Source organism: Papio anubis, chromosome 9, assembly GCF_008728515.1.
Source record: "Papio anubis isolate 15944 chromosome 9, Panubis1.0, whole genome shotgun sequence".
Taxonomy (NCBI): Eukaryota; Metazoa; Chordata; class Mammalia; order Primates; family Cercopithecidae; genus Papio; species Papio anubis.
Genome location: NC_044984.1, coordinates 41,954,654 through 42,098,832, shown reverse-complemented (window position 1 = coordinate 42,098,832; position 144,179 = coordinate 41,954,654). Strand labels below are relative to the sequence as shown.

Genomic DNA, 144,179 nt, shown 5'->3' with positions numbered 1-144,179 from the left:
ATGACCCACAGCTTCTAATAGAGCTATAACACTCACTGCATGACCCCAGATTCCATTCCTTGGAATCTGTATATATCTATATCTATATTTATATCTATATCTATATCTATATATCTCAGGGTTTCTGCTGAGAAATCAGCTGTTAATCTGATAGGTTTTCCTTTCTAGGTTATCTAGTGCTTCTGTCTTACAGGTCTTAAAATTCTTTCCTTCATCTTAACTTTGGATAACCTGATGACAAGGTGCCTAGGCGAAGATCTTTTTGTGATGAATTTCCGATGTGTTCTTTGTGCTTCTTGTATTTGGATGTCTAGGTCCCTAGCAAGGCTGGGGAAGTTTTCCTCAATTATTCCCCCAAATATATTTTCCAAGCTTTTAGAATTCTCTTCTTCCTCAGGAACACTGATTATTCTTAGGTTTGGTCGTTTAACATAATCCCAGACTTCTTGGAGGCTTTGTTCATATTTTCTTATTCTTTTTTCTTTGTCTTTTTTGGATTGGTTTAATTTGAAGACCTTGTCGTCGGGCATGGCCCAACACTTTGGGAGGCTGAGGCAGGAGGATCACCCGAGGTCAGGAGTTTGAAACCAGCATGTCCAACATGGAGAAACCCCATCTCTACTAAAAATATAAAATTAGCCGGGCATGGTGTAATCCCAGCTACTTGGGAGGCTGAGGCAGGTGAATCGCTTGAACCCAGGAGGTGGAGGCTGTGGTGAGCGGAGATAGCACCGTTGCACTCTAGCCTGGGTAGCAAGAAGGAAAGAGCGAAACTCCGTCTCAAAAAAAAAAAAAGACCTTGTCTTTGAACTCTGAATTTCTTTCTTCTACTTGTTCAATTCTATTGCAGAGACTTTCCAGAGCATTTCACATTTCTAAAAGTGTGTCCAAAGTTTCTTGAATTTTGTATTGTTTTTTCTCTAAGCTGTCTATTTCCTTGAATATATCTCCCTTCACTTCTTGTATCATTTTTTGGATTTCCCTGCATTGGGCTTCAACTTTCTCTGGTCTCTCCCAGATTAGCTTAATAACTAACCTCCTGAATTCTTTTTCAGGTAAATTAGGGATTTCCTCTTGGTTTGGATCCATTGTTGGTTAACTAGTGTGATTTTTGGGGGGTGTTGAAGGGCCTTGTTTTGTCATATTACAAGGATTGGTTTTCTGGCTGTTTCTCATTTGGGTAGGCTCTGTCAGAGGGAAGGTCTAGGGCTGAAGGCTGTTGTTGATTCTTTTGTCCCACAGGGTGTTTCCTTGATGCAGTACTCTCCCCCTTTTGCTACGGATGTGGCTTCCTATGAGCTGAACTGCAGTGATTGTTGTCTGTCTTCTGTGTCTAGCCACCCAGAAAGTCTACCCAGCTCTGGCCTGGTACTGGAGGTTGTCCGCACAGAGTCCTGTGATGTGAACTGTCTATGGGTCTCTCAGCCATGGATACCAGCACTTGTTCTGGTGGAGGTGGCAAAGGGTGCAATAGACTTTCTGAGGGTCTTTAGCTTTGGTGGTTTAATGATCTATTTTTGTGCTGGTTGGTCTCCTGCCAGGAGGTGGCACTTTCTAGAAAACATCAGCTGTAGTAGTGTGGAGAGGGACCAGTAGTGGGTGGGACCCTAGAACTCCCAAGATTATATGCCCTTTATCTTCCACTACCAGCGTGGATAGGGAAGAACCATCAGGTGGGGGCAGGGCTAGGCACATGCTCAGACTCTGTTCAGGAGGCTCAGACTCTCCTTGGGCAGGTCTTGCTGTGGCTGCTGTGGGGGATGGGAATGAGATTCCCAGGTCACTGGAGTTGTGTACCTAGGAGGATTAGGGCTGCCTCTGTTGAGTCATGCAGGTTATCAGGGAAGTGGGGGAAGCTGGTAGTCACAGCCCTCACCCAGCTCTCATGCAAACCGAAGGGCTGGTCTCACTCCCACCATGTCCCCACCAACAGCCCTGAGTCTGTTTCCAGGCAGAGGGCGAGATGGGCTTTAAAACTTGCCCAAGGATATCTGCCTCAGCTGTGAAAGAAAAGGGCTTTAGTTCTTCCCCTGTGTGTGAAGTCTGCACACTGGATTCATGCCCTCCCCTGAGTTCTGGCCAGGAGGCTTCTCACCCTGTTTAAATTGGTAGAAATTTTGGCCACAGCATTCCTTCTCCCTGTGGAGTTTTACCCCCTGCATCTCTGGCCACCCTCCCAATGGATCCCTGTGGTGCCAGGCAGGAATGGGCTACACGGGCACCCAGCGAGCTCCCAGGGCCTTTCTGCTGCTTCCTCTACCCCTGTTTTTCGCTTAGCTCTCTAACTTGATTCAGCTTCAGGCAAAGTCGGGAACTTCTCCCGCAAACCGACCTTCAGCTTCTCCAGTGGGTGTGTGTTCGGGAGAGGAGGCTCTCCCTTTCCCACTTCTGCAGTTGGGGCTCACAGGATTTGGGGGTCTCCTGGGTCCTGCAGGAGCAGGCTGCTTCCTTCAGAGAGTCTGTGGATCCTCTCAGGATTGCTAGTTTGTTCTTGTAGTCTATCTGGAGCTAAAATTCACAATGCAAGCCTCTGCATGCTGCCCTGTCTGGAGCTGTAATCTAGTCCTGCCTCCCATCTGATATGATCCCAGGGGTGGCATACCTGACTTATATATCTGCAATACAAGGCCATTTTTTAAAAATTGAAATGTTTTGGCTCTAAGATAAGCAGGTATTTTTGTAGCACCATAATTTCTGGTTCTGTGAAAATTAAAAAAAAAAAAAAAGGTTTTGTAAATATGTTGCCCATTAAAGCAATTATTCAGCTATTTTTTCACTTTTGTCTTTCTAAAATAAACATTAGTCCCAAGAATATACATCCTTCCAGAAACCATTTTGATCCTAGTACATTTTTAGTTCCTTTCCTCTCTGAGTCAGGAAATGATAGATCATGGATGCATTTTTAATTGTTTGTATTTATTGACTATTTACTATGTGCCAAAGATTATGCCAAGTGCCTTACAGATATTATGGCATTTTAAACTAACAATCCTGTGAGGTGTGTGTTTTTATTTTCATTTTAAAGTTTAGGTATCTGAGCCATAAAGAGTTTGAGGTTCTTGCAAAGCTCCCATTGCCAATAAAGGGCATAGACTCGATTTTCTCCAAGATGTGTGCATCCCCAAGCCCATGTTAACCTCGATACCATCCATACCCTCTCTGTGGGCTACATACCAGATAGCAGAGGCAGTTACATCACTCCTATATGCAGACATCACCTTCTAACCTTAGATATTCAAATTTTAAGAAAACTCCAGAGCAGGACTTTTCAATTTTTTCAACAACAACTCATAATAATAATGACATTTTATTTCTAGTCACAGAATACACATATAAACACACACACACACAAACACACACACATGCCATGGAATAGTATCATTATTACTTGATTTGTACTCTGATATTTTTATTCTGTTCCAAAGAAATTCTGGTCAGGATGCACTAAATTTATTTTTACAATTTACTAATGAAGCATTACTTTAATTTTGAAAAGTACTGTACTAGTGCATAGCCAGTCTATCTTATAGTTACCTGTTTGAAGACAGCTCTACCATCGTAGGCAAGTTATTTAATTTCTGAGTCCTCAGTTTTCTCATCTCCCAAATGAAAAGGCCGAACCAGATTAGTGATTTTTTTTTTTTTTTTTTTTTTTGAGACGAAGTCTCCCTCTATTGCCCGGGCTGGAGTGCAGTGGTGAAATCTTGGCTCACTGCAACCTCCGCCTCCTGGGTTCAAGTGATTCTCCTGCCTCAGCCTCCCGAGTAGCTGGGACTGCAGGCACGTGCCACCACGCCTGGCTAGTTTTTGTACTTTTAGTAGAGACGGGGTTTCACAATATTGGCCAGGCTGGTCTCGCACTCCTGACCTCGTGATCCACCTGCCTTGGCCTCCCAAAGTTCTGGGATTACAGGCATGAGTCATCGCGCCTGGCATTAGTGATTCTTAATCCTGGTTGCACATTAGAAATACCTGGAGAACTTTTAGATACACTTGTCTCCAGGTTTTTGCCCTCAGAATTTCTGATTCTGATTCTGATTTAATGTTTTTAGGGTGGGGCCTGTGCACTGGTACTGTTTTTTTTTAACAAACATCTTAGTGATTCTGATGGAAGTGGTCTAAGAAATACTGCATCACATCATCTCAGCAACTGCTTATAGTTTCCACAGTCTGTAATACCTGGCCCTGGGCCTGTGGTCAGTGCTCTGAAATGTGTGTTAAGTGACTGCACCAACCAGCCTGGTCACTCTGGCAGCCCTCTGCCAACACCCTGGGCTTCGTGCCATTTCCATCCATTCTTTGATCCCTTTTCTACCTTAGCTCAAATAAAGAATCACAATCTCCCCTGTCTCCTGCTCAATCCATAATTATGTCCTTAAATATTAAAATCACATTCAAACGGGATTGCTAATACTCTGAGAGGCAATTACATGGTAGTAGCTAAAACAATAGCATGAACTTGGAACAATCTTTAATCTTATTTGACAAATTTTTTTTTACTTTAGTTTTTGAGATGGAGTTTTGCTCTTGTTGCCCATGCTGGAGAGCACTGGTGTGATCTCAGCTCATCGCAACCTCTGCCTCCTGGGTTCAAGTGATTCTCCCGCCTCAGGCTCCTGAGTAGCTGGGATTACAGGCATGCACCACCACGCCCGGCTAATTTTGTATTTTTAGTAGAGATGGGGTTTCTCCATGTTGGTCAGGCTGGTCTCGAGCTCCTGACCTCAGGTGATTCGCCCACCTCAGCCTCCCAAAGTGCTGGGATTACAGGTGTGAGCCACCGTGCCCAGCCCTATTTTTTGAGAGAGTCTCTTTTGTCCACTTTGGAATGCAGTGATGTAATCACAGTTCACTGTGGCCTCTATCTCTTGGGCTCAAGGGATCCTAATTAAAAAATAATCTTTTGTAGAGATGGGATCTCCCTGTGTTGCCCAGATTGGTCTCGTACTCCTGGCCTCAAGCAATCCTCCCACCTGGGCCTCCCAAAGTGCTCGGATTAACAGTGTGAGCCATTGCACCTGATGGACAAATATTTTTATAGTAGTAACTATGTGCCAGTCACAATTCTAAGGGCTTTATAAATATTAATTTAGTTGTCCATAATAATCCTATAAGAGATGCTATCATCCCTCTATTTTATGGATTAGGACTCTAAATCCCACTGCATTTTTGCTCAATGTTTTGCACTGATTTTACTCAATGTTTTGAAGGGCATTATGATTATTATTATTTATAAAACAAAGGATGCTGCATGAAGTAAACAGAGAATTTCAGTTAGTATTTTATGTGAGGCTTGAAATTAATTTAATCCTTGGAGTGGCTGCAGCAGGCAGACCTCCTATATATATGGGTTTCATTTCCACCATTACAGGTATTTCAGTGGAATTGTTTGAGAACCTGGTATTAAGGAATTACTCAATAAAGCACTTTTAATTTGATACCCTCCAATAAGGCCCAGTGTGGTGGCTCACGCCTGTAATCACAGCACTTTGGGAAGCCGAGGCGGGCGGATCACCTGAGGTCAGGAGTTCGAAACCAGCCTGGGAAACATGGCAAAATCCTGTCTCTACTACAAATACAAAAATTAGCCAGCTGTGGTAGCAGGATCCTGTAGTCCCAGCTACTTGGAAGGCTGAGGCAGGGGAATGCGTGAACCTGGGAGGCGGAGGTTGCAGTGAGCCGAGATCGTGCCATTGCCCTCCAGCCTGGGTGACAGAGCAAGACTCCCATCTCAAAAAGAAAAAAAAAGAAAAATACACTCTGACAGCAATTTTCTTGAATACTCTTATAATAATGGTTTTCTTATTAAATCTTTTTATCTAGCCATGAACATTTTATGAAGTTCCCCATACAAAATCAACATTTTTTGTTGAGTTCACAAATATGTACTTGCCAATAAACAAATAAGAGACCAGTATATCATTTGTCAACTCAAAGATACACAAATAGCTTCACCTTGATGTGTAAACATTTATTTATTGGTTGATTGTAAAAGACACAATCCCAAAGTGAAGATGACTGAGCATGCAAAAGAGTATTTTTACCTTTTGCCTTTACTAACTGGCCCAACGGGCTAGGTTTATAAAGTATAGGGAGGCTAAAGATCACCTCTACCTGTCTTAGTTCTCAAGAAGGATCTTCAGCTGCATCTAGGAATCAAATTGACACAAGGCAGATTAACAGAACAAAGACATACAAGTTTTATTCTTCTTATTATCATTATTTTGAGACAGAGTCTCGATGTGTCACCCAGGCTGGAGGGCAATGGCGCGATCTCGGTTCACCGCAACCTCTGCCTCCTGGGTTCAAGCCATTCTTTCTTGTCTCAGCCTCCCGAGTAGCTGGGAGTACAGGTATGTGCCACCAGCCCAGCTAATTCTTTGTATTTTTTTTAGTAGAGACGGGGTTTCACCATGTTGGCCAGGCTGGTCTCAAACTCCTTACCTCAGGTGATTCACTCATCTCGGCCTCCCAAAGTTCTGGGATTACAGGCATGAGCCACTGCGCCTGGCCCAGTTTTATTATTTTTACATGTGTACTTGGGGACCCTCACGAGAGTGAAGATCTGAAGAAATGGCCAAAGCAGAGAGCTTTTATATGTTTTAGAAGAAGAATCATAAATTTGTGAAGAGATGGGCCAGGAGCAGTAAATTCAAGGGGAGTCATTAGGAGACCTACGGGAGTGTGTAAAGCTAGTGGAAGACAAGGGTTTCTTCAATAAGTTAATTTGTACAGATCCATTGCAGCAGCAATTCCTAGTCTTTGGAGGCAAGGGTTATTTTCTTGCCACAGTGTGAGGAAGGCAACCTCCTCAAAGGAATTTTTATGGCTTGCTACATGAAGGAAAAGACAGATCAAATAATTCTTTCTGCAATTACAGTTTCTCAAGTGCTTGTAGCTTGAAATAATCAATGTATCAAATTGGCATATGTTGGGAGTAGATCATCCTTAACTCCTTCAAATGCCATACCTAATTCCCAATCTTTGGCTTCTTTCCATCCTTGAAACCAAGACCAGTTATCCTCTATGTGCAGATTCATCTCCACCATTGATGTACATCGTTGCTGTCTGTCCAGTTGTGAGCTTATTTTCCCATGCTGATAGTGGGCTTTTGGGTTGTTTCAAAGGCCAACTTTTAAATAAAACCTCATTTCAGATGAGTGTCATGTCTTTTTCCCCTGCCTGGGTCATAGTCAATAGAGCCCCAACTAACTGGGAGGGGCAGTCTGAGGGTACAGTCCTGTTACACCCACTGTCATACTTCATGGTAGCCAGGCTTTCTGTAAGAAGTGTATCTTGGGGTAAACAAATAGCCCCAGTTGATGACAAAAAGAATCTCTCTCTCTCTCTTTTTTTTTTTTCCAAGATAGAGTCTCACTTTGCCGCCCAGGTTGCAGCGCAATGGCGTGATCTCCAATCACTGCAAACTCCGCCTCCTGGGTTCAAGGGATTCCTGTGCCTCAGCCTCTTGAGTAGCTGGGATTACAGGCGCCCATTACCATGCCCGGCTAATTTTTGTATGTTTAGTAGGGATAGGGTTTTGCCATGTCAGTCAGGCTGGACTTGAACTCCTGGCCTCAGGTTATCTGACTGCCTCGGCCTCCCAAAATGCTGGGATTACAGGCGTGAGCCACTGCGCCTGGCAAAAAATCTCTTTACAAGAGAATGGCAGCTAAGAAATGTATAAGGAATGGTAAAATGAGAAAAATGAACATTTTCCCACCCCTAATGAAGTCATTGTTTCAAACAAGAATGATCAATCGGTGCTAAAACAGTTACGTGAAAGAATAGGAAGCCAGGCGTGTTAGCTCGTACCTACAATTCCAGCTCCTCAGGAGGCTGAGATGGGAGGATCACTTGAGCCCAGGTATTTAAGACTAGCCTGGGCAACATGGCAAGACCTCATCTCTACTTTAATTTTTTTTTTAAAGATTGACGAAGAATTGAAATATGTATATGGTACCAATGTATCACCCCACAAGATGCTTGGTGGTTGCAACTGGACAAACGAAACTTTTTTTTTTTTTGAGACAGAGTCTCGCTTTGTTGCCCAGGCTGGAGTGCAGTGGCGGGATCTCGGCTCACTGCAAGCTCCGCCTCCCAGGTTCACACCATTCTCTTGCCTCAGTCTCCTGAGTAGCTGGGACTACAGGTGTATGCCACCACCCCCGACAAATTTTTTGTATTTTTAGTAGAGACGGGGTTTCACCATGTTGGCCAGGATGGTCTCGATCTCCTGATCTTGTGATCTGCCTGCCTCGGCCTCCCAAAGTGCTGGGATTACAGGCGTGAGCCACCACGCCCTCCCCTAAACAAAACTTTTAAGTAGAGGCTTCTGGCTGTTTTCCTTTTTACTTGGTGATCAATCTTAGCATCTAATTCTGGGAAAACCATTCATGTGCCTCTGGTTGTGGTGCAACGCGAAGTACACTGTCTTTCCTATGAAATATCCTAGCAAAAATGTTTCACTTGAATCTAATCAAAACTTAAGATCTAACATTCACTTTATAAGAAATACAAGGGATAGGCCACGTGTGGTGGCTCACACCTGTAATCCCAACACTTTGGGAGGCTGAGGCGGGTGGATCACGAGGTTGGGAGTTCAAGACCAGCCTGGCCAAGATGGTGAAACCCTGTCTCTACTAAAAATACAAAAATTAGCCGGGTATGGTGGCAGGAGCCTGTAATATCAGCTACTTGGGAGGCTGAGGCAGAGAATTGCTTGAACCCAGGAGGCGGAGGTTGCAGGGAGCCAAGATCACACCACTGCATCCCAGCCTGGGCAACAGAGTAAGACTGCATCTCAAAAAAAAAAAAAAAAAAAAAAAGAAGAAGAAGAAGAAGAAATACAGGGGATACAATAAAATTTAGATAACACCATGAAGAAATCATTAGACAAACCCAGAAAGTGGAATATTCTACAGGATAAGTCTTTTCAACAAGTTAATGTCTTGGAAAAAAGAAAAAAAAGACACAGTGGTGTTGGATTCCATTCTAGCTTAAAAGAGATTTGAGAGACATAAAAGCCAATGCAATGAGTGATTCTTTAGTGGATCCCAGTTTGAATAGATGCAGGAAACATTTCTGGGACTGAGTATCAGATAATATCAGCAACTTATGTCAATTTTGTTAGATATGATACTAATCCTGCAGTTATGTGGGAAAATGTCCTTATTTCCAACATATGAAATATTTATAGATGAAATATTATGAACTAATTTGCTTTAAAATACTTCAGAAAAAAGATGAACTGGCAAAATGTTAACAATGGTTAAATCTGGGTTATGGCTACACGATTCTATGTTTTGTTTCTTTGGAAGAATAAAAAAAAGTGGTGGTTTTCAAAGTGTGGTCCTCCTCATCTGAGAACTTACTGGAAATGCAACTTCTAGCGCTCTACTCTAGACTGAGTCAGAAACTTGGGAAGTGAGGTGGTTGGGGGACAGCAGCAGTGTCCTAACAAGTCCACCCGGAGATTCTGATGCACAATAAATAGAGTTTGAGAGCCACCGCCTTAGGGCTGGTGCAGGTAGGGAAGAGTGGATGGTAGGGAAGGAATCAATCTGGTGGTGAGACATCATTATCCAGAGGAAATACAAAATCAAAGACTACTTGCCAAAAATTAGCCCATGCTACGTAGACATGGGAGTAAGAAGTAAAGACAAGTCCAGCTCAAGAAGCCAGCAAATGGTCAAGTCAAAGAGGTATCATGATTACAGGGCACAAGAGGGTACTTTGCCCAGAGCCTAGATGAGACTTGTCAGGTCACATGGGCTGGTTATGTCTTTTCTTCCAAGGATGTCTAGCTTATCTACAGGAGCTCCTGCTGGTGCTCTCCTTTTTCTAAGATAGGCCCTTTCCTAGGGACTGGAGTCTGCTCCTAACAACGTTGTTAAGTGTTGATAGAGTGTGCTGCTGTTGAATGACTCTCTGCTCAGCCTCGGAACACTGTTTATTCTCTACTTCCCAATTACCATGTTCCACTGGGATATGTCTTGGGATATTCTGTGACCCTGTGCCAAGCACTGAATACCTAGGCTGGAACACTTCTGCTGCACACCACACTCCACAGGCTGGACTGGAATTGGCCCAGAACTTATTATTAAGATTGGCTGTCTCAGTCTCCCATTTTAGAGGAAGATGAGGGCAATCATTTTTGGTCCAGTTTATCTTACTTCAGCTAATCAGCCATTTCCACACTTGTCCCAGGCTTACCTAACAAATATTAGCTCCTGTTTGGGCACTGCTACATCAGAAAAGGGCTTCATATATAAAATATCACTCACAAACCTTCTTTTCTCTTCACTTACCCTAACCATTTTATTTGGCATTCTCTAGACTACTATTTCCCAAAATACATTTTTAACAAGATGCTAAGGCTGGGCACGGTGGCTCATACCCATAATCCTAGCACTTTGGGAAGCCAAAAAGGGAAGATCACTTAAGGCCAGGAGTTCGAGACCAGCTTGGGTAACACAATGAGACCCCATTTCTAGAAAAATTAAAACAAGCCGGGCACAGTGGCTCACGCCTGTAATCCCAGCACTTTGGGAGGCCAAGGCGGGTGGATCACAAGGTCAGTAGATTGAGACCAGCCTGACCAACATGGTGAAACCCTGTCTCAACTAAAAATACAAAAATTAGCCAGGCCTGGTGGCAGGCGCCTGTAATCCCAGCTACTCCGGAGGCTGAGGAAGGATAATCACTTGAACCCGGGAGGTGAAGATTGCAGAGAGTCGAGATAGCACCACTGCACTCTAGCCTGGGTGACAGAGCAAGACTCAGTCTCAAAAAAAAAAAAAAGAAAAGAAAAGAAAAGTTAAAATAAACAAAAAAACAGTTGGGAGTGGCGCCTGTAGTCTCAGTTACTTGGGAGGCTAAGGCAGGAGGATCACTTGAGCTAGGAATTCGTGGCTGCAGTTAGCCATGATCATGCCACTGCACTCCAGCCTGGCAACAAGTGAGATCCCATCTCTAAAAATAATAAATAAATAAATAAAAGACACAATGTATGAAAATGGTTCTGGGTTAAATACATCTTGGGAATACTAAGTTAAACACACTTAGTCAAGTTTATTTCATGCAGAATTTCTCAGAGCCTCTAATCTATTAAAGGTCATTGTGAATTTCCATGTAAAGCAGTTATAGAAAGAATCCTTTTACAAACATCCTCGCCTATAGAATGCATATGGAGTAAAACCAAGGGGCAAAGTCACATGTTTTAGGAAATGTTTCTTTAAAGTTAAATGGGTAAAGTCTTGTGACAAAAACTACAGATGTTCCTCAACTTACAAAGGGGTGAAATCTTCCAATAAAAACTACAGATGCTCCTCAACTTACAAAGAGTTTATGATCCATCATAAGCTGAGCATCATAGCTTAGTCAACCCTACCTTAAATGTGTTCAGAACAATTGTATTAGCCTACAACTGGGCAAAATCATCTGGCAACACAGGACACTGTAGAGTATCTATTAGTTGTTACCTTAGTGATGGCATGGCTGACTGGGAGCTGCTGTGGCTATGCTGCTCAGCATTGAGAGAGATCATTGGGCTTTTTGTTTTGTTTTTTTCAGAGAGGGTCTCACTCTGTTGCCCAGTCTGGAGTACAGTGGTATGATCATAGCTCACTGCAGTCTCCAACTCCTGGGCTCAAGCCTCAGCTCCTAACTCAGCCTCCTGAGTAGCTGGTACTACAGTTTCTTGACACCATGCCTGGCTAATTGTTTAAAATTTTTTGTATAGAGATGGGGGTCTCACTATGTTGATCAAGCTGGTCTCAAACCTGGGATCAAGCCTGCCAAAGTGCTGGGATTACGGACGTGAGCCACCACACTTGGCCTTTAGACCACTCTTTAATGAATGCATATTGCTTTCCCGCCATCGTAAATTTGAAGAATCGTACATTGAAAGTTCGTAAGTCAGAGACTGTATATCTATAAAATTAAGCATGCCACTGTTTATCTATAAAATTAAGCATGCCATGGTAGAGCTCTTTCTTGAGTTATGAGAATGAGAATATTATTCCTGGAGTTTATGGAAACAAACATACAATAGTTTAAAACAACGGTAATTTCTTTCTCTCACATTCACTTTTTTTTATTTTTTGAGACGGAGTCTTGCTCTGTCGCCCAGGCTGGAGTGCAGTGGGGCGATCTCAGCTCACTGCAAGCTCCGCCTCCCACGTTCATGCCATTTTCCTGCCGCAGCCTCCCGAGTAGCTGGGACTACAAGAGCCCGCCACCACGCCCAGCTAAGTTTTTGTATTTTTAGTAGAGATGGGGTTTCACCGTGTTAGCTAGGATGGTCTCATCTCCTGACCTCGTGATCTGCCCGCCTCGGCCTCCCAAAGTGCTGGGATTACAGGCGTGAGACACCGCGCCTGGCCTCACATGCATCTTAATGATCTAAGTTTTTGAAACAACTTACCTTTGCAGAAGTGTGAACATAAAATTGTCGAAGAGAGGGGCTGCCGCTTTGTACAACTCCAGATTTAGTCGTGAATGTTGCCTCCTGGCAGCGAGAGCAAGAGCTCTGTGGCTGACCGTGAAGGGCTGTTGTTAATCCTACTCTGGGAGGAGGGAAGGTTTGTTTTGTTTTCAAATGCTGGACCTTGCTTTCTTTGTACATATGGAAAAATATTGTTACAGCTTTAAAATCTGGCCTTTGGTATAATATATTAGTATAGAATCCTGTGAGAAACATGCTGCTTCGATGATGTCAATGTAATCATTAATTTTACTTTTCCAGGAAATTGAAGACGAGACTCAAGTATGTAAATCTGTGAGTGCTGTTGTTTCTTGAGGATGGAAAATAGGCCAAATGAACCCTGCATTCTAAACCTCAACAGTGGAGCAATAATTTCTCTCACGGATGCTAAATAGTTTTGGTTCTTTTTACCAGACAAGAGCTTGATTGCTTTGCTAGGTTTCCTCATTTAAGGAGCAAGGTGAAAATAGCAAATATGGAAAAAGAAGAAAGCCCTAGGCTGGAAGATAAAAGCCAGGATATGTATGAAATTAAAGGCAAGCATTCACTGAATGTGCTGTCTGAGTCTTACTCCCAGTGGGTGGAGGGGTGGGGTGAGAGGAAGAGGGCTAGCTAGCCAGCATAATTTAGGTAAAGTTGTGGGAATGTTCTGTAGACATTTTCTAAGTAATCAAATGCTGCTCAATTATTATTTTTTCACAATAGCTGTTTGGGCTGATGTTGCTCAATCTTAATACAAACTGCATTCTTAGTTGATTACTGAATGTGAGTGAATTATGTGCTTGAATATTTAACTAAAGCATAAATACTTGAAAACCTCTTGGCCGGGCGCGGTGGCTCTGTAATCCCAGCACTTTGGGAGGCCGAGACGGGCGGATCACGAGGTCAGGAGATCGAGACCATCCTGGCTAACACGGTGAAACCCCGTCTCTACTAAAAATACAAAAAACTAGCCGGGCGAGGTGGCGGGCGCCTGTAGTCCCAGCTACTCCGGAGGCTGAGGCAGGAGAATGGCGCAAACCCGGGAGGCGGAGCTTGCAGTGAGCTGAGATCTGGCCACTGCACTCCAGCCCGGGCTACAGAGCAAGACTCCGTCTCAAAAAAAAAAAAAAAAAAAAAAAAAAGAAAACCTCTTTATCAGGCACTGTGCTAGTAGGCCTTGGGAAGTCCAGAGTAAACAAGACTCATGGAACTTTCATTCTAGTAGGGAGGCTAACAAGTAACTACTGAAGCCATTGCAGAGTGAGGTAAGCCATACAAAGAAAGTAAAGAGTGCTATGACAGAACATCATGGTACTTTCAGATGAAATGGTCCTGAAAGGCCTTTTAGGAGGGAACTTGCAAAGTGAGAATGGAAGGATGAGTTAGGCATTAAAAGACTTAGGAAGTACGGGATATAGAACAATGCGGTAAAGGAAACAGCAAGTGCAAAGACCCAAGTTATAAAAGAGCTTGTTGTGCTGTATGAATGGAAAGAAGTCCTGTGTGGTTCAAAGAATAAAGAGCAATAAAGAGAGTTCCAGAAGATGACATTGCCAGGGCAGGTAGAAGCCTGATCATGTTATACAGGTGAGGACATAGTAAGGGTTTTATTTTGGAGTGATGGACTTCAGGCTTCTGACTTCCAGAATTAGGAGATAAATGTGTTATTTTAAGTCACCAAGTCTGTGGTGCTTTTTTATTACAGCAGCCACAGGAAATTAATACACCTTTGAAGGAAAAGATTTCCCCTGTTCGAGTCTCCCTGCACTCCTACCCATCGGAGAGAAACAGAACTTTCTCTGTTGAGTAGTTGATGCAATTTCATCCATAATATTGTGGATTCACCATTGATTCAGCGTCTGATCCTCAGCACTGTATATCTAATAAGTCATTCTCCTTGGTTCATCAGGCATCATCAGATTAAGGATTCAGACGTACTGACCTAACTCACAAGAGAGTTATAAACCAGAACACCAATGTATTACCTTGTTCATGGGAATAGAAACACTAAATGTGTCAGCTTACTCAGATCAGCAGCTAAACACTGTTTGGTGTTGACTGGGAAACATAAAGGCAGAATGAAGGCAGCTAGCTCGTCTTGATGGCAAATGTTACCAAATCTCATAGTCTGCTGCCCTAATCTCCATGGGATTAGAACATTTACATTGACCAGACAGGTTCTCTTTCACCTGACGATGCTGGGACATTCTGGCAAATTCTGACTCATCACTCCCTTTCTAGAATCCTTAAAGACCATCATCATGCTATTTCAATAATATTCCTTCAGATGTGTTACAAAGATTAAATGTTGATTTATGGTAACTCTAGAGATTTGGACTGTAGTCTCATCAGAAACATTTATTTCTAAGCCATCTCTTTATTCACTCATTGATTCATCCAGAAATGCTATTCAGTATTTATTAAGTGCCAGGCGTTGTGCTAAGATTTGAGACACAGAGATAAGATAAAGGTCCCATTCTCCAAGAATCTTGTTTTTTTAATGGATTAAAAGCTGCTAATGTATTCCTTCTGTAGATATATATAATTTCACCAATTTCTTGTGACTTCATGAACCTAATTTTTGCAAGACAGCATGTCCTAATTCTTGTCAAATTTAGGGATGGTGGTATTGGGGAGCTACAAACCAGTCAAATCAATGCAATGAAAAATCCTATTATTTGAACAATTTTAATCACATCTGATTTTGACTATTTTATCTAAGTATTAACATTTCACTAGTTGAGTGATACAGTGAGCCTAGCATTTAAACAGTCTTAGTTATGTTAACATTCTTAAAAACAGAGAAGTGGTGGCTGGGCCGGGTGGCTCAGTCCCAGCACTTTGGGAGGCCAAGGTGGGCGGATCACCTGAGGTTGGGAGTTTGAGACCAGCCTGACCAACAGAGAAACCTCGTCTGTACTAAAAATACAAAATTAGCCAGGAGTGGTGCTGCATGCCTGTAATCACAGCTACTTGGGAGGGTGAGGCAAGGGAGTTGCTTGAACCTGGGAGGAGGAGGTTGCGGTGAGCTGAGGGAGTTGCTTGAACCTGGGAGGAGGAGGTTGTGGTGAGCTGAGATCGCGCCATTGCACTCCAGCCAGAGCAACAAGAACAAAATTCTGTCTAAACAACAACAACAACAACCCATCAGATCTGGTGAGACTCACTCATTATAATGAGAACAGCATAGGGGAAACCACCCCCACGATTCAATTACCTGCACATGGTTCCGCCCTTGACACATGGGGATTATTACAATTCAAAATGAGATTTGGGTGGGGACACAGAGCCAAAACATACTAAGAACTAATTGTTTAATGGAGAGGCATCCATTAAATATAGACATGCAAAACCCACAACTACTTTTGTGCAACTTCTTTATTTCAATTTTAGTTCTACACAAAGGCAAAGAGAATAGGGAGTGGGGAGGCAGGAATAATGCTGGGTCACCCCCAGGAAGTGGGGAAGAGGCTGCAGCCAAGAAGAATGAGTCAGACTGCTCCTCCTTGGCTTTCTTGGTAACAGCAATGAACAATAAGAAGACCAGGCATGGACTCCAGGCTTAAGTTAACAAGGTCAGTCTGTTCAGGCCAAGCAATGGAAAGGAAGTGTCAGATCTGTCCAATCCATGTTCATAAAGAGGAAATAAGGCCTAGGTCCATCTATTGAGGCCTTGGCTCTGGGTTGGCTAGGGCCCTTCTCTTTGAAGGTTGAGGCCGCTGTCCCCAGGGCACATAGGGGCCACGCGGACGATACCTGCCAAAACCCCTATGGACCACAGGGGCAGGCCGCTGATAACGGGGTGTGGGGAAGAAGGGCATAGGCAGCTGGGGACCAATCGCAAAGTTGTCTTGGAAGAAGAAACCTGTATGGGCTGATGAGGGGACATCTGAATGGCAATAGAATTGATCTGACTGGAAAGTATGGTCTGATGAAAAACAGGCATCTGGGGGACCCTGTGGGAACCGGGGCATTCCCTGGTGAAGGGGAATGGGAGGAGGAGGCTGTGGGGGCAGGAGTGGAAGCAGCGGCAATCGCTGGGGTGGGAACCCAAGCAGGGGGCAGTATGTGGGGGAAGGTAAGGGTGGGGACAGAGGTAAGGCCGGGTGATTTCTGTTGGCCTGGGGCGTCCCTTCAACTCTCGGGCCAGGTTTTTTCTTCTTGATCCACTTGCCCACAGGATGGCGCTGGGGCAACTCCACACCCCAGGCGTCAGCCACATGGGCCAGCAGCAGCTGGGAGAGGCAGCGGTGCACGCGTCCATTCCAGTGCACCCCGTCGAAGTGCAGGTTCTCCCACGCGTGGCGGAAGTAAAAATGCAAGTCCAGTACATCGAAGTTATGTTTACGTGCCTCGGTGGCGCTATAGAAGTTGGCTTCGACCACTCTGTTTTTCAGGAAGGTGGCCTTCTGCTGCCGGAGCTTGGGCGGAAGAAAACTCGCGTTGACTTCCTCGCCCACAGGCATGGCCGTGTTCCACACCAGGAGGCAAGACTCGGGCAGCACCTGGCCCAGGCACCGGAACAGGTTCTCCAGGTTCTTCAGGTAGCTCCACCAGGAGTTCGGACCATACCTGGAGATGTCCCAGAGGCAGGAATTCATGATGACCAGGTCGGGGGCATGCTCGCCCGACTGCAGCTCTCTCAAGATGGTCTGGAGGTAGTCGGAGTACACGCGGGTGAGGAAGTAAAAACGCACCAGATGGTGGTCGGAGCGGAACTCGCGGACCTCACGGTAGTTACAGCCGTTGTGCATGTGGCCCCGCTGGCCTCCGTCCACCAGCTCATCTTGTTCGAAGTTCAGCTCCCCCTTTGCTTTGAGCTGCCGGGGAGTGAGCAGGCAGTCCTTCTGCAGCAGAAGTACCAGGTCCTTGTATACCGCCCTATGCACAGAGTCCCCCAGGATGACCACGAACTTATTGTGGAGCAGCTGCCGCACTTCGGAGGCCCGCAGGAGGATCATGACGCCCAGGGCGCACGGCCTAGCTCCTTCCCTTGCACAGGGTGGGTCTGCGGATGGCTAGGACAGAAGGAGAGAACGGCTGGGAGGGACTCACCTCTGGGCGGAGCGCCCAGTGCAGGTCGGAGCGCCCAGTGCAGGTCGGGGGTAGGGAGACCATGGGGAAGGGGATGGCGCAGTGGCCTCTGCCCCGAGGGAGTGGACCTGGAATGCCCGCATAGCAGGCTCCACCAAGCCTGGACCTGGGAGATGGGCGAGAGAGCCAAAAGCCTTCTTTGTCTAGTCGCAGTTTCGGCCTGGGGCTTGACCTCTGAATGGCCTGAGGCTGCTGTTGGAGGCTCAGGTTCCACCTGGTGGGGAGGAGCCAAGTACGGATCCACCCTTCCTAGGGCTGAGAGTGCTAGCAGGATGCCTAGCCAAGAGCCTGGAAGCAGCCCAGAAGCCTAAGTGGAGATGGTTAGCTCTATGCCACTGTTAGATAATGAGGACCCCAAGTATGCAAGAACATGGAGAATGTTTGTGATGTAATGTTAAGTGGAAGACGTTACATCCCATACTGAATGCTCCATCACTTAAACTATATAAAAGAGATATGCATAGATAACATTGAAAGGAAATATGTAAAAATGTATCTTCATAGAATAGGATTCTGGTTGACTTCCCTTCCCTTTTATTTTTGTAAATATCCTTTATAGTCTTAAATTGCTTGCTAGAGCTTTAAAAGAATTAAATGAAATGCAACAGGTAACACAAGGAAAGAGTACCTGTGCTAGGTCAAGAACATAAAAACAGGCCGGCACAGTGGGTTTATGCCTGTAATCCCAGCACTTTGGGAGGCCAAGGCGGGCGGATCACCTGAGGTCGGGAGTTCGAGACCAGCCTGACCAACACGGAGAAACCCCATCTCTTCCAAAAATACAAAATTAGCCGGGCGTGGTGTCACATGCCTGTAATCCCAGCTACTTGGGAGGCTGAGGCAGGAGAGTTGCTTGAACCCGGGAGGCAAAAGTTGCCAGTGAGCCGAGATGGTGCCATTGCACTTTAGCCTGGGCAAGAGCAAAACTCCGTCTCAGAAAACAAACAAAAACAAAAAACAAAACAAAAAACCCGTAAAAACAGACTTATTTTATAAGGAAGTAGCTGTTTCTCATCAATAGGACTGAAAAAAATCAGGATAAAACTGGAAATAATTTGAATACGTTTCAGCTGTAATATTATTTGCTTTACATTTGAAGAGAATCGGAATATGCCACTCCAAAATGTGCACTTTAGCATGAGGATTATTTTGAGCAGAAAGCAACTGAAAACTGACAGATGCAGGAAGTCATCTGCCCTCCTTTTATCTGCCCTAGAATCAGGGCATATATTTCCCTTTGAGGAAGGTAAACACCCTTCCCCCAACCAGGGAAACAAGAGCAACTCTTATCAATCAGACAGGTTATCATCCTTTTCACCGAAGACAGGGAATAGACACCAAGATGATTTTTCATAATAGACCTTACTATAACAGCCCTTATCTTCCATGAGCTCCCCCCATTTATTTCCCAGTCACTTCCCCACAATTCATCATCCCTTAAAGCCCAAAGCCCTAAGTTTCACTGTTTTCCGGTGCACTCCCTGCCTGCCAATATTAATTTAAAAACAGTGGCTGGCGCGGTGGCTCACGCCTGCAAACCCAGCACTTTGGAAGGCCAAGGTGGGCGGGATCACTTGAGCTCAGGAGTTCGAGACCAGCCTGGGCAACATGACGAAATGCCATCTCTATACAAAAATTAACCAGTCATGGTGGCGCACAGCTGAGGCGGGAGGATGGCTTGGGCTCAGGAGGTTGAGGCTGCAGTAAGCAGTGTTCCAGCCACTTCACTCCCGCCTGGGCCACAAAGTGAGACCCTATCTCTAAATAATAAATACATAAACAAATAAAATGTCTAGATCTGTATCTTGGCAACACACACAAAATAAATAAAATTGTATGCCTTTTCTCCCGTTAATCTGTCTTTTGTTAGTTTAATCTGTATGCCCCCAGGTACTGAAGCTAAAAGAGTAGAGAAAAAGTTTTTTCTCTCCAGCACATTGGATGCAATGTTAAAAGCTGTGAAACTCATCCTCAAAACTTCAGATTATTTCAAGCTGCCATTTACAACTCATATCCACAGATGACTAAATAGTAGAAACACTGAAATACTGCTAGAGATTGCAAATGGGAGGAACATGGCATCCATTTCATCTACTTACACAAAGCCATGAAAATCCGGTGCAGCTTGAAACTTGTAAGATTTTATGCATTAGTAAACATTTTAATAGGTGTGGGTGGATAGCTATTATTAAACTACACATTCAAGTTTTAAAAGCTATATATCCTATTTTAGTTTCAAATGGATATAAATACAAAAATGAAAATATTAAAATAGGTAGAATATTGTTTCATAAGAGAACAGTTGAAAATATTGACATCTTCCCCACAAAGAATCTTCATTAAAATTTTTTGCTATCAGAATAAAAGTTTTGGCTGGGTGCGGTGGCTTATGTTTGTAATCCCAGCACTTTGGGAGACTGAGGCAGGAGGATTGCTTGAGACCAGGAGTTTGAAACCAGCCTGGGCAACATAGCAAGACCTTCATCTCCAAAAAAAAAAGCAAACAAAGAAAAACGAAACAAAACTGAAGCAAACTCCAAATCCCTTTGGGACTCAAGCATGTTCATTTGTTTAGATTCATGTATTCCTCCAACTCACACTTAATAAGTGCCTACCATATGCTCCACATAGGGAGCATAAAAATAAGTAAAATATGATCTTGCCCTCAAAAAGCAGACCAGAAATACTGGTTGATAGCTGCATTATCATGTAGAAAATGGTAAGGGCCAAGAACTGTGAAAGTCTAGGGGTCTTTGGGAAATGTATTCCTTCCCACTCTAGACTCAAGTCTCCAAAGTGCAAAATGTGAAGACGGAAACCCTTTCCTTTTGTGTTTTCAGGGCTCCTGTGCCAGCCCAGCTATCTGTGCCTTCTCTGGGCCAGCACTCTGGCCATAATCTGTGCCCTAATGCACCTCCCCGTTAACACAGTTCTGTCCGGAAGCTGGCAGATCTGATAATTATTCAGTGCTGTCTCTGCCACAGTGTTGCTTATGGAATTCCCTAATGCGCTCCTTCTCTGCCAGCCAAGTGCCCTAGACTTGGAAAGATATTAAGTTCAAGTCCACTACTTAAAGACTGTCGGAGGCACTTAAGAGTTGAAGGAAACTAGTGTATGTCATCCCAAAAGATGCCTCTCTGATATAAATATTTTTGAGCGAAGATGCTTGAGAATCAGCGGTGGCAGAAAGGGCCTCCAGATCTGCCCTTTCTTATCAAGCCATAAAAATTCCTGTGAAAAGGCGGCCTTCTCTGCACCAGCGCGAGAAGATAACCCTTGTTTCCAGTGATTTAAGAAGTGACCGCTGCAATGGAGCTGTATAAATAAACTGACCAAAAAAAACCCTTATCCTCCACTAGCTTTATACCCTCTTTCCATTTATCTCCTAGCAACTCTCCTGGAATTTACTACCCCTAGCTTATACCCCTTTGTCCTGTCATTTCTTCACAAATTGTGTAGTTCTTTGTCTAAAAGGTATAAAAGCTTTCTGCTTTGGCCATTTCTTGGGGTCTTCACTCTCTTATGAGGGTCCCCATGTTCATGTAAAAAATTAATAAAACATACATGCTTTTCTTCTGTTAATCTGTCTTGCATTAATTTGGTTCCAAGCCCACCCGAAGACCCCACTTAAGAAGATCCACTTAAGAAGATAGCTAGAGGCTATCCGTAGCCCTGTCTACAGAGTACTAGCAAAGAGCATTGTGTTTGGAATCATACTACCTGGGTTTGAATCCTAACTCTCCTATTTGCTAGCATTTTGAACTTGGGAAAGTTATTTAGCCTTTCTCTGCCCTAATTTTCCAGATCTGTAAAATGGACCTAGTAGTAGACTTCATACATCTGATGTAAGGATTAAATGTAAACTGTTTATAATAATACCTAACGAGGCTGGGCACGGTGGCTCAAGCCTGTAATCCCAGCACTTTGGGAGGCTGAGACGGGCAGATCACGAGGTCAGAAGATCGAGACCATCCTGGCTAACCCCGTGAAACCCCATCTCTACTAAAAAATACAAAAAACTAGCCGGGTAAGGTGGCAGGCGCCTGTAGTCCCAGTTATTCGGGAGGCTGAGGCAGGAGAATGGCATAAACCCAGGAGGCGGAGCTTGCAGTGAGCTGAGATCCGTCCACTGCACTCCAGCCTGGGCGACAGAGCGAGACTCCGTCTCAAAAAACAATAAATAAATAAAAATTAAAAATAATAATAATAATGCCTAACGAGTAGTAAGTGCTGATAAGAGTTAGTTATTATTATTAAAAGTTGAGCATCCCTATTTCAAACTTCCAAAGTTCTTCCAAACCCAAAACTTTTTGAGAGCCAACGTGATGCTCCAAGTTACACTGAACACATTACTTTTTCACTATATTAATGGTATGTTAGCCAGGTGAGGAGGCTCACGCCTGTAATCGCAGCACTTTGAGAGGTCGAGGCAGGTGGATCACTTGAGACCAAGAGTTCACGACCAGTCTGGCCAACATGGTGAAATCCTGTCTCTACAAAAAATACAAAAATTAGCCAGGCATGGTGGCACATGCCTGTAATCCCAGCTACTCGGAGGCTGAGGCAGGAGACCCCTTGAACCTGGGAGGCGGAGGTTGCAGTGAGCTAAGATCGTACCACTACATTCCAGCCTGAGCGACAGAGTCAGTCTCTGTCTCAAAAAAAGAGAGAAAAGTATGTCATAGTTTCTACTATTAAGTGCTTACGTGTTAATAAGTGTAAGAAAATGATTACTTGCTGGGCGCAGTGGCTCACGCCTATAATCCCAGCACTTTGGGAGGCTGAGGTGGGCAGATCATGAGGTCAGGAGATCGAGACCATCCTGGCTAACATGGTGAAACCCCGTCTCTACTAAAAGTACAAAAAAAAAATTAACTGGGTATGGTGGTGGGTGCCTGTAGTCCCAGCTACTTGGGCAGCTGAGGCAGGAGAATGGCGTGAACCTGGGAGGCAGAGTTTGCAGTGAGCCACGATGGCGCCACTGCACTCCAGCCTGGGTGACAGAGAGAGACTTCATCTCAAAAAAAAAAAAAAAAAAGAGAGAAGAAAATGATTACTTGTCAGTTGCCTCTAAACATATAAACTGAGTCAGAAATGATGGTGACGTCAAACAACCACAGTCCACATGAGTGGTTAAGATTGTGACACTTTTGCTTTCTGATGGTTCAATGCACACAGACTTTGTTTCCTGCACAAAATTTAAAGTATTGTATAAAATTACCTTCAGGCTATGTGTATATGCTGTATATGAAACATAAACGAATTTCGTGTTTCCACTTGGGTCCCATCCCAGCCTATGTATGGGCATCCCCACACACATGCAAATATTCTGAAATCACCCAAAAATCTGAAATCCAAAACACTTTTGTTTTGATTTCTCTTCTTTTTCTTTTTTCCTTTTTTTTTTTTTTTGAGGAGTTTCACTCTTGGTGCCCAGGCTGGAGTACAGTGGTGCAATCTCAGCTCACTGCAACCTCTGCCTCTTGGGTTCAAGCAATTCTCCTGTCTTAGCCTCCTGAGTAGCTGGGACTACAGGCATGGGCCCACCACGCCTAACTAATTTTTTATATTTTTAGTAGAGATGGGGTTTCACCATGTTGGCCAGCTGGTCTCGAACTCCTGACCTCAGGTGATCCGCCATCCTCAGCCTCCCACAGTGCTGGGATGACAGGTGTTAGCCACTTTTTATTCCAAGCATTTTGGATAAAGGATGTTCAACCCGTACTTAGGAAGTTTGAGAATACCAGGTTAATAATCAATAAAGGAGAGATTACAATATTTGTTCTGCTTGTTTGTCAGGGTTCTATGAAGATCAAATTAGATGATGCAAGTGAAATATTTTGGCTAAAACAAAATTAATGTTTATTGAACAGCTACTAGATCCCAGGTGCTTTACCAACATTCCCTTTGTTTTTTTGAGAGGAAGTTTCACTCTTGTTGCCCAGGCTGGAGTGCAGTGGCACAATCTCGGCTCACTGCAACCTCCGCCTCCCAGGTTCAAGCAATTCTCCTGCCTCAGCCTCCTGGGTAGCTGGGATTACAGGTGCGCATCACCACGCCCGGCTAATTTTTGTAGTTTTTTAGTAGAGACAGGGTTTCACCATTTTGGCCAGGCTGGTCTCGAACTCCTAACCTCAGATGATCTGCCCACCTTGGCCTCCCAAAGTGCTGGGATTACAAGCGTGAGCCACCACACCCAGCCCTTTATGAGATAACTCTTATTCCCATTTTACAGGGAAAGATATCCATGTGATAGAGCTAAGATTTAGTCCAAAGTCTATCTCTAATAGAAGAAGGATCTTTTCCTATCTTTTTCTTATTCATAGTCAGGCAACCCTCTCCTTTGCCCAGGAGAGGTGGTCACGAAGGGAGGGGATGGGTGGCGAATGAGTATAATCCCATATCCTAATCTCAAGCAGGAGACATAAAGCACATAAAGACTTTGAATTCAGAAGAACCCAGGCAGGGTGCGGTGGCTCACGCCTGTAATCCCAACACTTTGGGAGGCCAAGAAGGACAGATCACCTGAGGTCAGGACCAGCCTGGGCAACTTGGTGAAACCCTATCTCTACTAAAAATACTAAAAATGAGCTGGGTGTAGTGGCACACGCCTGTAATCCCAGCTACTCAGGAGGCTGAGGCATGAGAATTGCCTGAGTCCAGGAGGTGGAGGTTGCAGCAAGCTGAGATTGCACTACTGAACTCCAGCCTGGGCAATGGAGTGTGACTTTGTGTCAAAAAAAAAAAAAAAAAGGAAAGAAAAAACGAAGAAGAACCAAAACACAGTTCTATAGACTGACAACCTCATAGTGTCTGAGGACTTCTGGAGGTACTATATCCTAACCAGTTAACTTAACCCACCCAAATGTTGCTACAAGAGCTCAGGGCCAATATCTGACAAAAACGTTTACCTGAGAATGTCTTCTTTTCTGAGTCAGAGTCTTGCTCTGTCACCCAGGCTGGAGTGCAGTGGTGAGATCTCAACTTACTGAAACTTTTGCCTCTGAGGTTCAAGCAATTCTCGTGCCTTGGCCTCCAGATACTTGCAATTACAGGCACTTGCCACCATGCCCAGCTAATTTTTGTATTTTTAGTAGAGACGGGATTTCACCGTGTTGGCCAGGCTGGTCTTGAACTCTCGGTCTCAAGCGATTCACTCACTTCACCCTCCCAAAGTGCTGGGATTACAGGTGTGAACCACCGTGCCTGGCCTTATTATTCTTCTCTAATGGAACATGCAGCTATGATGGTGAGAAGGAAAGAAAGAGGAAAATGATTGGGAAGAAGTATTCCAGTTAGAACGCAAAATGGGGCCAGGCACGGTGGCTCTTGCTTGTAAGCCCAGCACTTTGGGAGGCCAAGGTGGGTGGATCACCTGGGGTCAGAAGTTCAAGACCAACCTGGCCAACATGCTGAAAGCCCCCCTCTCTACAAAAATACAAACATTAGGTGGGCATCATGGCAGGTGCCTGTAATCCCAGCTACTCGTGAGGCTGAGGCGGGAGAATCGCTTGAACCCCGGAGGCAGAGATTGCAGTGAGCTGAGATCTTACCGTCTTGCTGCTGCACTCCAGACTGGGTGACATAGCGAGACTCTGCCTCAAAAACAAAAACACAAAAACAAACAAACAAACCTGAAATGGAAATGAAATTCTTGATAAAGAGGAGCACTGTAACTGTAACAGGATTAATGAAATCTGACACCCTCAAGACTATCATTTTGGGAAAGAATCGTTAAAGCTAAGAGACCAAGCATTAAAAATAAAACTTAACAAAACCAAAATGACACTTTTAGGGGAGTGAGTAGAAAAGAATAATTTGGAGACATAAACCTTTTCTGATTTTAAAAAAAGGTCGATAGCATCCATTTTCAGAGCTCTTTTTATTTATAAAAACTAAAACAAAAAAAGGATTCGAAATGGCCAGATCAGTGATCTTTCTAGCCTAGGCATCTTTCTTTGCTTCAGATTTGATAAGCACACTTACTCATTTTGGTAGCTATTTTATAGATTCACTCATTCACTTAATAAAGATCACAGAGAGCCAAATAGTGCACTGGGTGCAAGGAGTAGGTATGAAAAGGCAATTTCGGCCAGTTGTAGTAGCTCCCACCTGTAATCTCAGCACTTTAGGAGGCCAAGGTGGGCGGATACCTTGAGATCAGGAGTTCAAGACCAGCCTGGCCAACATGTTGAAACCCCCGTGTCTACCAAAAATATAAAAAATTAGCCGGGTGCGGTGACGCGCCTGTAATCCCTGCTACTCAAGAGGCTGAGGCAGGAGAATCGCTTGAATCGGGGAGGCGGAGGTTGCAGTGAGTGGAGATCGCACCAACGCACTCCAGGCTAGAGGACAAAGCCAGACAAGTATCAAAAACAGCGGCAATCTCGGCCGGGTGCTGTGGCACAGGCCTGTAATCCCAGTACTTTGGGAGGCCGAGGTGGGTGGATCACGAAGTCAGGAGATTGAGACCATCCTCGCTAACATGGTGAAACCCCGTCTCTACTAAAAATATTTTAAAAATTAGCCGGGTGTGGTGGCGGGCGCCTGTAGTCCCAGCTACTGTACTTGGGAGGCTGAGGCAGGAGAATGGTGTGAACCCGGGAGGCGGAGTTTGTAGTAAGCCGAGATCGTGTCACTGCACTACAGCCTGCGGGACAGAGCGATTCTCAGAAAAAAAAAAAAAAAAAAAAAAAAAAAGGAGAGGCAATCTCTTCTCTCAAGAGGAGGGGTGGGAAAATCGGCACTTAAAGAGCTGGCTGCTAAAATTGATGTATGTAAATGAAGTACCTGAGAGTGTTGGAAGAGTCTAAGCCAGAGGAGGGAGGTTTATGATCATTGCAACCTGATTCCAACTTCGAATTAAAACACAATTTTTTTTTAAACTTTCGAGATAATTTTAAAAATCATAGTTATGGCCGGGCACGGTGGCTCACGCCTGTAATCCTAGCACTTTGGGTGGCCCAGGCGGGCGGATCACAAGGTCAGGAGATCAAGACCATCCTGGCTAACACGGTGAAACCCCGTCTCTACTAAAAAAATACAAAAAAAATTAGCCGGGCGTGGTGGTGGGCGCCTGTAGTCCCAGCTGCTCGGGAGGCTGAGGCAGGAGAATGGCGTGAACCCGGAATTCAGAGCTTGTAGTGAGCCGAGATCGCGCCACTGCACCCCAGCCCGGGCTACAGAGCGAGACTCTGTCTCCAAAAAAAAAAAAAAATCATAGTTATAAATAGTTCCATGTTTTTTTCTGTTTTCAAAGTAAACTTTGGGCTGAGGCTAGCGCCGTCACAGAAATATGCATTAATAATGTCTACTACCACAATAAATTATGGCATCTTGTTTATATTTCCCTGTTTGGGGATAATTAATTTTTTAACAGCTTCATAAGCTATGAATTACAACTCATTGACTATTGCTTTACAATGATCACAAACCAAACACGTAGCATTTATCTTTCATTGAAGTTTTGTAATAATTATGTTGATTTTTTTCTTTTCTGATTGATCTTTAGTTACAAGAAGAGGTACATTGAAATAAGCCAGTTGCTTTAGAGATCCTGCAGAGAAGTTTTAAATCACAGAGACAGTTACTAACAATCAAGATGTTTTGATTCATTGTGGGAAGTACTTGTAACTATAAGTTTCTTGCATATGACTATCTTAATACAATACCGTACTGGGAATATTGGGGGATCTAACCAATAGTTTGAACTTTCCAAAATTCTGTTAAATTTTAGTGGACTGGATGGTACAGGTAAGGGATTATTTTTAATGCGCTCACCTGTATAATTTATCTATGTCTTGGCATTTGCTTAGTTTTCGAAGTGAATTTAAACTTGCCAAAAATTAAATTACATGCCAATACAGTTCTGAGAGAAAAAAGAAAAGCAAACAATTCGAACTTTTCTTTAGGAAAACTTATGTGGACTGGGGATTCTCTAGAGACTCATATTTTGATTTGAGGCCAGTCAGTGAACATCCATTGACCCATACAACACCAAAGTGGAAGAAGTAATGCAGGCCTATTTTCAAAAGCGGCTTTAGGAGCAAAGGAAACATACAGAAAAGTACTGAGAGATGCTATGCTGTGGTAAGTAATGCAATAGAAAAATGATTGCCAGGTCAGGTGCAGTGGTTCAATTCTGTAATCCCAGCACTTTGGGAGGCCAAGATGGGTGGATCACTTGAGATCAGGAGTTCGACACCAGCGTGGCCAACATGGCAAAACCCTGTCTCTACTAAAAATACAAAAATTAGCTAGGCATGGTGGCACGCGCCTGTAATCCCAGCTTCTTGGGAGGCTGAGGCAGCAGAATCCTTTGAACCTGGGAGGTGGAGGTTGCAGTGAGCCAAGATTGTGCTACTGCACTCTAGCCTGGGTGACAGTGTGAGACTGTGTCAGAAAAAGAGAAAAAAAAAAAAGAAAGAAAGAAAAAGAAAAAGAATTGCCAAATAACCACTGGAAAGATTGTTAACTGATTTGAATTCCCTTTCTACATTGACCTCACTTGCTATGTAGGTCTCGGATCTGCAGTCCATTAATTAATTGAGTAAAAATGTAGAGAGCACCTGTGTCTATCTACAGCTGTGACAGCTGTTACTGCACATTTGGCTCACACCCCTCAACATCGATCATGATTCCCCTATGAATCCCTGCATCATGAAACCACACCATAAGGCCTGTATTTCTAAGTTCGTTATCCAGGTAGTCCTTAAACACATCTAAAATCATGCAAGATAAGTGAAAAACGGAAACTAGAATAAAGATCTTCAAACTGGGCTCCATGTAATCACAGGTTTACTTTGTGGAGGCAGGAATCACTGTGGGTATATTCAGTTTGTATTTATATCATCCCTACCAGGCCACAATCTGAAATTTGTAATTCTTTTAAAATAAATTACCAACAGAAGAATCCCAAACACTTTGAGTCTGAAAATTACAAAGTTTAAAAATTCTTAAAGCAGCATATTTTCCCATAATAATAGTCTAATATAAACAACTCCTATGAATTACAGAAAGAAATGCAGAGGGCATTTTTATGAATGAAGTGGAGATTCTTAATAAGTGATATACAGGTAACTTCTATAAAAACAAAAGATAAAACTATGGACCATTAATTCCAGTGACCTCACTTTTTTAAGCTTTTGTTTTATAGCCTTTTGTAAATATTCCCTAAAATAAATAATCAAAGCATTTCATAGACACAAAAGTACGATTTCAATCAAGTACAGTCTATAGTAAACATCTACATGATGGTCTTGCGTCCATTATTCAAAGTATATTTGCTAACTTCCTACCTATTACCCCTTTAACACAAATGAAAGATACCGAAGGTGGTGATCTGGCTTTCAACTCCAGGCAAAGAAGCCAGACAGGGACTCTGTCCCTGGACAGCTGCGTGCTCTTGGGCCGGTTGCCCACAGTTTTGAACCAGTTTCCTCTTCTGTAAAAAGGGAACAATATTACCTACCTCGCTGAATAATAGTGAAGATGAAAAGAGATCTCATACATCAAGAGCCTAATACAAGGCCTGCCAGACAGTAGGCCCTTCTAATCCTTTGACTCAGTAAGCCCTCCCACAATGATTCCAGAGAAAACACAGGCCTGCAGACAGAACCCTGCCTCGACTCCCTCTTCAAACCTTCAAATCCTCACCCCGCTTCCCACTCTCCTGCAAAGGCAGAGAGGTACCTTCTTAGGCGTAAAGCTTCCTCAGCAGCTCAGGGACTTTGCTCCCGGATATCCCCCAGTGAGGGGATAATTTGCATTCTGCATTTTCTTTACCCTACTTGGCTTGGATCCTTCTTTTTAGCATTAAACACATTCTAGCTTCTTGCTTTGAAAAACAAAGGAAACATCTTTGACTCCACCTCCAGGACAGTCCTATCTTTTGCCTCCGCTCCAAGGCCACATTTAAAAACAAAACTTGCTTGCACTGACTGGGTCTAGGTCTGGGCCCCACCTCCCACTCACTCCTCCGTTTACCTCAATTTGTCTCTGACTGCATCAAAGCAAAGGAATGTTTGTTAGTAAATCGCCGATGATTTCCTTGTTGCTCCTTTCCGTGGTCACTTTTTGGTTCTTACAGTATGAGGGGTGGGGGCATGACTGACTGCTCCCTCTAAGAAACCCAGCCCTCGAGTCCACGTATCAGTGACACCCTTGCATCTTGTCCTTCCCTAGTATCTTTTGAGGGTTTATCTTTCTCTTGCAGTTCCCCAAATGTTGGTCTTTCTCTCTCTCTCTCTTTTTCTTATTTCTCCCTCCCTTTCCGGTCTTTCTCAAGGCCCACTGAAGGGGTCCTTTCTTCTCTTCTTCAACATTCTTATCCTCGTGTGTCCACCCATTTTCAGAGTGTCAGGAAATGAGGTAACCATGTGTGCCTATTTGCCCCAAACAGTTCTGGTTTCCGCCTGTTTTCCCAGAATGATTAGTAGCACCCCAAACCTTTAAGAGTCCTGGTTTGGATGGTAACAACGAACCATCCCCTTATCAATTCCTATTTGTATGCAGATGACTAAGAATTGGGGCAATAAAGCACATTGGCTGAGAGGGAGGGGCTCTGGGGTTGGCCCCTTGGGTTTAGATCCTGCTCCACTGCTTACTGGCCCTTGAGTCCCTGAGCCTATTAAGCAACCTCTCTGCCCTGAAGAAACCTCGTCAATAAAATGGGAACAATATAACTGCAGTTTTCCTAACAAGTGGGGGTTAAATGAACACATGTAAAGTTATTAGCATGACACCACCACATTTCTAAGTACTCAGTGAATGTAGCTATTATCTTTGTCTCTAGCCCAGACCTGTCTCCTGAGTTTCATACATATTCAGGTGGAGAGAATAAAAAGTTCTCTGGGGTTGAGGGGTAGGAGGTAGGAAAAGCAGTCTATGCAGGCCCCTATCACTTTCCAATTCTTTCTTTTCTTTTTTTTTTTTTTTTTTTTTTAAGAGATAGAGTCTCACTCTGTCACCCAGGCTGGAGTGCCATGGTGCGATCACGGCTCACTGCAGCCTTTATCTCCCGGGTTCAAGCGATCCTCCTGCCTCAGCCTGCTGAGTAGTTGAGACCACAAGTGTGCATCCCATGCCTGGCTAATTTATTTTTTTATTTTTTTGTGGAGACAGGCTCTTGCTTTGTGGCCCAGTCTGGTCTTGAACTCCTGGTTTCAAGTAATCCTCCTGCCTTGGCCTCCCAAAGTGCTGGGATTACAGGCAAAAGCCACCGCGCCCAGTCTCCTAATTCTCTAAACACTCATTTATCTTCCCATCAAACTATGGCTGAATTCCTCAAATAATTGTCTCGCCCAGTCTCCCAATTCTCTAGAGACTCATTTATCTTCCCATCAAACTATGGCTGAATTCCTCAAATAATTGTCCGTGACCTTTGAACAGTCTCCCTAAAGGTAAATATTGCATTGACCAACAATGGGAATGATGGCAGCACATTCTCACCATGCAATTTCAGAGAGCTGCTGTATAATTTTGCTTGAAGCACTGGCTGGGAATACATAATTGGGTGGAAATAAACTTTACTTCTGAAATGTGTTGATAAAGTCATTTTTATTTTTGATGACTGGTTTTGTTTTAATTGTGAACAAATCCTTAAGCTGATCTGTATCCAGGCAATCATTTAAAATTTTTGATGTTGGCCGGGCGTGATGGCTCACCACCTGTAATTCCAGCACTCTGGGAAGCTGAGGCGGGAGGATCACTTGACCCAGGAATTCGAGACCAGCCTGGGCAACATGGTGATATCCCTTTCTCAAAAAAAAAAAAAAAAAAAAAAAAAAAAAATTTTGATGTCTAACGAATATTGGAAACAATATATATATTTTCAAGATATAGTTTAGGGAGGAGGGGAATGTTGCAATATATTTTGGGAAGCTGAGCACAGTGATCAATGTCACATTTGTTTTTGGCTTTATGGTTAAATATTTTACATTCCCTCAATTTTTCTTAGTCTTTAAAAAGTTTGTCTTTGATTAAAACATTATTTTTTAAATGGTATAGTTTTAGTTTTATATGTTTTCTTACATAAAATTTCATCGTCTAAGTTTTAAAATTTCAAATTCATTTAATATGTTAGCATAATTCCAACATTTTGCATTCTGTAAACTTTTTATATTTTGGGATATGATCCTTTCTTCTTGGGATCTTCTGAAAGACTGCGGGGAACGATAGGGTTTGTGTAAGCCCAGAGGCCTTTTTCTCATGTCTTTATCTTTGTTTCTATGACTCACCTTTGAATGTTCCCCAACACTTTCCTCTTACTAAAATTCTGTTCTTTCAGTAAGACTCAAGTTAAAAGACAATTTTGTCAGAGAGCCTTCCCTACTCTCCCAAGTAGAAAACTCTCTCCTTCCTCTGAGGGATGCCTCTACTTAACCTTTGGTTCTGTTTTGTTCTATAATTAACTGCCCATGTGCCATTCTATCCCACTCTATGCTAGTTCTGGATGGCAGAAGTGGGTCTTACCCATCTTTGTACCCCTCAGGGCCCAGTGCCTGTGCCTAATAATCATCTGCACTCACTGAGCACTCACTTTGTGACAGGCCTACTCCATTCTCACAAGCCGGTGAGGGAGGAACTATTATTATCTCCATTTTATAGATGAGTAAACTGAGGCATGGAGAGGTAACATAAATTGCCTAAGGTTGGCTGGGCATGGTGGCTCACGCCTGTATTCCCAGTGCTTTGGGAGGCCGAGGTGGGTGGATCACCTGAGGTCAGGAGTTTGAGACCAGCCTGACCAACATGGTGAAACCCGGTCTCTACTAAAAATACAAAAATTAGCCCGGCGTCGTGGCACACACCTGTAATCCCAGCTACTCAGGAGGCTGAGGCAAGAGAGTTGCTTGAACCCAGGAGGCAGAGGTTGCAGTGAGCCAAGATCGTGCCACTGCACTCCAGCTTGGACAACGGGAGACTCTGTCTCAAAAAATAAATTAAAAATAAATAAATAAATTGCCCAAGGTTGCCCAGCTAGTAAATGGCAGAACTATTCTTTTGACAATGTATCTTCTTCTCCTTGTTCTTTTTTTTTTTTTTTTGAGGCAAGGTCTCACTTGGTTACCCGGGAGTACAGTGGCATGATCACCACTACTGCAGCTTCAACGTCCCAGGCTCAATCAATTAATCCTCCAACCTCAGCCTCCTGGGTAGGTGGGCTCATGCCACCACAGTCATTAATGACAGTGAATCTTCCGAATAATTAGATAAGCTTAAGGTTTCCTTTTGTTTCTTTAGGAGTAAGTATGGCTCCAAAGCCTGAGCTTTTAATCTCAGCTATAAATATTTGTTTAAATTAAGAGAAAAAAAATAATCTTATCTAGATAGAAATATTTGCATGTAGCTTTCCTTGTTATTCTCTGTTGAAAAACAAAATAATATTTTGTGCACAGCTTTAAAATTTTCCGTGAGAAAACAAAGCAGGTGTGAAATAACTTAGTTCAATTTTCATCACTCTGTTAGCTAGTCTTCTTAAAAGCCAATGGAAAACCCAGTGCTGCACTAAAGCTATATTTGTGTTTCAAATGTTTAGGCTTATGCTGACTACTCTAGATTCTAACCAGTGGCTGAATTAAAAGTTCCCATGGATAAAACACAAGGGCGATGGGAGAGCTAATAATGACGAGTGCTTTCAACTGATGAACAGGTTGGATTGTGACAATTCTGCTCCAGGACTAGCTACAAAAGTCCATTTACTCAGGAACAAGAACCCGGGGTTGAGTCAGCAGGCCTGGATTTCTTCCACCTCTAATGCTTACTTTATCTTTGTGCTGCTTAGTTTTTCACTCATTAAATAGGGGAAATAGCACCTATGCTCCTCTGAAGGGATTACACAAAAGAGTTTTAGAAATGGCTATTGTTTTATTATTGTTGCTATCATTCTTGTTACCATTTCTGTAGTATTTAAATTCTTTTTTTTTTTTTTTTGAGACGGAGTCTCACTCTGTCGCCCAGGCTGGAGTGCAGTGGCCGGATCTCAGCTCACTGCAAGCTCTGCCTCCCGGATTCACGCCATTCTCCTGCCTCAGCCTCCCGAGTAGCTGGGACTACAGGTGCCCGCCGCCTCGCCCGGCTAGTTTTTTGTATTTTTTAGTAGAGACGGGGTTTCACCGTGTTAGCCAGGATGGTCTCGATCTCCTGACCTCGTGATCCGCCCGTCTCGGCCTCCCAAAGTGCTGGGATTACAGGCTTGAGCCACCGCGCCCGGCCTGTAGTATTTAAATTCTACGTGTAATAGTGTTTCTGTGGAAAAAGAAATTTTTTTCTTTTTCTTTTTTGAGATAGAGTCTCACTCTGTCGCCCAGGCTAGAGAGCAGTGATGTGATCTTGGCTCACTGCATCCCCTGTCTCACGGGCTAAAATGATTCTCCTACCTCAATCTCCGGAATAGCTGGGATCACAGGCATTTGCCACCATGCCCAGATAATTGTTCTATTTTTTAGTAGAGATGGAGTTTCACTGTATTGGCCAGGCTGGTCTCGAACTCCTGACCTCAGGTGATCCACCCACCTAGGCCTCTCAAAGTGCTGCGATTACAGGCCTGAGCCACCTTTTTCCATAGATAGCCCACCTATGGAAAACATTTTTTGAATTTAAAAATGAGATTATAAGAGCAAGTCTCAGCCAGGTAGAGTGGCTCACACCTGAAATCCCAACACTTTGGGAAGGCCACGGGGGAAGGATTGCTTGAGACCAGGAATTCAGGCCAAGCCTGGACAACAAAGCTACATCCGTGTCTCTACAAAAAAACGAAAACAAAAACAATTAAAAATTAAAAATTATCAGGATGTGGTGGCACACGCCTGTAGTCCCAGCTACTCAGGAGGAGGCTGAGGTGGAAGGATATCTTGAACCCAGGTGTTTGCGGCTGCAGTGAGTTGTGATGACACCACTGCACTCCAGCCTGGATGACAGAGCAAGACACCGTCTCTGCCTTGGCTTTTACTCACACTGTGTTGTAGAGGATTCTGGAAACTTGAGTTCCCACTGCTTTGCCTGTTGGCAGTGCAACTGAGGACTTGCCAGTTTCAAGCTCCACGGCTTGGAGTGGAAGAAAGGACAAGCAAGGTCCAGGGACTAAGGAAGCTGAGGACCAAGAATCTGTGCTAGTGAAATGAATGTCCTATTTCCCAGGCACACCAATTAACTTCTCACATTAGGCCTTTCCCCAGGCCATGGTTTTCCCCACTTCAGTGCCAACACGGACCTAGGGGTTTTTCTCCCTGCTGCCGTGTCCAGTCGAGTTTCCGCTTCTCTCTTCTCCTCCAGCTCCAAAAATAAGTCAACAGCTCTGCACTGCCTACCTTAGAGTTAACTGTGGAAATCAAATGAAATGCTGTGTAAACTCTACAAATGTTCACTGCTATTGTTATTCGGAGCCACCTTAACATATCTGGAAAGTGGGCTTAGTGGTTAAGGGAGATTTCTAGTTAAATGAAGCATTTAACTTATTATTTAGCAATATTAATTATTTAGTGGCATTATTTAGTATACCCTCCAAAATGTGTTTACATGTTTTACCAGTTTATCTCTTTATTCTTCTTAAGAACTCTAAGAAGGCCGCAGTGGCTCACGCCTGTAATCCCAACACTTTGGGAGGCCAAGGAGGTCAGATCACTTGAGGTCTGGAGTTCAAGACCAGCCTGGCCAACATGGTGAAACCCTGTCTCTACTAAAAATATAAAAATTAGCTGGGCGTGGTGTCGTGTGCCTGTAATCCTAGCTACTTGGGAGGCTGAGGCACGAGAATCGCTTTAACTTGGGAGGCAGAGGTTGCAGTGAGCTGAGATAGCGCCACTGCACTCTAGCCTGAGCAACAGAGTGAGACTCCGTCTCACACACACACACACACACACAAACCCTAAGAAATTCTTTCTTTTCTTTTCTTTTTTTCTTTCTTTCATCTCGCTCTGTTGCCCAAGTTGGAATTCAGTGGTGAGATCATGGCTCACTGCAGCAACTCTGCAGGCTCAATCAATCCTCCCACTTCAACCTCCCTAGTAGCTGGGACTACAGGCCTGTGCCACCATGCCCGGCTAATGTTTATAGGTTTTTTTAGAGACAGGGTTTCATCATATTGTCCAGGCTGGTCTTGAACTTAGACTCAAATAATCCACCTGCCTCAGCCTTCCAAAGTGCTTGGATGACAGGTGTGGGCCACTGCACCCGGACTACATACTCTTAATTTTCTCCATTTTATACATTTAAAAATTAAGGCTAAAAGATCGAGTAATCTGCCCAAGGTCATCCATTTCATAAGAAGCAGTGCTGGAAGTAAAAACTGATGCCAAGCCTTTGTGGTCAACCACAACATACAAGATTGCAGACAACAAATGCCTCACGTCCCTTCTGCAGTTCACAACTAAATTGGTTGTTTCCTTTCACTGTCCATTTTAATAAATTTACTAGTTTATCAATCACTAATTTTTTGTTATTGCCAAGCACCAGTTGTCTCTTTAGCGTTACATGGGGTGGGCTGGAGGAGGCTAGGGTACTGATTCCTCTCTACCGTAAGTGCCCCAAAAATGACAGTCTCAAGAAAGGCTGGTCAGAAATGCCAACTTAATGTTTCAAATAAAATGGAAAAACTGAAAAGTACTTACTCATTAAAGTAACTGGTGATGTTTAAGCATCTCTCTCAGTTGATTCTAGATCTCGTCCCTAGATAGCTTTCTTCCTCTCCTGTAGATCATTGTGGCCAGACGGGAGATCTCTGAGCTTGGGCTATAGGGGAAATAGGTTAGCCTTTGGGTGCTGCTATGCTTGCAAGCCAGCGTCTGGGGAGAAGATGACATTTCCGGTGGCATCTGGGGCAAATGACACGAGTCAGCATTTACTTTCTTGCTTTAGGAAGCAGAAGACTAATGACCGAAGCTTCAAGACTTTGACATGTATGAAAACATGAAATGGTAAGTCAATACAAAGACAGCATCTTCCTGGAATTTGGTTTTGAGCTTGTTTTCATTTCACTTTTCTCAGTAATCTGGGTGTAGCTTATTTTGACTCTTCTTTTGATTAAACAATTCAGACCCTCGGTTCTTATTGTTCTTGCTGGTGTGGTGCGTTCACGGCTGAGGAGGTGGTCAGAAGAGGAAAGGAGGAAGTGAGAAGAAACACGGAAATGGTAAGAAGAACTCTACTTTTCTAACTAATATTTCGTAGTAGTAATCTTGTGTTTCTGTGCAATGTGTTACAGTTTACAAACCGCTTTTATTTTTATTTATTTATTTTTTTTGAGATGGAGTTTCGGTCTTGTTGCCCAGGCTGCAGTGCAGTGGTGTGGTCTCGGCTCATTGCAACCTCTGCCTCCCAGGTTCAAGCAACGCTGCTTCAGGCTCCAAGAAGCTGGGACTACAGGCACCCATCACCACACCGGGCTGATTTTTGTATTTTTAGTAGAGACGGGGTTTTGCCATGTTGGCCAGTCTTGTCGTGAACTCCTGACCCCAGATGATCCACCCGCCTCAGCCTCCCAAAGTGCTGGGATTATAGGGGTAAGCCACCGCGCCAGGCCACAAACCGCTTTTAAATCCTTTCACTTCATCTCTCCACTGCCCTCTTGATGGAAAAATAGCTCAGTCCACACTACAGGAAACCACAGGCCTGAGCCCTGGCCTCAGCTAGATCCAGTATGTGGCAGAGCAAGACAAGAACTTTCTGCTTCCTCCCCTAGTGTTCCACTTGAAACCAGCAGGTAACTCAAGGGGACAGTGTGCTTAAAAGGGAGACTGTTCGCCTGGAGCCATGGCTCACGCTTGTAATCCCAGCACTTTGGGAGGCCGAGGCAGGTGGATCACCTGAGGTGAGGAGTTCGAGACCAGCTGGCCAACATGGTGAAACCCTGTCTCTACTAAAAATACAAAAATTAGCTGGGCGTGGTGGCGGGTGCTTGTAATCCCAGCTACTCGGGAGGCGGAGGTTACAGTGAGCTGAAATCACCCCACTGCACTCCAGTCAGGGCGACAAGAGCAAGATTCCATCTTTAAAAAAAAAAAAAGAGGGGGTGGGGAGGCGGTCTTCTGATTGATTAGATAAGCGTAGGCATTTGTTTTCTTTTGTCTGGAATAATATGATTTCGGGGAGGGGAATATCACTTTCCCTACAAATACCAAGATGAAAAAGAAAAGGAAATAATGAATCAGAAAAAAAAAAGAGAGAGAAAGAGAGAGAAAATGCATGATTACAGAAGATCCCAATGCATGACTACAGAAGATCAGAATATGCCACCCCCAGGTTCCCGTAATCCCAGCTCCTTGGGAGGCTGAGGCAGGAGAATCGCTTCAACCCAGGAGGCGCAGGTTGCAGTGAGCTGAGATTGCACCATTGCACCTCAGCCAAGGCGACAGCAGGACTCCATCTCAAAAATAAAAAATATGCCACCCCAAAATACAGTTATTTGGCGTATTTCGAGCTGATTATTCTGAGCAACTGCAGACACAGGGGTATCTCTGAAAAGCTGTCCTTTTGTAAAATAAATTTATATTTATAAAAGAAATCTACATTAGTCAAAGTATCTGTATCAGGAAGAGTCCTGCTCTCAGACAACTTTTATTACCTGGGAGACTTCATTTACATAACAAGACAACCTTTATTCACCATCCATTTCTTCTCATCACCCTCCTATAACTTGTCACTAGTTCTCTGCAAGTCCCAAGTCCCTATTCCTTCCTGTAGCTCAGGATAAGCTTCCATCATCTGGCCTTTCTTTGAGTCTCATGTTTTGTGGGATTCCAGTGTGTGTGCATATAATTAAAAATGTTTTCTCCTTTTCTTTTTTTTAATTGAGATTTGGTCTCATTATGTCGCCCAGGCTGGTCTTGAACTCGTGGGATCAAGTGATCCTCCCTTGATCCTCCCTTGATCCTCAGCTTCCCAAAGTGCTGGGATCACAGGCATGAGCCACTGAGCCTGGCCAAAAATGTTTTTTCTTCTGTTAATCTGTTTTGTGTCAATTTAATTTGTATCCCAGCCAAAGAACCTAGAAGTGTGGAAGAAGCCATTTTCCCTCCCTTACAGTACAAAATAACTAACCAACAAGAGTAAGAGATTTCAAAACAGTCCTGAATTACATGCTCTGAAGACTTAGTTTTTTTTTAATGGTATACTATTTATGTAAACTGGATTATAATGTGACATAATTGTCTTTCCTTGAAAAATATCATTTTACTTTACATCACTGTCTACTCAGTGTGTGGCTTAAAATTAATTCCATACATTGTGCATTGTTTTCATCCTCTTGTCTACGGCCATCAACAATGTTATCTTGCATTTCCCCATGAATTTTAGTACAGTCATTACCATGAAATTTAATACAATCAAGGCAGAACCCAAATGATAGCCTTAATATTTTATAATTCAGAGTAATCTATTACATATCTTTGAAAATCTGCCATTATTTAGTTCTAGCAATTCTATAAATGAATTGCAAATCTTTCTAGTCCTGTAGATTTCAGCTGGTCTGTGCACTGTGAGAATAGAAGAACAATCTCTGTAATCATCCCAAGACCAGAGAACAGAGGAGCTATAATAATGCAAATGATAATTCCACTTATACTCTTTAAACTTAAAGTTGTTTGAGATCAACAGATTTTCAACTGATTTTCTGGCTTCCAAGAACTTATTATGCTCTATGTAGACAGCTACTATTGCTAATCTGGCTACTAGTGCTATTCTGGCCCTATTTCATGTTTCAAAGCTCAGTGAGCCATCTCTTTTTTTTTACCCACCAAACTCGGCTTTTTCTTAAACAGTAATGACAACTTATGCACATATAATGTTTTACCCTGTGAATGTGCTTTCACACAGATATCCTTTAATATTAGCAGCTTGTTAGTAGTTATAGCCACAGAGAAATTTAAACTTTTCTTTATGCAAGCCATTATCGTTTTATCCACATTTTCTAACTTAAGGAATGCAATTATTTTTCTTATCTTCTTGGGAATCCTATAAGTGGGCCATAAATCAGCCCATTAAATATATACATATATACATTAATTTCAGTTGGCTGGTGTGTGTATGTGCTTAAATCTATTCCTGGGCTGCCTTAAACAAATGGGCCAAATTTGGCAAATAACAAAACTATGCTTTTGCGTTGCTTGTCTGACTTAAACAGTCCACATATTTTTGATAAGTCCTCTTCCAAGCACTCACATTTAGTATTTTCAAGCACATATGAATAATGAATAATTTGTTTCTATTAGGGTACAAAATCTTCTCTGATAGCATATTAGGAACTTTGAGATTCTGGATTAAAACTTCTCATGAGTTCGATTTAGTAACAGAACTAAATTTTGCACTAAGTACGTGCAAACTTTGTGCTGATGAACAAGGCAATAGTTGTTGGGATTTGAGATGTTACAGATTGAGAAGAGCCAAATCAGTGATTTCACTATTCAGGATGGATGGAATGAGAAATGTGAATTTATAAAAGATCCCATTCTGTCAGGATTTCTTAAACGTTTCCACAAAATTCTTAGAATTCTTATGTTTTATGCAAGTTCTGTATTCTGTTCCAATGTAGCTTAGTGGTTCAGAACATGGCCTTTGCAGGCAGAAAAGCTGGAGTTCAGAGTCCCAAATTAATAACCCACAAGCTGTGTGACTTTGGGAAAGATACTCAACCCCTCTGGCCCACTTCTACTTGTGAAGTTTAAACATGCAAAGTGCTAAGCAGACTGCTTGGCACTTAGTAAATGCTCATTTTATTCCAAGGATTGGTATACATGCATCCATGCTTTAGTAATGCCAAATAGTTCTTTAAATGACTAACCACTAGAAAAAAATGTAAATACTGACAAGTACCTTGTTTGATGGGCACTGTTCCGTGGGCTGGTATGACACCATCACTGCAGGAAGAGACTGCGCAAGTGGAAGGGAGATGACAGAAATCATCGTTAGGTCAAGTTGAAGCTCGGGGAGATTGAGCAGCTGCCTCAATCACACAGGTTAACTACCGAGCTTGGACTAAAGACCAGGCTTCCTGGGTACCAGACTCATAGTTCCAGAGCCATAGTTCATGAATTTTTTTCTCTGTAAAAGAAAAGGCTGTAAGCTCTTTCACAGAGAATAATTTAATACCCTACAAGAATTGGGTCTTACATTATTTAGCAATGTCCCTTACCTTTAAACCACAGTTTAGTTTTCTAATTCCAGTTCTCTCTCCTTTTTTCTTTTTGTTTTTTTTGAGACAGAGCCTTTCTCTGTCACCTATGCTGGAGTGCACTGCTGTGATCTCAGCTCACTGCAACCTCCACCTCCAGGCTCAAGTGATCCTCACACCTCAGTCCCCCACCTGCCCCCAGTAGCTGGGACCACAGGAGTGAGCCACCACGCCCTGCTAGTTTTTTGTATTTTTGGTAGAGATGGGGTTTCGCCGTGTTGCCCGGGCTGGCTTCGAACTCCTGGGCTCAAGTGATCCGCCCGCTTCAGCCTCCCAAAGTGCTGGGATTACAGACCTGAGCCACTATGCTCAGTTCTTTTTTTTTTTTTGAGACAGAGTCTCACTCTGTCTCCCACACTAGAGTGCAGTGGTGCGATCTTGGCTCATTGCAACCTCTGCCTCCTAGGCTTAAGCAATTCTCCTGCCTCAGCCTCCTGAGTAGCTGTTATTATAGGCATGTGCCACTACACCTGGCTACTTATTATTATTTTTTAAGTAGAGTTGAGGGTTCACCATGTTGGCCAGGCTGGTCTTGAACTCCTGGTCTCAAGTGATTCACACGCCTCAGCCTCCCAAACTGCTGGGATTACAGGCGTGAGCCACCGCGCCCGGCCATAAGGTTGTTTTGTCAAGGAAGATGGAAATAACTTAATATTTTTGGATGTGTGTTATTCTTCCTTTCTTACTTTATTAGATAAACATTCATCAAGTGTTCCCTCGGTCAGGCACAGTGCTTAGCACCTGAGATATGAGGTTGAGTAGGACATGGTCTTCTCTATGTCCTGTAGCTCGCAGTGCAGGGAGGCAAAAACACAGAAGCAGATAATTAGAATTCAATGTTGGGAGTGCATTTATGGCTTTATGTTAGAGTATCACTCCTATTACTGAAAAGGGACTTTTAAAATTCTACTGAAAAGGTGAAAATGACTGAAAACAGCACCATAAAAAGTAGCTCCTAGTCATATTCTTTTCTGATGAGTATTTACTGTGTACATACGATTGGCCCACATTGCATCCTTTGTTTTATAAATTAATCGTATATCACTATTCTATTTTATTGGTAAAATAGTAGGCTTTTAAGTATTTTTCCCAATTATCACTTACAAAAATATTGTTAACAGCTTACTTTTTTTGCTCTTCCTTTTTCTTTTAGGGTGCTCTTTTCCTTAACATAGTTTGTTGTTGCTTCTCTGAAATACATTTATTTATTTATTTATTTTTATTATTACTTTTTTCAGACGGAGTGTTGAAAGACTGGAGTGCAATGGTGTGATCTTGGCTCACTGCAGCCTCCACCTCCTGGGTTCAAGCGATTCTTGTGCCTCGGTCTCCCAAGTAGCTAGGATTAAAGGTATGCACCACCACGCCCAGTCAATTTTTGTATTTTCAGTAGAGGTAGGGTTTCACCATGTTGGCTAGGCTGGTCTTGAACTCCTGACCTCAGGTGATCTGCCTGCCTCGGCCTCTCAGAGTGCTGGGATTACAGGCATGAGCCACCAAGCCCGGCCTGAAATACATTTAAATAAATGAAGATGGAGAATCAGACATTAGTTTCATTTATCTGAATCTGGTGCAGTTTAATTAATCTATAATTGTAAATCTTAGAATCATATGTCAGTATTCTATTTTGTTAGTCATGATTTCTAAGTGTTACATAACTGTGGCCCCAGCCACTTTATATTTTGGTATCATGACAAAAGACTGATTGTGGTTATTTTCTACCTATGCATTTATTCTTAGTGATATATGCTGGTTAAATTATGGGATAGTTTAAAAATACAGGACAAAAATAGCTAAGAGTAAAGAAATGTCTTTGTTTCTGGTTGAATAAAATGACTACGCAAGGTTCCAATTTAAAATAAATTCTAAACGAATCATGTTATTTTCCAAAACTGCTCCTCCTCTCAGAAAATGAAATCAATATCTACCCGGTTGCCCCAAGACAGAAATCTCAAGATCATCTGTGACTCCTTCCTCTTCATCTGCCACAAGTAGAGTAGCTTCTATCTCCAAAGCCAATCTTTGATCAGTCCTCTTCCTATAGCCTCTAACTATAGCCTCTGCTTTAGTTCAAATCTAGAATCCTGCTGTGGTGGTGCTGTGGCTTCCAAGTTTATCTTCCCACTAATGTTCCTTTCTTCCTCCAATCCATTCTCTAAACCACAGTCTTGCTCTTTCTGAGACGCAGATCTTATAATTTTACTTCCCTTCATAGGCTGAATTTAACCTGCTAAATCATGTCAAAATTCTTCTGAAGATACCAGCCTTTCTGCCTTAATCAAACACGTTAGAAAATCCATAGCATTACTGGGAAAAAGCCTGAAGATCCCAAATTGATAAGGCATCTGGATTCCCTTTGATAACAGTATTCAATAACAATGAACACCTACTGAGTATACTATTCCAAGCATTTAAAGTGTATTAACTCTTTTTACAAAATCAACAATAATCATTATTGCTACCATTTATTGAGAGCCTACTTTACCAGGTGTCACATATTCATTTATTCATTATTGTTACCTTTTCTTTTTGAGACGAAATCTTTCTCTGTTGTGCAGGCTGGAGTGCGATGGCATGATCTTGGCTCACTGTAACCTCCACCTCCCGGGTTCAAGTGATTCTCCTGCCTCAGCCTCCCGAGTAGCTGGGATTACAGGGATGTGCCACCACGCCCCAGTAATTTTTATATTTTTAGTGGAGGAGGGGTTTTTCTACGTTGGCCAGGCTGGTCTCAGGCGTTCCTCAGGTGTTCCTTCCGCCTTTGGGATTACAGGTGAGCCTATTGTTACCTTTAAAACCACCCTGCAGGGTAGCTCTTACTGTCTCTGTGAGGAATACCAGAAAAGGGAAAGGACTTCCTGGAGGGCTGGTTCTGCCTCAAGCCAATCAGCTGACACTAAGCAGTGAAGCCAGAATCTGAGGTCTCTCTGCCTGCCCTGGTCTTTGCTCACCCTGACACCAGACACCTCACTGTGTCCTGAGCAGCACAGATGCCACACCCACAGTGTCACATAGAGAAGGGTGATGTAAATGAAAATTAAAACACTGTGACAAAGTCAAGGAGGGCATTTGTTTTTGTTGTTGTTGTTGTTATTTTTGGTAGAGACAGGGTCTCACTATGTTGACCAGGCTAGGCTGGTCTCGAACTCCTGGGCTTAAGCAATCTGCCTGCCTCAGCCTCTCAAAATGTTGGGATTACAGCCATGAACCACTGCACCCGGCCAGTGTCAGGCTTTGTTCCCTACAAGTCAAATCAAAACAGCCAGCAAGCTGGGTTCCACCGGGTGGCTCACGCCTGTAAACCCAGCAGTTTAGGGGCCCAAGGTGGAAGGATTGCTTGAGCCCAGGAGTTTGAAACCAGTCTAGGCAACATAGCGAGACCCCGTCTATACAAAAATAAAAATAGGCTGGGCAGGGTGACTCATGCTTATAATCCCAGTACTTTGGGAGGCTGAGGGGGGTGCATCACCTGAGGTCAGGAGTTCCAGACCAACCTGTCTAATATGGAGAAACCCTGTCTCTACTAAAAATACAGAAATTAGCCAAGTGTAGTGGTGCATGCCTGTAGTCCCAGTTACTCGGGAGGCTGAGGCAGGAGAATCGCTTGAACCTGGGAGGTGGAGGTTGCTGTGAGCCGAGATCGTGATACTGCACTCCAGCCCGGGTGACAGAGCGAGACTCCGTCTCAAAAAAATAAAATAAAAATAAAAAAGTAGCCGAGGGTGGTGGTGTGTGCTATACTCACCTACTCAGGAGGCTGAGGTGGGAGGATCACCCAAGCCCAGGAAGTCAAGTCTGCAGTGAGCTATGATTGTGCCACTGCACTCCAGCCTGGGAGAGGAGACCCTGTCTCAAAACAAACGAACAAACAAAAACCGAAATCACTAAGTTTATCCCCCAGCACCAAGTCTGTCCCTTAACAGTATGGCTGCTTTGAGTTCAGGCATGTGTCTAAGGCAGCTGGTTCAGAGACCTTGACACCTGGTGGAATCACAGAATGAAGACCCTGGGAAAATTTCTTATAGCTCATTTATTTAAAGCTTTACAATTGTTTACACTGCTCAGGAAAAAAAGAGAGAGAGAAAAAAAAAAAAACCGAACAAACTGTGGGTGTTCAGAGAGCTGTGTTAGCCCACAAAGTTCAAAGGAGAAACTGTCATTCACAGAGCTTGATTAACCAGATTTAAATTTCAGGAGGAAGTAAGCTATGAAAAATCTGTATCCTTTGCCTGTCATATGCCTTGTTTGTTAAAGAAAACTAGAGAAGGAGCTTGTTATTCTTTAAATAGAAAAGCTTTAAATCAAAAAAGCCCTGAAATGTTTTATCTGAATAAGTTCTCTCAGCAGGTGTCTTAAGAATAATTGATTCTAGTCAGGTCTTAGGGGCCAAGACCCAGATCACAAGGCTGGTGCAAGTTCTTTAAGTTGTGATTGCATCTGACGAAGAGGAATGCATACTTACATATTTGTGTAAGGAAGATTTCCTTATTGTCATTTCCTTCCGTGACAATAGGTCCTGAAAGGATATTCCCTCAAGGCCCTGAGCTAGAGACCACAGGGTAACTCTACATGCTCTTCTCCTGATAAGATTTTGGTAACATCTGATTGTTTGCTAAAATCCCATCGAAGCCCCTTCCTGCTTGGTCCACAAAAACAAAGAGGAAGGAAAGGACGTCAGTGGGCATACACACTGTCACCCATGCTAAGAGAAAAGGTAGTTGAGAACTCTGCTTGCCCACACGCCCATCTGCTGGGTCATCCTTGTCCTATCAGGAGAGAAACAGCACTTCCTTTCCTCAGTGGGACTGGGAGGAGGCAGCAGCCTCAGGTAGCTGGAAGGTGTGCCCCTGGGCCTCAGACAGCTCAGGGGAGGTGGCACAGGGCTTTCTCTTTCATAGAGCTAATTAGGTTCTTATCTGTGCTACCAGATGAGCTCAGCTGCCAGCTCCTCACTTCATCTCAACCAATCCAACAGGCTATTCAAACCAACACTGATATTATCCTAGCAATTTGTTTTACATATTTTGGACAAACATTTAAAGTAATTTAGTCCTCCATCTGTCACCTTCAGGCTAAAGCCCTTTATTTTCTTGGTGCATTGACCATGGGGCTCCATCTAGGTCCTGAAAGGATATTCCCTCAAGGCCCTGAGCTAGAGACCACAGGATAATTCTCTTCTCCTAATAAGATTTTGGTAACATCTGATTGTTTGCTAAAATCTCATTCAAAGCCCCTTCTACCTGGGCAGAGCCAGCCAAGTTGAGTTCAGCTTCAGTTGGATGCATATGTCAAAGTCCCTGGCCATTTGAATAGCCTTTACCTAAGGCAAGAGCAAATGCTGGCTAAACTATCTAATCACCATTTATTTATGTTGGTGGTGTTGGGATTTGAGAGCACAGAGTGGAAGGTAGAAACAGGGTAGTGTCTGTAACTACTGTCAGGTCTACTTCCTCACTTTCCTTTTTAACATACAAGGTCCTTAAAAAAACCTTGGATTTTTTTTTTTTTTTTTTTTTTTTTTTCAGGGGCAAGGGAATGTAGAGATGGGGTTTTGCTATATTGACGAGGCTGGTCTCAAGTGATCCTCCTGCCTCAGTCCCCCAAAGAAAATCTAGGATTTAAAAAATGATCAATTCATATAAAGAGAGACTGAAAAAAATGGAAGTGAACTTTTGCCTTGTCCCCAGCAGGCTGAGGAATTACCAAGGAGGCATGAGGTGGAGCAAAACACACTAAGCCTGATACCAATCATTGACAATATTATGGTTAGTACTAATTGAGTGCTGACTATGGTTGAAACTGCCCTTGCAAAATTATGACTGAGACAGTGAGAGATCTAACTTAACCAACGCTATCTTGCCTCTAACCTCCAAGCTGTCCTTGTTCATTCCTGGGTGTAGGCTGAACTAACTTTGGGAGAAATTTAGTTTATAGTTTAAAACAAAGATGATAACAGCCCTTTCCCAAAGCAGACCTCCTTCTTGTCTGGGGACTAGGTGGCCTTCGTAGGATTAACATGAACCACAGATTAGAAATTATGGATAGGAGTCATGCAGCTGGAGGCTCCAAGATTCTGACCCTCCCTAAACTGCTCCTACGATCAATGCTTGAGATATTTTGCAGACCCTGCATGTGATGGATCAGCTGACGCCATCCAGTTCGGTAAACTGGTTCATCTGATCTTGTGCCCTGCACCCAGGAACTGACTCAGCACAAGAAGATAGCTTTGACTCCTTCTGATTTCATCCCTAACCAATCAGCACTCCTAGCTCACTGGCTTCCTCCGACCCACCAAATTGTCCTTAAAAACTCTGCTCTCCAAATGCTGGGGGAGACTGATTTTCGTAATAATAAAACTCTGGTCTCCCACACAGTTGGCTCTTCGTGAATTACTCTTTCTCTATTCCAATTCCCTTACTTTGGTGAATTGGCTCTGTCTAGGCCGTGGGCAAGGTGAACCCCTTAGGCGGTCACATGGTTATTGACCCTTCTTTTTCCTTCCTTCCTTCCTCTCTCTCTCCCTCTTTTCCTCTGTCCTCTTCTCCCTCCTTCCCTCTCTTTATTTCTTTCCTCCTATTCATAAAAAACTATTGAAACTGCCTTTGCAAAAATTACAACTAAGAAAATTATGTCAGTGAAAGAAATCTGACCTAACTGACTCGACCCTTGCTTCTAATTTCCAAGTTGTTACACCATTCCTGGGTATAGGCTAAAGTAACTTTGGGAGGAACTTAGTTTATAGTATAACTTTGAAACAAAGACGATAACAGCGCTTTGCCAAAACAAACCACCTTCCTACCTGAATACTAGACTGCCTTTGCAGGACCACCACATTAGCTACCAGATTATAAATTATGGTTTAGGAGTCATGCAGCTGGAGGCTGCAGGATTCTGAACCTTTCCAAATTGCTCCTGGGGATAATGTCACTATAATAAAACCTAAGATCAGTGCTTGAAGTATTTTGTAGACCCTGTACTCCATGGATCAGCTGGCACCACCCAGATCCATAAACTGGCTCATCTGATCTTGTGGCCTCCATCCAGGAACTGATTCAGTGCAAGAGGACAGCTTAGACTTTTCATGATTTCATCTCTGAACTGATCCATCAGCGCTCCCCACTTTCCAACCCCCTATCCATGAAATTATCCTTAAAATCTCTGATCCCTGAACTCTGGAGAGGCTGATTTGAATAATAATAAAACTTCAGTCTCCCATACTGTGGCTCTGCATGAATTACACTTTCTCTGTTGCAATTCCCCTGTCTTAATAAACTGCTTCTGTCTAGGCAGTGGGCAAGGAGAACCTGTTAGGTGATTATACTAGTGGCTAAATTAGTTTATGGTTACCGTATTTACATATAACCTCAATTACAAGGAAAATTAAATGATTATGGAGGCAACTGAACTAGAGTATCCAGATTCTCTTATACTAAGAGTCACTGAGTATATAGTATTTATTGCTAAATTAGAAAGAAATGTTATGGCCCATCTGTAGACAATAAGGCAAATTCAGAGGAGCAATTAAGAGCCACCCGGAACCTTTACTTTTAGATGCATGACCTGTCTCCCCTGGTCTGTAGGCAGTGGAGGATTAAGGAAACAAGGCACAAGGTAGCCCTGGGAGTAAATTAACAGCATAATACACACTTCAAGAACACCCAGAGGTCTGTGAGTGAGACCAGGAGTTGCAAAGTTAAATGGCTGTAGGGACCAGACATGAGATATAAATGAGTAAATGAGCAGTGTTTGTTCTTTGTACATAGATTCACTTTGTATATTAAACATGGAAGAGTATCAGGAAGTGAAGGACCTCTTCAAGGAGAACTATAAACCACTGCTCAAAGAAATTAGAGAGGACACAAACAAATGGAAAAGCATTCCATGCTCATGGATAGGAAGAATCAATATCAAGAAAATGACCATACTGCCCAAAGCAATTTATAGATTCAATGCTATTCCCATTAAACTACCATTGGCATTCTTCATAGAATTAGAAAAAAAAATTTTTTAATTCATATGGGGGTTGGGCATGGTGGCTCACACTTGTAATTCCAGCACTTTGGGAGGCTGAAGCAGGCAGATCATTTAAAAGTCAGGAGTTCTAGACCAGCTTGACCAACATGGCTAAACCCTGTCTCTACTAAGAATACAAAAATTAGCCAGGCATGGTGGCACATGCCTGTAGTCTCAGCTACTTGGGAGGCTGTGGTGGAGGATCGTTTGAGCCTGGGAGGCGGAGGCTACTTTTAAAAAGTCAAAAAACAACAGATACTGGTGAGGTTGTGGGGAAAAAGAAATGCTTTTACACTGTTGGTGGGAGTATAAATTAGTTCAACCATTGTGGAAGACAGTGTGGCGATTCCTCAAAGACCTAGAGGCAGAAATACCATTAGATCCAGCAATCCCATTACTGGCTATATACTCAAAGGAATATAAATCATTCTATTATAAAGACACATGCATATGTATGTTCATTGCGGCACTATTAACAATAGCAAATAAATGAAATCCACCTAAATGCCCATCAGTAATAGACTGGATAAAGAAAATACAGTACATATACACTGTGGAATACTATGCAGCCATAAAAAGGAATGAGATCATGTCTTTTGCAAGGACAGAGATGGAGTTGGAGGCCATTATTCTTAGCAAACTAATGCAGGAACAGAAAACCAAATATTGCATGTTCTCACTTATAAGTGGGAGCTAAATGTTAAGAACCCATGGATACCAAGGGTAGGGAACAACACACACTGGGGCCTGTCGGAGGGTGAAAGGTGGGAGGATGGAGAGTATTAGGAAGAATTGCTAGTGGATTCTGGGCTTAATACCTGGGTGATGGGATGATCTGTGCAGCAAATGACAATGGCACATGTTTACCTATGCAACGAAACTGCACATCCTGCATATGTACCCCTGAACTTAAAAGTTGGAAATAAAAATTTTTAAAAATTAAAAAAAGAAAAGAGAAGACTGGGCACAGTGGCTCATGCCTGTAATCCCAGCACTTTGGGAGGCCGAGGCAGATGGATCATCTGAGGTCAGGAGTTTGAGACCAGCCTGGCCAGCATGGTGAAACTCCATCTCTACTAAAAATACAAAAATTAGCAGGACGTGGTGGCTGGTGCCTGTAGTCCTAGTTACTCGGGGGGCTGAGGCAGGAGAACCTTTTGAATCCGAGAGACAGAGGTTGCAGTGAGCCGAGATCATGCCACTTCACTCCAGCCTGGGCAACAGACCTGGACTCTGCCTCAGAAAAAAAAAAAAAAAAAAGAAAAGAAAGAAAGAAAAGAGAAGTACTTCTTTATCACAAAGAATATACAGAGGTGAAAGTATGGTGGTAAATGAAAATTAATAGCCTCAGTGTTGGGAACAATTGGGATTAGTGAGGATTGTGGCAAACTGGAGACCACATGTATAATTTAAGAGCACCGTGGCCACTCTGCTCTAGCAGATTACTTCATGAGGGAATATGGCTTTAAATTGCCAAAATTCCAATTTTTCAAGAATAAAAAAACTGTGAATATATATTTTTGGTCAGGCGCGGTGGTTCACACCTGTAATCTCAGCACTTTGGGAGGCCAAGGCAGGCGGATCACAAGGTCAGGAGTTCAAGACCAGCCTGGCCAACATGGTGAAACCCCGTCTCTACTAAAAAATAAGTCAGGCATGATGGCAGGTGCCTATAATCCCAGCTACTCAGGAGGCTGAGGCAGGAGAATTGCTTGAACTTGGGAGGTGGAGGTTGCAGTGAGCTGAGATCGCACCACTGCACTCCAGCCTGGGTGACAGAGCGAGACTCAGTCTCAAAAAAAAAAAAAAAAAAAGTATATATATGCACATATACATACATACATACATATATATATGTGAGCTGTATCCCGATTTTTAAACATTTCCTCAAATAAAAAGGTACTGCATAGGTAAAACCAAACAGTTTTGCAGCTTTGCGATTTTTTTCTTTTTTCCTTTTTTTTTTTACTTATGTCTAGACCTGAAGGAGTCAAATTCAGGCAAATATCTGGGAATCAGGGACCACACAGAATCAGATCAACCTGGGGCTGTGTGTAGAAGACATGTGAGCAGTGAGGACTCAGAAGCTATGGAAGAACTAGAGACAGAAAGTTCTGAAACGATCTTCGCCTTAGGAACAGACTTTCTCTTCTAGCTGTAGCAAAAACCAGTAATGGTTTCCCAGGCAACATCCAGTCTGGCATCACCTGGAAGTTCATGTGTTTCTGCAATGCAGTATCATCTCTTGATGGGCAAATTGTGACATAATTTTCCAGACTTTTAACCAATCCAGGAATGGAAGCTTAGAATGTTCTACTGAGTATCAACTCCCTGTCGTGGCAAATATTAACCCTTCTGTTATGTGCAAAGAGCTCTTAATGAATTCTCATTATCTTAGTAGCACATTAGAATCAGGTTCTCAAAGCCTGAATGCTTCATAAGTATTCTCTAGGTGATATTTATATTTTATTTGTGGTGCTTACAATGAATATAGATAATTGTATATTTGTAACATCAATATACTAACTAATGTGGTACTTGACCTAAATGGCTTTAAATATTTCTTCGTAATTGGGCAGAGCTTAGTGGCCTGTTTTCAGATAGATGCTCAGGTTTACACACACGACTCCTCAAAGACAGACTTAAAAATATTTGCTTCCAGGCCTGGTGCGTTGGCTCACACCTATAATTACAGCACTTTGGGAGGCCAAGGCGGGCAGATCACTTGAGCTCAGAAGTTCAAGACCAGCCTAGGCAACATGGTGAGACTCCCATCTCTACAAAAATACAAAAAATTAGCTCTGTGTGGTTGCACACACCTGTAGTCTCAGCTACTCAGGAGGCTGAGGTGGTAGGATCACCTAACCCTGGGAGGTTGAGGCTGCAGCGAGCCAAGATCGCACCACTGCATTCCAGCCTGAATGATACAGTGAGACCTTGTCTTAAAAAAAAAAAGAAAAAAAGAAAAAAAGAAAAAAAAAATTCTTCCTTTGTTAAGGAATAACAATAAAATACTGCTGGGTAGTGTCAATAACCATACTATCTGAAACTTTTTAAAAGCCTTTCAAATAACTTCAAACAAACGTCTATATTGTTTTTTAGAACACTGGGGAAATAGAATTTAAATGGACAACTGTGTCTTTTAATCCACATTGCATACATCTGTTATTATTTAAGTCTCATTATTATTTTTTCCACTTACTCTGCAGTGATCTGAACTGACATGGCCTAGTGTTACTGGTCCAGCAAAGCAGTGGAATTCTGTAAGCACACTGCACTAATATCAGCAAGGCATTTGGTGAGGGTATTTGCTACCAAGTTTTGGGAATTATGATAGAGCTGCTACAAATATTCAAATGCAGGATTTGGGGTGGTCGTTAAGTCTTTAGCTCATTTGGATAAACGCCAACTTACTTGGGTAAATGGGAGTACGATTGCTGGATTCTATGTTAAGATTAAGTTTAATGTAGTAAGAAGCTGCCAATCTGTCTTTTGAAGTGGGTGTGGCATTTTTCATTCCTACCAGCAACAAATGAGAGTTCTTGTTGCTCCACATCCTCACCAGTATTTGGTGTTGTCAGTGTTCTGATTTTCTAACCATTCTAATAGGGGTGTAATAGTACCTCATTGTTTTAGTTTGTAATTCCCTAATGACATATGATATTGAGTATTTTTTCATGTGCTTATTTGCCATCCGTATGTCTTCTTTTGGTGAGGTGTCTATTCAGGTCTTTTGCTCATTTTTTTTACTCGGGTTGTTTGCTTTCATATTGTTGAATATTAACACTGTACATATTTTGGATAGAACTTTTTTTTTTTTTTTTTTTTTTGAGGCAAGATCTGTCTCTATAGCCCAGGCTGGAGTGCAGTGGTGTGAACTTGGCTCACTGAAACCTTCCAGGGCTCAAGCCATCCTCCCACCTCAGCCTTCTGAGTAGCTGGGACTATAGGCTTGTGCCACCATGCCTGGCAAATTTTCATATTTTTTTGTATTGTAGTGATGCGGTTTCACCATGTTGCCCAGGCTGATATTTTGGATAATACTTCTTAATCAGATGTATTTGCAAATATTTTCTCCCTGTCTGTGGCTTGCCCTTTTATTTTCTTAACAGTATCTTTTGCCAAGCTGAAATTCTTAGTTTTATTGAAGTCTCACTTACCAATTTTTCTTTCATGGATTGTGCTTTTGGTGTTGAATCTACAAATTCGCAACTAAACACAAGGTCACCTAGAGTTTCTCCTGTTATCTTTTAGGAGTTTTGTAGTTTTATATTTTACGTTTAAGTCTATAATCCACTTTGAGTTAATTTTTGTGAAAGGTGCAAAGTCTATGTTAGATTAATTTTTTTTCTTATTTTGCATGTGGATGTCCTGTTGTTCTAGAACCATTTGTTGAAAAGATTAGTCTTTCTCTATTGAATTGCCTTTGTTCCTTTGTCAAAGATCAATTGACTGTATTTATATAGGTTTATTGTTTTATTGGTCTTTTCCTTCACAAATGCCACACTGTCTTGATCATTATAGCTTTATAGTAACGCTTGATGCCAGATAGCGTCAGTCTTTCACCTCTGTTCTTTTACAATATTATGTTGGCTATTCTGGGTCTTTTGCATTTTCTTATAAACTTTAGAATAAAATTATTAATATTCATAAAATAACTCGCTGATATTTGAATGTGGATTGTGTTGAATCTATAGATCAAGTTATCAGGAAGAACTGGTAGCATGAGGAATTTGAGTCTTCCTATCCATGAGCATGAAAATAGCTCTTCATTTATTTAGTGATTTGATTTCTTTCCTCACAGTTTTGTAGTTTTCCTTACATAGGTCCTAAGATTTATACCTAAGTAATTTTTTGGTGCAAATATGAATGGTCTATTTTTTATTTCAAATTCCAGTTGTTCATTGCTTATATATAGGAAAGCAATTACATTTGTATACTAACTTTGTGTTATGTGATCTTGCTATAATTACTTACTATAATAGTTTCAGGATGGTTTTTTGCTGTTGTTGATTCTTTGGGATTTTCCTTCTTTTTCTTTTCTTTTCTTTTCTTTTCCTTTCTTTTCTTTTCTTTTTTCTTTTCCTTTTCTTTTTTTTGAGATGGAGTTTAGCTCTTGTTGCCCAGGCTGGAGTGCAATGGCACAATCTCAACTCACTGCAACCTCTGCCCCTTGGGTTCAAGAGATTATGCTGTCTTGGTCTCCCGAGTAGCTGGGATTACAGGCATGCACCACCATGTCTGGCTAATTTTTTGTATTTTTAGCAGAGACAGGGTTTCACCATGTTGGCCGGGCTGGTCTCAAACTCCTGACCTCAGGTGATCCGCCTGGCTTGGCCTCCCAAAGTGCTGGAATTACAGGCGTGAGCCACTGCGCCTGGCTTCTTTGGGATTTTCTACATAATCACATCATCTGTGAACAAAGTTTTCTTTCTTTCTTCCTTCTCAATCTGTTTACCTTGCTTTTTGTTTGTTTGTTTGTTTGTTTGTTTTTTGGTCTTATTACATTAGTTAGGACTTCCAGTACAATGCTGAATAGAAGTAGTGAGAGGGAGGGGACACCCTTGCCTTGTTTTTGATCATAGGGAGAAAGAATCTAGTTTCCTAACATTAAGCATGATGTTAGGTGTAGTTAGTTTGCAGTTATCCTTTATGAAGTTGAGATCCAGTTTCCCTCTGCTCCTAGTTTGTTTAGAGTTTTTTTTCTCTAAACTATGAATGAATGCTGGATTTTGTCAAGTGCTTTTCTGCATCTGTTGATATAAGCATATAAAATTTTCTTCCTTAGCCTATTGATATGATAAATTACATTAATTGATTTTCAAATCAATTGAACCACTCTGTATACCTGGAATAAAATACATTTGGTTGTGGTGCACAATTCTTATACATTGTCAGATTTCATTTGTTAATATTTTGTTGAGAATTTCTGGATTTATGATTGTGAAAGATATGAGTCTGTAGTTTTCCTTTCTTTTAACGTCTTTGTCTGGTTTTGGTATAGGATTAATGCTAGCTTCATAGAATGAGTTAAGTGTTTCCTTCACTTCTATTTTCTGGAAGAAATAGTAGAGAATTGGTATCATTTCTGCCTTAAATATTCAGTAGAATTAGCCAGTGAACCTATCTGGGCCTTGTACTTTCTGTTTTAGATGGTTATTAATTATCAGTTAAATTTCTTTAATATATTTTGGCTAATTCAGATTACCTGTTTCTCTTTGTGTGGGTTTCAGTAGACTGTGTCTTTCTAGAAAATGTTCTATTTTCATATAAATGATCATATTTGTGGGCATAGAGTTGTGACTAATATTCCTTTAATATTCTTTTAATGTCCATGGATCAGTAACAATGGCCCCTTTTTCATTTCTGATATTAGTAATTTACGTCTTTTCCCTTTTTTTGTATGTCATTGTATTTTATTTTATTATTTATTTATTTATTTATTTATTTACTTTTTTGAGATAGAGTTTCACTCTTGTTGCCCAGGCTGGAGTGCAATGGTGTGACCTCGACTCACTACAACCTCTACCTTTTGGGTTTAAGCGATCCTCCTGCCTTAGCCTCCCGAGTAGCTGGGATTACAGGCGTCCACCACAATGCTCAGCTAATTTTTTGTATTTTTAGTAGAGATGGGGTTTCACCATGTTGGCAGGCTCGTCTCAAACTCCTGACCTCAGGTGATCCACCTGCCTCGGCCTCCCAAAGTGTTGGGATTACAGGCGTGAGCCACTGCACCTGGCTATCATTGTATTTTAATATGCTTTTTTTTTTTTTTTTTTTTTTTTTATAAGTGAGGGCAGATATGTTTTTATATCTTTTTTTTTTTTCGAGACAGAGTCTTACTCTGTCACCCAGGCTGGAGTGCAGTGGTGCAACCTCGGCTCACTGCATCCTCTGCCTCCCAAGTTCAGGTGATTCTCCTGCTTCAGCCTCCTGAGTAGCGGGGATTACAGGTGCCTGCCACCATGTCCGGTTAATTTTTGTATTTTTAGTAGAGATGGGGTTTCACCATATTGACCACACTGGTCTATCATCTGTTTTTTTTTTTAAATAAACTGTCAATTAGTGTACTTTGCCTACTTTTCTATTTTATCTAAGGAGTATTACATAATTAAGTATATTAACATTTTGGCCTGCCATCCATGCTGCAAATGTTTTTATTTCAGCTTATTATTTTTCTGTTAATTTTATGTTCATATTTTTTCATATATAAACTTATTTATTTATTTATTTTTGAGATGGAGTCTTGCTGTGTCGCCCAGGCTGGAGTGCAGAGGCGTGATCTTGGCTCACTGCATCCTCTGTCTCCTGGGTTCAAGCAATTCCCCTACCTCAGACTCCTGAGTAGCTCGGATTACAGGCGCCTGCCACCATGCCCAGCTAATTTTTGCAATTTTAGTAGAGACGGGGTTTCACCATGTTGGCCAGGCTGGTCTCTAACTCCTGGCCTCAGGTGATCCACCTGCCTCAGTCTCCCAAAGTGCTGGGATTACAGACGTGAGCCATGGCGCCCGGCCCATATATAAACTTTAGATGAAGTTTTTCAGTGTTTTTAAATTGTTTCTTCCTTTGCTACTGTGCTAAATAATACCTAACATTTACTGAGCATTTACTGTATGTCAGGCAACATAGTGATTTATATGTATTATGTAAGTTCAGCTTGAACGATCCTTGAGTTAGGTACTATTATCTCCATTTTATGGATCAGAAAACTGAGGCGCAAATAGGTTGAGTATCTTGTTTCTGGTAGGCACATCTAGTAAGTGGCAAGGCTGGGATTTGAAGCTAGTTACTCTAATGCCAGACACTTAACTACAAAGTTCTACTGCCTCCTAGAAAAGCACTCTAAGTTGAAAATGATATTATTTACCTACTTTTTTATGGTTACATATTTTTAAAAAGTTACACACATAAACACTCTACTTTAAAAATGTCTATATATTCAAATTTCGTAACACAGTGTTATATGTAATAGTCTTTGCAAAGTTAAAGGAATTCATTTATTTTGGAACTGAAATTAATACATCACCTGGTTTGACTAATCTTTGGAAAATTCGGCTAATAGAATATTGGAAGGTGTGGGAAGAACTGTAATAGAGACCAGAAAACTAAGCAGTTTTTTAAAAATGCAATTATTAAGTTCAAGAAAAAAGCAAATGGTTAATAAAACATAACCGTAACCAGTATACTATAACATTAAGTTCTGACTGCTATCTGCATGGGCATCATAAAATGAATAATGAATATTTAACCATACATAAAAAGTGAATAGAGGGTGAGGAAATGAAGAATGAAAAAGTGGGAACAGACAACTCTGGTAGACTCAGGTTTGATTTTCTTAGATCTTCCTGACTCACCTCAATATCTGATATTAAACTCTACTGGGGCTGCTGTGAGCAATCTTCTTGTTTCCGGCCCTTACTGCAGCATGTTACTTACAGGGACTATACCTTCCTTAACACATTACCCATCACTCCTCTACTCTACTATGGTGGGTTTTTTTTGGGTAGTTGCTGCCTGTAAGTGAATTTAGAAAGATAATCAGAGGAAGGAGGGTGGGTAGAGGGAAAATGAATAAATTTATAGTCACCAAGTATTAGATGGATTTGGATTGTACACATAATTAACATGGAGAAAAACTGTTTCATTTTCTCATGATCCTCATTTTCTCCCTTGAGACATAGCTGTCACTTCTAGAAATATTTCTTTTTTCTTTTTCTTTTTCTTTTTTTTTTTTTTTTGAGATGGAGTTTTGCTGCCCAGGCTGGAGTACAGTGGCACGATCTCAGCTCACTGCAGCCTTTGTCTTCTGGGTTCAAGTGATTCTCTTGTCTCAGCCTCTGGAGTAGCTGGGACTACAGGCGCGCACCACCACATCCGGCTGATTTTTGTATTTTTAGTAGAGACAGGATTTCACCTTGCTGGTAAGGCTGGTCTCGAACTCCTGACCTCATGACCCACCCGCCTCAGCCTCCCAAATGCTGGGATTACAGGCGTGAGCCACCACGTCTGGCCTACTTTTAGAAATATTTCTGAAGATGAATTCCAAAAGACTAAAACTGGCTTTACTTCCCCCCTCTCATACAAGAACACATTTCTTCATTTAACAAGTTAAATATATAATACTAATAAATAATTCACAATACTCAAAATGAAGATAATAACCTTAAAGCAGAGGAATTATGAAACAGGATAAGTGGCCAGTGTTGTTTCTGAACACAACAATTTCATTTACTATCTAATTTAGCCACATGTTACCTTTCTATTCCTCATTAAAACCCTGGCCACATATTGCTGCTTCTCCCATCTAAGGTCTGTTCTTTAAATAGCACATGGAACTCCTACTGGTGTGACCTTTCTTCTTGGCAGGTCGTCCGAGAATATTAACTGGAGTACTTTCTCCCACAGTTCCCAGAAGAGCAGGACACCTCAATATTCTGAGAAGCTTCACTGTTGAAAGTCTAAGTAGTTTGCCAAAAATGACTGATTTTCTTTAAACTAAGGAAATTTCTCTTGTGTTTGCAATAAGTAGCTATCAAAGGGACATTTATGGTTCTAAATTAGTTTCAGTACCTGTAAAGAGACCCATCCCAGCCAGGCACGGTGACTCACACCTGTAATCCCAGCACTTTGGAAGTCCTAGGTGGGTGGATCATGAGGTCAGGAGTTCAAGACCAGCCTGACCAACATGGTGAATTAGCTGGGCGTGGTGCCACACACCTGTAATCCTAGCTACTCAGGAGGCCGAGGCAGGAGAATCGCTTGAACCCAGCAGGTAGAGGTTGCAGTGAGCTGAGATCATGCCACTGTACCCCAGCCTGGGCGACAGAGCGAGACTTCATCTAAAAAAAAAAAAAAAAAAAACCTATCCCTGAGAGGAGGCAGGCAGTGGGGAGACAGATGTGTTTCGGGAGCATGGAGGGAAGTTATCTGAAAAATGCTGGCTGCAAAGGGCAAGCAGCCAGTCCTGCAGGGAGGTCTCAACACAGTATGACCAAGGGCCCTCTAGGTGGCAGAGCACAGCAAAAGCACAGCAAGAGCATGTGATATTTATTCAAAATCAAGGGAGACAGGCAGGAAACCAGAATGCAGCTTAGTGAGGGCAACAGCAAGGCAGGGCCCCAGTCCCAGCAAGACTGAGCAATGAAATGGCTTTAAAATAACAACAATCTACAGTTATCAAAATTGGGGCCAAAATGGCAGACACCCTGAAATAAACTGGTGAAATGCAATCTTAAAACAGATGAACAAAAAATGAGCTAGAATCTTGGAGACTATTTGGTTGCCTCATATGATTTATAGGACTGGAGCAATGTTGCTGATCCTCATACTGAAATTTATGTCACAGGGAGAAAATATAATTCTAACTTACTAGAGAACCATGATTGAAGCTACTCAGGGCTGAGTGTGCAGAAGTATATCTTTGTCTCTAAGGGAAATTGTAAGACATGCTTGTAGTTAATAAAAGTCATCCATAATTTTTAATCTTTTGTTTTGGGGGTCAGCCAAAATCCTATACCCTAACTATTGTTGTAATCCAGGTGAGTTAAGGCAGTAATCTGAATTGCCATGGCGATTGAGGGTTGGGAAGAAGGTGATGGGTTGAAACAATGATTGGAGTGGAAAGGGGGAAGGGGGCAGGAATTGTGAGCAGGGAATTATTATAAGGAATGGTTCCCTGGTTTCTGCATTGGCTTGAACAACTGAGGGAGCTGGGATGGTCAGATGCCTGAATGCAAAATCCAGTCTCACTTTGTACTTCCTGTGTGTACATGAGTCAATTACTTAACCTCTCTGAGGATATAACAAATTTGAGAGTTCATGTTTTGGTACATATGAGTGTCTACTAATTGTTAAGCCCTACGGTAAGTGCTGAGAGTAATAAGACAAATAGAATACAGCTCTTGAATTCATTGTTTGCAGTCAGCTAGGAGAGACATGCAAAAACAATTCACAAGACACAGTGGGAGAAGCGCTAAAATATCTGTGTGCATAAAGCATTCAGTGAGCCCAGAATAATGTACTCTGCTTGCAAATGTAGGGATAAGGAAGGTCTCATGTAGGTGTGAGGAAAGAAGAATGGACATTGGAGCTAGGCTTGAATGAATAGTTTCACCAAAATAAATTTTCTTTGTGATCTTAGACAAATTAATCTCTCCGAGCCTTAGTTTCCTCATTTGGGGTTAATGATAGTACTTGTCCCAAGGAAAGATGGTTAAATGAAATAATGCATGAAAAATGCTCAGCACAGTGCCTGTTACACAGCAAGAACTCCATGAATGTTCACTATTTTTATTACCATTATTACTTTGGAGAGGCCTGGGAGTCAGTCAGCTCTGATGGACTCAGTGATGTATCAAACTCACAGCTAGTTAGTACCAGAGACTCGACCAGTATCCAGGCTGCCAATTTTATGCTCTAAAATGAAAGGAGAGCTCTGCCCTCATCCAATTCCACTTTTTCCACTGAAGATTAAATTGGATTCTTTTATGTAAAGTGAACACTCCCAAGTGACTTTTCCCCAAGGAAAGTTTTGAATGAAATCATTTACCATTTGTATGAGCTCATATCCAAAATGAGCACCCACTTGGATAGAGCTGATCAGTCTGCAGTATACAATTTCACTTTGCTTACTGGGTATCTCTTTTTTTTTTTTTTTGAGGGGGGAGGGCATCTCCAGTTTTTTCCAGGCTACGTATTTCTCCTATTTCAGCCTTTTAAACTCCCGTTCTCTGCAGCCTATTTCATTGACTTTCATATCAAAGGAAAGTGAAAGCAAAAATAGGTTTTACTTTTAGCAACATGCATTTACTGTCTGTTGTGATTTAGAAGCTCTTTGCTGGCACTATGGAAAGAGGCAAAAACAAAACAAAACAAAACAAAAAACAAACAAACAAACAAAAAACAAACGTAGCCTCCATATCTGAAATAGTTAAAGCAAACCAGATCCATATGAAATAAGAAAACAGTAATTCTAGAACAATGTATAGATATTCTACAGTGATATGGGGTGGATTGAATACATTTTTACAAAGAAGGCAAATTAAATTGGTGTTCTACTGATTTGGAGCTAATGAGGATGTACAGAGAGAAAACAATCAATCATTTATGTGGCAAGCGCCGTGTTAGGTGCTCCCATAGAGTATCTGGAGAAAATGATGTCTGAATTAGCCCAAGAAAATGGTAATGGACTCAGATTGGCAAAGAGAAAGGCAGGCAAGTGGTTCTCATTAGAATCACCAGGTTCTAAAAAAACACAACACAACAAAACAAAAAAACCAAAAAATCCCCAAAACTTTTGTGTCCAGGCTGCACCCTCAGCGATTCTGCCTCAGTTCCTCAAGGTGAGCAGCCCAGGTGTCCAGCTTTATGAAAGTTCCCAGGGGAATCTATTGTGCAACCTGGGCTGAAAACCTCTGCTTTAGAGCAAAGACTGAATGATGACTATGCCCAAGTCCTGGGTGGACAGAGGCAGGCCTGCGGTGAATATTTCTTCTTCCGGATTGCCATGGAAACATGACTTCCCCCAATTTGCCTAGGATGAGAGTAAAGTGAATGCATTGGGTTGTGAATATGTGAATGTTTGCCTGGGGAAGGACAAAGTGAGGATTTGGGAGAAATAATCTTTTGAGATCTTACAGAACTGCTGAATGCTGACACTGGGGTATAGAATTAGGAAGAAACTTAGAGATTTTAAACAAAAATTGTGGTCTCTGAGGAATTAAATGTATGAAGTTGTAAAGCTGGCAAAAGGTAAAGGAGTGAAAAAAGTCTGGAAACAGACAGCTCAGGGCTTTAGGGTAAGTGGTGTCTCTTTGTGAAAACTGCTTCAATTCAACCTCATATGTAAATGAGCATACTCATAGCAGCCCAGTGTGTCTGTTGGGAAAGTGATGGCCCCAAGCCTATATTACAAAAATCATAAGATGTTCATTTTACTTCTTCCTCTTTCTTTGTCCTTTTCTTCTTCCATGCATGCTTGCTTGCACATAGTCATTTCGGTAGTGGGTAGTCATTAATAAGTGATTAACTTCATGTCCTAACCCCCAGGAGCTGCCTGCAAGATTAAAGAACTGGTTTTTCTTTTAAAGAACAATGATCCTCAGGTCACGGAGACCTCCTTGATGGCATCCAGAAGTTCAATTGACCGAGGGACACAAGCAGCTTTCATCATCAGAGAATCTCAACTCCTACATATCTACCTTACTCGTAAAAGCCCCCCAGTTATGTTCAAAGGCAGATGGGGTTTGAGAGGTGCCTCTCGCACCCTCATGCTGTAGCCAATTTGAATAACCTTTCTGTGCTCCTAAGCACTGATGTGTCAGTGTTTGGCTTACTGGCATCAGGTACTCAACCTAAATCTACAACAGTATGAGATAGCATGCAGAGAGCACAGAGTGCCACGCCTGCCACACAGAAAGCAGTAAGCATGAGTTAATATTACTGTTGTTGTTTGAAGGGATCAGGATTCTGTGTGAATGAGTCACAGGTATCCCAGAAGCAGGATTTGCGTAGCTGCTATAAAGAGGGCTTCCCAATGAAACTGGTGTAGGCATAAAGAACCTTGTGTTTCTCGCACAAAGGGAATTGAGAGAAACCACTTCATCCTTAGCCTGCAGGGAGTTGGAGGAAGAAAGGCCTCAAAGAGGCGACCAAAGTGAATGCATGGGGGCCAAAGGTTGGAGACCAGGGCAAGGAGGAAGTGGGTCAGAACAGATGGAACTTGGGCAAGGTCTGTATCTATTTTGGAAACTGAAGCCCAGAACTGGGGCCACAGTGGGGCAGGCTTTCACTTGCTTCCTTTTATGAACCAACCAGCACCGTGAAAAGAACGGGGTGGGATAGACTGAAAGATGACTGAATTGTATGCAGTTTCACTTTTTGGCTGATTATTCCAATTCAAGATTACACGAGCTAATGCATGTGAAAGCATTTCCTAAAGAGCAAAACGCTATGCAAATAGAGTATTAACATTTTTCTTCTGTGTAGAATTTATACCTAAAGATTCCCTCAAGTGATACTAAACTAGTCTGTGCGCTTCAAGCAGGTGTCAGAGCGCAGTGCATCGAGGAGGGTCTGTGGGACTGGGAGTGGCCAAGGGAGGAGCCAAGCAGGGCTGGAGGAGCTGACCCAAGAGGCAGCTCTCTTGTGGATCCCAAGCCTGGAAGAGCAGAAGTTATGCTGAGGGTTTGCCAAACATCCCCAGAGTCTTTTGTTTGGAAGTTTCAAGGATACGCATTTTGTAAATAGTGTTAGATGAAGTGAAAATGCCAAGCTGGAGATAAACAAAAGTTGTGCTTCAAGAGTTTGGCTCCTAGTCCATGTTTATGAATTGTTTGCTGAAATGAAGACAAGTGTGAGATGGTAACATAACACTAAAGCAGGCCAATAAGTCCATGGTGCTATGCTGAAAGTGCGAATAAGACCTTGCAAGTAAGTCCATGGTGTTTTGGATTTGGTGTTAGTGGCAGCAGAAAGCCGCTAATATAAGCCTTGAACGGTGTTCAGGGATCTTGTAAACTACTGAAAAGTGAGGAAATAAATGTGTGTCCAAGGTCATTCATGTATTAAGCGGCCTTTAAAGAGGAACATTTTCACTGTGAGATAATAGTTGCTGTAGTGACTTATTTAAGCAAGATTACGGGCTCTTCTCTACACAGAGCTGTACCTCTCCATTCATGGCACAAGAATGCACAATAGACTTGGTTTTGAAATCAGTCTGCCTTCTGCTAACCAAGCCATGCACCCCAGTGTAGGGCTGCATCTCCTCAGAAAAAGGGACACATTTTTCCACTTTGCACAAAGGCATCCAGTGGGGTAATGGCAGCCCTGTCTTGAACAATCTAAAAACACAATGCATGCATTTCTGCTTAGACAACTTCTCAGGGTCACTTCCAGACTCTGGGCTAAGAACCAATGAAACAAGCAATAAAGCTGAAGAAAAAGAAGATAAAAAACAATCAAAATGTAAAGTAGAGGAAATGAAAAAGAACAGCAAAGTGAGCTGAATCATGAACAGTAGGAAGTCTCGAGATAAGTGGAGGCTGTCCCTACATATTTCTGGTACTTCGAGTAAACATGGAGAGAAAGTTCACAGTGACCTAATCAAGAGCAGAAATGAAAATGGGGCAAAATGCCATGTGGGGACATTTTGCACACAGAAGTAACATGAGTCTGGCACCTCCAGGTTACCAGCAACATGACTGCTTTTTATGGAGAATGAGTAAAATGAATATGCTCCCAATGGTCCTCTGAGTTCTTCACATTCATCCCAACTCCCTTTCTCCTCTGCTCCAGCACTGCAGTGGAACTGGATGGCTACAGTTTACATTTCACATTTCAATTTGGGCAATGGATGAGAACTTCTGTACTATGTTTGCATCTGCAAGACTCTGCTACTCTTGTTTTTAACTTCTGGATGTTCAGGTACACATTGAAGAAAGGAAGTCCTTAACTCTGAGAAGCAGTATGGTCCTGAAACTACCTAAGAAATAGCTCAATTCCTTTCAATTTCCAAGGAAAGCAAAAGTTACACATTAGAAAGCGAGATGACAATACCTAACCATAGAATTTCATTGAGATAGATTAGATTAGCTTCAAGGACATATATGGCTCACAGTATATTCCATGCTTTTCCATAGGCCAGGAAGATTTGCAGCTAACACCCTTCCTAAATTCTTGTCCCTATAGGGCTTTCGTGTGGGACATCATTGATCCCTATGAGTTCCAGCTGAGGAATTTGTGACATATTCTATTCCCCCTTGAGATTAGCTTTTAATAATTCATTTATTCATCCAACATTTAAGAGACCCCAACAGTGTTAGATGCTGGGAACCCAGAGATAACTAAGGAATGATCTCTGTCCCCAAAGTCCTTAGTAAGGGGAGATAAGACATGTAATTTTTAAAAGCCACAAAATGCCATGGTGCCATGACAAAAGTATATCTGGGGGACAGAAGGGACTCCAAGAAGGAAGAGGTGATTCCAGGTAAGACATACTGTGGAAATAAAGCAGCTATGGGGCAAAGAATGTGTTGCAGTTGGGAAGATGCAGGTAGATCAGTTGACCAATTAAAATCCTGTTCTTGGAGCTGGTAGGATAAAGGATAGGTCCAGGTGGAAGAGGCTCAGGTGAAAGTTTTGCTCCTCCTCGGAGCAAAAATATGACCTCATCTTAACTCATTACATTTGCATTCCAAATAAGGCTACATTCACAGGTATCTGGGTTAGGATATCAACATATCTTTTTTGGGGACACAACCCAAGCCCATCTGGGTTGAAATGTGGAGGAAGACCCCAGGAGAAGCATAACTTTCCTTTAACCCATAAATCACAAGACTTGGTTGCCTTATGATGAAGCTGTATAGTTCCCACATATGTCTTCAATGAAGAAAATTTAATGTTTAAGAATTCTAGAACTTGCAGAATTGGGAGTTGCCTGGGAGATGAAATGTTCTCTCCATCACCTTTGGCCCTTGGTGCTGAGTTCATTCGCATGTTTAGTTCTAATTTTAGCTGTGAAAAAATATACTTTAAAACATTAACACATTTATTATTTAGTGCTGGATTTAACTGTTTACACTTTCACTGATAAAAGATTAAAAATATGTCTTACTATACGCTGCTACCTGTAGTTAAAAGAGCTTTCCTGTTTCTCTTTTTCTCTCTTGTTCTCTATTTTTGAAACTGAGTTGATAATCCCCTTGATGTAGAGATGGGGGATTTTCATCAGTACCAGATCATTTCACCTGCCTTTTCTCCTCCGTGAGATTTCCAATTTCCTGACACTTTCTTTTCACTACATTTACCATCCATTTCTTGGTTTGAGATGAGATCCCATGGTCTCTCCCTGTGAACACTACCTCTCAGATACTGTCAGCATTTCTAACTTCTTACCCTGGAGCTATCCACCTGGATCCTTTACCTAAACTCCTGAGAGAATGTAAAGATCCGTTTTGAGATGAATCTCAAACACTGTTAAGTAGGGTAGCATTTCTAAAGTCCACAGAACAGCACAAAGGTCCACCTTCAAGTCACTACCCATTACCTCCCCAAGAGCCATTTTCCCTTCTTTCAGTATGTTCAGGTGGTGAGGAGGGATTTTGCTTCCAAGGAGAGTGGTCCCTGACTCCAGGATGGGCCTAACCAGTCATGGAAATCTCTCTCCCCTTCTCTATTGGTTGTTCTTGGTTTGGGCATTTGACCTTGTTCTGGCCAATAGGTTATAAAAAGAAATCAGCTGGAGATAACCTAAGTAAAGACAAGATTTTGTGTTGTGTTAATTTCCTTGGGCTGCCATCACGAAGTATCACAAACTGGGTAGGTTACAATAGAAATGTAGTGTCTCACAGTTCTGAAGGCCCTCAGACTGAAATAAGGTGTCAGCAGGCCCATGCTCCTTCTGAAAGCTGTACAGGAAAAAAACTCTTTTTTGTCTCTTCTTGGCTTTTGATACTTGCCAATGAAGGGGTTTGGATTATGCCACCCCATAATATGCCACTCTGGCATATGGATTATTTTGACCTGAAGGCAACTGAGAAAAAGCAGACACAGGATGAGGTCTCTGTCCACCTCCTATCTGCCTGAAAGCAGAACATAAGCTCCCCTTGTGAAAGTGTCGCCCTCCACCCCCCTACCAGTAAAGGGATAACGTAAAGGGATAACGTAAAGGGAAAACACCTTATCACTGGAGACAAGATGTCATCCAGAGGAATCTACAAAAACAAAACGTATTAACTAGCTCTCATCTACCATAAGTTTCCCCATATATTTGCCTTCCCACAATTTGCTGCCCCTAGAAGCTCAAAGTCATTTTCCTTTGTCTTGCCAGTTCTCTACAAAATTATTGTTCTTTGCTCAATGCTATGTAAATTCAAGTTCCTTTTTTTTTTTTAGATGGAGTCTCACTCTGTCGCCCGCTCAAGCTAGAGTTCAGGGCTGTGATCTTGGCTTACTGCAACCTCCGCCTCCCGGGTTCAAGCAGTTCTCCTGCCTCAGTCTCCTGAGTAGCTGGGATTACAGGAGCCCACCACCACACCCAGCTAATTTTTGTATTTTTAGTAGAGACAGGGTTTCACCATGTTGGTCAGGCTGGTCTTGAACTCCTGACCTCGTGATCCGCCTACCTTGGCCTCCCAAAGTGCTGGGATTACAGGTATGAGCCATTGCGCCAGGCTAAGTTCAAGTTCTAATCACTCCTCTGAATTACTCATTACTGAATACTCCTGTGTGTCTGTGCAATGCATATTTCAATAAACCTATTTGTTTTTCTCTTGTTAATCTGTCTTTTGTCAGTCTAATATATAATCTTTTTTTTTTTTTTTTTTTGAGACTGAATCTAGCTCTGTTGTTTCCTAGGCTGGAGTGTAATGCCACGATTTCAGCTCACTGCAACCTCCACCTCCTGGGTTCAAGCAGTTCTCCTGCCTCAGCCTCCTGAATAGTTGGGATTACAGGAGCCTGCCACCAAGCCCAGCTAATCTTTGGATTTTTAGTAGAGATGGGGTTTCAACTTGTTGGCCAGGTTGGTCTCGAACTCCTGGCCTCAAGTGATTCACCCACTTTAGCCTCCCAAACTGCTGGGATTACAGGCCTGAGCCACTGTGCCCGGCCACTCTAATATACAGTCTTATTCTTCCTAGCTGGAGAACCTAAGATGGGTACAGAAAAGATAATTATTTTCCTCTCCTACACCAGCAATACTTGGCATTCCTCGGCTTGCAGTTTCAATACTTCAACTTCTGCCTCCTTCTTCACAGGACTGTCTTCCCTCTGTGTGTGTCTGTGCCTTCACATAGCATTCTCCTCTTGTGTTTCTCTCTGTTTTTTCTTTTTGTAAGGACATCAGTTATTGGATTAGGGCCCACCCTGGTTCAATATGACCTCATCTTAACTAATTACATTTGCATTCCAACTAAGGCTACATTCACAGGTGTCTGGGTTAGGATATCAACATATCTTTTTTGGGGACATAGTTCAATCCATATAAAGGCCTTTTGCTCCTGCCTTTCGTTTGTCTGGAGATGCAGCAACATCTTGTGACTATGAAGCTACAAACATGAGGAAACAAGTTTACAAGCTAAAGCTGGTGGAAAGGAAAGCTAAGGAAAAGGTAGGAGTCTGATAGCATCACTGCATAGTTGAACTACTGCCCAGCAACCACGCACCTCTAGACCTCTTGCTAGGTAAGAAAAATAACTCCAGGTTACTTAACCCACTGCCAGGTTTCTTTCACTTATAGCCAAAAACATTGCAATGCATGCACAAAACTTTCCTTACTTCATAATAAAATTAGAAAAATAAGTAAGGTAATAAAATTTTCATAGATCTGGATTCATTAAATTTAAAGGACTAATCTTTATTCCGAAATTATGTTGTTCCCATTTTTTAAAAATTAAAATATCCTTTCTTTTATGAAATGATGGTATTTGTAGATTGTAATTGTTATTTTTTAGTGTCTTTGGTAAAGGAAGGAAGGAAAAAGGGAAGGGAAAAAGGAAGGAAGAGAAGAAAAAAGATTTCAGAAAGTTAGTCTTTCTCTAATTTTTAAAAATTCTTTTACTTAGCTTCTGAAACTCAAAAGTCTGTGATGAGAAGAATGCTGGTTAAACTTGCTTTGAAGGGCTAGAACCAGTGGTGTGTGCTGGAGCCGCTGGCAGCAGCTACCGAGAGCAGATGGTTAAATTTCCAGGAAGCTACTTGGCATCGCCCGGATGGTTTGAAATCCAGTGTGGCGGGAGTATTTGCATCATGGAAATCTGCAAATGTTATAAATCAAGCCACCTCCCCTACCCCCGCTGGTCGTTTACCAGCACACCACTGTCTCCAGCCTGCATCTTGCAAGTAGCCAGAGGGTAAGCATGCAAGGTACAGCTCACACCAACTAAAACATACATAGAATTGAGGTAAACTTCATTTACTAATTTATACATTTACAATGGAAAATATTCTTGGCCACGTGCGGTGCAATCCCAGCACTTTGGGAGGGCCAAGGTGGGAGAATCGCTTTAGCCCAGGAGTTCAAGACCAGCCTGGGCAACACAGGGAGACTCTTTCTCTGCAAAAAAGAAAAAGAAAAAAAGAAAAAGAAAAACAGTCTCTCTCATTGCTGGTTTAAGTACCTAATGGTCTATTTTCCTCAGTAAAATGTCAGCTCTGCCTCAGCAGGAACCATATTTGTTCTGTTAATGCAATATCCCCACTGCCTAGCATAGCACCAACTGGGTGCAGGGGCCCTTGTCTTCCTTGGAGTCATGATCAGGATTCCATAGTTATCAGAACACTGAGGGAATCAAAGTCTATTACAGCACACACAAAAAATTTATGAGTGTGGGAAGTCTGTAGACAGATGAGTCCCTGTCCTCATATGGCACACAATTCTAAGATGGCTGAGCAAAAATATGCAATTAACAAAAGCACTTTGTAATTTCAAGTAGTGAAAGTTACGAGGATGTGAGTTTTAAACAGTCTACTGTAATGTGTTCAGTAAAATACTGGTTCAAGGGGTGATACATAGGTATTCAAAAAAAAGAAATGGTTCTGTAGCCAGTATATTTGGGAAGTGTTGGTTAACCCAAGTTAAATCGATTTCTTTATTGTTAAACTTCTCTGAGCCTTTAATATGATGTTGATATGTGGGAGTCTATTTTGAGCATGGAATCTAATTTTGAGATGCATTGCCTATTTAAGTGTCTCACAGAGCACATTTTAGGAAACACCAGCACATTGCCATCTTAGATTTCTCAAAAGGTCTCTACTTCCTTGAGGTAATTTTCTATTAGGCACTAGAGTAAAATATATTTAGAAATTCCATCCCTAGACAGCAAGAGATAGACAGTTCGGAAGTTTTCTATGTACATTCTGCCCACTTCTTTACCTATATACAATCACTATGACATACATGTTTACCTGACTATTAGAATTTGTGAGTACCTGAATTGTAGCACTCTATTTTTCCCTAACTGGCAAAAGTTCATTCCCTAATTGGGTAGCTAACACTCCCAAGATATCAGATATGTTATTTGATCAGGATGTTAATCCTCTTTATGTCACCTGTTTTCCAAATGGTATAAAGAATAAAAACCATCCTTTTAATCATTGCCAAAAAAAAGAGAGACCCCTGAAGTCATTCTCATCTAGTTTTTACCTGTTGGGCAGAACTAAACTCTGTCTATCCCAGTAAGACACTCCATTTGCATTTATACTCTCTGGAGTGATGAGTTTCAAAATCTTGTTTGTTTATATGTCCTCATTTTTGCATATCCTTATGGGCAGTTGGATGTTTCTACTCTTAAGGCAGTATGCTGTGGCAAGTGAGAGCTGGGAGTCTGGAGCCAGTCTGAGTTCAAGTTGCAGCTCAACTGTTACTAGCCATGTGGCCTTGTGCAAGTTACTTAAGCCTCAGTTTTCATCAACTGTGCAATGGGAGTAATAGCACTAATAATCTGCCTCCTGAGTTACTGAAAGGGTATTAAAAAGATAATAGGTATAAAGCACTGAACATAGTAGTATTCTTTTTTTTTTTTTTTTTTGAGACGGAGTCTCATTCTGTCACCCAGGCTGGAGTGCAGTGGCATGATCTCGGCTCACTGCAATCTCTGCCTCCCAGGTTCAAGTGATTCTCCTGCCTCAGCCTCCCGAGTAGCTAGGATTACAGGCATGCACCACCACGCCCGGCTAATTTTTGTATTTTTAGTAGACATGATGTTTCACCATGTTCGTCAGGCTGGTCTCAAACGCCTGACCTTGTGATCCGCCTGCCTCAGCCTCCCAAAGTGCTGGGATTACAGGCGTGAGCAACCGTGCCAGGCCAGTAGTATTCTTATCACTCTAGCTCTCTCAATACTGTAGGTCTATTGCTTACAGTGATTCACAGTGAATTCTAAGTCTTCTCTCTTATCCAACCAAATCAGGTAAATACATTTGGTTCCTCAAGCACCCCGTCACTAGAAGGATCTCCCAGGCTTTCAGTCATTTCAGCTGTTCTTTTCTGAATCATCTTCAAGTTTCACTGGCGCTCTTCAGTTTTAGGATTTCTAACTGGACTCAGTCCTCTGAAAAATGCCTGCTTAGAGAAACAGAACTGTTCGTGACTTCAAAATTACATCAAAGTGTTCTTTGAAAAGGTTTGTGAAGCCTTCAGCCTTTCCATTAGTACTAGGAGCGGGCTATTATTAGAATGCACTTCTGCACTGATCTTGTTGGATTTTTCTGATTTTGAAGGGGGAAATTACAGGATGTTTCTTTTGACAGGATTGGAATCACAGAAGGTTGTGATGGTTGGTAATGATGTGTTGTCCTTTGTTTAGTACTGACAAAATGTTGAATTGTTTTACATTTTTTTTTTCAGTAGAGGAGATAAATTAGACTGAGAAGAAAAATGTTCCAAATTTAAAAGAATTTAGAAAGCCAGTATTCTTTCTAATATATATTAGAAAGAATCTATCTCAGCCAGGTGGGGTGGTTCATGCCTGTAATCCCAGCACTTTGGGAGGCCAAGGCAGGCGGATCACCTGAGGTTGGGAGTTCAAGACCAGCCTAGCCAACATGGTGAAACTCTGTCTCTACTACAAATACAAAGAAAATTAGCTGGGCGTGGTGGCACACGCCTGTAATCCCAGCTACTTAGGAGGCTGAGGCAGGAGAATCACTTGAACCTGGGAGGTTGCAGTGAGCTGAGATTGCACCATTGCACTCCAGCCTGGGCAACAAGAGCGAGGCTCCGTCTCAAAAAAAAAAAAAAACAAAAAAAATTTAATGAAAGAATCTATCTCATTCTAATGTTCTTTCTGATACACATTCGAAAATACTGCACTGAAATATATATCAAGAAAATACTGTTGAGGCCAAGTGCAGGGGTTAATGTGTATAGTCTCCGCACTTTGAGAGATGAGGTGAGAGGATTGCTTGAGGCCAGGAGTTCAAGACCAGCCTGGGCAACATGGCAGAAACCCATCTCTACAAAAAATACAAATAATTAGCCACACGTGGCAGCAGGTGCCTATAGTCCCAACTACCGAGGAGGCTGAGGTCCAGGAGGTTGAGGCTATAGTGAGCCATGATTGTGCCACTGCACTTACAGAGTGAGACCCTATCTCAAAAAAAAAAAAAAAAGAAAGAAAAGAAAAAAAAGCAAGCAAGCAAGAAAAAGAGAATATAGTTGAAAATATCTTAACTAATTGGAACCTAACTCCCTGGAAGCATTATATACATATATGTATGTATGTATATGTATACTGTCTCCTGAAAGTATTGAATAAAAAACTAGTTGACCTCAGTGGTTAAAAAAAAAATCAACTACTTTTTTTCCCCATATGTTTGTTGGCTGCACGAATGTCTTCTTTTGAGAAGTGTCTGTTCATGTCCTTTGCCCACATTTAAATGTTTTTTTTTTTTTCTCATGAATTTGTTTAAGTTCCTTGTAGATTCTGGATATTAGACATTTGTCAGATGGATAGATTGCAAAAATGTTCTCCCATTCTCTAGGTTGTCTGTTCACTTTAATGATGGTCTCTTTTGCTGTGCAGAAGCTCTTTAGTTTAATTAGATTCCATTTGTCTATTTTTGTTTTTGTTGCTCTTGCTTTTGGCGTTTTTGTCATAAAATCTTTGCTCATGCCTATGTCCCAAATGGTATTGCCTAGAGTTTCTTCTAGAGTTTTTATAGTTTTGGGTTTTATATTAAAGTCTTTAATCCATCTTGAGTTAATGTTTGTGTAAGGTGTAAGGAAGGGGTCCAGTTTCAATTTTCTGCACATAGCTAGCCAGCTCTCAAGCACTATTTAGTAAATAGGGAATCCTTTCCCCATTGCTTGTTTTTGTCAGGTTTGTCAAAGATCAGACGGTTGTAGGTGTGCAGGCATATACACCATGGAATACTATGCAGTCATAAAAAGGAATGAGATCATGTCCTTTGCAGGGGCATGGATGGAGATAGAAACCATTATCCTCAGCAAGCTAATGCAGGAACAGAAAACCAAACACCGCATGTTCTCACTTGTAAGTGGGAGCTGAATGATGAGAACACATAGACACATAGTGGGGAACACCACACACTGGGGCCTGTTGGGGGTGTGGGAGAGAGAGCATCAGGAAGAATAGCTAATAAGTGTTGGGTTTAATATCTGGGTGATGGGTTGATCTGTGTAGCAAACCACCATGGTACATGTTTGCCTATGTAACAAACCTCCACATCCTGCACAGTGAGCTGAGATTGCACCATTGCACTCCAGCCTGGGCAACAAGAGCTTAAAATACAAGTTGAAGAAAAAAATTAACTCAAAAAAAACATTTAAACGTGGGCAAAGGACATGAACAGGCACTTCTCAATAAGTCAATCCAATGTCTTATTTCATATATATATATGACACTGACATATTGATATATACATGTCAACATATATATAATATTGACCCCAAATTTAATCTCAATAGAAGAAGAGATTATTGTCTGTTTTGCCTCTGTTGTACCCTCAGTCTCTAGAAGAGTACCTGGCACAGAGTAGGCATTCAGTCAAGATTTGTTAAATGGATTGATGAATAAATGAATGAATGAAAATACTGTGTTTGGTACTGGAAAAATGAGAAGTGATGTTCAGAATTATGAAGCAGAGGCATTGTGAGGTCTGTAATCATCAACATAATATTAGTCATGTCCCAATGAAACTGTACCTCTTAAAGCAGAGCAGTTGTTTTGTAAAGTATTTAGAAATATGCTGACAAAATACTGCTTTTTAAAAAGAAAGTTGATTAACCGGAAATATTATTTCGCCAGAATGGTCCACATTTGCAATTAATTGAGGCTTCAAATTTAAAGAAGAAAGATGCAGACTCTGAGAGGATGAATTATTATATTGGTGCAAATTTTGCATTTGATAATAAAGCTTTATGAAAATCTCCCCCTCGGCTAGTATGTCCAGATGTTCTGATGAGCTTTGATGTTCCCTTGTGTCATCTTTGAGAACAGACCTCCGTAGTTTAAGCTCCATGTTAGTTTTCTTAATTCAAACTAAATAACATTGGCACAGAAGGTCTTGTATGAGCCTTTCAGAGATGTAGAAGATCAGAAACAGAGAAGGGGAAGGTAGAGATTAGTTGTTAGGTTCTAAATTGTGGTTGCAACCTCACAGTAGATAATCGGGCATTTTACAAAGCAAATTAAGGCAAATTATGGTAATGCTCCAATTTGCAATTTGTATAATCTAGACACAAATTTATGTAATTACTTTTCAAAGTTAAAAATGATAGACAATTGCCTCAGGGCCTGTTGTAAACAATAGTAATGCATTTTTACACATTCAGCCTGAAGAGAATCAATCTACGTTCATGACACTGGTACATTTGGGGTCTCGTCCCAATTTTCTTTGCTTTTTTTCCCCTTTATTTTTTGAGATGGAGGCAAGAGCTACAAAGGCTACCTGGACTGTTGCCATTCTATTGTTTGAAAGCATAAGCCTGATGTTATCTGTCCTCACCAGCCCATGAAATTTCCTGAGGCAGCACTCCACCTGCTTAAGTAGTAACTTAGCACTGCCTCCCAACAATGTGTCCCTACTTATGCTGGGGACTTTTTACAAGTGGGTGCTTTGCACCTGTCCACATACCAGTCTGTCAAATGCAGTCAGCACATGGCATCCACTGGGTCCTCCTCCAGCTGCACTTCCTGATGCCTGTCCACCATCTAGTCCCTACCACAGCCAACCACCACAGCCAGCCACCACTGTCTGGGGTGAGGATGCTGGTGTCTATGCCAAAGGTGCTGTATTCTCGGGTATGAGTGTGGTGTGGGATTTTGTACAGAGGAAGGGAGAAAGGCCTCTTTCTAATTCTCTGCTACCCTTGGTCATGTGGGCCCTTAAGCAGATCTGATTACATTTAGAGTCCTTTCTATTCTTCCAGCTTCTGGCCTTTACCCTCTCCCAGAACCTTAAAGTCTCCCAAGAAAATAGATCTGTCAGCATCTGGCACTAATTCGATGGCCAAAACCTCAAACATTTTTTTTTTTTGAGACAGGGTCTTACTCTGTCACCCAGGCTGGAGTGCGGTGACGCGATCTTGGCTCACTGCAACCCCCACCTCCCGGGTTCAAGCGATTCTCCTGCCTCAGCTTCCTGAGTAGTACAGGTGTGTGCCACCATACAGGGCTAATTTTTGTATTTTTAGTAGAGATGGGGTTTCATCATGTTGGCCAGGCTTGTCTCAAACTCCTGACTTCGGGTGATCTGCCCGCGTTGGCCTCCCAAAGTGCTGGGATTACAAGTATAAGCTACCGCGACCGGCCCAGAACCTCAAACATTCTTTTGGGGACATTCCTCCAGTTTCTAGTTCCCCCCCCGACCCCCCAACCAGGCTGGACTAAGGCATCAGTACAACATAGGTGCTATAATCATCATCTCTCCCCTGTCTTTTGAGACATTCTCTCAACAAAACTCATGTCCTCTAATCAGTCACGAAGCAGAAGACTCCATATACATCAAAGGCTACATACGGGTTTAGTGTGAGGGTGATTGGAAACACAGTGAGGAATGGGGTGAATGTGTCAGTCGCGACATTAGCAGTCAGTCAGCCAAAATGCTCTCTTATATGAGGAGATATTTCTCTCCAATTTCTCCAATGATGAAATAAAACCTGACAATCTTAATCTCAACACACAAGGTAATTTCCCTCAGTGAATCATTTAGGTAGGCACTGCCAGTCCTTCCAGTGCCGAGGGTTAGTCATCCCTTTGCAGCATTTCCTCATATGCCCCCAGATGAGTATTTGTGTTGATTGGGCACTGCATAACTGGATAGCATCCCCTTTCGTGTCCTCCAGAGCCTCGATGAACACAGCCTACGCTACTCACTCCTGCTCTGAGGCATCTCAGAGTTCACAGCTGGCGTTTCATGGGGGACTGCTCAGTTTATTCCAAGGAGACAGTCCTTTTGCTTTCTCTCCGCTACTTCTTTCTTTACTCAGTCACAACTGTATCTTCCTGCCATCCCCATTGGAGATAGCTTTGACTTCCGGTTTAGTGAAAAATCTGGATTTTCTTCCTACCGTACTCTCAACATTCAATGCTTCTGTGAACAGATGTGTGGATTTTTTTTTCCCACACTGACCCATATTCCGACACCAGTTGATACTGGAAATAGCGTCAGATCCCACAGGCGAAGGGCTCAGTCCCATGAGGCTATCCACCACTTCAGATGCCAACTGCAAGTAGTAGATCCTCAGGTTACCATAACTTCTACTGGACTTGGCTACAAACTGGAGGTTCCCATGACTCCGTCTCAGGTTCAATAATTTATGAGAATGGCTCATAGAACCCAGGAAAACAGTTTACTTGTTATTGCCAACTTATTAGAAAAAATATTCTAAGAGACACAAATGAACAGCCAGATGGAAGAGATGCATAGGACAAGGTATGGGGCATGGGGCATGGTCATGCCACCCTCCCAGCACCTCCAGGTGCTCAGCAATCCAGAAGGTCTCTGAAACCCAGAGGATGGGGAATGGGTCTGAAGTTTCCAAGCTTCTAATCATGGCTTGGTTTTTCTGGTGTCCAGCCTTCATCCAAGAACCTACTGAGGGTTGCCTCATTAGAACAAAAGACACTGTTGTCACTCAGGGGTTTCCAAGGGATTAGGAGCTCTGCATCAGGAACTGGGGAAAAAAAATATTGGGAACAAAGATGCACCTACCACCCCTATTGCTTAGGACATGACAAGGGTTTTAGGAGCTCTGTGCCAAGAATTGAGGATAAAGACCAAAATATGTATTCCTTATTATAAATCACAATATTGTACTTCTCTTCCTTATGTTTTCCTGATTTTAGTATGAAATCCAGCCACTTTTTAATAAGGATGATATTGAGCAGTAATATTATTTAAAGAATCATTGGCTAGGGCATACCAGTATTAAAAGGAGCAAGCTGGGTGTGATGCCTCCTGCTTGTAATCTCAGTAACTGGGGAGGCAGAGGTGGGAGGATGGCTTAAGCCCAGGAGTTCAAGACCAGCCTGAGCAATGTAGCAACACCCTGTCTCTAAAAAAAAAAAAAAAAAAGAAATGAAATTAAAAATGAATAAATAGGCCAGGCACGGTGACTCACGCCTGTAATCCCAGCAGTCTGGGAGGCCGAGGTGGGCAGATCACCTGAGGTCAGGAGTTCGAGATCAGCCTGACCAACAAGGTGAAACCCTGTCTCTACTAATACACAAAATCAGCTGGGCATGGTGGTAGGCGCCTGTAATCCCAGCTACCTGGGAGGCTGAGGCAGGAGAATTGCTTGAACCTGGGAGGCAGAGGTTGCGGTGAGCCGAGATTGCACCATTACACTGCAGCCTGGACAACAAGAGTGAAACTCCATCTCAAAATACATACATACATACATACATACATACATACATACATACTGAAAGAAGTAAACAAAAAGGTTTCTGAATTCTGAAATGAGATTTCTGTATACTAGAAATTTCTATAACCTGACATTTAGAAATTGTTACAACATTCTAGATAACAACCAAATAAAATTATTAATGAGGTTTGGCTCCTTTGGAAAAAAGCTCTGAATTAATTTAATTCATGGATATAAAGATACTGTGTAAGTTAATATCAATTTGCCAATTCAAATTAATATGAGAGTCCAAAAGTGAATAAATACTTTTACATTCAACTTGTTTTTGTTGCCCAGATATTATGAGCACTTTTCCACTTTGTATCTAAGATAATGTAATCTTTTTCAAAGTCAATATACATCTCTAGATTATAGTTCTAAGATAAAGCCAGCACCATATATTAACTGTAAATATTCTACTCAACTAGCAATTATATTTCTTTTACAATTTGTGATTCACTTTTTCTATTCTAAATATCAAAACTGCAGAATTATAGGAATTTAGGGAGGGATATTATAAGGGTGTTTAAAAATAATTATAGATGTATATTATCTAGATGTATACGGTATATAGTTATTACAGTTACACACGCTATAAGTCACAATACTCAGCATTGCTTATCAAGGCTTACTACGCATCTGACACCTTGCCACATCTTTACCTACATTATCTCATTTGAAGTACAGAGTTTTAACTCCCATTTTACAGATGAGGAAACTAATGCTCAGTGATGCTTAGTAACTTGCTCAAGTTAATAGTCTCAGTGGGAGGCCCAGGATTTGAACTTGCATCTCTCTGACCCCAGGGGTTAGGCCCTTCATCTCTATGCTCTGAGGTAGAAAAGGCAGAGAACCACTTAAAAAAATTAAATTCCAGATGTGCAAAAGTGTCTATAAATTACTTTTGTATTCTTTTACAGAACTGTCATATTCGTTCCTTTTAGGCATGGGTGTAAAAAAGGTAAATGCTGGAATAGATGAGGCACTAACAGCAAGAGGACCTGAGGCATACCAGGACCAGCAGGCAGAGTGTGCCAATGCACAGCCAAAGGAAGCAGAAGTCTTGATGGTACTTCAGATTAAATTTGGGTTAAAGAGCTTAATTTGATTTCCCTAACATTGTATTTACTTATTTATTTGTTTATTTTGTTTGTTTGCTTTGTTTGTTTGTTTTTGGGATTGAGTCTCACTCTGTAGCCTAGGTTGGAGTGCGGTGGCACAGTCTCTGCTAACTGCAACCTCCACCTCCCGGGTTCAAGCGATTCTTCTGCCTCACCCTCCCGAGTAGCTGGAATTACAAGCATAGGCCACCATGCCTGGCTAATTTTTGTTTTTTTTCCTAGAGCCGGAGTTTCTCCATGTTGGCCAGGCTGGTCTTGAATTCTTGGCCTCAGGTAATCCACCCTCCTCAGCCTTCCAAAGTGCTGGGATTATGGGTGTGAGCCACCTCACCAGGCCATATATATATATTTTTTTATAGAGACAGAGTCTCACTATGTTTCCCAGGCTGATCTCAAACTCCTGGTCTCAAGTGATGGGCCTGCCTCAGCTTTCCAAAGTGCTGGGATTACAGGTGTGAGCCACCATGCCTGGCCCCTCCCTAACATTTATTAAACTTGTTGTTTGCTGGCCATCATGCTAGACACTTTTGCATACATATTTATTTTAATTGATCTGAATAAGAATAGTCTTCAAAGCGTCTGCAGCATTTACCATAGACATTTTCTTCAGCCTTTTAAAACATACGATATACCTGAGAAATATTTGTGAGCTTCATATAATCATTTTTTTAAAGATCTGAAATCTGTCCTTTTAGATTAATACTTAAACAATTGATGAAGATAGTATCTCTTATTTGGGCATTACATTTTTCTTCTGGTACTTCAGAGATTAATCATATTCATCCTAAAATTAGTGACTATGAATCTTCTTTGGCAGGATGGCCCAATTTCTGTTATAAATATCATAGACATTTCACTTTTTTATGTTTAAGAAAAAAAAAAGTATGTGTATATGTAGAGTTAAGGAGCTAAAAGACTGGGCACGGTGGCTCACACCTGTAATCCCAGCACTTTGGGAGGCTAAGGCAGGCAGATCACAAGGTCAAGAGATTGAGACCATCCTGGCTAACACAGTGAAACCCTGTCTCTACTAAAAATACAAAAATTAGCTGGGTGTGGTGGCGCACACCTGTAATTCCAGTTACTCAGGAGACTGAGGCAGGAGAATAGCTTGAAACCAGGAGGCGGAGGTTGTAGTGAGCCAAGATTGTGCCACTGCACTCCAGCCTGGCGATAAAGGGAGACTCTGTCAAAACAAACAAACAAACAAACAAACAGGAGATAAATAATTCTGAACTTCGAAAAAGTTACTTTAAGTTACATATCAGCTTCTGAAGGAATCTACAACTTTTTTGGTGGTTGGTTTCTTCCTTCTACTACCCGCCATAGTTTAACCATCCGATTTAATGCCCGATAGGTCATTCTGTGACACTTTCTATGTCTACTACATGGCTGCTTTGAGTCAAAAATGTGAAGGAAATCTTGAGTTTCTTCTTACTTCACTGTCTCAGTTGATTTTCTCCTCTTTATTATCCTGTCTTCCCCACTGCCTTTTCAACAACTTGTCTCTCAAAAAACTGCCCTCACAAACACACAAATACATTTTGGTACCTTCTCAGCCTTGTCTGTTTCAAAATGATTTCTCCTTGTCACATTCTTAACCTCTTTCCCTCAACAACGTTGCTGTTTCCTCTAGGCAGCTGATCTGAGCAGGATCTCAGTTCATCCCCAACTCAATACCACCAGGAAAGGAAGACAGGTTCAGTCCTGTGCCAGTCTTTATCTTTTACACATATGATCTCCTAATAAGAGATCTGGAGGAAGGCATAGCTATCTCCATTTTACAGGATCAAGGTCAGAGAATTAAGCAGTTTGCCCAAGTTCATAAAGCTAGGAAATGCCCAGTTGGCATTAGTTCATGCTCATTCACTTTGAGCCAAAAAATTCATGCTATTTCACTATGTCATCTTGCTTTCTACCATATTCAAGATGAAACTCAAAATTTATCAGTCTAGCAATCATAGATTTCCTTGATCAGAATCAAGTTTTTTCTTTTCTTTTTGAGATAGGGTCTCACCCTCTCACCCAGGCTGGAGTGCTATGGTGCAATCTCAGCTCAGTGCAGCCTCTGCTTCCTGGGTTCAAGCAATTCTCCTGCCTCAGCCTCCTGAGTAGCTGGGATTACAGGCATGCACTCCCAAGCCCAGTTAATTATATTTGAATTTTTAGTACAGATGGGGTTTCACCATGTTGGCCAGGCTGGTCCTGGACTCCTGACCTCAAGTGATTCACCTGCTTTTGCCTTCCAAAGTGCTGTGATTACAGATGTGAGCCACCGCTCCCTGCCAGAATCAAATTTCATTCAACCAATTTTATGTGCCATGACTCCCAGAAATTCCATTCAGGGTAATCATCACACAGGGTTTCCTGATTTTATGTCTTAAAGTAGGCTGTACCTACTTTACCTCTTCCTTTCCCAGTTCTAAGTCTACCCGTTCTTTAAGGCTCAACATGTCCATCTTCCATAGGACCTTTCTGACTCTTCTAGTTCCAGCTTTTCTCCTACTAAACACTTGAGAAGTTTGGAAGATAGTGTTCCTCGTTCCTCCTCTATCGCACCAATCCAATTGCACTCCTTTATGAGCTCAGTGGTTCTTGCAGTTGGAAGACAGGCCGAGCCTGGAGGAGTGGAGCATGGCCTTAATCTAAGTAGTGATGGATGGAGAAATCTGGTAGCTGGGGCAGGAATTTTGTCCTGTAGTTGGAATCAGAGCCTGGAGGCCAGTATCAGATTGGCTCTGAGGAGATCTGTAGCTCTCTGTGGGGAGACAGATGGCACTAGCACAGGTGGGTGTTCCTGAAAAGCCTGCTGGTCTCTTTGGCAGGAGAGTTAAACAAATGGGCCAAATCTACTCCTTCTCCGAGGCTGAAAGGCCACTGATCTTTGTAGCAAGAAGACCACCAGGATGTTCTTCCAGTGCTCTGAAAAAGAGCCAGCAACTTGCTGAACTTGCTGTATACCACCTACCTCCCTGGTAGAGCCAACTGTGGCTCTTACCTTTGGCTTGAGTGTGTACACATAAGGTGCCCCAACAGCTGGACCTGAGTTCCATCTGGAGTAGTGGATCTCAAAGTGTGCATCACAGACCAGTAGCATCAGCATCACCTGGGAATGTGTTAGAAAAGCGAAATCCTAGAAGAAATGGGTAAATTCCTAGACACAAACTACAAAGATTGAATCATGAAGAAATCCAAAACCTGAACAGACCAGTAACAAGTAATGAGATCAAAGCCATAATAAGAAGTCTTCTGGCAAAGAAAAGCCCACGACCCAATGGCTGCACTGCTGAATTTTATCAAACATGTAATAAATAACGAACATTAATCCTACTCAAACTATTCCAAAAAATAGAAGAGGAGGGAATACTTCCAAACTCAGTCTATGAGGCCAGTATTATCCTGATACCAAAATCAGACAGAGACACAACAAAAAAAGAAAACTACAGGCCGATGCAGAAATACTCAACAAAATACTACTAAACTCAATTCAACAATACATTAGACAGATCATTTATCATGACCAAGTGGGGTTTATCCCAAGGATGCATAGATGGTTCAGCATATGCAAATCAGTCAGTGTGATACATCATATCAACAGAATGAAGGACAAAAAACATATGATCATTTCAATTGATGCTGAATGAGCATTTGATAAAATTCAACATCCCTTCATGATAAAAACCTTCACAAAACTGTTTATAGAAGGAACATATCCCAACGCAATAAAAGCCACATATGACAGACTACCCACAGATAGTATTATGTTAAATGAGGAAAAACTGAAAGCCTTTTCTCAAAGGTCTGGAACAAGACAACGATGCCCAATTTCACTGCTATTATTTGACATAGTACTGGAAGTCCTAGCTAGAGCAATAAGACAAGAGAAAGAAATAAAGGGTATCTGTATTAGTCCATTCTTGCATTGCTATAAAGGGATGCCTGAGACTGGGTAATTTATAAAGAAAAGAGGTTTAATTGGCTCACGGTTCTGCAGGCTGTACAGGAAGCATGATGCTGGCCGTCTGCTCAGCTTCAGGGGAAGCCTCAGGAAACTTACAATCATGGCAGAAGGCAAAGGGGAAGCAGGCTCATCTTACATGGTCAGAGTAGGAGCAAGAAAGAGAGTGGGGAGATGCTACATACGTTTAAACAAGCATATCTCACAAGAACTTCCTCACTATTATGAGAACAGCACCAACAGGGATGGTATTAAACCTTTCATGAGACCTCTACCCCCATGATCCAATCACCTCCCACCACGCCCTACTTCCATCATTGGGGATTACAACTCAACATAAGATTTGGGCAGAGACACAGATTCAAACCATATCAGCATCCAAATTGGAAAGGAAGCAATCAAATTATCCTTGTTTGCAGATGATATAATCTTACATTTGGAAAAATCTAAAGACTCCACCAAAAAATCTGCTAGAACCGATAACAAATTCAGTAAAGTTACAGGATACAAAATCAACCTACAAAAATCAATAGCCTGTCTATTTGCCAATAGCAAACAATCTGAAAAATAAATCAAGAAAATAATTTCATTCATAATAGCTACAAATAAAATAAAATACATAGGAATAAACTTAATCAAAGAAGTGAAAGCTCTCTATAATGAAAACTATAAAACATTGATGTTTCAAATTGAATAGGACACTATAAAATGGAAAATATATATATATATTTTTTGAGACAGAGTCTTGCTCTGTCGCCCAGGCTGGAGTGCAGTGGTGCCATCTTAGCTCACTGCAAGCTCCACCTCCCGGGTTCACGCCCATTCTCCTGTCTCAGCCTCCCGTGCAGCTGGGACTACAGGCGCCCGCCACCATGCCCGGCTAATTTTTTGCATTTTTAGTAGAGACGGGGTTTCACCGTGTTAGCCAGGATAGTCTCGATCTCCTGACCTTGTGATCTGCCCATCTTGGCCTCCCAAAGTGCTGGGATTACAGGCATGAGCCACCACGCCCGGCCTGGAAAATATTTCATGTTCATGGACTAGAGGAATCAATATGGTTAAAATATCCATACTACCCAAAACAATCTACAGATTTAATGCAATCCCTATCAAAATACCAATGACGTTCTTCACAAACATAGAAATAATAATTTTGAAATTTATATGGAGCCACAAAAGACCCAGAATAGCCAAAACTATCTTGAGCAAAAAGAACAAAACTAGAAGAATCACATTACTTCACTTCACTTCAATTTATACTACAGAGCTACAGTAATCAAAGCAGCATGGTACTAGCATAAAAACAGACACATAGACCAATGGAACAGAATAGCAAACCCAGAAATAAACCCATATATCTACAGTGAACTCATCTTCTACAAAGGTACCAAGAACATACATTGGGGAAAGGACAGTCTCTTTAATAAATGGTGCTGGGAAAACTAGATATCAATATGCAGAAGAATGAAACTAGACCGCTATCTCTACCAAAATAGAAAAATAAAATCAAAATGGATTGAAGACTTAAATCTAAGGCCTCAAACTATGAAACTATTAAAAGAAAACATTGAAGAAACTCTCCAAAACATCTGGGCAAAGATTCTTTGAGTGATATCACAAAAGCACAGGCAACCAAAGCAAAAATGAAAAAATAGTATCGCATCAAGTTAAAATTTTTCACAGCAAAGGCAACAATCAACAAAGTGAAGAGACAATCCACAGAATAGGACAAAATATCTGCCAACTATTCATCTGACAAAGGAATAATAACCAGAACATATAAGGGGCTTAAACAACTGCACAGGAAAAAATGTAATAATTTGATTAAAAAATGGGCAAAAAATCTGAATAGATATTTCTCAAAAGAAAACATACAAATGGCAAACAAGTATATGAAAAGGTGCTCAACATCATTGACCATCAGAGACATGCAAATACAAACTACAGTGAGGTATCATCTCACCCCAGTTAAAATGGTTTTTATCCAAAAGGGAGGCAATAACAAATGCTGGTGAGAATGTGAAGAAAAGGGAACCTCCATACACTGTTGGTGGGAATGTATATTAGTACAACCACTATGGAGAACAGTTTGGAGTTTCCTCAAAAAATAAAAAATAGAACTGCCATGTGATCCAGCAATCCCACTGCTAGATATACACCCAAAAGTAAGCACATCAAAGCAATATCGAAGAGATATCTTCACTCCCATGTTTATTGCAGCACTACCCACAATAGCTAAGATTTGTAAGCAACCAAAGTGCCCATCAACAGACATATGGATACAGAAAATGTAGTATATATACACAACCGAGTATTATTCAACCACAAAAAAGAATAATATCCTGTCATTTGCAACAACATAGGTGGAACCGGAGGCATTACGCTAAGTGAAACAAGCTAGGCACAGAAAGACAAATTTCACATTTAGCACTCACTTATTTGTGGGTGCTAAAAATTAAAACAATTGAACTCATAAATATAGAGAGTAAAATGATGGTTACTAGAGCCTGGAAAGGATAGTTGGCGGAGGTGGGGGAGAAAGTGGTGATGGTTAATGGGTACAAAAATATGGTAAGATTTCTGAACTCCAAGGATTAAGACAAATCTTATAAATACAGAGACAGAAAGATCAAGTATGCAAATATCTATATATAGCTATATATATAGAATGAATAAGATCTAGTATTTGATAGCACAATAGGGTGACTACAGTGAACAATAATTTATTGTACATTTTAAATTAACTAAAAGAGTAGAATTGGATTGTTTGCAACACAAAGAAAGGATAAATGCTTGAGATGATGGATACCCCATTTACCCTGATGTAATTATTACACATGGTATGCCTGTATCAAAATATCTCATGTGCCTCATAAATATATATACCTACTATCTACACACACATGCGCAAACACACACAGCACACACACACATGAAAATGAAATGCAAATGTTCAGGCACTATCTGAGACCCACTGAATCAGAAACGCTGGGTGTAGAACCAATGATCCCATTTTAATAAACCCTTTAGGCAGTTCTGATGTATACTAATGTTTGAGTGCTGTGTTACTGGAAGTGTAGTCCATAGACCAGCAGCATTGGCATCACCTGTTAGAAATAGGTGTAGAAATATTGGCATAACTTGTTAGATATGCAGACACTCAGATCACACTCCAGATATTCTGAATTTGAATCAACAGTTTAAGAAGATTCCTGAGTGATTCATATACACATTAAAGTTTGAGAAGGACTGATTTAGAGAATAAATGCTCTAAGGCTAAAATAGCATAACCTTCACAGCAGGAGTTCCATGCAAAACATAACTGCTAGAGAAGAGAGGCAACAACTTGATCTAGAAAAAATTAAAAGTGAACTTAAGGGTATTACTTATAATATTTAAAAATATAAAAAATGAAAACCCAAACAACAATAACAAAATAACTGAAAAATGACCGGAAAAAAAAAAAAAAAAAAAAAGAGCAACCCATGACTTTTTAACTGAACAAGCAAGTGGGTGAACTGAAGAAGATGATTTATGTTGGGTTCAAATTAGTAGCCTGAAAGCACAACTGGAAGAAGTATCTCAAAATAAGGAGCAACAATTCAAAGAGGTAGAAATCATGAGCAAAAAGATAGCAGAGCTGGAAGAAAGATGCAGGAGACCTACATGTAAATATTAGAAAAACGTAAGAGCACAGATTGAGGAGAGGCAAAATTAGTTAAAATTAGATTTATTCAAGTCAGCAGATGGAAATGTACTGCCAAGATCCACACACTTAGACATACTCTGGTAAGATTTCTGAACTCCAAGGATTAAGATAAATCTTATAAATACAGAGACAGAAAGATCAAGTATGCAAATATCTGTCTATAGACATATATATATATATATACACACATATAGAAGAGGAAGAAAAAGAAGAGGAGAAGAAGAAGAAGAAGAAGAAGAAGAAGAAGAAGAAGAAGAAGAAGAAGAAGAAGAAGAAGAAGAAGAAGAAGAAAGAAGGAGGAGGAGGAGGAGGAGGCGGAGGAGAAGAAGGAGAGGAAGAAGATGAAAAAGAAGAAGAAGGGGAAGAAGAAGAAGGAGAAGGAGGAGAAACATTAGACTGATACAGGGCTGTGTCATCTACAACTCAGGAGCTAATAAAAATTACTAATATCAGAGAGAAAAGAACTACAATCTAAGAATTTTATATCTGAGGCAAGATATTATCATACTTTTATCATTAGAAAAAATGTATTTGTGGCTATGCAGGAATTCATAGAAAATATCATCCTCCTATTCCATTTTAGGGAAACCAGGTCAGAGTAGAAGATGAAGAGAGGAAACAAGAATGGTAAGCAGACTGCGCAGGCGACACGACGCCCCGCCTGTCTCCCCGCCCTGCCGCGCTCCAGGGACGCAGCGCGGACGCAAACGCGTTTCCGGCGAGACCTGGCTGGTGTGCCTCGCGGCTTGTGCGCGCTTGTGGACCGCGCGGGCCTTCGGGAGATCGATGCAGGCCTAGGGTAGTCTCCTGTTTGGACTGAGAAGAGAAGAATGGAGAAGAGCCCCCTCCCATTAGTGCCTTTGCATTGGTTTGGCTTTGGCTACACAGCAGTGGTTGTTTCTGGTGGGATCGTTGGCTATGTAAAAACAGGAAGGGTGGCGTCCCTGGCTGCAGGGCTGCTCTTCGGCAGCCTCGCTGGCCTGGGTTCTTACCAGATGTCTCAGGATCCAAGGAACGTTTGGGTTTTCCTGGCTGCTACATCTGTTACTTTTGTTGGTGTTTTGGGATTGAGATCCTACTACTATGGAAAAGTCATGCCTGTAGGTTTAATTGCAGGTGCCAGTTTGCTGATGGCCGCCAAAGTTGGAGTTCGTATGTTGATGACATCTGATTAGCAGAAGTCATGTTCCAGCTTGGACTCATGAAGGATTAAAAATCTGCATCTTCCCCTATTTTCAATGTATTAAGAGAAATAAGTGCAGCATTTTTGCATTTGACATTTTACCTAAAAAAAAAAAAGACACCAAACTTGGTGGAGGGGTGGAAAATCAGTTGTTACCATTATAACCCTACAGAGGTTATAATGAGGATGTAACATGAGCTTATTGAGACCCTCACAGAGATCGATTCTTGTATATTGATGTTCTCTTCTTTCTGTATCTATAGGTAAATCTCAAGGGTAAAATGTTAGGTGTTGACATTGAGAACCCTGAAACCCCATTCCGTGCTCAGAGGAACAGTGTGAAAAAATAGAGTATCTGTTCTTCTGCTCATCTTAGACCACAGACTGACTTTGAAATTATGTTAAGTGAAATATCATTGAAAATAAAGTTTACTATAAAAAAAAAAAAAAAGAATGGTAAGCAGTATAGCTTGCAGTAAGTAAAGTTAGATGCAAATAGGTGTTAACAGAGTGAGATTAATAGCTAAATAAGCAATCTTAAAAAGAAGAATTTACTGCAAGAGAAATCTAATAATAGCCTAGAACCCAAAGTATTAAGCCGTATCAGCAAAAAAAGTATTTGAAAGTAGAATAGGGCTGGGCGTGGTGGCTCACACCTGTAATCTCAGCACTTTGGGAGGGCGAGGTGGGCGGATCACCTGAGGTCTGGAGTTCTAGACCAGCCTGAGTAACATGGAGAAACCCCATCTCTACTAAAAATATAAAATCAGTTGGGCATGGTGATGTGTGCCTGTAATCCCAGCTATTCGGGAGGCTAAGGCAGGGGAATCGCTTGAACCTCGGGAGGCAGAGATTGCAGTGAGTTGAGATGGCACCATTGCACTCCAGCCTGGGCAACAAGAGCAAAACTCCATCTCAAGAAAAAAATAAAATAAAATAAAAAAGAAAGTAGAATAGATTCTATTCTGTAGAGTAAAAATTTAAAGGTAACCTGGCAGGAAGAACGGAGAAGTAAAGGTATTCAAAGGTCTCATTTATTGGTGGGAACAGTGAGAAAAGGAGTGATTTGGTTGAAAGGAAAAAGCATGAGGATTTCATATGATAGTCCAGACACTTGTGTGTGATGATAAAGGGAAGGTAATTAATAAGAAAATGAGAATGTAGAGCAACCTGAACAAATCAGCAAAAATGAAGAAAGAAAAAAGAGGAAATGCAAAGTAAGACCAAAGATAAATATTAAATAAAATAGAATGAATAAAATAGTTGTTATACTTAACATGAATGGGCTAAACTTTTCTATTGAAAAACAGAGACTGGCGGGTTGAGTTAAATAACAATATCAAGCAATACACTGTTTATTGTTTTTTAATGCTTAAAATAGTGAGTTTTCTAAAGACTGAAAAATGAAATGGACAAAGAGATATCACAAAGAGAAAGCAGAAATTCACGTTAATACCAGATGGGCAGAATTTAAGCTTAAAACCACCAATGAAATTAAAGATGAATAATACATAATGATAAAAAGAAATTTTTTTTTTTTTTTTTTTTTTTTGAGACAGGGTCTCACTTTGTTGACCAAGCTGAAATACAGTGGCATGATAATAGTTCACTGCAACCTTGAACTACTGGGCTCAAGAGATCTTCCTACCTTGGCCTCCCAAAACACTAGGATTAGAGGCATCAGTCACCATCCTAGGCTAAAAAGTACAATTTAGGTAAAAGATACACTAGTCATTACTTTGTATGTATTAGATACAGCAGATAAATATATAAAGTGTTAGAAATGCAAGGATAACTTCATTTAGAAATATATATGTCTTTCAGAATCATCCAAATCCAATGGGGCAAAAAATAGTAATAATGACAAGCAGAAATTAAACAGTAAAACTATTGAAATGATGGGGTTCAGGATATACTACCCCAAAATATGGCAGCTTGCCATATTGAATATTTCAAGCTGAAGGAATCTGAAAAACGGCAGGTAGAGGAAGGACACTCTGACTCTTTCTTCTCCCTGAAATACGACATAAGACCCTCACATGAGAGGTACCTTCTCGATACTCAGAGAGAAGCACATCTTTAACACCGAAGATGGGAAGATGGAGGGATGTTGAAAGTAATTTAAACCAATAAGCCTTGCTGAGTTTCCTCCAGTTTGCTATCCTAGCTCAAACCCTCTCTGCCCCATCATATTTTTCGACAACTTTCTACTCTTTGTCAAACCTAGTATAAAAATACTCAGGGTTAACTGTTTCTTTGGGTCTTCATTTCCACTTCTGTGTTATGTAAAACAGATTTTAAATAAATTTGTATACTTTTCTCTTGTTAATCTGTATCTTACAGCCTCAGCAAACAACTTAGAAGTGAGAAGATATTCTTCCTACCCTACAATATTAAACCATATATCCTTTGAGTAGAAAGTATTAAGTAGAAAATATTCATAGTTTTGCATGTTCATGGAGTATTTATGACATTTGGTCATACTCTTGGTTGAAAAAACGTAACTTTTTTTGAGACAGAGTCTCGCTTAGTCGCCCAGGCTGGAGTGCAGTGGCGCGATCTCGGCTCACTGCAAGCTCCGCCTCCCGGGTTCACGCCATTCTCCTGCCTCAGCCTCCCGAGTAGCTGGGACTACAGGCGCCCGCCGCCTCGCCCGGCTAATTTTTTGCATTTTTAGTAGAGACGGGGTTTCACCGTGTTAGCCAGGATGGTCTCGATCTCCTGACCTCGTGATCCGCCCGCCTCGGCCTCCCAAAGTGCTGGGATTACAGGCGTGAGCCACCGCACCCGGCCTACAGGTCATATTCTTTAATAAAACTCAGAAATAAGAAATAAAGAATGACAAAAATTCTAAACACTTATGAATTAACAACAACACTTTAATAAAGTAACAACACTTTAATAGCTCTGGGTCAAAAAGAAAATAAAAACCAAAATTAAAAATGATTTCAAAGCAATGGCAAGAGCTACTATTTATGTCAAACCAGTAAGACATATGGAAATCTATGAGAGGAATATTTATAGCTTTAAGTGCCTTTGCCATTAAAAATTAAGAGCTGAAAAGTAAAGAACAATACTCATCTTTAAGAAATTAGAAAAAGAAAACAAAACCAAACAAAAGTGGAAAGATTAAAGTAGTGAGGAAGGAAAATAATGAACGGGAAAGCAAAATAATAAGTAAAATAGTAGAAAGGATAAATAAACCTAAAAAGGAAAGTCAATAGAAGGCTGACTAAGAGAAACATACACAAGATAAGAACTGAGAGAGAGACAATCAAAGATACGACACTGAAAACATTGTAAGAGAATATTAGATTCAATGGCAAGATTTCAAAAAACCTAGAGGGAATAAATGATGTTCCTGCAAAATATAAACTAACACAATTGACCCAAGAAGAAACAAAAAACTTGAATAGATCAAATGCTACAGAAGAGACAGAAGGAAGCTTCAAAGACCTACTATCTAAAAAATCACCAGAATCAGATAGATTCAGAGGTAAGTTCTAGCTGATCTTTAAAAACAAACAAGTAAACCAGGTAATTCATATGGAACTGGTACTTTTCCAGAGTATAGGAAAAGCAATCTCTGGCCTCTCCTTTTTTCTCTTCATTTTTCCTCTCTTTAATGTTCGTCTCCCCATCTACCTCACCCAAATATTTTGGCACATTTTAACTGACTTCACAGACTTGCTGGTTTCAACATCACTGCTCCTTGCCCCCTTGCTGACCACCTTCCCTCATCAAAATGTCTGCCTCCTCTGGCAGCTGGTCAAGCTGGGACTTAGGAGAGCAATGTTGGCCTGCCCAGGTACTGCTCGAGAGTTTAACTCCAGAGGTGCTCCTTTGAGCTATGGAGAACACTGACTCCTTCCGTGGGCTCTGTTGTTTTTAGGCTTCCAGTAACAGAATACGAACTCAAAATGTCCTAAACCATAAGGGAATTTATTATCTTAAGTAATTCAATCGATTCCATGGTTCAGCAATATCATCTAGAATCCAGCTTCCTTCTCCGTGCTGCTATTTATGACACTCACTTTGTTGTAGGGTTGCTTTTCCTCATTGTCATAATATGGCTACCAGCAAAACTGGGAACACGTGTGTCCTTGTCCATGTGCAGGACTCAAAGACAACTGGCTCTTTCCCCTGACAACTTTGGTGAAAACATCTCACATTTCTTTAGCCCAGTCACAGGTAGGGGACAGTTGGCTTTGAGTGATCATCTGAAGAAAGACTGTTAGAGAGACAGCCACAATGCCCTTTTCTGTTCCCACCTCATTTTCCCAGTTGGTCAGCAGGGAAATCTAGCACTAACCCCTAGGAATGCCCAACAGAAATGGAATTTGTCACCACGAAGGGTACCAAGATATGCTATACCCCCCAAAATATGCCTTTTTGTTACGTTGAATATTTTAGCTAAAGGCCATCAAGACCAACAGACACAGAAAAAGCTCTAAAAGTAGGGCACAAAAATTTTCCTTTAATAAAGGAAATTTAGAAAATTTCCATCTTTAAAGGTGTCTCCTTTTCCCTTACGGAGAAGAGGACTCAATAACTCTTATCAGTGGAGAAAGCACTAAACAATCCTTGTTTACCATACTTTTCTTGGTCACCTTCCTATAACTTGCCTGCTAACCTAGAAGTCCCAAATTCCTTTTCCTTTGTTTAGCTAAAAATGGAATACTGTAAAAGCCTTAACCATCTGGCTACCTCCTTGAGGAACATTTTTCTTTATAAACTCTGGTGTTTACGTACATAGCTATGTACATAATTAAAACTGTTTTTTTCTCTTGTTAATCTGTCTGTTATTTGTTTGATTCATGGACTCCAAGCCAATAAACCTAAAAGGGGTAAATAAAAAAATGTATTTTTTTCTACTCTGATAACCAATAGAAAAATTAATACTTTGACACAGGAGATGCTTTTATTATTATCATTGTTTTTACTACACCTCATCTTGATTTGTTACTTGTTTGTAGAAACACTTCCCTCTTTGATTCTTTTGTTTTGTAGTGGGAATGATTGAGATGAGCAGAGCATTATTTCAAATTCTCTCACAAGACTGGATTGTAAATCACTTACTGTCATGACTGTGGCCAGCTGCCATTCAACTATACTTAATTCATACACTATTGCTATTGACATGTTTCTCAGGTGAGTGAAAAGTTTCTATGCCTCTGTATTTTAATTGGTTTAGCTCAAGTTTTGGCTAAATGTGTTAAAGAAAAACAAAGCCAGATACTAGTTAAAGATTATGAAGACAAACCAGTATGGAAATGAGCTCAACTCCAATCCATATAGAGACGACCAGGCATTTTAATGGGAAAATGAGAGAGTGAAGAGACAGAAACAGCCTGTCTCAACCAAAGTCAAGGAAGTGAAACATTACAATAATTGGGTAAAAGGGGTTGGCCAATGTGATTAGACCATCTGGGTTTGTTAACTAGTGCTTATTGAAGTTAGGCTCTTACCCTCCCACAGAGCCTGGGAGACAGGGGCCAAGTCTTCAGATGTTGGCTAGAGCAAACAGTAAATTTTTCAACAACCTTGAGATTTCCCAGACAGGAACTTGAGGAGGGCTGGGTTGATCCCAGGTCAGGGCCTTGAGCTATGCTAGCGTTTAATCAAGTCTCTTGGTGTGGGAGTGGGAATGACAAAATCATTTGTGATGACAGGAAAGAACAGTTCTCAGATGTAGCCTAAAGAAATCATGCTACAGTAATGATTTTAATATTATAGCTGTTGACATATGATTCTGCTTGGTCACTAAATTTATAATTTTACCTACTAATATAAGGTCAAATTAATACTGTGTATTGAACTTTTAATTGAATAGAGGACTAATTTGCACATTATGCCGTTGTTGTCCCTGAACACATTCTTATGTAACAGAATAATAAAATCGGCTCCAAAGAGAGCCTTAAATCCACCATTTAGAAAAACTTTTTAAAATGGAAGAACAAGGTTTTGTGTCAAATAGTCAACATTTGTCCATTAACTTTAAGTGATGATAGAAAATCATGGAGTTAGTAATAAAAGCCTATATAGACATTTGCACAAGTAAATTAAATACAGAATATAACTTTTTAGCCTTGTGAATTCTTTCATTGTAGAAACATTATTGAAACAACCGACAATAAATCATATATGTTCTCTCTCGAGTTGTTAAAATATGTGCGAAATTAATTCTCAGAATCTTTCCCCATGCACATTCACTCTTTGGAAACATATACGTGAAAATGTGAAAACTTTTATAAAGCTGACAAAAATGAAAAGCAATTCTAGTAAAATTGCCCATCATTCATTCATTATTGGCTGTAAAACAGTGGTATTTTTGCAATCACAAGCAGTACTATGTGGAATAATTTGCTATAGGGAAATGGAGTAAATGTTTTGCTAACTCAGATATGTCTCTGGTGGGGTTTGTTCTATACTGTACGCTGAAAGTTCAAAAGGAAAAAAAAAATGTGTCTTATTACAAACCACAGTTTGGACTTAGAAGATGATGATAGATCATCTAAGATGAAAATTGAGCAAAACAATTCCAGTTGGGAATTTGCAAACCCAAGCTCAAAGGAGCCCCTCTAGAGTAAAACTCTCGAGCAGTACCTGGGCAGGCCAACATTGGTCTCCTAAGGCCCAGCTTGACCAGCTACCAGAAGAGGCCAGAGGATGTCTAGGAGATCAGAATGGTTTCAGGGGACAGTTCCAACTATTCCCCATAGGCACACTGCCCAGGGTTGCCTCAGGACACTGCTCACTACATCCTGGCTGTTTCAGCCAATCCGTTGTGACTCAACTAGCCACATATACAGCTTGGGCTGCTGCTCCAAAGGGTACAAGCCATAAGCCTTGGCAGCATCCGGGTCCACATGGCACTAATTCTGCAGGCATGCCAAATGCCAGAGTGATGGAGATGTGGAGGTTTCCACCTAGATTTCAGAGGATGTAATGGAAAACCTGGGAGCCCAGGCAGAAACCTGCCACAAGGGTAGAGCCACCAGAGAAGCTCCCACAGGGGTGATGCCTAATGGATCTGTGGAAACATGGCCACTGTCAAGACCACAGAATTGTATAGCTACTGGCAGTGTGAAACATTTACCTGGGAAAGCTACAGGCACTAGCCTCCAACCCATGCAACAAGGCCATTGGGGTGGGGCTTTCTGAGGCCTTGGGGACCCAATCCCCATACCAGTGTGTCCAGGAGGCAGCATATGGAGTGAAAGATTATTTTGGAGTGTTAAGATTTAATTGTATGCCCTGCTGGTTTTAGATTTGTATGGGGCCTGTTCCTCCCTTCTCTTGGCCTATTTTTCCCTTTTGGAGTGGGAATGTTTACCCAATGTCTGTCCCACCATTGTATCTTGAAAGTAAGTTTTAAAAACATTTTCACAGGCTCTCAGATGAGACTTTGGACTTTTGATTTGGTGATGGAGAACGTTAAGACTTTTGAAACTATTGGGAGCAAATGTTTCTATTTTGTATGTGAGAAGAACATGACTTTTGGTGCCTGGGACAAAATGCTATGGTTTAGATGTGGTTTATTACTCTCAAAACTGATGTTGAAATTTGATCCCCAGTTTGGCACTGTAGGGAGGAGGGGCCTAGTGGGAGGTGTTTGGGTCATAAGGATTAATCCCTCATAAGTAGATTAATGCCCTTCCATAGCAGTGAGTGAGTTGTTGCTCTCACAGAATGGAATTATTTACCAGAAAGCATGTTTTTACAGCGGCGAGTTTTTTGCTTCCCAGACTCTCTTGTTTCCTCCCTCACCATGTGATCTCTTTGCACATGCCTGCTCACTTTTCGGCTTCTCCACCATGTTTTTAGCCAGACTGTAGCCTCGTCAGAAGTTGGGTGCTATGTTATTGAACCTCCCAACTTACATAATTGTGAGCTAAATAAACCTCTTTTCTTTATAAACTATCCAGCCATGGGTATTCTGGTATAGCAACACCAAATGGACTGAGACAAGACAAAGGGAAAAAAAAAACACATAATTATCTCAGTTGATGTAGAAAAAGCATTTGACAAAATTCAACAGCCTTTCATAATTAAAAAAAAAAATCAACAAATTAGGAATAGAAGGAAACTGCCTCAGTATAATAAAAGCTATATGTGAAAAAACTCACTATGAACATAAAACTCAATGGTGAAAGACTGAAAGCTTTTTCTCTAAAATCAAGCACAAAGCAATGATGCCTATTTTTGCTACTTCTATTCAACATAGAACTGGAAGTTGTAAACACAGTATTCAGGGAAGAAAAAGACGTAAAAGACATTCAAATCAGAAAGAAAAAAGTAGAATTGTCTCTGTTCGCAGATGATACAATCTTATATGTTGAAAACCCTAATTCATCAAAAAACTGTTAGAAGTAATAAATAAATTCAGCAAAGTAGCAGGATACAAAGTCAATGCACAAAATTCAGTTGCATATCTATACACTAAAAATGAACCAACTGAAAAGAAAATTATAAAAACAATCTCATCTATAGCATCAAAAGAATTAAATACTTAGATACTAACTTAAGTGAGAAAATAAAAATGCAAATATTGAAAACTACAAAACATTGCTAAAAGAAATTAAAGAAGACATAAATAAATAGAAAGACATCCCATGTTCATGGATGGAAAGATTTAATATTGTTGAGATGTCAGTGCTTCCCCAAGTCATCAACAGATTCAATGCAATCCCTATTAAAATTCCAAAGATAGATTTTCAGAAATAGAAAAACCTATCCTAAAATTCACAGGCAATCTTACGTGGTCCCTGAATAGCCAAAGCAATCTTGCAAAAAAACAAAGCTGGGTGTAATATAATTTGGATATTTGTCCCTTGCAAATCTCATGTTGAAATGTGATCTCCAATATTGGAGGTAGGGCCTGATGGGAGGTGTTAGGGTCATGGGTGTAGATCCCTTATTAATGGTCATGGGTGTACCTCCCTTGCAGTAATGAATGAGTTCTTATTCTATGAGTTACCATAAGATCTGCTTGTTAAAAAGAGTCTGGCCCCTCCCTCCTCTCTCTCTTTCTTGTTGCCTCTCTCACCATGTCGCATGCCTGCTCCCCCTTTGCCTTCCATCGTGATTTTAGGCTTCCTGAGGCCCTCATCAGAAGCAGATATTAGCACTATGCTTCTTGTACACTCTGCAGAACTGTGAGCCAAAATAAACCTCATTTCATTATAAATCACCCAACCTCAGGTATTTCTTTACAGAAATGCAAAGTAGACTTCTTGTACACACTGCAGAATTGTGAGCCAAAATATACTTCATTTCTTTATAAATCACCCAATCTCAGGTATTTCTTTATAGAAATGCAAAACAGACTTCTTATACACTCTGCACTGTGAGCCAAAATACACCTCATTTCCTTATAAATCACCCAACCTAAGTATTTCTTTATAGAAACGCTAAATAGACTAATATAAAAGGACTCACACTTCCTGATTTCAAAACTTACTATACAGCTGTAGTAATCAAAACACTGTGGTACTGGCATAAAGTCACACACATCCACCAATGAAATAAAATAGCCCAGAAACATACCTCACATATGCGGTGAAATGATTTTCAATAACAGTACTAAGATCATTCAATGGGGAAAACACCATCTTTTCAACAAATTGTGCTAGAAAACTGGATATTCACATATAAAAGAACACCCAGTTTTCTGACACTATATATCACCTTATCTAACACAATATATAAAAATTAACTGGCTGGGTGTGGTGGCTCACGCCTGTAATTCCAGCACTTTTGGAGGCCAAGGTGGGCAGATCAAGAGGTCAGGAGATTGAGACCATCCTGGCTAACATGGTGAAACCCCACCTCTACTTAAAATACAAAAAATTAGCTGGGCATGGTGGCAGTCGCCTGTAGTCCCAGCTACTTGGGAGGCTGAGGCAGGAGAATGGCATGAACCCGGGAGGCGGAGCTTGTAGTGAGCCGAGATCACGCCACTGCGCTCCAGCTTGGGCGACAGAGCGAAACTCTGTCTCAAAAAACAAAAAACAAAAAACAAAACTAAAAATGGATCAAAGATTGTCTTTGACTTCTTTGTGTTGCTATAACAGAATAACTGAGACTGAGTGGTTTATAAAGAAAAGTTTACTTAGCTCATGGTTCTGCAAGCTGGTAACTTCGAGAAAGATAGCGCCAGCATTCATTTGGCTTCTGGTGAAGGCTTTTGTGTTGCAACGCCACATGGTGGAAGGTCAAAGGGGAAGTGAAAACATGTCAAGAGGCAAAACCTGAGGGGCATTCTGGCTTTATAACAACTCACTCCTGAAGGAACTAATCCATTCCTGCTATAAGCAATTCAATTTTGTCAGAATGAGAGTGCGCTCACTACTGCAAGAACAGCACCGAACCACACACAAGGGCAGAGTCCTCATGACCCAAATACCTCCCATTAGGCTCCACCTCTTAGAGGTTTCACTTGCCAAAATTGCCACACAGGGAATTAAGGTTTCAATACGAGTTTTAGCGGGGAAAAACCATATTCAAACATAGCAAATAACTAAATGTAAAATCTAAAACTGTAAAAGTCTTAGAAGAAAACATGAAAATAGTATCAAAACTTTGGATTTGTCACTGATTTCTTGGATAAGACATGAAAGATGCTGGCTGGGTACTGTGGCTCACACATATAATCTCAGCACTTTGGGAGGCTGAAACATTGAAGATTACTTGAGCCCAAGAGTTCAAACCAGCCTGGGCAATGAGTAAGACCCAATCTCTACAAAAATATTTATTTAAAAAATTAGCTGGACATGGTGGTGCATTCCTATAATCCTAGATACTCAGGAGGCTGAGACAAGAGGATTGCTCTTGAAGCCAAGTGTTTGAGGCTTCAGTGAGCTGTGATTGCACCACTGCACTCCAACCTGGGTGACAGTGAGTGATCCTATCTCAAAATTAAAAAAAAAAAGAAAAGTAAAGGAAAACATAGCCAACAACAACAACAAAATAAAAAAATTGGACTTCATGAACATTTAAAAATTTTGCAAGCAAAAAGAACAATGCTAGAAGCATCACACTACCTGACTTCAAAATATATTGCAAGGCTATAGTAAACCAAAATATCATGATATTGGTATACAAAAAGACCCATAGGCCAATGGAACAGAATAGAAAATCCAGAAATAAATGCACGTATATACAGCCAACTGATTTTTGACAAAGGTGCCAAAAACATACACTGAGGAAAGGACACTGTCTTCAATAAATGGTGCTAGAAAAATTTGATATCTCTATGCAGAAGAATGAAACTAGACCCCTATCTCTCACCACATACAAAAATCAACTCAAGATGGATTGTAGACTTAAACATAAGATCCGAAACTATAAAACTACTAGAAGAAAATATAAGAGAAACATTTTAGGACTTTGGTTCTGACAAATATTTTATGATTAAGACCTCAAAAGCACAGGCAATGAAACCAAAAATAGACAAATGTAACTCTACTAAACTAAATAGCTTCTGTACAGCAAAGGAAACAATCTACAGAGTGAAGAGACAATCCACAGAATGGGAGAAAATATTTACAAAATATTCATTCAATAAAGGACTAATATCCAGAATATACAAGGAAATCCAAGAGCTCAACAGTAAAAACAAAAACAAAAACAAACAAACAAAATTACTATTAAAAAGTGGGCAAAAACCATGAATAGATATTTATCAAAAGAAGACATACAAATGGCCAACAAAATGCTCTACATCACTAATCATCAGAGAAATGCAAATAAAAACCACAATGAGAGATCATCTCACCCCAATTAGAATAGCTATTATCAAAAGACAAAAAAATAACTAATGCTGGCAAGGATGAAGAAAAAAGGGAACTCTTATACACTGTAGGTGGGAATATCAATTAGTACAGCCATTGTGGAAAACAGTAGGGAGATTTCTGAAAAAAACTAGAAACAGAACAACTACCATACAATCCAGCAATCCCACTACTTGGTATTTATCCAGAGGAAAATAAATCAGTATATTAAAGGGATATCTGCACTCCCATGTTTATTGCAGTATTCACAACAGCAAGGATGTGGAATCAACCTAAGTGTCCATCAACGGATAAATGGATAAAGAAAGTGTGGTGTATATATATACATAATGGAATACTATTCAGCTGTAAACAAATAATAAAATCGGGGCCAGGTGCAGTGGCTCACGCCTATAATCCCAGCACTTTGGGAGGCCGAGGTGGGTGGACCACGAGGTCAGGAGATGGAGACCATCCTGGCTAACATGGTGAAACCTTGTCTCTACTAAAAATACAAAAAATTAGCAGGGCGTAGTGGCGGGCACCTGTAGTCCCAGATACTCAGGAGGCTGAGGCAGGAGAATGGCGTGAATCCGGGAGGTGGAGCTTGCAGTGAGCTGAGATTGCACCACTGCACTCCAGCCTGGGTGACTGAGTGAGATTCTGTCTTAAAAAAATAAAATAAAATCATGTCATTTGCAGCAACATGAATGGAATGGGACATGATGTTAAGTGAGATAAACCAGGTTCAGAAAGACAAATATTGCATGCTCTTACTCATACATGAGAGCTAAAAAAGTTGATTTCATGGAGGTAGAGAGTAGAAAGATAACAGAGGCTATGTGTGGGTGGGGGCAGGAGATAAAGAGAGGTTGGCTAATGGGTACAAACACAGTCAGAAGGAATAAGTTTTAATGTTCAATAGCAGAGTAGGGTTACTATAGTTAATAACAGTGTATTGCACATTTCAAAATAGCTAGAAGACTTGAAATGTTCCCAACACATAGAAGTGATAAATACTTGAGGTGATGGACACCCCAATACCCTGACTTGATTACTACAGTCTACGCATGTAACAAAATATCACCTGTACCTCATAAATATGTACCAATATAGTATATCAATAAAAATTGTGCATCAAAAGACAGTATCAACAGAGTAAAATGCAACCCACAGAATGGAAGAAAATATTTGCAAATGATATATCTGATAAGGGATTGATATCCAAAATATAAATGGAACTCATAAAACTGAACAACAAAATAGCAGACAACCCAATTCAAAAACGGGCAGAAGACTTTATAGGCATTTCTTCAAAAATATGCAAATGGTCAGTAAGGACATAAAAAGATGCTCAACCTCACTAATCATCAGGGAGATGCAAATCAAAAACCGCAAAGGGAGAATACCTCGCACCCATTAGGATGGCTACTGTGAAAAACAAAACAAAAAATTCCAGAAAATAACAAATGTTAAGCAAGGATATGGAGAAATTGGAACCCTTGTGCATTGTTGGTGGAAATGTAAAATGATATGGTTGCTGTGGAAAACAGTCACAAACTGAAGACAGAATTACCATGATCTAGAAATTCTACTTCTGGGAACACAGACAAAAGAATTGAAAGCAGGGATTCAAAGAAATGTTTGTATAGCCACATTCATAGCAGCATTATTCATAACATGGATGTAACCCTATTATTCATCAACAAATATATTCATCAACAAATGAATAGATAAGTGAAATGTAGTACATATATATGATTGAAGATTATTCAACCTTTAAAGGAAGGAAATCCTGACACATGCTACAACATGGATGAACTTTGAGGACTCTGTGTTAAGTAAAACAAGCCAGTTACCAAAAGACAAATATCATATGATTCCATTTATTTGAGGTACTTATAAGTCAAAAATCAGAGAGACAGAAAGTGGTATGGTGGTTGCCAGGGACTAGAAGAAGTGGGGAATGGAGAGTTATTCTGTAACAGGTACAGAGTTTCAGTTTTACAAGATTAAAATAGTTATAGAGCTGGATCCTGGTGATAGTAGCACATTATGGGTGTGTTCAACACACCTTTACACTGATCTATACATTAAAAAATGGTTAAGATGATAAATTTTATGTTATATATACTTCCACAATGAAAAACATTAGAAAAAAATTTAAATTGGAATATTTCAATATAATATTTTTAAGAGACAGGGCCTTGCTCTATCACCTAGGCTGAAGTGCAGTGGCTTTATCATGGCTCACTGCAGCCCTGAATTCTTGGGCTCATGTGATCTTCCTGCCTCAGCCTCCCCAGTAGGTAGGATTGCAGGCACACTCCATGCCTGGCCAATTTTTAAAATTTCTCATAGAGACAGGGTCTCATTATGTTGACCAGACTAGTCTTGACCTCTTAGCCTCAAGCCATCTTCCTGCCTTGGTTTCCCAAAGTACTGAGATTACAGGTGTTTCCTGCCTTGGTCTCCCTAAGCACTGAGGTCACAGGTGTAGCCATCCCACTCAACCACAGATGGTTTTTGTCTTTATAATTCTGTATATTCCAAATTTTCACCAATGAATTAATTTTGTAATTAATATAATTAACAAGATGTTATTTTTTGTGTGTTCATGGGTAAGCTCCACCTACAGGAAAAATTATATAGAGAAACCCATTCCTAACACAGTCTAACCATATTGTGTTAAACAATGAGGAAATGCTCTCCGTGTGCCTGATGTTTGTGAGGTCCTGAATATTCAAAAATAAAAGACATGGTCTCTGTCCTCACGGAGCTTAGACTCTAGAAGGAGACAAGTTTTACTATAATGTTTATTGAGAACTCATTAGCATTAAGCATTTTACTTAGATCATCTCACTTAATCTTCACGGTAATTCTGTGAAGTAGATATTATTTTTGTCCTTTTACATAGGGGGAAGTTGAGACTTAGAGAGGTCAAATGACTTGGCCAAGATCACAGCTGGTAAGTAACGAAGGAGAGCTTCAGACTCAGGCAGACCAGCTCCAGATGTTCTTTACCAAGATTGCCACAGGCAACTATGATCAAGGTGACATGTGCTAAGATAGAGTGTTATCAGAGCACTCAGAATATGTGCCTAACTCATACTGAATGGAGGAAAGGATGCTTAAGGCTTCCTGGAGGAGGTGGTATGGTCACAGAACAGAATAGGAGTAGGAGTTGGGGCTAGAATAGGTTCTAAAGGGTGTTCCAAGCAGAAGCAGCCCTGTGTGCCCTGAGCCCAAAGGCATAGACTGTGGCACACTCAAGAATGCAAGTGGTTCAGTGTGGATGGAGCAAGGGTGCAAGGGAATGTGATGACTTGGGAAGCAGGGAGCAAGACTGGAACCTTGTTAGAAAGGGACATATTTGCCTCATCCGATTTGCACGATTTGTATCGTGCAAAATGAAAATATTTCTATCAGCTTTGCACTGCTGGGTAAGAAAAAGGGTTAATAGGCTTGCAAAATCCCATTCCTGTTTGACTGATTACTGCCATGGCAACTCAGTAGCAGCCAATATTGTCAAGGCCTCTTCTTTGGATACAATAATAAATAGCGATTAAACATTACCTCAAGGCTTTATATTCTTGCCATCAGTTAAAATTTTGTTCTTGGCTACGGTGAAGACTTTTTCAAATTACAGAAAAAAACAAAAAGAAAAAGTATATTGAATAATGTACTAGAAATACTTTATGCATGTGCTTTAAGAACTTGAAGCCCTAACATTTCAGGAGTTCTGAAGGGGCTTTCTCCCTGCTATGAATAAGGACTTGGCAAAAGGTAAACAATGATGCAGCACTTTGCAGTTTCACAAAACATTAGCCCCATTGTCTGTCATGATTTCTTTGGGGGTGAATACCTATCCCTTCTCCCCTCCTTTCACTTTTAACTCTAGCTGAAACAGAGGAGCCAGTCTCACTATTATTACTGGGTGACAACTGTGTGATGGGTGGGAACTTGTTTCTAAAACAATCCACAAATATTTAGATAACAGTACCATTCTCAAAGGCATTCCCAAATCAGGCAGCTTCGTCAAAAAGAGCAATTCCGTAGAGTAACTGAAGGCATCTCAGCTTTGAAGGGAGACCTAGCTGGGTTCCAATCTCAGCTCTCACTCCTGGCAGCTTCGCCTTCATACTCTATCTAACCTCTAGGAGCTCAACTTCCTGCCTTGTAAAATGGAATTTATACTTTCTTCCTTGCAATGTAGTTGAAAGGACTGGAAATAATGAATGTAAATGTGACAAGCAACATATTATTTGTTCAATAATTGGTCATAGCTATTGTTATTTATTCAGGGTCACAGACTCATGATAATTCAGATCATAAAACACCATGAAATGGCTTCGGCAAAAAGTTTTGGAACCCTTGATTTACATATTATATTTCATCAATTCTACAACACAAGGTACTTCATGTTTTCACATCTCTAAAACTGGGATGTCTCTCACAACATATGATGTGTCATAGTTAATTGGCAGTGACTTTTCTTTCTGAGTTGATCATAAAATAATAGAGCGTCTTACAATGGAGGAAACCTTAGATTAGATGAAATAGGGTAGCTCCTTTCAGCATATGGAGCATTTTACTTTGGTTATAAGCCAACAAATAAAAGAAGGAGCCAAATCCAATTTCTATGCAATATATCTCTGACAGAAAAGATAAGATTCATGGCAAGTGCTCATCTCATCTTTCTGAACTACTGCAACCTGGCAACACATCTGTTCCTAAGAGAAGACATGTCAGAATCATCCATCCACTCAGTCTCCTATGTGATCCATACCATCTGGTGCCCTCTTTCTGCATCTCCTCACCCTTCTTCTCCACACCCCATGGATTCCTGCTAAAACAAAACAAAACAAAAAATACTTAGTTTGAGATTTTCAAAGTTGTTTCTAAAATGGAACCAGGCAAGAATGTAATGAATATAATTTTACAGGCTTGCAGAAACAGGCTACTCACAGTCTTCTTGTTGGGGGAGGCAGTAGGAAGATGCACACACACACACACACCCCCACACCCACACACCCCTCTGTCCTACACTACATATTTCTGCCTTGAGACTTCACGTGACAATCCCCAGAACTAGGGCTCTAAGGGAATATGAGTAGTTGGGACCCCAGAGTTGCTGTTGTCACCTGCTTGGAAACAGGAGGCCCACACACATACATTTACTCTTTTAGGTAGCAGAACCAGATTATAAGTAGGTTAGGAGGCACTTGACTGGGGAATCAATCTATGGAAGTGTTAAAATATCATTGGCGTAAATTAGGACTATGATATCAACTAAGATTTTTAAAAGCAAAAACCGGTGAGGTTTTTGAAAGTGACTGTACATGGTGGCTGAAACATAAAGTTGGTCCTTTACCTGGAAAGGAGACACTGACCTCTAGGAGAAATGGTTAAAAACAAAACAAAACAAAACAAAACAAAACCCCAGCTCCCTCAGGTGCTAAGCATGATTCAAATGAGTGTTTTCGTAGTGATCATAAGGAAGTCATATGGTACACTTATGGGATGAGCCACCAATCCTGAAATTCTGTGCCTGAAATGAATACTTGTAGTAAGTTAAAAGGACTACCAGAAACTGCCAAGGACCTACCATGTCACTCTCCTTGCAAGCTAACAAATTAGCCTGCTACTGTTTCATGGAGGCTGGTAGAAAATACGAGTCTCCTGGGTCAAATGGTTTGGAACAAAGGGCAGTCAGAGCCTTGCTTGCAAGATGTGTAGAGACCCTGAAGAACTGTCTCCCATCAATGATGTAATATGTTAAATGCATGTGACATAGTGGAATATAGCATGGTAGGTCCCACCTCACTAAACAAACACATATTGAAACATATAGAGAAAGAATATTGGTATAAAGGGGCACAGACTGTAGACTATCTAGAAAGTCCACATGGTCCATCCAGCTCTAGCCTGGAGCACAGCAGGTCTAGTCTTCTCATGGAAATGAACGTGAATGAAAAGATCAATTCATGGAGAAGGAAATAGGACAAAGGAAACAGAATTGTTCTTTTATTCTTTGTTCAGAGACATACATATTATGTATTTCATAATTCAGAGGAAAGAATAAAACTGATTATTTAAAAGTGTAGTAATTGGAAAAGTCTTTCCCTAAAGGCAATGCAAAGGTTCAAAGTTTAGTTATGGAGAGCTAATAGGTTCAAAGTTTAGTTATAAAGAGCTAATAGGTTCAAAGTTTAGTTATGGAGAGCTAATTTTTTTCCTCTTTCTGTATAGATGACTTTTCCTTTCCTTTGATGATATCTAACAGTTCACAGTTCTTTGTCCTTATATTTAAAGGACTTGAATTGGGAGATAAAGTTGCCAGATTTAAGATGTATGGAACTTGAATTATTTTAAATATGCATATCAAATCGATTGGAACATTTTGTATGATTTTTAAACTGTGTAATTCATTACAACTTGAATTTCTAAATTTTTATATTCTAAACATGTTCTCCTTTTCCTAGAATCATTACATTTCATTATAGTCTTCTACGTAATAATCATTTTCTAAATAACTTTTACTAACTGGCAGCCTAATGTTATTTTATTTTATTTCTTTGATAGAGTCTCACTCTATTGCTCAGGCTGCAGTGGAGTGGCACGACCTAGGCTTACTGCAACCTCTACCTCCCAGGTTTAAGCAATTCTTCTGCCTCAGCCTTCCGAGTAGCTGGGACTACAGGTGTGCACCACCACACCTGGCTAATTTTTTGTGTATTTTTAGTAGAGACGGGGTTTTGCCATGTTGGCCAGGCTAGTCTCGAACTCTTGACCTCAGGTGATCCAACTGCCTTGGCCTCCCAAAGTGCTGGGATTACAGGCCTGAGCCACTGTGCCCAGCCCTAATGTTATTTTATAAGATAACATTGATAAAATACTATTACCTAATCTGTAGAACTTAATCAAATTTCTCCAATTATCCTTTTTCTGCTCTAAAATTTAATTCAGGATCCCACATTGTGTGTAATTTTCCTGTCTCCTTATTCTCCTCCATCTGGATCAATTCCTTTATCTTTACTCTCTATGACCTTAATATTTTGAAGAGTCTTTCAGTTTTGGTTTGTTTGATGTTTTCTCATGATTCAACAGAGGTTATCAATTTTTGGCAAGAAGACTCCAGAAGCAATATTGTGCCCTTCTCAGTGTACATCTCAGGAGGTGCATGATTTCAATAAACCTCATATTACAAATAGCAATATTGACTTTGATTATGTGGTCTTGACCAAGTTTCTCCACCTGGAATTTGTGATTTTTTCCCTGTTGTAACTAAAAATTATCTTGTGGGGAGATAATCTGAGACTCTGCAAATATCCTATTTCTCATCACATTTTTGTTTACTAATTGTAAACATCCATCAACATTGCTAGCCTGTAACAGTTATTACTATAGTGTTTACCAAAGAATGATTTTCTATTTCTACCATCTGTCTGCATTTATAAATTGGAATTCTACTGTAAAGAAGACTTGAATAAATAACTTATTCAGTTATCTATGTATATCAGTTGTCTTTGTTTTACAGTATATGACGTTGATTTTACTTGTCAACTTGACTGGGCCACAGGGTTCCCAGATACTCAATTAAGCCTTACTTCCGGTGTGTCTGTAAGAGTGTTTCTGGATGGGGTTAACATTTGAGTGGACAGACTGAGTGAAGCAGATAACCCTGTTCAGTGTGGGTGGGTCTCATCTCATTTGGGTGAAGGCCTGAATAGAATAAAAGACTAAGTAAGAAAGAATTCTTTCTCTCTATGTGATGGTCCTCTAGCTGGGACCTTGGTCCTCTCTGGCCTTCAGACTTGAATTTAGACTGGAATTTATACCACTAGCTTTCCTGCTTCTCAGGCCTTCAAACTCAGACTGGAATTATACCATTCGCTCTCCTGAGACTCCAGCTTGTCAATGGTAAATCTTGTAACTTCCTGGCCTCCATAACCACATGAGCTAACTCCTTATAATACATCTCTTTATATATACAGTCACACATTGCTTGATGACAGGATAAGCTTTGAGAAATGTGTCATTAGGTGATTTTGCCTTAGTGTGAACATCGTAGACTACACATACACAATCTAGACGGTATAGCCTACTACACACCTAGGCTATATGGTACAGCCTTTTGCTCTTAGGCTCCTGTACAGCATGTGACTGTTCTGAATACTGTAGGCAATTGTAATACAATGGTAAGTACTTGTGTATCTAAACATATTTAAATGTAGAAAAGGTACAGTAAAAATACAATTTAATCTTATGGGATTGTTGTTGTATATGCAGTCCATAGTTGACTAAAATGTTGTTATGCAGCCTATGACTGTATATTTATAAATATATGCATATGTATGTGTGTATATATTACATATATATATAGAGAGAGAGTATATATGTATAATAATAATATCCTATTGGTTTTGCTTTTCTGGAGAACTCAGAATAAAACACAGTATACAGTCAAAATACTATCTTCCAAAGTTACTTATGTTAATTCTTTTCCTCTGTGCTCCCTTTATGTCATGTTGTTCATTTGTAATTGTTCGCTTATTACCATTTATATTAATTTTAAAAATTAAGTCCTATCCTATCTGCACAAAATTCTCCAGGACTTTCTACCTCACTCAAAGTCAAATTAGAAGTCCTTTCCACATGGCCTAAGCCTACATGATCTGACCCTATTATGCCTCTCTAACCCCATCTCCTTACCAGACTCTTCCTAACCCCAGTCAGGTCACACTGGCCTCCGTGCTGCTTCATGAGCTCCTCGTTGCTCAACACACCCCACGAGCTCCTACCTCAGTGCTTTTCTACTTGCTCTTCTCTCTGCTTGAAATGCTCTCCCCCATGTATCAACATGGGTGAGTCCCTCACTTCCTTCAGGCTTCTGTTCAAGAGGCATCTTATAGAGTTATTTCTTTTTTCTTTTTCTTTTTTTTTTTTTTTTGAGACAGAGTCTCACTCTGTTGCCCAGACTGGAGTGCAGTGGCACGATCTCGGCTCACTGCAACCTCTGCTTCCCGGGTTCAAGCAGTTCTCCTGCCTCAGCCTCCCTAGTAGCTGGGACTACAGGCACCCACCATTGTGCCCAGCTAATTTTTGTATTTCTTTTTTAGTAGAGACGGGATTTCACCATGTTGGCCAGGCTAGTCTTGAACTCCTGACCTCATGATCCTCCTGCCTCGACCTCCCAAAGTGCTGGGATTACAGGCTTGGGCCACTGTGCCCGGTGTATTTCTTTGGCTGCCTTAGTTACACGAATATGAGCTCCATGAGGGCTCTATTTTATTTACTGTCATACTCCCTGAAGTAACAGTTCCAGTGCCTGTAACTATTCTAGTAGCAGAAACTAAATACATATGTATATATTTGTTATTGAACATTTTCCCCCTCCAACTTTGTTAAAATATGATTGACAAATGAAAATAGTACACATTTAAGATGTACAATATGATGATTTGATATATAGATATATTGTGAAATTATTATTACAATCAAGCTAATTAATACTGAACATTTGTTGAATTAACAAAATTCATATTTCATTAAGAAATATCTTATAAATGCTTGAGGGGATGGGTTAAAAAAGGAAATATCTTAAGATGTTTTAGCTGTTAATAATAAGTGTCAACTGATAAACTGCCAGTATAAGGACTGACAATCTGTATTTCTGCCTTGAATCCATATTACAGTAACTGTGTGAGTACAGAATGTGATTTAGTCTATTCATTAGAATGTTTGCCTTCAATATACTCCTCCGCATCTCTTCTAACAGCTGCCTGTCCTTATATAAATGAAACATGTTTTCTCCCAAATTCTCCACAATGAATAAGTATTATTTTTGTAATCAGAGAAAAAGAAAAAGCTATTAAAACAAAAAGCTCACATGTTAAAGCATAAATCTTTGCCATAAAATGATTGTGATACTCCTAACTCTTCGCCCTTCAAGTTGACAGGCTTCAGAGTCAACTTTTAAAGACCTGTCTGAAAAAATTACCCTGAAACATAAGTGCACCTGTAGGTAGGCCATTTACTAATGTGTAAGCCAGCCTGAAAAAGACAGTTATCTCAAATCACTTAACAGGGACCGGCAGAATAAGGAACTAATAACAGGTAGCAGAAAGTGTGAGGCAACTATTGTGCTGCTTCTCAGGGAATTAGACAAAGGGAGAGAGAATGGAGCCATAATTGGGGTGAGGATGTCAATGTTTCTTCCTGTAGTTTATACACAATGAAGTGGGGATAACTCTGGACGGAAAGCACTTAAGGTAAGTGAAGTGTATTGTCAGCTCTGGGTTAGAGTATTTGGAAGCTAGATACAAAATACCAAACTATGAAAGTAATTGAGTGATGTCTAAACTGAGAAATAACAGCTAGAAAGTCGTTTCCATTTGCTGAGAGCACAGATTTATTTCTGTAAATTGAAAAGACTGGAAATAGCCAAAAGGATTGTTAGACTAATGGTATCCTCCACTGAGCTTCCTGGGGAAGATTCTCAGCAGTGCCATTTCCCTTAGAATGTTACCAAGCCTAAAGGAGTGAGGACAGTGGAAAATGAAATGGAGATGGGGAAGGAGAAAAAAAGGGGACAAAAGGTGCTAATTTTGTAAAATCCCATGAAATAGAGAAAAGATTCTTAAGGGTGACAAATGTTGAAAACAGCTATGATCCCTCTGGTAACAGAGATACTCAAACAATTTAAGAGACTCTAGTCAGCAGCACCAAAATCTGGAAGATGGAGTAGGCACATCTGAAATAATGATGAATAAATTTGTAAAACTAAGGGTGCATTTCCTTCCTAGAGTAGAGAAGGCTTTCCTTTGTGGTGAACAACTGGACAAAGTATTGAAAAATAAAGCCTGTATGAACATCAAACTTGGCTCTTTGGGTCTTTTTTTTTTCTCCTAGGAGTCATTTAACTCTAGAAAACTGAGGCGACACAAATAAACCCTGGATTAAGACTGGGAGTTTCAGGGGCTGTGGTGAATTGCTTCTCATGTTGTGCTACTCTGCCTGTAAATTTGCTGTAGCAGATACCTTTGGTTGCCTGCTCTATAGCTAGTCCGTACTCACTCTCTTCTAACAGAACTCTAAATCTCTAAATTTTTTCTAGTATCCACACTTTTTCAAGAAACCATGGGCATTAGGAATAGCTGGTCCCATTCTCATTTCCAAGTGTCATAATTTGATTATACTAACTGCTGTGGATTTAATGTCCCCTCTAAAATCATGATAAAATTTAATTATCAATGGGATGGTATTAAGAAATGGGACCATTAAAAGATTATTAGGCCATGAAGGCTCCCTCATGAATAGGTTAATGTCATTATTGTGGAAGTGGGTTCATTATTGTGAAAATGGGTTGTTATAAAAGTAAGTTTGGTGCTGTCTGTTTGTTGCTCTTGTCCTCATTTGCTCTTCTGTCTTCCACCATGCGATGGCATAGCATGAAGACCCTCACAACATGCCAGCAACTTAACATCAAACTTTCCAGCCTCCAGAACTATGAGAAATAAATTTCCTTTATTTATAAATTACTGGGCCTGTGGTATTCTGTTATAGCAGCACAAAAGGAATGAAGAAAATTGGTATCCAGAAGTGGGGCTGTTATTATAACAAATAATGGGTAACATGGATGTGGTTTTGGAACTGGATAATGAGTAAAGGTTGTAAGAATTTGGAAGGGCAGCCCAGAAAAAGCCTAGTTTGGCATGAATAAAGCAGTAAAGGCAATTCTGGTGAGGGCTTAGAAGACTCCAGAACTAGGGAGAGCCTAATTCTTCTTAGGGATTACTTAAGTGATAGAATATCAATAGAATACAATATATCAATAGAAATATGGATGGGTAAATACATATCAATAGAATACTGATAGTAAATAGTAAATAGATATCAATAGAAATAGGATATGGATGGTAGACAGATAGAAATAGAATATGGATGGTAAATAGAATATGGATAGACAAATAGAAAATGGATAGACAAATAGAAACAGAACATGGATGGTAAATAGATATCAACAGAAATATGGATAGTAAATAGATACCAATAGAAATAGAATATGGATGGTAAACAGATATCAATGGAAATACGGATGGTAAAGGCCATTCTGAGGAAATCTCAGATGGAATTGAGGAACAACGAATTGGAAACTGAAGTAAAGCCCATGCTTGTTATATAACTGCAAAGAATATGACTGAATTGTGTTTATGGCTGAGGGCTTTATGGAAGGTGACATTTAAGAGCAATGAGGCCAGGCACAGTGGCTCACACCTGTAATCCCAGTAATTTGGGAGGCCGAGGCGAGCAGATCACTTGAGGTCAGAAGTTTGAGACCAGCCTGGCCAATATGGTGAAACCCTGTCTCTACTAAAAAACAAAAAACAAAAATAAGCCGCGCATGGTGACACATGCCTATAGTCCCAGCTACTTAGGAGGCTGAGAAAGGAGAATTGCTTGAGCCCAGGAGGTGGAAATTGCAGTGAGCTGAGATTGCACCACTGCACTCCTGCCTGGGCACCAGAGCAAGACTCCATTTCAAAAAAAAAAAAAAAAAAAAAAAAAGAGCAATGAACTAGGATATCTAAATAAATTTCTAAACAAAATATTGTAGAAGCTATTAGGCTACTTTAAACTGCATACAGTAAGATGCAAGAGGAAAGAAATGACTCAGAGATGGAATTTATAATTACAGTCATGTTTTAGTCAACAACCAATCACATACACGTATATCTGAGAAGTATTTTGGCTTTGGTTTCTGACCACTGCAATAAAACAAGTATCACAATAAAGTAAATCGTATGAATTTTTGGGTTTGCCAGCACATATAAAAGTTATGTTTACACTATACTTTAGTCTATTAAGTGTGCAATACCATTGTATCCAAAAAAAGTACATATCTTAATTAAAAACACTTTATTGCTAAAAATGCTAATAATGATCTGAGCCATCGGCAAGCTGTAATCTTTTTGCTGGTATAGGGTCTTGCCTTAATCTGATCAGGGTGGTAGTTGTTGAAGATTGGGGTGGCTGTGGCAATTTCTTAAAATAAGACAACAATGAAGTTTGCCTCATCAATTAACTCTTCCTTTCATGAAAGATTTTTTTTCTGTAGCATGAGATGCTGTTTGATAGCATTTTACCCATAGTAGGACTTCTTTCAAAACTGGAGTCAATCCTCTCAAAACCTGCCACTGCTTTATCAGCTAAGTTTACTAAATATTCTAAATCCTTTGTTGTCATTTCAACAACATTCACAGCATCTTCACCAGGAGTAGATTCCATCTCAAGAAACCACTTTCTTTGGTTATCCGTAAGAAGCAACTCCTTATTTGTTCAAGTTTTATCATGATGTTGCAGTAATTCAATCACCTCTTCAGTCTCCACTTCTATTTCTAGTTCTATTGCTATTTGCGCCACATCTGCAGTTACTTCCTCCACTGAAGTCTCGAATCCTTAAAGTCACCCATGAGAACTGGAATCAGCTCCTTCCAAACTCTGTTAATGTTGATATTTTGACTTCCTCCTATGAATCATGAATGTTCTCACTGGCATCAAAGAATGGTAAATTTTTTCCAGAAAGTTTTCAATTTTCTTTGTCCAGATCAATCAGAGGAATCACTGTCTATAGCAGCTGTAGCCTTATGAAATGTATTTCTTAAATGACAAGACTTGAAAGTTGAAATTACTCCTTGATCCATGGGCTGCAGAATGAACGTTGTATTAGCAGGCACAAAAACAACATTTATCTCCTTGTACATCTTCATCAGAGCTCTTGAGTGAATAGGTGAATTGTCAATAAGCAGTAATATTGTAAAAGGAATTTATCTTTCTGAGTAATAGGTCTCAATAGTGGACTTGAAAATATTCAGTAAACCTTGCTGTAAATAGATGTGTTGTTATCCAGGGTTTGTTCCATTTCTACAGCACAGGCAGAGTTGATTTAGCATTATTCCTAAGAGCCCTAGGATTTTCAGAATGATAAATGAGCATTAGCTTCAACTTAAAGTCACCAGTTGCATCGGTACCTAACAAGACAGTCAGCCTGTCCTTTGAAGCTTTGAAGTTAGACACTGACTTCTCTCTAGCTATGCAAGTCCTAGGTGGGATTTTCTTCCAACTGAAGGCTGTTTTATCTACATTGAAAATCTTGTTTAGTGTAGCTGCCTTCATCCATTATCTTAGCAAGATCTTCTAAATAACATTCTGCAGCTTCTACATCAGCACTTGTTGCTCTACCTTGCACTTTTATGTAATGGAAATGGCTTCTTTCCTTAAACCTCATGAACCAGTCTCTCAGCTGGCTTCAACCTTTTCTTCTGCAGCTTCCTCACCTTTTTTCAGTCTTCATAGAATTGAAGAAATTTAGGGTCTTGCTCTGGATTAGGCTTTGGCTTGAGGGAACGCTGTGGTTGGTTTGATCATCTATCCAGACCTCTAAAATAGTTTCCATATCAGAAATAAGGCTGTTTTGCTTTCTTATCATTTGTATGTTCACTGAAGTAGCACTTTTAATTTGCTTCAAGAATTTTTCTTTCGCATTTACAACTTGGTTAACTATTTGGCACAAGAGGTCTAACTTTCAGCCTATCTCAGCTTTTGACATGGGTTCCTCAGTAAGCTTAATCATTCCTAGCTTTTGGTTTAAAGTAAGAGACTTGTGACTTTTTCTTTCACTTAGAGGCCATTGTAGAAATATTAATTGACCTAATTTCAATATTGTTGTCTCAGGGAATAGGAAGGCCCAAGGGATTTTGAGACAGGGGAATGGCCACTTGGTGGAGCAGACAGAACACACACAACGTTTGTTGATTAAGTTTGCTGTTGGTGGTCCTGTAAGATGATAATACCATATTTTCACCTTACTTCTTTTCTATTTAGATATGTTTAGATACACAAATAGTTACCATTGTGTTCCCTTGGGTCCATCATGTAGCCTAGCTGTGTAGTAGGCTATATCACATAGGTTTGTGTAAGTATACTCTGTGATGTTCAGATGATGACAAAATTGCCTGACAATGCCCTTTTTAGAAACGCAATGTATGACTATAAAGGAGAAGCAGAATGGAAAAATTCTGAAAATTTTCAACGTGGCCATGTGAAGAATAAAAAAGCCTATTCAGGAGAGCAAACCAAGTGTGTGACCAAGAGACTGTTAAGGAGATTAGTATGAACAGAAAGGATCATCAAGACAATAGGAGAATGACCTCAAAGTCATGTAGAGATCCTTGAGGCTGTGTCTCCTGTTACAGGACCAGAGCTCTAGGAGGGCAGAATAGTTTCAAAGGATGATCCTGAGAACCCTCTGTGGGCTCTCTATCCAGAGCCTCCTAGGTGTCTCCTTCCCACATTTCAGTGCAGTGCTCCTCAGCTGCCTTAGCTATGGCTCAAGTGGGACCAGGTGTGGCTCAACCCACCACTCTACAAGGTATAAGCCATAAATCTTGGTGGCATTCATGTGGTGCTAGTTTTTTAGTGCCCCACAGCAAGAACTGTGGGGGCACGGTTTCTTTTACCTAGATTTCAAAGGATGTCATAAACAGCCTGGGGTCCCTGATAAAATTTTTTTGCAGGGGTGGAGTAACTACAGAGAGCCCCAACTAGGGCAATGCTAAGTGGAAATGTAGGGTCAGAGCTGCCATAGAGAGTTTCCACTAGGGCAATGACTAGTAAAGTTTATTTCTGGGCTCTCTGTTCTGTTTATCTATGTGCCTATTTTTACACCAGTACCATACTCTTTTGATTACTACAGCTTTGTAACATGATTTGAAGTCAGGAAGTATGATCCTCTAGCTTTGTTCTTCCTGTTCAAGATTGTTGTCACTATTCAGGGTCTTTTGTGTTTACAAGTAAATTTTAGGATTTTTTCTTTTTCAGTGAAAAATGCCATGGGAATTTTGATAGGGATTACACTGAACTTGTAGCTTGCTTCAAATAAAATGGAAATTTTGGCAATATGATTTTTCTGATTCCATGACCATGGGATATCTTTCCATTTGTTTGTGTCTTCTTTATTTCTTTCATCAATGTCTTATAGTTTTCTGTGTACATATCTTTCACCTCCTTGGTTAAATTTATTTCTAAATATTTTATTTTTTGATGCTATTATAAATGGAATTGTTTTCTAAGTTTCTTTTATGAATAGTTTTTTATTCATGTAAGCTTGTCATTCATGTATAGTAACACAGCTGAGTTTTGTATGTTAATTTTGTGTCTTGTAACTTTACTAAATTCATTTATTAGCTGTAATAGTTTGTTGGTCAAATATTTAGGACTGGCTATGTACAAGATCATGTCATCTGTAAAGAGAAACAATTTACCTTTTACCATTCCAATTTAGATGCATTTTATTTCTTTTTCTTGCCTAACTGCTCTGGCTAGGACTTCCAATGCTATACTGAATAGAATCGGCAAGAATGGGTATCCATCCTTGCCTTGTTCCTGATCTTAGAGGTAAAGCTTTCAGTGTTTTACAGTTGGGTATGATGTTAGCTGTGGGCTTACTATATATGACCTCTATTATGTTGAGGTAAATTGTTTCTATACCTAATAAGTGGAGAGTTTTCATCATAAAAGGATGTTGAATTTTGTCAATGCGTTTCTGCTTCTATCGAAATGATCATACAGTTATTTTTATTTTTGTTAATATAGTGTGTCACATGTATTGATTTGTGTATGAATTTCTTAAAATTAGTGTTTTGCCTCTTTCTCTCTTTTGCTTCTGTTCCCACAATTTGTAAATTCATTTGCTTGATAGTGTCTCATGGCTTCTTTATGCTTTCTTAATTCTTTTAATTTCTTCTTTTGTTTTTGTTCCTCTAATTGGCTAATTTCCAATAATCTATTTTTGATTTGCTGATTTTTTTCTTCTGCAGGATCAACTCTGTTGTTGAAGCTCTCTATTGAATTTTTTTTTTCAGTTCTGTCATTATATTCCTCAGCTCTAAGATTTTTGTTTGGTTCTTTTCTATGGTTTTTATTTCTTTATTAAACTTCTCATTTTGTTTATGGATTGTCTACATGATTGCATCTGTTTTTGTTCTCTTGCATCTCATTGAGTTTTTTAAAGATACAGTCAGGAAGTATTTGGAATCATTTGTCAGGCAATTCATACATATCCATTTCTTGGGGGTTGGTTACTGGAGCTTTATTAGTTTCTTTTGGTGTCATGTTTGCCTGATTCTTCTTGATCTGTGTAGCTTTGCATTGGTGTCTGTGCATTTGAAGGAGCAAACACCTTTTCCAGTCTTTATAGATTGATTTCAGCAGGTAAGGACCTCTTATTAGGTCCATGGGCTGATGGAATTGCCACCAGGATTGCAGTTGAATGGGGTTGGAGTTGGGCAATGTGACTGCTGCTGGCTCCAGTGTGGGGTCTGAAGTTGGTGGGCCTGTTACCAGAGGCTCAAGTGAGAATGGATCCTCTCTGGTCCTTGAGTGAAATCAACTGTCTCTAAGTCTTTGGTCAGTAGGTCTGGTTCTGGGACAAGGGTCCACTTCAGGGTTCAAAGTTTGGTCTACAGCTGGCAGGCCTGTTGCCAGATGCATGGATGGGTATTCTCGCAGGGTCTCAGGGAGGGTTCCCACTGGTTCACTGGGCAGAAGAGAGGGACTAAAACTGAGTCACAGGACTGCTTCAGGGTCCACACACAAGCTCAGGGCCTGCCTCCTGGGTCACGGATGAAGGTGCCTCCTCCTGGGTCCTTTGTTGGGAAGGACTGCCCTGGGACTGCAGCTGAGTGGTGCTGAAGCTGGGTCACAGGGCTGCTTCAAGATCTGGCCTAAGATTTACTTAGGTCAGTGAGTCTGCCTCTAGTGACATAAATGGGTATGTCTTCTGGCACATCCCTGGGATGGGAGGACTGCAGTCAGATTGCAGCTGAGAGGGCCTGGAAGCAAGTTTTAGGGCTCTTTGAAGGTCTGCTGTGGAATGCAGGCAAACAGGTGGGCCTCTCAAAGCATGAATGGGCATGTTTCCCAGCAGGTTCCTGTGTGAGCAGGACTGCTCTCAGACCACGGCCAAGAGAGCTTGGAGCTGGGTCCCAAGCTGCTTCAGGATCCACAGCCAGGTCACAGGCCTGTCACCTGAAGCACAGGTGGGTGTGAGTCCTCCCAGATCCCCTGGTAGATGGCTCTGGTGGCAGGACCAAAGCCAAATGGGGCTGTAGCTGAGTCCACAGAGGAACAGAATGTATCTGATTCTGTCACAGGACCATAGTTGGTGAGCGTACCACCTAGGTGTGAGTCTGCCCTTTCAAAGGAGCCATCTTTGGTCTTAGGCTGTGCTTGGGTTTTGCAAACTGGGGTCCACAGCTCCCACAAAGGCACTTTTGTCCATGGATGGCTACCAAATTCTTGTTGCTCTGGGGAAATATGATCAAGGGGGGGACCTCCTATTCCATCATTTTTTCCTCCCTGTTATATCTTAAACAGACACTTAGTGAGGAAGAAATTAAGCAGCCTTCTCAAGGCTCTGTAACTAGTAAAGAGCAAAGCCAGGACTCAAATCATGATCTTCTGCTTGCCCAGCTGAAGTGATCAACCATTATACAGCCTCATCCTTTTAAGTACCTCCAGTGAATTCAGTTTCTTAAGTATGAAACAACTTAAAGGCACATAGAATGTTTTAGAAATGATCCCTAGTTGAAGGCCACTTCAGTGAATACACTCATCTTACCTAAGAAGGTTTTGTTTTGTTTTGCTCAGGATATTCAGTAGGTAAACATATTTTGGTACACATAGGGACAAACTAGTCAACTGTATTAAATAGAGAAGGGAGATTCACTTCCTTTGCATCTTTCCCTGTTTATTCATTGTATTTTGGATATATTTTCTTTTTTTGCATGCAACCACTACAATTATGATTAGAGGAAAATTCTGTCCTATCTTTTGTCAAGACGTGAGGCATTTTCACTGTCGTCTGAGATAACTGAAATATCAGCAGTGAAGCAAATCATTAGTATTTCAATCTTGGTTGTGTTTTCTATGTGGGTCAGAATGGAGACAGTATATCATCTCATTCCATTGATCGAATGAGAAGAGAGATTTTAGGTACAAATATTAATGCATAAAACAGAGTTGAAAGTGACAACATATTTTGCTCTCCCTGACACTTTGATATATATATTTCTTGGCAGTTCAAGGTGCCAGGGGCATAAAAATCTAGATAATATAGGTCAAGAATCCCTGGGTTTTCAAACCCACATTTTACATCAAAACTATAACCAAATGAATCTTAAAACTCTGTACTTATTTAAATTATGGATTTATTTTAGAATCTGTGCTTTGCTGCATTATATATTTACAATGTTGAAAAAGATTAGATTTCAATGATCAGGATGATGTAGCAAAAGCAAAACAATGTTCTTTTTCAGAAAGCATCAATCCATTATTAAAAATCTAGGCTATCTGATAAGCAAAATTCCTCATTAATGTGCAGTAACATATGCAAGGTAGTCTTTTAATCCTGGAAGCTTGTTCAGAAGGAAGCACCAAAAAATGGAATGCTTATTTTATTTTCAAGCTGGGTTTTTCAATTACCCTGGCAGGATGAGTTTTAATCAGCTTTTGTTGCAACGTGAGCAGTAACTTCAATGTATACCACACACACACATCATCTAATATTTTATTCCCTATCCACATCAAACACACAAACACACACTATACACATGCCACACCACACAGATACATACATAAATACCGTGCTGCATATGTATACTCTCCTCTCCATCAAGCACAGAAAAATATGCTATACACATGCCATCATAGCACACACACAATAGCATATACACACATACCTCTCACATCAAACCCATGTACACACATACCATACCACACACATATACATACTATGTGCACATACACCACACAAACACAATACTTTGCCACACATGCACTACCCATACCACATCACACCTACATTCCCTTTCATACCCAGCACACATACACTTATATCCCACATAATCTGGCCATTGGCTGCCTTCCTGACCTTATTTCCAACTCTCCCCTTTTCACTGTACTTGAGCTACACCTTCCTCTTTGCCTTGTCTTGAGCACACCAAACACACTTCTGTCTTAGCCCATTGGCATTTGCTGTTCCCTCTGCCCGAACTTCTCTTTTCTTGAATGTGCACATGGTATATTCCCTTTTCCTTAGAGATCCTATCCCTGACCCTCCCCCAGTGCAGGATAGCACCCAGATCACTTGTTCTCTGCAACTGTCTGCTGCTCTCCATTACTGTCCTGACTGGACTTAGCTACCTGTATTCTGAATTCCAACCATAAAATGTAAGCAGTTCTTAGAAATCATCTAATTTAGTCTAACATCCTCATTTCGCAAACAACAAGAGGGAAGCTTCAAAAAGAGAAGTAACTTGTCCAAGGTTACAAAAATCATTCATTCATCCATTCAGCAAATATTGAGTAAACATCTATTATGTCACTATTCTTGGTACTAGGTATCAGATGGGTACAAAAAGGGCAAGGACTTTGAACTCATGAAACTTACAGTCTATTTAGGGAGACAGATAATAAACAAACAAATATATAAAATAATGTCAGGTAGTGATTAATGCTTAAAGAAAAAAACAAGGAGGGAAAAGGAGGTAGAAGTAAGAAAGATCCAAGAATAGTTGAAAAACATTGTCCAAAAGGCACAAGGACATACAGTCTATTGGAAATTCTTCAGATGTTAAAGCATCTGTTTATTCAAGATGGTAAACAAGTGGCATCCTGGTTTGCAAATGCAGAAGGCTTAGCTAGGGGGTCATTTGGACTTGAAAAGGAGGCATGGTTTCTGAGTCTTGGCTCAAGGCAAAGATGGTGTAGACCTTTATATGTTATAATGACATTCACAGTGACAATAACTGCAGTTAAGATAGTGGTGAAATACACACTGGATCCATACAAAGCATTGTATACAATGAGGCATCATAGAGTTTAGATACTCCTGTTAATGTCAGGTACTGATAGTGGATAGAGCTAATCTGAAAGCCAGGAACATATAGAATCTTCTAAGAAAATAATTAATACTCTAAAAACATGAGCCAGGCTACTGAAAGTTAGGAAGTCAAAAGCGGTCATGCATAAGGCGAGACCAAAATCAGATTACTTGCCTAATAATGTCCAGTTGTATACTTATTCTGGAAAGATCGAAGTCTACTACTGCCATCATGAGAAGAGGCCAAGCAAAACAAAGGCTAAGAAGGGCAGATCTGATCTGGGAAAAAAAGAGACCAAGAAGCAATGGCTCCTAAGAAAATAACCTACCAGCGTCTCAGAAACTCCCTCTGTCTTCTCATGTTTGAGGTTCTATTCAGGAAGCTGGCACCAAATGGAAATATGAGTATGTGTATGTGTGTTTGTATGCATGTGTGTGTAAAAGAGGAAAGAACTGACATCTTTTGGAGGCATTGCTACCTATTGAACAGTATGTCCTGTTTACCATGTCTGGTACAATTATCCCAACTCATCATCTTTTTAAGGAAAATTTTTTAAGAAATAGTAACCTGAGTTTGTATGCTATGTGAAACTCCAGAATGAGGGCTGCTTCTCAGATTATTTGAACTGTTCATATGCAATTTCAAAAATGTTGACCATTTGCACTTAACTAATAATGTCCTTTTCAATGACAAGAAGTTATTCTGAATAAAGTTTCAAATCACTAAAATGGCTCACATCTCTTAGCTTCAATGTAAACATCTCTGGAAGTGATGTATATTTTGGGACTACCTAAGCCTTGTAAACTTTAAGTATTTAAATTATATCTTTTTTGTTTGTTTTTTGGGTTTTTTTTTTTTTTTTTTTTTTTTTTTCCTGACAGGGCCTCACTCACCCTGTCACCCAGGCTGGAGTGCAGTGGCGTGATCTTGGCTCAATGCAGCCTCAACCTCCAGGCTCAAGTGATCCTCCCATCTCAGCTTCCCAAGTAGCTGGGACTACAGGAGTGCACCACCGTGCCCAGCTAATTTTTGTGTTTGTCATAGAGATGGGATTTTGCCATGCTGCCCAGGCTGAAATGATTCCTTTTTTGAAAGACAGAATAGCTTTCCCTAAATGTTTAGAAATTAGGATAGAAACATCTTAGAAACACTTATGCAATAATTTAATAGCATTCTTTTAGGTCTTACATTATATAGCTTAAATATTTTGTCTCCCATAACAGATAAATTATTTTTGTAAGGACTGCCTTGGATTTGTTGATGATTCCAACTCTAATCACCTCTATATTTGAAGACATATATTGGACATGATGAAATAAGAAGCTAACATGTTTAATCAAAATATGCCATTAATTATTTAAATGTGAAGGAAATAAAAAATGAAATTAAGGCTTTGTTTATATTCACCATGGGAAATTTTCAAAATAGATTTTGTAATCAGTACCAGAACCTTTCACAACTTGGAGAATGGCAATAAGACATTGCTGAAAGTAATCTACAGATATGTTACTTCCCAATGATTACAGTAATCGAGAGTGTTGCATAGTTTGCAAAATAATTCATGAGTTCTTTTAATTAGCAAAACAAGGTATTGGCTAGGAATACAAGTTATTATTATTTACAATTTGTAGATGAGAAAACAGAACCACAGAAACTTGAGGGAGTTACCCAAGGTTACATGGCAAAGGAGTGACGGGGGCACATCTGGAATCCAAGTCCACTGACTCTCATCATAATGGCCTTTTTATATCATGCTTCTCTTGCTGAACTATGACTTGTCTTCTAGCATATGTAGACATCATTTATACTTAAATATTTGTATAACACTATTTCATAATGAGGCTAAGATGATTAAAATGAAAATTAAAGTTTGTCAACAGCGTCACTTAAAATTTGAAAGATTAAGGAGTATGAAAGACACTGAGGAACTACTTTCAAAGAGTCACCTTTTAAAGTTCTGGTGTGCAAGTTTTGTGCAGAGTATAAAGGCATGAATATTTGGTTTCTTTCCCAGCTAGGATCACTCAAATTTCCCTTGGGTACATCATGCTGCCTTATTATTATTCACTTATCCTTTAAAGTAGGTGACAATTTGGCTTTTGTTATTGCCTATATCTCATTTTAAAGTGAAATCAGGCTGAAATTCTTTGTATAAGAGGGCTTAAGAAGTCTATCTGTTAAGATAAAGGGAAGAAAATAATTTATTTCAATCATTAGAAACTTTTGACAGATGGACAGGTTAATTTTCTTGATTTACAAAGAGCTCATTCAAATGAACTGAAAGGTGAGCAAATCAATAGAAAAATTGGCAAAAGATAAGATGATCCATCTTACAGAGCAAAAGTACAAATGGGGAAGAAAGATGTAAAAGATGATTATAATAAAGGAAATGAATACCAAAACATAATATATCTATCAAATTGGCAAAACAAAAAAAAAGAAGAAGAAAGAAAGAAATTGAATGGTGAGTACTGGCAAAAGTACGGAGGAAAAAACACTCTTATACCCTTTTGGTGGAAGTGTAACTTTGAATGCTTTCCTGGAGAGTAATTTGTTCTTATCTATAAAAATCTTTTTTTTTTTTTTTTTTGAGAACCATCCTAGCAACCCAAACACAGCTGGTTTTCCCTGGATACCATGAACCACACTGTCCAAACCCTCTTCACTCCCACCAACACTGGCCACCCCACCAACTATGAGACGCTCAAGGAGAAGCATGAGGTGGCTGTGCTGGGGGCACCCCACAACCCTGTTTCTCCGATGTTCACCGTGATCCACATCTGCAGTGAGACCTCCGTGCCTGACCACGTCATCTGGTCCCAATTCAACATCTCTTCATGAGCTCCTGCTGCCTGGACTTCATAGCACTCCGTGAAGTCTAGGACAGGAAGTCTATGGACAGGAAGGTGGTTGGCGACCTGACTGGGGCCCAGGCCTGTGTCTCCACTGCCAAGTGCCTGAACATCTGAGCCCTGGCTCTGGGCATCCTCCTGACCATTCTGCTCATCCTCATCTCAGTGCTGATCTTCCAAGTCTATCGATAGAACAGGAGGCAGCATCCAGGCCAGGAGCTCTGTCCACAACGTGTCTCCCATGTACTCCACCTTCCATTCCTCGCCCTGCCCCCAGAACCCAGTCCTGTATCAGCCCTTTATCCTCACACAATTTTCTACAATGTCATTCAATAAAGTGCATGTGTTCCTGGTGCAAAAAAAAGAAAAAAAAAAAATTAACTTTCTTTAACATACTAGCTGGTACTTCGGGATAAAAATCTTGATTGCATATATCCTTTGAAGGAGCAAGCCCATTGTATGAAACTTACTATAGGAATATAGTGATGGAAGTTGACCTAGATCTATGGACATGGACACCAAACTCATTAATTAAAGCATTATTTGTAATGGCAACAAACTAAATGACCAATTCCTATCAGTAGGGATTGGTGAAATAAAATACAGTTAAATCCATCGGTGTAAATACTGGTCCCTAAAAAGGGTAAGGTAATATACGTATATGAAATGATTCTCAGTATTTGGTAACAAGTTAAAAAAATGAGTGAAGAGGTGTGTATAATGTGAGCTCTGTTCTATGGATTAGCAAAGAAGAAAAATAGATTGAAAATATATCTGAACACATGTATATGCATATATGTACCTTTTTGAGATGGAGTCTCGCTCTGTCATCAGGCTGAAGTGCAGTGGCACAATCTCGGCTCACTGTAATCTTTGCCTCCCGGGTTCAAGCACTTCTCCTGCCTCAGCCTCCCGAGTTGCTGGGACTACAAGCGCACGTCACCACGCTCGGCTAATTTTTGTATTTTTAGTAGAGACGGGATTTCACCTTGTTGGCTAGGATGGTCTCGATCTCTTGACCTCATGATCCGCCTGCCTCAGCCTCCCAAAGTGCTGGGATTATAGGCATGAGCCATGACACCCGGCCTAAGACTTTGTTAAATAGCAATTTTCTTTGAGGTGAAAGATTAGATGGGAAAGGGTCATTCAGGTGGGGAGAGGTAGCTTCAATTTCTGTTTTGTATATTTTTGCCCTGTTTAAAGTTAATATTTTCTAGCCAGATACATGTATTTTGTGTTTGTTTGTTTGTTTTAAATATTAACAAGGGATATCTTCTCTACATTTCACTGAATTGAAGAAAAATAATTGAAGGAAGAAAGGAAGGAAGGACAAAAGGAAGAAAAGAAGAAAGGAAAAAGTTTCATGTTGATAAGGGAATACAAACACACAATTATATCTACAAACTAAATTTTGAAATCTCCTGTACTAATTTCATAAAGGCCTTGCACTTTCCAAATCTCCTTTTCATTCTCTGAGTGTTGCACAAAATGCCCATCATGTCACGGAATGTATCCTCGGGAATCTGAAGATACTCTCACATCTGGATTGATTATTCACATCATAATACAGTCAAAGGCTGTCTTAGTTCGTTCGAGCCACTTTAACAAAGTGCCATAGACTGGGTGGCTTATAAACAACAGAAATTCATTTATCACAGTTCTGGAAGCCCAAAATCAGGCGCCAGCCTTGTTGGGTTCTGGTGAGGGTTTTCTTCTAGGTTGCAACCTGCCATCTTCTCATATCCTCACAAGGCAGAAAGAGAGGGAGAGAGCTCCCTGGAGTCTCCTTTATAAAGGCACTAATCCCATTCATGAGGCTAGAGCCTAAATCACCTCCCAGAGGTTCCACTTCATAATACTATCATATCAGGGGTTAGGATTTCAATATATAAACTTTTTAGGGGACAGAAACATTCAGTCCATAACAAGGACCTTGGTTGCTGGAAATAGTATCTTAAAAGTCACCACTAGGATTCCTTTCTTTCCCTTGCCCTGACAAGTAATTATCTGAGTATAATTTTTGCTCATACTGTGATACTAAACACAGTTTGAGCTGTGGCTTCTTTAATATGCACCAGGATTTTATTAGTGCACACTCTAAACAGGTTTCAGTTAGTATGAGATTATCAGGCTTCAACCCACATCTCACACAGTCATTCTTTCAAGTCTCATGGGCATGATGTACTCACCATTCCCACCTTGCTCCACTCCTATAATTAAACCTAAGCCATTATTATTGAACTGAACATTACATGACTACTTTTGGTCCGAACATGTATAGATTTTATTTCTGTTTTTTCAGGGCCCCGTACAAGGGATGCCACATCAGAGGATCCATCACATCAAATCCTTCTAGGGTAGGGACAGAATTGTCTTTAGTCTCTGAGTACAATCCCTACCACAGAAATCATGGACCTTGAAATACTTGGAAAATGTGTTTGTAGACATCATGTTGCCTCTTTTAGTTTAACTTGTCAAGGGTTGAATTCCAAAATTTTTTGCGCAGATTTATCAATATACGAAAATAGTTACGAAATAATGTTTGTTTTCATGATTTAAAATAACTTTGCATTATTTTATGGAACTATATGTAAAGAAAACACAGTCCCCTTTGTAAGAAACAGGGGAAAATTATCTTATATATTTTTAAGCTTTACATATAAAAAATGTTAAGCATATTAAAGTAGAATAGTATATTGAACTATGTATCAGTGTTATGAGATTGCCATATCATCCTTTTCTCCCCTTGAATGTACTATATTTTGAATGATAATCTTTAACAAAAAGACTCTTTAACTTTCAAAAATTCCACAAACATTGGCTAGATATTTGTACCAGTTAGATTTTGGTTCTCCTTTCATAGTGATGCTGATATTTAAGGGGATATTACTCTCCAGCCTCAGAAGGTCATGGCTTAGGTTTTATTGCAGTACCAATGCTGCACTTGGGCTGAGTCACATGACAGCACTGTTCTCCTACAAAACTTTAATGAAGCATAAAATGGTATCGTAATGCAAAAATGAATGTGCACTCTCAACAATCAAAACATATAGACAGGAAATCAGTGAGTATATTGAAGACTTGAACAACACTATCAATCAATTTGACCTGACTGGAACTTGAAGAACACTCCATCCAACAGCAGCAGAATTCCCATTCCTTTCAAATACACATGGAACATTTACCAAGATAGACAACATTCTAAGCCATAAAACATATCTAAATAAATGTAAAAGAATTTAAGTTTTATAAAGTAAACTATTTTACCAAAATCGAAATAAATTAGAAATGAAAAACAGAGGCCAGGCGCGGTAGCTCATGCCTGTAATCCCAGCACTTTGGGAGGTCGATGTGGTGGATCACAAGGTCAGGAGATCGAGACCATCCTGGCGAACACGGTGAAACCATCTCTACTAAAACATACAAAAAATTAGCCGGGTATGGGGGCACATGCCTGTAGTCCCAGCTGCTCAGGAGGCTGAGGCAGGAGAATCGCTTGAACCTGGGAGGCAGAGGTTGCACTGAGCTGAGATCGTACCACTGCACTCCAGCCTGGGCTACAGAGTGAGACTTTGTCTCAAAAAAAAAAAGGAAATAAAAACCAGAATGATAGCTAGAAAGTTCTCAAGTATTTGGAAACTAAATAACACACTTCTAAACATCCCCTGGGTAATAGAATAAATCGAAAGGAAATTATAAAATATTTCAATTTGTATGTAAATGTAAACAGAATATTATACAATATTTTAGTCTGAATGTAAATGTGTATCAAAATTTATGGGATGCAGCCAATGCAGTTCATAAAAGACAGTTTATAGTGCTAAAATGACTATATTCAAAAAGAAGAAGGATCTGAAGTATTAGAAAATAAAGAGCAAATATAACCCAAAATCAGCAGAAGAAATGAAATAATAAAGATCAGAATGAGTATGAGTGAAACAGAAAACTGAAAAAAAAAAACAGAGAAAATAAATGAAACAAAAAACTGGTTCTTTGAGAAAAATCAACTAAATTGAATAAACCTCTAGCCAAAACAACAAAAAAGAAGAGTGAGAGAAGAAACAAGTGACCAGCATCAAGAATGGAAAAGCTAACAGCACTAAGGACTCAACAGAGTGTAAAAAGAATAATTAGGGAATATTATGAAGAATTTTATGCAAATAAATTTGACAACTTAGATGACATAGATGAATTTCTTGAAAGACACAAACTATGAAAGCTCATTTAAGAAGAAATAAACAACCTAAATAATCCTATATCCATTAAATAAATTAAATTTGAAATTAAAACCTCTCCACAAAAAAATTCCAGGCTCAGGTGGCTTCTTCGGCAACTCTGACCAAATACTTCAGGAAGAAATAATACTAATTTTACAAAAATTTTCAGGGGAAATACAGAGGAATAAATACTTCCCAACTCATAGCAGGCCAGCATTATGTTGATACCAAAACACTGCAAGAAAAGAAACGTACACACCAATATCCCTTACGAAACTTAATGCAGAAGTGCTCAACAAAAGTTTAGCAAATTGAATGTAACATTACGTAAATAGGATAATAGTTCATAACAAGTGGGTTTACCCCAGGAGTACAAGGTAGTTTTAACATTAGAAAACCATCAATATAATTCATATTAACAGACTAAAATGAGAAACATGTGATCATCTAAATAGATACAAAGAAAGCATTTGGCAAAATCCTACATGCATTCCTTATAAAAACTCACATTAAGCTAGGAATAGAAGGAAAAGTCCTCAACCTGAAAAATTTTTTTTTTCTTTATAGAAAAGCCTTACAGTTACCATCATACCTAATTATGAAAGGCAGACTGAATGTTTTCTTTGTAAGATTGACAAGGCAAGAAAAGTCTACTCTTACCACTTCTATTCAACATTATACTAGAGTATCAAGCAATGCAATAAGAAAAAAAAATGTCATTTTTGAAAGAAATTTTTGAAATCATTGAAAAGGAAGAAATAAAATTGTCTTTATCTGCAGATGTCTTTATAAGTAGAAAATCCTTTGAAATATATTTTTAAAAATGACTTGAACTAGTAAATGAGTTAAGCAAAATTGTGGGATACAAGAACAAAATGTAAACTCAATTGTATTTCTATGCACTAGCAGTGAACAATCAGAAATTAAAATATAAAACATAATTCCATTCATAATAGCATCAAAAATATGAAATACTTAGGAATGAATCTGACAAAAACTATTCAAGACTTGTACACTGAAAACTACAAAACACTGCTGAGAAAAGTTAAAGATCTAAATAAGTGTAAAGATATACCATGTTTATGGCTCAGAAGACTCAATATTATTAAGATGTCAATTATCCTCAAATTGATGTATAGACTGAACACAATCTCAATCATGTACCCAGCAGGCCTTTTGTCAAAGTCGACAAGCTAATCATAAACTTCATATGAAAATTCAAAAGACCTAAAGTAGTCAAGAAAAGCAAAAGAACAAAAGTGGAGGGCTAATACTACTTGACATTAAGATGTATTAAAAAGCAACAGTACTCTAAATAGTATGGTATTGCCATCAGATAGACAAATAAATCAATAGAACAGAATAGTAACACCAGAAAGTCTAGATCTCCACACATATATAGTCAATTGGTTTTTTGCAGGGGTACAAAGGAATTTACCAGACAAAGGGCAGTTTTTTTCAACAAATGGTAATGGAACAGTGTGCAATCAATACACAAACAAAAAAGGGAACCTCCATACCTTGGGCAGTGTAAGAAAATTAACAAAAAATGAATCATTGACCAAAATGTGAAACACAGGGCTATAAAACTTCTAAAAGAAAACATGGGAGAAATGCTTTATGAACTTGAGTTAGGCAAAGATTTCTCAGGTTTGACACCAAAAATACCCTCCACACAACAAAACTTGGTATGTTGGACTTCACCAAAATTAAGAATATCTACTATTTAGAAGTCACTGTTAAAAGACTGAAAAGTCAAGCACAGATTGGGAGAGAATATTTGCTCATCACTTACCTGTTAAGAACCCATATTGAGAATATGTAAAGAACTCCCACAACTGTATCATACAAACCAATTCAATGTTTTAAAAAAGGGAAACAGATCTGGACAGACACATCACCAAAGACAAATACAGACGGCAAATAAGGATATGAAAGTTTTCTTATAATCATTAGTAAAATACAAATTAAAAACACCATATGATATTACCATACTCTGTTTAGAATGCCTAAATTTAAAGACTGATCATAACAAGTGTTGGTAAGCATGTGGAGCAACTGGAATGCTGATATACTGCTAATTTGTTTCTTAAAAAGTCATACAACTATCACATGACCCAGCCATTCCACTCCTAGTTATCTTCCCCAAAGAAATAAAAGCAGGATACAAGAACAAAGTGTAAACTCAATTGTATACCAAAAAAACTTCATGTATATACAGAGACTTGCATATGAATGTTTATAGGAACTTTATTTGTAACAGCAAAAAACCAGAAAAACACAAATGCTTGTCAACAGGTGAATGAATAAACACATTTTGGTATGTCCATGCAATGGAATAGTGTCAGCAATAAAAAGGAATAACTACTCATACATAAAACAACATGCATGAATCTCAAAGTAATTATGTTGAGTGAAAAAAAATAGACAAAAGAGTACATATTATGAGATTCCAATATGTAAAATTACAAAAAAATTGAAACTAATTTATAGTGGTAAAAAACAGCTAATGATTTCCTGGCGATGAGGGTGAAAAGCAAGGAGGGACTGTTAGGGACATGAGATAAGTTTTTGGGATGATAGATATGTGCATTATCATGATTGTAGTGATAGCCTTGTGGGCGGTACACATGTGTGAAAACTTGTCAAGTTACACACTTTACGTGCAGTTGATTGTATGTCAATTATGCATCAGTGAAGTTGTTAAAAATGTAAGTACAAAAATGTTCATTGCATTTGTCAATTTTGGCTTTTGCTGCCGTTGCTTTTGGTGTTTTAGACATGAAGTCTTTGCCCATACCTATGTCCTGAATGGTACTACCTAGGTTTTCCTCTAGGATTTTTATGGTATTAGGTCTAACATTTAAGTCTCTAATCCATCTTGAATGAATTTTCGTATAAGGAGTAAGGAAAGGATCCAGTTTCAGCTTTCTACTTATGGCTAGCCAATTTTCCCAGCACCATTTATTAAGTAGGGAATCCTTTCCCCATTTCTTGTTTCTCTCAGGTTTGTCAAAGATCAGATGGCTGTAGATGTGTGGTATTATTGACAAATGGGATCTAATTAAACTAAAGAGCTTCTGCACAGCAAAAGAAACTACCATCAGAGTGAACAGGCAACCTACAGAATGGGAGAAAATTTTTGCAATCTACTCATCTGACAAAGGGCTAATATCCAGAACCTACAAAGAACTCAAACAAATTTACAAGAAAAAAACAAACAACCCCATCAAAAAGTGGGCAAAGGATATGAACAGACATTTCTCAAAAGAAGACATTCATACAGCCAACAGACACATGAAAAAATGCTCATCATCACTGGCCATCAGAGAAATGCAAATCAAAACCACAATGAGATACCATCTCACACCAGTTAGAATGGCAATCATTAAAAAGTCAGGAAACAACAGGTGCTGGAGAGGATGTGGAGAAATAGGAACACTTTTACACTGTTGGTGGGATTGTAAACTAGTTCAACCATTATGGAAAACAGTATGGCGATTCCTCAAGGATCTAGAACTAGATGTACCATATGACCCAGCCATCCCATTACTGGGTGTATACCCAAAGGATTATAAATCATGCTGCTATAAAGACACATGCACACATATGTTTATTGCAGCACTATTCACAATAGCAAAGACTTGGAATCAACCCAAATGTCCATCAGTGACAGACTGGATTAAGCAAATGTGGCACATATACACCATGGAATACTATGCAGCCATAAAAACGGATGAGTTTGTGTCCTTTGTAGGGACATGGATGCAGCTGGAAACCATCATTCTTAGCAAACTATCACAAGAACAGAAAACCAAACACCACATGTTCTCACTCATAGGTGGGAACTGAACAATGAGATCACTTGGACTCGGGAAGGGGAACATCACACACTGGGGCCTATCATGGGGAGGGGGGAGGGGGGAGGGATTGCATTGGGAGTTATACCTGATGTAAATGACGAGTTGATGGGTGCTGATGAGTTGATGGGTGCAGCACACCAACATGGCACAAGTATACATATGTAACAAACCTGCACGTTATGCACATGTACCCTAGAACTCAAAGTATAATAATAATAAAAAAAAGTTCATTGCACTGTTTTTATAGTAGCCCAAAATAGAAACAAAAAAATTTCTAAAAATAGGGAGTAGATAAGTAAATAATGATGCATTCATAAAATATCAATTAGCCACTAAAGTTTTTTTCAGAGGATACTCAATAACATGAGAGAAGGGTCAAGTTACAATGAAAATTTGAATGAAAGAGAGAATTCAAAATTGTAGATAAGCATGATACTGATTTTGTAAAATAAAAGTATAATAGATACAAAAAGAGAAGAAAAAAGTTACTTAAGGCTTGTGATGCCCTGGCTCTATCACCTGTGTTTAGAACACTCATTGTAACAATTATGTATATTCAACTTTTGTTCTTGCCTTCTTATATCCACTGAGTTTTTACTTGAATATAAAATACATTAATTAAAGGGAAAATAAACTGTTATTATTTTTTTGGTATACTGGTGGACTTACTATAGAATTTTGGTACATTGTTTTGTTGATTTTATGAAAGTGTATATGTCTTAACCATATATCAAATTTTTAAAGGAAAATGTCTGTGCAATCTCTATTCTCTATAGATAATTGATGTCATAAAAAATTGAGCACATCTGTTTGAACTCTGCATGGATAAAAGACAACTATGCTTGGGTAGAGTTGGATTTATATGAGAGTATGTTCACACACTGGCTAGAAGGGGCAATTAGAGCTCAAGTAATGTCTGTTATATCTTACAGAACAATTTTTAGTGTTCAGTAACGTGAAAGCACTTTTTTACATAACAAAATTTGAAAGAAATATTTTTTGACCACTAGTTGTAACTGAATGTGGATCTCTTCAACATAACTGCTATCAAAGATATTAATTACCTTGTTTTGTAACTAACATTATTTTATTTTGTCAAATAATCTCAGCTGTGACATAACCATGTAATTATGCTAGAAAGTAGAATTTCTACATTAAGCAGATGATAAATAATTCTGAATTCTAACCTAAAAGCCTTATTTTCTGCATTCTGCTTCCTACCCTATGGTACGCTTCCCATGAAACTCAGATATCTCCGCTACAGTGAGAAAGTAGCAGAAGAAAATGAGATAATGGTTTTTGGTTTTGATTTAGAGGATTATAATCTCCAGGAGGTTGGTGACATTCTTTCATGAGTTCTCAAAAATAGATAGGACATTGCAGAGTGCTTAATAAATCTTTAATCATTGAACAGATTTTTGACAAGATTTGCACTGTATAGCCAAGCTCTGCACATGGGAGCGAGACACACTTGTAAATCACCTAGCATCAGTGCCAAGGTTTGTACCCATCTCCAATTTCTTATTTTCCAGATGTGAAAGACTCAACTATAGCCTACAGAAAAGATGCTCAATGCCTTGGGAAAATGTTGATTTTTTAGGAAAGAATGATAATGGCTAAGAGTAAAGAGTTGAAAGAAGAAAGCCTCCATTACTCTAGTTTTCGATACTAAATATCTTGAGTAAAAGATTAAGCAGCTGCAAGATATTTAATGATTTTCTATTACTGAGGACATAAGAAGACATTTGTTTTTCACACATAACAAAATACAGTTTGAGCAATTATGATGTAAGTCACATCCAGACAATATGAAATACAAAGTTCTGGATGAAGGGAGTATATGGATCCAGTCGGCTTTCTGCCCATCTTTAGGGAGACACACTGGCTGCAATTATGAGTGAAGCAAATTTTCTGTGGTGTAAACCTGCATGTCAGTGGTAAATCTGCTATGGTGCTTAATAAAACAAAACAAAACAAAACAAAAAAAGCCAGAGTGAATCACTAGATTGTATACACATTCTCCAACAAAATGTGTAATTAGGCCAAGAGATGAATGCCTAATTTAAAATAACAATGGTAAGCATTTAGAGTGATTACTGTGTATTAAATGTGTCCATTTTATTATTTCAATTAATGTTTTTTATAACTTCATGAGGACCAAAGTATAATTTTAGAGAAAAAGAAAGGGAAGTTGAGAGCATCTTTTTTTTTTTTTTTCTGAGATGGAGTCTCGCTCTGTCACCTAGACTGGAGTGCAGTGGCATGATCTCAGCTCACTGCAACCTCCCTGGGTTTAAGCAATTGTCCTACCTCAGCCTCTCGAGTAGCTGGGATTACAGGCGCCCACCACCATGCCCGGCTAATTTTTGTATTTTTAGTAGTGACGGGGTTTCACCATGTTGGCCAGGCTGGTCTCGAACTCCTGACCTCAAGTGATCTGCCCACCTCGCCTCCCAAAGTGCTGCGATTACAGGTGTGAGCTCCACCACACCTGGCTCAGAGCATCTTTTGTCACTTATTTTGACAGAGCCAGGAAAGAAGCTTAAGTCCATGGTACTCTTAATCACTTCTCTACTACTCCCATCAGCAGGAGCTTCCTAAGGCAGAGTAGCCAACTTAAGTCAACATCTAGAAAATTCTCTTTGGACATTTAATTAGATTAAATTATTGTTCTACTAAAAAATGTATTAGAACATGTTAAAGATGCATTCTTACTTCTACGCATTGGAGAAAAATAGCAAAGGAGATTTCTTTAAAAGCCTCCAACATTTTAAATTAATTAAAATACTTAGTTTGCTTTGGGCTTCATTTTAGTTTTCATTTTTTTAAGATCTGAAGTGGTTTGGTTCTGAATGAGTCAGTGTTTTTAGAGCAGACTCTCTTCTTCAGGGCAATGAGTACCCACTAACGATTCATAACTTTGTAGCAATAAAAGGAACCATGCAAAAACAAGGGAGAAGCCCTTGCCTTCTGCCAAAGTCTCATTTATAAACCGTCCCTGACAATGTATCACCGGGATTGTTTCTTTCCTAGTGTTTAAAGAATAAGATTTTTTTTCACTCATTTTTAATGCTTCATGGAGAAATAATTCACATAACATACAATTTATCCATTTAAAATGTACAGTTCAATGGTTTTTAGTATTTTCATAGATATGTGGAACCATCACCACAATTTTAGAACATTTTTCATCACCTCTGAAAGCAACCACATACCCTTTAGCTATGCCTCTTTTCCATACCCCCATTTTTCCATCCCTAGGCAGCCACAAATCTACCTTCTGTCTTCATAGATTTTCCTGTTATGAACATTTCACGTAAACTGAATCATATAATGTGTGATCTTTTATGACTGGCTTCTTCCACTTAGCATAATGTTTTCAAGCTTCAATCCATGTTGTAGCATGTATTGTACTTCATTATCATCATCATTATTATTATTATTTGAGATGGAATTTCACTCTGTCACCCAGACTGGAGTGCAGTGACATGATCTCTGCTCACTGCAACCTCTGCCTCCCGGGTTCAAGTGATTCTCCTGCCTCAGCCTCTCGAGTAGCTGGAATTACAGGCACTGGCCACCATGCCTAGCGAATTTTTGTATTTTTAGTAGAAACGGGGTTTCACCATGTTGGCCAAGCTGGTCTTGAACTCCTGACCCCAGGTGATCCGCCCACCTCGGCCTCCCAAAGTGCTGGGATTACAGGCATGAGCCACTGCGTCTGGCCTGTACTTCTTCTCTTTTATGGTCATAACATATTCCACTATATAGATATACCACAGTTTCTTAATCCATTCATCAGTTGATGGACATTTGAGTTGTTTCCACCTTTTTCTATTATAAATAATGCTGCTATAATCATTTGCATACAAAATTTTGTGTGGGCAAATGCTTTCACTTCTCTTGAGTATATACCTAGAAGTAGAATTGCTGGACCATATGGTTACTCCTTGTTTAACTGCTTGAAAAACAGACTATTTTCCAAAGTGGCTGCATCATTTTACATTTCCACTAGCAGCATAGGAGGATTCCAATTTCTCCACACCCATGTCAACATTTGTTATCTGAATTTTTGTTTTTAGCTATCTTAGTGGGTGTGAAGTGGTATCTCATTGTAGCTTTGATTTGCATTTCTCTGATGACTAATAACGTTGAGCATCTTTTCATGTACTTATTGACCATTTGTGTATCTTCCTTGGAGAAATGTCTATTAATATCATTTTTCTATTTTTTTAATTGGGCAATTAATCATTTTATTATTATTATTTTGAAGACAGAGTCTCACTCTGTCCCCCAGGCTGGAGTGCAGTGGTGTGATCTTGGCTCATGTAACCTCTGCCTCCTGGGTTCAAGCGATTCTCATGCCTCAGCCTCCCCCGAGTAGCTGGGATTACAGGCGCCTGCCACCATGCTTGGCTAATTTTTGTATTTTTAGTAGAGATGGAGTTTTGTCATACTGACCAGGCTGGTCTCAAACTCCTGACCTCAGATGATCCACACGCCTCGGCCTCCCAAAGTGCTGGGATTATAGGTGTGAGCCATAGTGCCCGGCCTAATCTTTTTATTATTGAGTTGTAGGAGTTCATATATATTCTGGACACAAGTCTCTTGCCAGATTGCAAATATTGTCTCCCATTTTATGGGTTGTCTTTTCACTTTCCTAATAGTGTTTTTTGAAGTACAAAAGTTTTCTATTTTTTTTTTTAAGAGATAGGGTTTCACTATGTTGTCCAGGCTGGTCTTGAACTTCTGGGCTCAAGCAATCCTCTCAATTTAGCCTCCCAAAGTGTTGGGATTATAGGTGTGAGCCACCATGCCCAGCCAAAAAGCTTTTAGTTTTGATGAGGTCCAATTTATCTATTTTTTCTTTTGTTGCTTGTTGTCATACCTAACAAATTATTACCAAATCTAAGGTCACAAGTATTTATGATTCTGTTTTCTTCTAGGATTTTTATAGTTTTAGCTCTTAAGTTTAGGCCTTTGATCTATTTAGGATTAATTTTTATATTTGGTGTGAGGTAAATATATTTATTTACTTTATTCTTTTGCATGTGGTTATCCAGTTGTCCTAGCACTATTTGTTGAAAAGACTATTCTTCCCTCATTGAATGTTTTTGCAACACTGTTGCAAATCAGCTGGCTATAGACATGTGGGTTTATTTCTAGACTCTCAACTCTATTCCACTGATCTATATGACTATCCTTATGCCAATACCAATACTGCTGTTTTGTAAAAATAAGGTTTTAAAAACACTCATGATTAACACTGTCCAGGATCTCACAACTTTGACATTTTCAATAAATGAATAACTAATAGATTGGCAAATAATTTGGCTCAAATGATCTAACTACCTATTAAAACCTTATGCTATACTAGTAATGAATTATTATAAAGTTGGGACAAAATGTGTATGACAAAAACTCATTTTCTTATCTGATGGTGATTTTTGAAAATTAAAATCTCAAAACAAAATATTCAATTTTGTAACTAGAAAACAACTCTATGCCAATCTATTTTTTTTAGCAGATCAAAAAACAGACCTTCACTCTTTCCATAGTAACAATGTCACCTTTCCCATACTGTGACCTAGAAAGCATTTGCTCCATTAAATTTATTTGTGAACTAGAAATAATTCAGGTGCTTTGACGGACTATGTACCTTTCCAAAAGGAACAAATAATTATTGGTGAGGACAGAGCTTATCAACATCTTTTTTGTAGTCAAGGCTCATCACACTGAGGGTGTCTCTGCAAATATTTATATGAATTTTGTTTTTGCTTTCCAGTTACTTGACACCATGTAGATATGTTAATAGTAAAGGTCATTTTAAAATAGAAACATGTTGAGAAAGTAACCATCATATTTTGAAACAAAACATCAGTGTAATGTGCTAATAGAAATTATGAAACAATTGAATCAGGAATATTTTCTTGTTCTATATACCTTATTTATTTCAAGTTTTCATTATTCTAATTAGTATAGATTTCTATTGAACTAATTTAAAGGAACATAGTTTCACTGATATGAAGCAAAGGCTAAAGTGCCCTTAGATGCCAAAAACCAATCCATACAATTCTTTGGATCAGAGCCTGGCATAGCAGTTCACTTTGTTGTATACAATTCTTTTTCATTGTACATATTAAATGCTTTACACATAAAAGAATTATGGGAAGATGTAAGACATATTAATTTTACAGGGTGCCTCCAATCTGCTGTAGACCATCATCATGTCATCACCTCGCTTAAAGAATAAATGTTTGTACATTAGGTGAACAGAGAACTTAATCTCTAAGATAAGAAGACTACATTATCACCTTTTTAAAACAGCAAAGTAACAAATTATTTTCTAATCTGAAACATTTCTAGAATAAATAGGGGAAGAAGAAAAAGATGAGGGGAAGAAGAAGAGGGAGGAAGGCAAGGAGAATGGGGGAGGGGAAGAGGTACCAAAGTGTTCATACTGCCTTCCTTTATGGAAGCAGTTTCCGGTTGTACCTCATGAGTGTGGCTACAGCTTTAAGACAAAAAAAAATGAGGGGTCCAGATAGTCCACAGACACTGGGGGAGGGGCAGGGGAGCAAGGAGGAAAGAAACTACACTAGCAGAAGTCAGAGCCCAGTGAAGATACCATGCAAAGGTGGTTTAATATCCTTTGGGCAGAGAATAAGGAGCAGCAGACACTTTCAACTGTTTGCCACCATAACTCCCCCACCCTTAGTATCGGGATTGAAAATTAGGCCTAACTCAAAGAAGGCTGTCACTCTTGGTTTTGGCAAGATCCTAAAATCACCATACATTTATTCATTTATATAAGCATTTACTGATAACCTGTGTGCCAGGCTTTAATATATACCTTTTTATATACTTAAACAGGTAATACCCTGTTTTACTCAGACCATACTGAATAATTTGCTATATTTGTTATTTATTATTTTTGAAAAAGATACCAACTTTGGAGTAATTCAAACAAATTAAGACCTAATTATGGTTTTAATTTGCATATACTCTAACTTCCCAAATCTACTTCCCACCTGTATTTCCAGACTATGTTATTAAACCTTGTTTAACGGACAGCAGGAAAAATGAAAGTGTAATTTCCTAAAAATGTGCTGTGTCATGAAGCAAGATGATCACGATGGAAAGCCAGATGCTGCCATTAGCTAACTCTTCAAGGCTTACTCTGAGGCCTGTACCTTGTTGGCAGTCTCTGGTGTTGGGGACCTTCATTCCTGCTCCAGCTGGAGGGCTTGGTGCCAGCAACCTTAAGGCTTTTGGGCTAGGAACATCTGCTTTATCTTAAGAAAGCTCTACAGATCAACCAGTAGCAGAAGTAGTGGGGAGGCAGCCACCTCTAAACCAGGGCAATGTAATTTTGAGCTAGAATTGAGGCATGTGCATATGTGCTAAGAGCCAGACACCGGGCTGTTCCCAGGGTTAACGTTCTCTGTCTCTGGTGCAGGGTGCTAAGGCGACAGACCAGAGTGTGGAGAAAGCTGCATGTTCAGCTTTGACAGGCCAGATTTTAATGAAGTGAAAAGCCTCTTTCCAGACTTCAAATATTTCTGCTTTCAAGTCATAAGTTGGACTTGAGGCAGAGGGCCTGAGTTTGAATCTAAACTCTATCACTTACTTTCTATACGGGCTCAGTTTCCTCATGTGTCAAATGGGAGAGATTAGCATCCAACTCGCAGGTTTGGTGTGAAGACAAAAGTGTAAAAGATAAGCCTCTGAGTGGCACATAGTGGATACTCATGAAGGTGTGCTGAATCTGAATTCTGATGGCTGCTCTCTCTGTACAAGTGTGCTCCTGTGTTATGGCTTTGCACCTTTCCCCTATCCCAGTAAATCTGAAGTCAATTATCTAAGTCCTAGATTTCCAACTGGAATCACAAGAAGAAGAAAGAACTATGCAAACATACAAAGGGCTTCCCCACTGCGTGCCTCTAAATAAATTTTGTGATTTTTTTTTTTAATGGAATCTTGCTCTGTCACTCAGGCTGGAGTGCAGGGGTGCAATCTCGGCTCACTACAAACTCCGCCTGCCACCATGCCCAGCTAATTTTTCTATTTTTAGTAGAGACGAGGTTTCGTCATGTTGGCCAGGCTGATTTCGAACTCCTGACCTCAGGTGATCCACCTGTCTTGGCCTCCCAAAGTGCTGGGATTATAGGCATGAGCCACCGTGCCAGGCCATGTGATTCTTAAAGTTACATCCTTTAAAAAAAAAATTGCGTTTTTGCTACACTTTGGACATATATGTTTCTCTGCATACAGGTCCCACAGATTTCTGATGCAAACTAAAAGGCAGTACAAATCTGGTAAAATCTGATTGTCTGAAGCCTCTCAATCTTTCTCCTCCTTTTGGGAGGTGAGGATAGAACAGGGGAATAGGATTTGAAGCAGGAGCGTCATCATTTATAATATCCTTTAGAACCAGAGACTGCCATACTGATGATAGTGTAGTCGTATGTGCGAGGGCTGGCATGCCCAGGAAGCTGTTACTGCTCTCTGCAGGCTGAGGCTCTCTACTGTAAAAATGGAACTTTAGTCTCTTCGCTGAAGGGAGGAAGCACTTGAATAATCCCAGTACTCCCTGGAGCCCAGGGAAGAATTGGAGAGTCTTCCAAAGGGCATAAGAGGAAGCCAGGTATCACGTCTATTACAAACACTGGCAAATAATGTGACCTTACAGAGTTTTTAAGAGACCACAACATTGGAAGGCATTATGGTAAAGTAATGTACCTTGGAAGTAGCTCTTTATGACAAACACTCAAATTTCTAATTACTGAGGTCCAACATATAGATTGTGATTAAAATCACAAATAAAGCTTCAGCTAAAATCACCGTTTTGTTAAATAGAAACAGCCAGGGAAATAGTGAGTGGAAGTGGTTGCTTCATTTCCTGCACTAACATCATGGAATATGGAGAGATATATTTTCCTCCAGGATAGAAACTTAATGAAGTATAGAGAAATTTGCTGAGACTCTTATTAAAATGGATCTTACTTAAAATTCTAAAGCACAGCTTTTAGTCTTTAAACAATCAAGACTCTGTATTTGGAAGGCATTAGGAAATAAAGCCACTTTTCAGTGGACTGAGAGGAACACCCTGAAGCAAGTTTGGCAGAAGTTTCCCTTGGATAATAGAGAGGGAGTGTATCAAGTAATTCCAGGTTTTATGCTGTGCTTGGTGCAGTATTGGCCATAGAACAAGTGTTAAATAAAATAATAGCAACATATGACATGGAAAGCCTGATTGATTCTCCCATTCTTACTGCTAAACCCACATACCAGATGGTAATATACACCCATAATCAAGCACAGAGCTTGCGTGGGCTGGGGGTTGGCAGCTCTGAGTCAGGTGGGCTGCCTTGTCTCTGGACGTCTTGTGGTGGGGCTGCACAAGCCCCACCAACAGCTTACTAGGGGCAGTGCCGGTGCCTTTGAGCGCTCAGAGAACCCATGAATGGATAATCCATGAATAATACTGAATTCCTTCAAAGATGTACAAAATGACATCGGCTCCCTTTACCATGAGAAGAAGTGACTTTCTAATAAGATCTGTAAATAAACCGAGGCACCTCAGCTAGAACAAGCACAGTTAGTTGCTGATGAGACACTTGGAAGTATTTATTGGCTCTTTAAAAAAAACTTACCTCAAAGACATTATGCTGAGTGAAATAAGCCAACCAAAAGAACAAATACAGAATGATTCCACTTAAAAGGGGTATCTAGAGGAGACAAATTCACAGACAGAAAGTAGAAATGTGGTTGCCAGGGGTTGAGGGCAGGTTGCCAAGAATGGGGAGTTATTTTTTAATGTGTTTGGAGTTTAGGTTTTGCAAGATGGAAAGAGTCTTGTGGGTGGATGGTGGTGACAGTGGCACAGCAAAGTGAATGTACTTAAGGCCCCTAACTGTACATATAAGAATGGTTAAGATGGTAAATTTTATGTTATGTGTATTCTACCACAATTTCAAAATATATAAACAATATAGACATAAAAATCTAGTAAGTACTTATTTCTTCTGATGATCAGTAAAAACCATGGTGATCTTTCTCCCATCATAAAATAATAGCAGATGCATTTTGAAGCATTTAAAGGCAGTCTTCCAACACTCTAATATAGGTGTTGGTTCCCCTAGAAAGTGAGCTCATCTAGGGCAGAGTGATGTCGTCCTGATCTTTATGTCCTTGCGGCTTTGCAAAGGTCCTTGAAGCATGAGAGTCATAGCATCCCTGGGCTTCTATTATTAAGGCAACCCAAATGTTAAATAGACTCTTCAGTTGCACCAAAAATCAATTTTTCAGAAATCAGACCACTTACAAAGCAATTGAATTCAGTGGGAGGAGAAATGTATTTCTCTTTGAGATTTGAAGTTATATACATCAAACTTCAAAGAACACCAGAGCATTCTTTCATGCTGCATATGGTTTTTGAACTGAAGAGCTCAAACCTCTGGTGCTATGACCTCAAGTTTCCCTGCAACTGTGACCTGGGACATCAAACTTCATGTTGGACCAAGCCTTGTGTGTGTTTGTCATTGACTCAGCAGAGAAGAACCTGATCAATAACCACCTGAAAGAAGATACTAGTTACATCTAAAAATGAAGCTCATGTTTGCATGATCAAAGCAGCTTCTCAGGGAACCTCACTCCTTTCATTGATTATATTTCTGAATAGGGACACAGATGGCTCCCAAAACATTTCTCACTTGAAATTCTAGATGAGGTTGCTTCTCTTGCATTTATGGATTCCACCATGCAATTAAAGTTTTACGGAGTATCTTTGTGTATTAAGGGTTTTTGTCTCCCCAGTAATGTCTCCTAAGTCACTTTTGCAGTAAAAATGTCATATTTTGTTAGTAAATTTGGACTAGATCCTATGTTGAACACATTGTCTTTGTCAACCACAAACTGTTAGCAAACACTTCCTGGGTGAAATATGTTTGCAATTCATAATTAATTGATTGGCCGAATAGCTACGGATTGCGTAAAAAATTATTTATTGAAGTGGGTCTTATTATAACTGTATTGCACTTTCCTCTTTGTTGACAAAAGCTCACATTATGGCCTCCAAACACAGCATTTTTGTTTTTAACCTCAAAGTGGGGACAGAAGAAGTGGTTGCTGGCTGTCCTCTGGGTTAGTGATTTATAGGATTAATTGTCCATTCATTTTACAGCCTCAGTTCATCCAGTTTTCAGCTCAACAAAAGCACATCTTGTTTCATTTAGAGACATGTTCACTATAGGAGGAGAGGAAAAAGCAAGAAGACTCATGAATGATTCTGGCCATTAACAAACATCTTCCAAGCCAACCATTCAGGCCAATTCTAAACTCCGTTGCTGTGTGTGGGAACATGAAGTAGAGTCTCCATTTTACTAACTTAAAAATCACTAAAGAGTTTGATATATTGCCCAAATTTCAACATGTTTTAGAATCATAGAGGTGTTTACTACAAGGGATATCAGAGATCATCACGTTCAGTGATTCCCATTCTTGGTGTCATATGAAAATCACCTGAGGCACTTTTTAGCACTTTTAAAATGTGCTAATGCATAGATCCTACTCCCAGAGATTCTTATTTAACTGACCTTAGGATGCATTATTTAAAAGTTTTTTTATTTAATTTCTTAAATAGCCTTTAAAGAAGTTTTTCAGGTAATTCTATTGCATTCCCTTCTCTCCTTGCACAGGTCTGGCACATAATTAGTTTTCAATGAATATGTATTAAATGCATGACTGAATAGAGATAAATATGAGGCAACACATTATTTCCACATATGGAATTTTATAGAGATGGAATAAAATAAAGAGCCAGAAACAACCATGACAGTTTTTGAAGTTTGAAAATTTCTGAAATTCCAGAAACTTCCCATTTTCTTCCTAAAATGTCAAATCTCCTCATCATCACTCTAAGTCTCTTTTTCCCAGAATCCTCAACTAAAACCACCAGGCAGGGTGTAAGATAGAGACAAGGAGGGATGACTTTGCCTGTGAAGACTTTTAAAGACAATAATAAACCAACCAAAACTAACAAAAAAAAAAAAAAGTTTTTCAAGTACTTGTACTATGTAGCCAGGGTTGAGAATCACTGATATAGCTCAACCTGCTGCCTGCCTCATTTACAGAGAGAGGAAGGAAAGTGATTTGCTGAAAGCTGCAAGGAGACTGGCAGCAGTATGCAAGCAGGGACTTCTACATCCTAAATCTAGTACTTGAATCTTCTTGAAAATTTCTTCTACAGTATTCTGCCTCCAATTCTGTTCTATGGAAAGTGCAAAAACACAAGTAGAGTACTATCAAGTAGGTGATTTTCATTCAACCTAGAATAATTCCAAATTGGGATTAAAGGTCAACTAGAAAGTTTATTTTAGTTTTCATTTCAAGACCTGAATCATGATTAATCCAAAAGATGAAAAAATTCTATCTATGGTGAGGACTCTGCCAAAGGAAGACAAACAAAAGTCGGTGTGTGCCCTGAAGTATTATATACTTGTAAAATTATTATTATTATTTTTTGTAGAGACAGGGTCTCACTATATTGCCCAGACTGCTCTCAAGCAATCTTCTTGCCTCAGTTTCCCAAGGTGCTAGGAGTACAGATGTAAGCTGCCATGCCTAGCCATTAAAATTAAACAGATTAATTAGAGGCATGAAGTTTAAAGAAGAGAAGAAAACAAAATGAAATAATAGGAGTGGTTGTAATGAATGCTGGCCTTGGACTGATTCTAAAGATGATGCCCTTCTGTTGTAAAACTCAAGTAATGAAAGCTTAGGAGAAAATGCAAAGGGCCAATAAATATGTGAAAAGATGGTAGGTCTCACCAGTGGTCAGAAAAATAAAAATTAAATTGCAATTTAATCAAAAAGATTAAGAAAAAGTAAAAAGATGATCACACAAGCCTGGCGAAGATGTGGGGAAAAACACAATCTGATGTACATTTGGGAACTGTGTTGCTTCCAGAAAGAATCTGAACAACAGGAACGTGTAGGGTGCAAAAGATTCTGGGAGAGGAAGTCGTTGGGAAACATCTGTCATCAACTGTCATTGCCATTTAGATAGCTGAGCCAGCATATTTAGGTCCTTGTGTAGTGAGCATGGACATTTTCTAAATCAGCACCTGAGAAGCTCAGCAGCACTCGGGCTGCTTTCCTTGTGTTTTGCCTCCTGCTCACATCCAGAGTCCACTCCAGCAGCAGATTTCAGGGTTATCCAACTGGAAAAAGCAATGCTTACTCAGCCGGGTCTATCTGGAAATCCTCATCATCTTGCAAGTCAACAAGCCCTACCCTCCTGGATAGCAGACTTCCCACCAGGTTGGTTGCTGCCTACTGTTTACTGAGGGCATAGTACTAGGTATAGCATTTCACTTGCTCATATTGTCATTTTGTCCTCCAACAATCCTACAAAATAATAATTGTTTACATCCTTATTTTAT

At 40.2% G+C, this 144,179-nt stretch overlaps 1 protein-coding gene, 1 long non-coding RNA gene and 2 pseudogenes across 7 annotated transcripts; 3 read left to right on the top strand and 1 right to left on the bottom strand.

The window, feature by feature from the left end:
- Window positions 1-15,829: 15,829 nt before the first annotated feature.
- Window positions 15,830-41,970, bottom strand: PCED1B (PC-esterase domain containing 1B). 3 transcript variants are annotated; one of them, XM_021922247.2, is made up of 4 exons: window positions 41,854-41,970; window positions 40,370-40,426; window positions 36,172-36,639; window positions 15,830-17,487 (listed from the first exon to the last, which is right to left on the bottom strand). In XM_021922247.2, the coding sequence occupies exon 4, from the start codon at window positions 17,428-17,430 to the stop codon at window positions 16,132-16,134; it is 1,299 nt and encodes a 432-aa protein (XP_021777939.1). In that variant the 5' UTR covers window positions 17,431-17,487; window positions 36,172-36,639; window positions 40,370-40,426; window positions 41,854-41,970; the 3' UTR covers window positions 15,830-16,131. The 3 variants fall into 3 exon arrangements, with proteins under 3 accessions (XP_021777939.1, XP_009178840.1, XP_009178841.1); XM_009180576.4 differs by lacking the exons at window positions 36,172-36,639; window positions 40,370-40,426; window positions 41,854-41,970 and adding an exon at window positions 29,255-30,528; XM_009180577.4 differs by lacking the exons at window positions 36,172-36,639; window positions 40,370-40,426; window positions 41,854-41,970 and adding an exon at window positions 29,549-30,528.
- LOC103875733 lies at window positions 36,361-66,773 on the top strand. Of its 3 annotated transcripts, none has more exons than XR_002515630.2 (4): window positions 36,361-36,477; window positions 36,597-36,692; window positions 41,966-42,078; window positions 66,636-66,773. It is a non-coding gene; the product is annotated as an uncharacterized LOC103875733 (long non-coding RNA). The 3 variants fall into 3 exon arrangements; XR_002515629.2 differs by lacking the exon at window positions 66,636-66,773 and adding an exon at window positions 50,720-51,464; XR_001892666.3 differs by lacking the exon at window positions 66,636-66,773 and adding an exon at window positions 46,851-47,100.
- Window positions 66,774-78,067: 11,294 nt separating this feature from the next.
- Window positions 78,068-87,534, top strand: LOC110740670 (annotated as a pseudogene). The gene is made up of 2 exons (XR_004176053.1): window positions 78,068-78,181; window positions 86,484-87,534. The product of XR_004176053.1 is annotated as a transmembrane protein 14B pseudogene (transcript).
- On the top strand, window positions 78,076-123,018 carry LOC101021296 (annotated as a pseudogene).
- Window positions 123,019-144,179: the final 21,161 nt, after the last annotated feature.

Bases quoted from the DNA above. Each gene is read 5' to 3' on its own strand.
- PCED1B (XM_021922247.2), bottom strand. From the start codon at position 17,430: ATGATCCTCCTGCGGGCCTCCGAAGTGCGGCAGCTGCTCCACAATAAG.